Source organism: Triticum aestivum, chromosome 2B (assembly GCF_018294505.1).
Source record: "Triticum aestivum cultivar Chinese Spring chromosome 2B, IWGSC CS RefSeq v2.1, whole genome shotgun sequence".
Lineage (NCBI taxonomy): Eukaryota > Viridiplantae > Streptophyta > Magnoliopsida > Poales > Poaceae > Triticum > Triticum aestivum.
In genome coordinates, this window is record NC_057798.1 from 314,552,350 (window position 1) to 314,696,528 (window position 144,179).

The window sequence follows — 144,179 nt, forward strand, 5'->3', positions numbered from 1 at the left end:
CGAACAAGAGGATAGTGCGGAGGTGATGAGACTGGTCAGCAAGGTCAGATTGCTGACCCATTCCAGGCTCTCGAGTTGAAGTCATTGCCATTGAGATAAAGCGATGCATCCAACCTCTTCAATCTGGAGTGGCTCCTTTATGGGACTACAACGGGGAGGACGACGCATCTCGCTATAGGCGAGAGGGTCCAAATAACCAAGCCGCATTGGCTGCCATGCTGGCCGACCTTTTTAAAGGGGAAGAAGAAGACTTTGCCCGTTTAAATTGTCGTGAAGGTTTCTCCATGTACAACCCCAATGAATGGTAAGTTTAGTCATTTACAACATCTATTGCCCCCTCCTCAGCTAGAGGACCATGCCTGCAATGAAGACCCTGGATTCCATGAGGATCCGGATACATTTGTAGAATTTGAAGACAGAGTTTATTATCAGGCGAGCCTTGATGGCTCGGAGGTAGCCATTGTGGCCGATTACCCCAATCTATATCCCTTCATTAAGGTAAGTGTTCAGAAATCATTTAAAAATGAGTGATACTTCCACTTCACAACTTACCCTTTACACTGGACCATGTTCCACAGGATTGGCGTTCAGCGAGCCATACCCAAGCACGGGCAGTCAAAAGGAAAATGGCTCCTTCGCAGGGTGAGATCTCAAAACGAAAGGGGACCGGGAGCGCCACTGAGCCTGGTCCATCACTAAAGAGGTATATTCATTACTTCATGTCTAGGCATAAAGCCGAATCATCATTTTCCTGCTCCTTATATCATCTCAGGAGAGGTATACGGCAAACCATACCAAAGATCCCAGCAAGCCGATCCGCATCCAATCCGGTGTCGAACTCATCAACTAGGACGCTGGCGCATACGGGGGTGGCCCCATCTCATCCACCTCATGAAGATCTAGATGAAGTGTCCATCACTAATTTTGAGGTGGAGAGCGTGATGAATTACCGTTGCTTAAAAGAGATCCTGCACGCCCCAGACTTTTCTGAGCAAGAATTTATTGCTCTCAGCACAGACACGTATATCTGAGCTGCCCCAAACGGACTTACTGGAGTTAGTTGCCTATTCTCAAAGGATATACAGGTGAAAATTTATGTATTTTAATATATAGATACTAGTAGCCCCCGAGACTTAAAGCGGTAGGAATTAACCGATTTGAGGATCGTTTATGATCGCAGGTCCTCAAGGAGAAGAATAGCGCATTGTTATAGGAGCCCGACACAAGCCGGTCATAGCTAAATGTCGTTGTCATAGAGCTTGAAGAAATGAAAAGTGCCCCAATGACCGGGGAAAAATAAAAAACTGGAAGAGGAAGTGAAGAAGCAAGCCGAAGAGATAAAGAGCTTAAGGGCTCAACTCTTGGATGCACAACAGGAGGACCAAAAGTTGAAGGGCATCATATTCGGTATGACTCTTGAACCATCCGGAGTACTGATATAATCATATAATACGAAATGCTAGATATATGGTTCATACAGGTCTATTAATTGGCCGCCACAAAGAGGAAGTGTTCGGGCTTCAAAGCGATGTTCCAAAAGAACTCTCAAAGTTGCATGAGCGTGCCTGGAAAACCATGAAGAATATGGACAAAGCCCTATGGCCATCCAATGCCCTTCAAGAAGGTATGGAGGGGTTGGTGGACCTATTAAAGGGTGATCGGCGTCTCTTTGAGCTATAGAAGACGTCTGCATGGCGGGAAGGTGTGCGAGAGGCATGGGCCATGGTGAAGACATGCTACAACGGACTCGATCCAAATCATATGGCCCGAGTTGGACCTCAGGGACCAGATGGGAAGGAAGTTCCTCTAACTTGGTATATGACCAAGTAATGATAGCGGCAAAATATTTGCAAGAAGATTGTAAGCTAGATAGCCTTATAGATGGCATAGAAAGAGAGTAGGCGTTCGATTCTACGTATCAATGTACTTTATGACCGAACTTATTTCCTGCCGAACTTGTAAAAAATTTGTCACCGCCGACCTTCGGCTTCCACCTCAAAACCAAGAAGTTGCAGTGCTTCCGTATACTATGTTAAATAGGAAACATTTAGTGTCTTCGGAAACCAGCCAATCCGGTCACATTGCTCGAACAGACAAATGTGTTCGGGGAGTTATGTTATATTACTATTTAGCGTAAGAAACATCTTCCAAGGAAAATAGTTCCGTTAGGGGTTCCTTTCCTTGGGTTGACATGCTAAATTATGCATGCCTAGGCTTGCATTTGAATTACAGACAACCGATTCCGTAGTTGTTCCAAAAAAAACAATCCATTGTTTATTTGACGACCAATTATTCCCTTAAGAACGTTAGCTTTCGGCTTCACCCGTCAGAGGTATAGGTCCAGATAACCCGGTTGTAACAATCGCAGAGGTACTCCCTTTACACCCTAGCCAAACAATCGATAACGTAGGGTATAAACACAAGAGCGAGGTAACCCAGCTTGGCAAAAACTTAAGTCATAGAGGTGCATATAATGGCATAAGTTTGTATAAAAACAACCGACATAAACAATGGAAGCTATAAGCTTTTAATAATATGCTCATTAGAGAAGCCCCCATGTATGGTGGGGTTATGCATTTAAAGATGTGTACCCCGAATAGTATGGTTGATTCAAACATACATTGGGAAGGAAAAAACAAAAAAAAGAGAAGAAAGGAAAAAACCTAGTTAAAGTGAAACCTAAGGAGGCTGAACTACGCATAGAATCTCCGGAGCTGGGCAACGTTCCATGGGTTCGGCTCAAGGCGATTATCCTCTGGATTGCGAAGGCGATAGGCTCCTCCCATAAGGACATCATCTATGATGAAGGGGCCCTACCATTTTGGTTTGAGCTTGTACTTTTTCTTGTTCAGGAGGCATAAAACAAGTTCTCCGACATTGTATGTATTAGCCCGCACTTCTCTGCTTTGGTAATGCATGGCCTGTTGTTGATAAAATGTAGAGCGAGCCTTAGAAACATCGCGCTCCTCTTCGAGCCGTCTAGGTCATCCTGCCGATCTAATTCGGCTTCTCGCTCTTCGTACATGCGCACTCGAGGTGAGTCATGAATAATGTCGCAGGGCAATATGGCCTCTGCTCCATACACCATAAAGAAGGGTGTGTATCGGGTCGTTCGATTGGGCGTGGTCCAGAGTCCCCAGAGTATGGAATCGAGTTCCTCAATCCAGTGCTTGTCTGATTCTCGTAAGGAGCGCACCAGTCTAGGCTTAATGCCACTCAGGATCATACCATTGGCCCGTTCGACTTGGCCGTTTGTTTGAGGGTGGTATGCGGATGCATAATCGAGCTTAATGCCCGACTTAGCGCACCAGGTTTTCACCTCACCAGCTCTAAAAATTGGAGCCATTATCAGTGATGATACTATGCGAGACACCATAACGGTGTACTATGAAGGCTATAAAGTCAATCATTGGACCTGCCTCAGCTGTTTTTACTGGTGTGGCCTCTATCCATTTAGTGAATTTATCTACCATTACCAGCAAGTATTTCTTTTTGTTGCTTCCCCCTTTAAGGGATCCAGCCATATGAAGCCCCCCAAACCGCGAAGGGACATGTAATGGGGATTGTTTTTAATGCGGTGGGAGGCATGTGACTTTATTGGCGAAAAGTTGACAGCCCACACAACATTGGACAAGGGCTTGAGCGTCTGCTCGAGCCGTGGGCCAGAAAAAGCCTGTCCTAAAAGCCTTGCTTATGATGGCCCGAGCTGCGGCGTGATGACCTCCCAGACCAGCATGTATTTCTGCCAAGAGTTGCCTTCCCACCTCTTCGGAGATACACCTTTGGACGACTCCGGTAGTGCTGTTTTTGTACAGTTCACCCTCATGCACTTTGAAGGCTTTAGAGCACCAAACTATGCATCAAGCTTCATGCTGATCGTCGGGAAGCTCCTGCCAATTAAGGTATGCCAGGAATGGTTTGGCCCATGGAGCAATAACAGCCATGATCTCATGAGCAGAGGGTGTTATCTCGATATCTGGACCTCCGACAGTATCTGCATTGTGTTCGGCAGTTGGGGGTGTGACCAGGTCCGCACTATCTTCTCTTCTCTCACCCTGCCATACTACGGATGGCTTGAAGATCCTTTCCACGAAAGTTTTAGGTGTCACAGGGTCGTGTTTACCGCCCATGCGAGCAAGGATGTCAGCTGCTTGATTACTGTCTCGAGCGACATGATGAAATTCAAGTCCCTCGAACTGAGCTGATAATTTTAAAACGGCGTTTCGATATGCCACCATTTTTGGGTCCTTTACATCGAACTCTCCATTGACCTGGGATTTGCAAAGTTTGAATCACCACACACCTCCAAGTGTTGTATACCCATGGAGACAACCATGCGAAGACCATGCAGAAGCGCCTCATATTCATATTCAGCCGCATTGTTGGAGTCTGTATACATAATTTGTAATACAAAGCGGACCATATCCCTAGTAGGAGATGTTAGTATGACACCAGTCCCTAGTCCAGCCAGCATTTTGAAGCCGTCGAAGTACATAATCCAATTAGAGTATGAACTATACTCTTTAGGGAATTCGGCTTCTGTCCATTTAGCGACAAAGTCGGCCAACACCTGGGATTTAATAGCCTGGCGTGGCTTGTATATTATTTCAAACGGTAAAAGCTCGATGGCCCATTTAGCTATGCCGCCAGTGGCATCCCTCTTGTTGATAATGCCGTTAAGTGGTACTTTTGATGCCACTATGATCGAACACTCTTGAAAATAGTGTCGCAGTTTTCGGGACGCCATGAAGACCCTATAGGCTATCTTTTGGTAGTGGGGGTGTCGGGATTTGCAAGGTGTGAGGACCCCCGATACATAATAGACTGGTTCTTGGGTGGGGAATTTATGTCCCTCTTCCCCTCATTCGATGACGAGAACGACATTGACTACTTGGTTAGTTGCCAAAATATATAATAACATAGGCTCGCCAACACCTGGGGCAGCTAGGATTGGGTTGCTAGCGAGTAGCGCTTTGATTTTTTCCAATCTAGCTGTGGCGGCATTCGTCCATTCAAAGTTCTCAGTGCGTCGTAGTAGCTTGTAGAGTGGTAATGCTTTTTCTCCCAATTTGGAGACAAAACGGCTTAAGGCCGCGACGCACCCTGCTAGTTTTTGGACTTGCTTTAGGTCTGTTGGTATAGCCAATCGTGACAGAACTCGGATCTTGGCTGGGTTTGCCTTAATTCCTCTATGGGGAACAATGAACCCTGGCAATTTTTCGACTGTTACTCCGAAGACACATTTTTTCGGATTGAGCCATATGTCGTATCTCCGGAGGTTTTCAAAGGTGAGGCAAAGATCGTCCACCAATGTTTTGATGCATTTTGTCTTGATGACCACGTCGTCCACGTATGCCTTGACTATTTTGCCGATCGTCCACCAATGTTTTGAAGCATGTTTTAATCATACGCTGGTAGGTAGCTGCTACCTCTTGAGCACTGCATTGGTTTTCCTTTGAAGAGGAAAGGGTGATGCAGCAAAGTGGCGTAAGTATTTCCCTTAGTTTTTGAGAACCAAGGTATCAAACCAGTAGGAGGCTCCTCACAAGTCCCTCATACCGACACAAACAAACAAGAACCTCGCAACCAACGTGATAAAGGGGTTGTCAATCCCTTCATGGCCACTTGCGAAAGTGAGATCTGATAGAGATAATAAGATAAGATAAATAATTTTGGCATTTTTATGATATAGATTGGAAAGTAAAGATTGCAAAATAAAGTAGATTGGAAACTTATATGATGGAAGATAGACCCGGGGGCCATAGGTTTCAATAGTGACTTGTCTCAAGATAGCATAAGTATTACGGTGGGTGAACAAATTACTGTCGAGCAACTGATAGAAAAGTGCATAGTTATGAGAATATCTAGGCATGATCATGTATATAGGCATCACGTCCGCAACAAGTAGATCGAAACGGTTCTGCATCTACTACTATTACTCCACACATCCACCGCTATCTAGCATGCATCTAGAGTATTAAGTTCATAAGAAAAGAGTAACACATTAGGCAAGATTACATGATGTAGAGGGATAAACTCAAGCAATATGAGATAAACCCCATCTTTTTATCCTTGATGGCAACAATATAATATGTGCCTTGTTGCCCCTGCTGTCACTGGGAAAGAACACCGCAATATTGAACCCAAAGCTAAGCACTTCTCCCATTGCAAGAAAGATCGATCTAGTAGGCCAAACCAAACTAATAATTCGAAGAGACTTGCAAAGATAACCAATCATACATAAAAGAATTCATAGGAGATTCAAATATTTCTCATAGATAAAATTGATCATAAACCCACAATTTATCGGATCTCGACAAACACACCGCAAAAATAGTTACATCGAATAGATCTCCAAGAAGATCGAGGAGAACTTTGCATTGAGATTCAAAGGGAGAGAAGAAGACATCTAGCTAATAACTATGGACCCGAAGGCCTATTGTAAACTACTCACAGCTCATAGGAGAAGCCTTGGCGATGATGTAGAGGCCCTCCGTGATCGATTCCCCCTCCGACGGAGCGCCAGAAAAGGCTCCAAGATGGGGTCTCGCGGATACAGAAGGTTGCGGCGTTGGAAATAGGGTTTCGTGGTGCTCATCGGTGTTTTCAGGGTATGCAAGTACATATAGGCGAAATAAGTTGGTCAGGGGAGCCACGAGAGGCCCATGAGGGCGGGGGGCATGCCACCTCCACAGGGCGCACCTTCCACCCTCGTGGCCACCTCGACTACTTCTTGACGTCCACTCCAAGTCTCCTGGATTGCGTTTGTTCCAAAAAGATTGCTCTAGAAGGTTTCATTCCGTTTGGACTCCGTTTGATATTCCTTTTCTTCGAAACACTAAAATAGGCAAAAAACTGCAATTCGGGCTGGGCCTCCAGTTAGTAGGTTAGTCCCAAAAATGATATAAAAGTTTAAAGTAAAGCCCATAAACATCCAAAACGGGTAATATAATAGCATGTAACAATCAAAAATTATAGATACGTTGGAGACGTATCAGTAGCCCCAGCGTTTTTGAGCCGAAAGGGCACAGTGTTGAAGCATAAACCACCGTAAGTGTTGTAAACACTGTTGCGTCCTGATTCGACTTCATTTTAATCTGATGGTATCTGGAATAGACGTCGAGGAAACACAAAGAATCATGTCTTGCAGTCGCGTCAATGATTTGATCAACGCGAGGCAATGGGAAAGGGTCTTTAGGGCAAGCCTTCTTGAGGTCTTTGAAATCGATGCACAAGCGCCAGGATTTGTCCTTCTTTGGTACCATGACCAAGTTGGCTAACCAATCCGGATGTTTGATTTCTTTAATAAATCCAACTTCTAGCAGCTTGGCTAGCTCTTCTCCCATGGCTTGACGCTTGGGTTCAGAGAATTGCCGAAGCGTCTGCTTCACGGGTTTGAATACCTTGATTATATCCAGACTATGTTCGGCTAGCCTGCATGGGATGCCGGGCATGTATGAAGGGTGCCAGGAAAAAATATCCCAATTCTCTCGCAAGAATGTCCATAGAGCGGCGTCCACTGCTCGATCCAGCTATGCTCCGATAGACGCTGTCTTGTTGGGGTCCGTCGGGTACACTTGAAATTTAACTATTTCCTCAGCTGGCTTAAAAGAGGTGGATTTAGATATCTTATCGAGGATCACATCGTCCCTATCCACCGTGGACCATAGGGTGGTTAGTTCTTCGGCCGCTAGGGCTTCGGATAACACCTCGAGGGCCAGGGATGCGGTTTTGTTTTTGATGCGGAGGGCTTTGTCTGGGTCGCTCGAAATTGTGATGATTTTGTTGGGTCCAGGCATTTTAAGATACATATACCCATAAAGGGGTATATCTTGGAAGCGTGAGAAGGCGTCCCGTCTGAGGATGGTGTGATACCCACTATTGAAGGGGACCACATGAAAGAGCAGCTCTTCGGATCTGTTGCTTTCGGGCGTGCCGAATACCACATCGAGTTTAATTCTCCTAGAGCATCGTGCTTCTCGACTGGGGATAATGCCTCGAAAGGTGGTATTGCTTTGCTCGATGCGTGACCTGTCCATCTCCATTTTGTCAAGTGTGTGTTCATAAATGAGGTTAAGCCCACTGGCGCTGTCCATAAGCACTTTAGTAAGCCAAAAACCATCCACAATGGGGTTTAGTACTTGGGCAGCGGGACTGACCAAGCCTTTGGTTTGTCTTCGGCTATAAAGGTTATTGTCGTGTCGTTCCATGGGATCAGTGCAGTAACTTGGTGGACTTCGGCGAGGTCACGGAGTGCCCTTTTCTGCTGATTTTTTGAAGAAAAGATCTCGAAGACTGTGAGGATGTTAAAGTCGTCCCTCTCCGGGGAGTATTTCTCTAGAGTGGTGGTGAGGATGGCCTCTCCACTCTTTGCAACTTCTTGGAGTACCCAACATGCTCGAAGGCTATGGGTTGGGTCCGTGCTCGGAGTGGCATGTATCGGATAGGGCTTGTCATGGAGTTTGTCAAGAACGGACCTATGTCCCATGAAAGGTTTATTTTTTCTGCCCATCAAATGGTGGCCGGGTGACCCGCTAGGATGTATACTTTTAGTCCGGGCCACACAATACTTGAAGGCAGCGGGCTCTAGTTGAGTTTTCTGGGCCCTCCATGTGCTTTCCATCACATAGTACTTTTGCACTACTTGTGATAGTTCCTTGAAGCTCTGTATGTGACGATGGTCGAGGGCATTCAGTATTCCCTCTTCGGTGCAATTGTAATGAAAGACCAAAACTACGTCGTCGTCGGGGCAATCTTTGATCTTGTTTTTAACAAGTAGGAATCTGGCCCAAAAGTGGTGGACCATTTCCTTTGGTTGCTGCCACAAATATATCAGGTCGTATATATCTGTAGGACCTGAGTTGCTTGGAGAATATTGAATGTGGTGGGTGGGTGGTCTAATATTTGAATCATGTCCCACATCTGTATTTGGAGCGTGAAGGGTCTCTGGGACAACCGGTTAGGGTCCGGGGAGATCCGAGGGCTCCCGCGATCAAACCAGAGTCCGGAAGACGGAAGTCCCATCCGAAGGAAGAGTATCCAGCTCGAGGGATTCGGAGACCCGAACATCCTCAATGACCGCTATGAGGTGCGTGATCGATGGGCGATAAATTTCCCTGTGGTTAGGCTTGAGCCCCATTTGATCATAGTCTGTTGACACTCCAAGAGCGGCGATGCGGTCCAACAGCTTGTTCAAAGACGAGACATCTGTTGGATCCCTCTTTTCGGACTACTCGAGGCCGATGCGAAGACGGTGTTCGGCGGTCGTAGGGGGTGCTATGGGCTTGACGGCCGTACAAGCTCCTACAATGAAACCGCCGAGCTGGAGGGTCTGCCCAGAAGTCAGGATCCTTCCAGAAGTGATATTGTCACTGATGACTAGGCGAGCCATAGATCACTTTTGTAGACGGCACGGCAGAGCTCTCAATCAAAGCACCAATGTTGGTTTAAAAAACGGCAGATCTCGGGTAGGGGGGGCCCAAGCTGTGCATATAAGGATCGATGGTAATAGTGAACCCAGGGACACAATGTTTACCCAGGTTCAAGCCCTCTTAAATGAGATAAAACCCTACTCCTGCTTGATTAATTCGAAGAGTATAGAGGTTACAAGAGTTGATCGACCTCTAGATTGTGGTGCCTAAACCCTAGATGTCTAGCCTATGAACATTTCGATGATGGTAATGATGATAGCCTCTATGGACTAAACCCTCGAGTTTATATACACACTAGAGGGACCTAGAGTTTGTACAAGGTCGATTCACCAGGGAAGGAAACAATACACCCGGACTCTAATCTTGCCGTTCATGTATGGACAAGTCCCACCCGGACATTGAGGATGATCTTTAGCTTGATCTTTACGGCCCATTCAACCCGACCCATATTCCTGGGTCGGACACTTGAGGACCCCCGAATCCAAGGACTCCCTCACTAGCAGCACCATCATGTGCAGCTGGACACCGGTAGCACAATCTACCGGAGCACTTTGCCTAGGCGCCCCTTTTGCCGTGGGTTGCACTTGATGTAAACACTGGAAAGAAATAGCTAAAAGAACATTATCGAGCACTTTTCTTTCCCAATAAATATATAATATTTGTCATGATCAAATGAATGTGTATTGTTTCCCTTTATCCATTGATTCAAATCCGACACCCTACGTTGTTTTCGAAACTTGCCAGAATGCATGCTTGCCGTGGGCGCTTTGAAGGACTGGAAGTACGGTACCCGGCAAGGCAACTTTCCAGTCTAAACATAGCTACAAAAAAACTGCCGAGCAGACTCGAGGCAGAAATAAGAGTGTGAATAAACAAGACAAGTTTCATCCGTGTGCAGGTTTTCCATACATGTATAAATCTGAACCATGAGAAAATTCCAAGATGTACAAAGAAACTTTTAGTTGAAAAATTTCCAGCTTAGCTTTCCTTATTGTACTTCTTGTCGTGCGTCAACACCATCTGAAATGGTACTCCATCATCCCCCTGGGGAACATGTATGCGAGGAACCCTTATGTCTTTGTAAAAAGAAAGAAGAGAAAAGGATAGTATGGACACCTTGGCAGTTTGTTAGCCATTTCATTGAAATGATGTGTAACCACAACATTACTCATATTGATACATAAGCAAATATGCATAAAAGGTTGTGAAACACTTAAGTTTATTCACATATGCACAGGGTCTGCGCCTGGCTTTGTACAAAGGTTTACAAGTATTTGAGACAAAGCTTGCACAAAAGGGTTTGCCGGGGCAAGGCCCGGCGACTGCGCCTCATGGGTAGAACTTACGAAGATGCTCGATATTCCACGAGTTTTGCACACGAGCGCAATCTTCGGTCTCTAGAAGGACTGCGCTAGGTCTGGTGACTCATGCTACCCGATAAGGGCATTCCCACTTAGGCGTCAACTTGCTCAATCCCTTGGCGAATTGAACGTGCCGAAGAACAAGGTCGCCTTCCTCATGGCTTCAGGCATGAAACTTGTGGCTATGATAGCGGTGCAGGGCTTGCTGCTAGCGTGCAGCTTGCACAGCCTCCCGAAGATGATCTTCCTCGAGGAGCATAGCATCATCTTGTTGTAATTGCCCTAGCCCTACCTTGTCATAGGCGAGCACTTGAGGTCATCCATATATGAGTTCCATCGGGAGCACCGCTTTTGCACAATAAAGTAGGGAGAAGGGTGTTTGGCCAATAGATCGATTTGTTGTCGTTCTGAGTGACCAAAGAACCACCTGCAACTCATTTATCCAGCGTCTTCCACATTTGTGCAGCCTGTCAAAGGTTCTCATCTTGATACCATGCAACACTTCAGCATTTATCCGTTCTGCTTGCCCATTGCTTCTCAGATGAGCAATTAGAGGCCAAGCAAACCTTTCTTCCAAGGTCTTGGACATATTGCATGAAGGTGCGGCTCGTGAACTGTGTGCTGTTATCAGTAATGATTCTATTTGGAACCCCAAATCAACAAACTAGTCCTTTAAAGAACTTGACGGTTGATTACGCAGTCACCTTCCTTAGTAGCTCTACTTCAGGCCACTTTGTGAACTTGTCGATGGCAACATCCAAGAACTCAAAGCCCCAGGTAGCATGAGGGAAGGGGCCCACGATGTCAATCCCCAAGACCGAAAAAGGCCAGGAGAGAGGGATTGTTTGAAGAGCTTGTGTTGACTGATGTATGTTCTTCGAATGGAACTGGCAGGCTTCACATCTTGTTACTACCTCAGTCGCATCCTGGAGGTTAGTGTGCCAATAAAAACCTTGTCAGAAAGGTTTACCGACAAGGGCTCTTGATCCTATGTGAGAGCCACATATGCCTCCATGTATCTCTGCAAACAACTTAAGTCCATCTTCCCAGCAAATGCACTTTAATTTCACCCCATTCGGTCTATTTCCGTACAATATGTTATCCACAAACTGATAAATACTTGATTGACGGGCTACTTTCTTAGCTTGTTCTTTCTCAACCAGGGAGCTCTCCTATTTGGATAAACTGAAGTATATGTTGCACCCATGCCAGAGCCTGTGGCTTGATGACAAGGACTAAAGGCATTTCTGCAGTCGCGGGAGAACTATCCTCAACAAAAAGAACATGAGGTTCTACATCAAGCTGCTGCTCATCGGCAAGCGTGCTACTGTTCCCGACAACATTCTCGCTAGCTGCTTTAGGAAGCTCTACCAGAAAATATTTGCCAGTGTTCAACTTCCTCCTCTTTTTGGCTTGTTTTGACGGAGTAACTTATGGTTGATTCAAATGGAGTACAAAAGTTCCCTGTTCCACAGGTAGCTTTTGTGCAGCATACTTTGACAGGTGATTAGCAATATTGTTCTCCGCGCGAGGATTATGCACTGTTTGCAACCTGTTAAAAGCCTCCTCCAATTTACTCACTTCATTCACATATGCTTCCGTCAACATGATCTCACAATCCTTATTCACTTGTTTTAGAACAAGTTGTGAATCTCCGCGAATGATCAACTTTCCGATTCCCATCTCTACCACAATTCTGAGGCCATCAAGGAGCCCCTGATAATCTGCAGTGTTGTTGGTTGCTTTCTCCCTGGGAAAGTGCATCTGAACCACGTACTTGAGGTTTTCTCTAGTGGGTGCAACAAGCAACACTCCAGCACTAGCGCCTTGTAGCGAGAAGGCACCATCAAAGTACATGATCCATTCTTTCTCAGTTTGTTTACTAGGGAGGGTTGATTCCTGAATCTCTTCATCTTGTGTTGGCGTCCATTCTGTAATGAATTCCGCCAAGGCTCTGCGTCGAATGGTTGAAGTGCTCTCAAACTTGAGTGCAAAAGTTGACAATTCTAACACCCACTCTACTATCCTACCAATTGCCTCTGGATTACTCATAATACACTGCAACAGGAAGCGAGTGACAACAGTGATCTCTTGTGCTTGGAAGTAGTGGCGCAACTTTCTCGAGGCCATGAGGATACTGAAAAGAAACTTCTGCACAGCAGAGTACCTTGATCTAGCCGCCTGCAAGAGAGAACTAACAAAGTACACCAGCTGTTGCACTACCTTCTTCTTTGGCATGATCCGCTGATCAACTTCATTTGCTTGTATCACCATTGACTTGCCGACTTTGAGTCCTGCCGAGGAAGATTCTGCTTTATCATGGAATGGACTTGCCTCTGTTGTTTCCTCATCACTAGCTTCTCACTGCGCAACTAGTGCAGTAGTGGCCACTTGGTTTGTTGCCTCTAAGTATAGCAGCAATGGCTCCCATGGCTTAGGTGCAACCAACATTGGGGCAGAGGATAGGTATCTTTTCATATCTTGCAGCGCAGCCTCTGCTTCCGAAGTCCATTTTACTGGACCTGACTTTTCAATATCTTGAAAAATGGCAAGGCACACTCAACATACATTGAGATGAACCTACTTAAAGCAACAACATAGCCGGCAAGACGTCGCACATCTTTGACAGTCTTGGGTGCTTCAATTTGTTCAATAGCCTTAGTCTTGTCGAGGTTAGCTTTGATTCCTCATTGAGACACAAAGAACCCAAGAAGTTTGCCAGATGGAATGCCCAACAGACACTTCTTAGGGTTGAGCTTCATGTTGATTTTGTGCAAAATCACGAATGTTTCTTCTAAATCGTGACCACTACATCATCCATGTAAGCTTCAATGTTTCTGTGCAACTGTAGTTCAAAACTAATTTGTACTACTCTTGCAAATGTTGAACCAGTACTCTTTAGTCCAAAAGGCATACACACGAAGCAGTATGTGTTGTATTGCGTAATGAAGTGGTTTTCTCCTCATCCTTCTTGGCCATGAATATCTGATGGTATCCAGAATATGCCTCAAGGAATGAGAGCAACTCACAGCTAGTAGTGGGGTCTATGATTTGATCAATACGTGGCAAGGGGAAAGGATCCTTTGGACATGCTTTATTAAAATCAGTGTAGTCAATACAAAGTCTCCACTTTCTATTTGCCTTGCGCACTACCACTAGATTTGCCAACCAAGTTGGATGTAAACCTCTCCTGGCCACTTCTGCTACTTCAAGTCTCTTGATTTCTTGATCAATAAACTGTTGCCGTTCCAAAGATTGCTTCTTGACCTTTTGCTTGGCGGGCCGAGCATGGGGACAGAAAACAAGGTGGTTCTCAGTTACCTCCCTGGAACACCGGGAATGTCAGATGGTTGCCATGCAAACACATCTACATTCATCCGCGGGAAGGCAATGAGCGTGCTTTCCTATTTACTATCAAGAGTGGCACTAATGGTGAAGGTACCACTAGTTCCATCATCCTTCACAGACACCTTCTTCGTCGTGGGTGGAGTAGCCTTGGATCTTTTGCCGACAGAGCTCTCCAGCATGTCTTCAATAGCAGCATTCCGAGGAGGCGCGCTTTCGAGAATTCTTGGTAGATGTCTTACTGAGCTTCTCGCTCTTCTTCTTCTTGGAGGGAGTTGTGGCCTTGACGGTCTCTGCTAACACCGCATCTTTGTAAAGCTTGTCAACACATATGTCTGCGTCCCTCTTGTCAGAATTGATGGAAATGACACCTGTTGGCCCCGACATCTTCAACGTGTTGTAGGCATAATGTGATGCTGCGTTGAACTTAGCCAATTCCTGGTGACCAAGAATTACATTGAACAGCAAGGGGATCTTAACAACATCAAACACTATTTTCCTTGTTCTGTAGTTCAGTTCCCTGCCAAATGTCGCCGGCAGCGTGATCTTCCCCTTGGGCTAGCTCCTTCCCGGGTTAATTACTTGGAATGTCCCAATTTTCTTGAGCTCTTCCTCAGGGATCTGCAGCCTCTCGATCACTTCAGGAGAGATCAAGTTCACTCCAGCCCCATCATGAACTAGCACTTTTAGACCTTAAGGTTGCCTATACTTGGTGAAACCAACAACGACAAACACCCGACAACAGTTGTGCGATCAAGGTGGTCCTCAGCATAAAAAATGATAGGCGTGTGGGACCGCTTTAGGGGCCTTTGGGCATCTGCTATCGGCTCCGCTGCATTGATCTCACGCGTCCACTATTTAAGCTGGCGGTGAGAGGAATGCAAAGATGGACCCCCGTCAATCCACATGGCTTCCGTTGCCTTCGGGAATTAATGCTCAATGGATTCGTTGTCATCTTCCTCTTCACTCTCTTAATCTCCTTCTTTCTTTTCCCTGCCTCTGGCAGGCTTCTCTTTTTGTTGATTGGTTTTGCTGCGGCACCCTCCTCAGCGGATGCGACGATTCTTGGTACACCCACCCTTACCATCTTGGCCCTTCTCCTTGTCACGCTTCTTGTACTCAGCTTTCTGTTTTTCAACCAGCTATTTGGCTTGTCTGCATTCCTAGAGATCATGACCCTTGGTACACTAAATCTTATAGTACAACCCATCAAATTCGCTGGCCTTCTCACCCGCGGCAGCTACGTGATAATCAGCGTATGTGGCAACTTCCTTGTTGGAGCTCTCTGTCTTTCTTTTCTTGGTGGGGTTAGAATTGCCTCACCCTTCCACGGTTATAACTGTCTTGCATGAACTTTCTACTATGCCTCTGGGGATTCTTCTCCGGGGTGGCGGCGTCGTCGTCATCAAAATCGACTTCGGCACTGGCATCTTCCCCAGGGAGTCTTCTCCCCACCTCAGCACGTGCACATTTATCCGCCAACATGTAGAGTTCGTTGCTGGTCTTGGGCAACTGCATGTTTATCTTCTCCCGCATTTTGCAATTGCGTACATTCATGTGGAATGCGGCAATTATAGCAGCAGGGTGTACATCCGATATGTTGCGGTGCACATGGCTGAACCTTTGTGTCGGTGTCAAAACCGTCGGATCTCGGGTAGGGGGTCCCGAACTGTGCGTCTAGGCGGATGGTAAAAGGAGACAAGGGACACGATGTTTTTACCCAGGTTCGGGCCCTCTTGGTGGAGGTAAAACTCTACTCCTTCTTCATTAATATTGATGATATGGGTAGTACAAGAGTTGATCTACCACGAGATCAGAGAGGCTAAACCCTAGAAGCTAGCCTATGGTATGATTGTTGTTCGTCCTACGGACTAAAACTCTCCGGTTTATATAGACATCGAAGAGGGCTAGGGTTACACAGAGTCGGTTACAAGGGGAGGAGATCTTCATATATATCGCCAAGCTTGCCTTCCATGCCAAGGAAAGTCCCATCCGGACACGGGACGAAGTCTTCAATCTTGTATCTTCATAGTCTGGCAGTCCGGCCAAAGGTCATAGTCTGGCCATCCAAACACCCCCTAATCCAGGACTCCCTCAGTAGCCCCTGAACCAGGCTTCAATGATGATGAGTCCGGCGTGCAAATTGTCTTCGGCATTGCAAGACGGGTTCCTCCTCCGAATACTTCATAGAAGATGTTGAACACAAGGATAGTGTCCGGCTCTGCAAAATAAGTTCCACATACCACCGTAGAGAGAATAATATCTGCACAAATCTAATCTGCTGACGTATTCCGCAGCATGACATCACGCCACGGCCAAGTCTTCATTCGAATCATTTTACTGTTCCACCTCAGCGCGTTTAGCGAGGCGGTTTCCTTGGCGCGTCTTGTCAAAGCAGAGATCGTGTCCCCTTATTCCGGGATTCTCATCAATACGGGCATGGGTAACCCAACCGTGCCTTTGGTATGACTCTCTAATTGGAAGCTAGTCCCAAACGGTTACTGGGAGGGCTCTTGGTATTCCTCCCCTTTATAAAGGGACCAAGGCTCGCCTCCTTTCTTTTCAATCCAATCGTAGCCACCCCTCACCTCGAGTTCCAACACCCAAGGCTCTAGTTTTAGGCGCTTCGGACCTTCGACGATGTACGACTCCGACCTTCAAGGCCGGTGGATGCCTTCCTCCGTTACGGAAGAAGACGTGCGAAAGCTGAGAGATGCCAGGTATCTAACCGATGAAATCTCACATAGGCTGCCTGCTCAAGGGAAGGCCATTCCCACTCCCCAGCCCGGTGAGAGCGTGGTGTTCACATCTCACTTCCTTCGAGGGCTAGGCTTCCCGATTGATCCCTTCATGAGGGGGCTGATGTTTTATTATGGGTTGGAATTCCACGACTTAGCTCCGGAGTCCATCCTCCAAATCTCATCATTCATTTTCGTGTGTGAGGCCTTCCTCCATATCACTCCTCACTTCGGATTGTGGCTTAGAACCTTCAAGGTGGAGACGAAGATGATCGAGGGGCAGCACGCTGAGTGCCGAGGAGCTATCATAAGCAAGATGGCCACCGCTCCATGGCCCGAGGGCTCTTTCCAAGAGGAGTTCGGCTTATGGCAACGGGACTGGTTTTACATCACAGCCCCCAGGGGCACCACATGGGTGGCGCCACCTGCTTTTCGCTCGGGTCCCCCACCACGGCAAGCATCATGGTTCAATAAAGGGCTTATCTGGGGGCCGTCCAAAGAAGTGTCCCTACTGCAGGACCGCATCCAAGATCTCCTAGGAAGAGATATTAACTTGACCGTAGTGGCGCAAGTTATGCTGATTCGCCGCACGCTGCCCTACAAACGTCGCCCTCTCCGCCTGTGGGAATTTAATCCGGAGGGACCGCGAGTCCTCCAACATTTTATAGGCGCGACACACATGGAGATGTACAAATTGTTCTTCGGATCACAAGCAAGGTTTCCGGACTTGTCCGAGGACGCAGGTCTGAGCTGCAATCGCCCGGATGCTAAGGTAAGTAGCCCCGTATTTGGACACGCCATCCGCATTTTCATCATAAAATTGCCCTTTAGCAGAGCTATCCTTTGAACAGGAGTGGATAGCGAAGGCAAAGCTTATCAGGTGTCCAGCCCCCCTGCCCGAGACCGCGCCGGATCCCGTGTTAACCAGGATGCTGGAGATTATGCTTTCGGCAGAGGGCGAAGAGGGGAACTAAGGAGCTACCACCTCCACGAAGGAGGCTATCAGGAAGGGAGGAATCAAGAATTCCCCCAACCGGGGAAAGAAAAGGACTGCCTTTGAAGACCCGGAGGGGATGACCTCGAAACGGGGGAAGAAATCTTCGTCAGAGGATCCGGCGCTGGAGAATGCCCTGGCCGCATTGCGCCCTCAAGGGGATCAGCTTTCCTCCGAGCTGTAAGTAAAGAGAGGGGTTCAAAAATGAGTGGCATCCCTGTTTTATTTCTGAGGAAGATAACCGAAATATTACCTTGTAGTTTGGATTTCAACCCTTCTCAGCAGAGCTCGTCTTCAGGGGATCTTCGTCTGGAGATGATGGAGAGCGAAACGCCTCCCCTAGCTGCACCGTCTTACGAGGCAGGCGACCCCGAGGTGTCGTCCCGGTGTGTTTCTCCAAGTCCGGATCCTGAAAAAGGTCGTCGGGCTAGTCCGACACCCTTTGGTACGCGGTCGGAGAGGCTGAGGGATCTGCTCGGGCGAGCGTCCGTCTCAGAGGAATACCGTATGTTGATGAACACGGTGATAGGAAGGATTTCATCCGCGGAAAGTGGATTGTACGAGGCCGCCAGGAGTTTACTGAGAGGCTTTGAGGTACGTGAAAAGGTGTACCTTTTGGTAGAGCCGAATATATAAAATGCGCCCTGTATAAATAGTAGCCCCTGAGACTCTATGTGTCGTCAAGAGTGATGGCGCACAGAGGATCATAACCCAGGTGTAAAATGTCACCTTTTTATGAAGGTGGCGAGGCGTTCGGTGGCCAGCCGAACTGATGAATTTACCAAGCTAAATCAGCAACATGACGTGGCGGATGCCGACATCGCGCTTGTAAATAAGCGGCTAGACAAGGCACAAGGTATGCTCCACAGACATCTGATAAGAGTAGTTCGATGCTCGTGGCTTATAATATATGTGCTTAATGCAGACGGTGCTGCTGCCGTGTAGAACATTCGGGCGGAACTTGCCCGAGCCAAGGAGCAAGCAAGGAAAAGTGATGCGGCTGCCGTTAAGGCGGCTAAAGAGCTAAAAGCCGAACAGGCTGCTCACTGCCAGAGCAAGAAAGTAATAGCCGAGATGGCTATAAAATTGAAGGATGCTGCCGACCGCTGTAAATTTCTCGAACAGGAAGAAAGGGCGGCTCAGAAGGACCTTGAGAAGATCACTGCCGAGGCCAAGGATACTCGCTCTGCAATGAGACCTACGAAGGAGGAGCTGCGTCAGACCGGAGATATCACGGCTGGAAAGCCCTATATGCTGCGGATCAGGTTCGGGGATCCTAAGTATGCTCCATTAGACCGTCAGTGGAGTGCGGAAAACACTTATCTAGGTTTGGCAGCGAGTGCGGCAGACGCAACCGAACACTTCCGAGGTCGAGGTGACCATAAATTAGAAGAACTTTTTTGGTCGCAGTTCCACAATCCAGAATGCCCACTTTCGGTATCCGACCGTTTGGCCGCCTGGGCGGAGCTGAACAGGTTGTCCGGACTCGCCATGAAGTATGTTGTGAGTCGTTTGTGGCTAGGAGAGCCAGAGCCGAAGAGTTATTTTAGCTTGGTGCAGCAGTTCCTTGGTTCGGTGCCGCATGTTGATGCAATGAAGAGGTCGGCGTGCATAGAGGGTGCACAAATGGCTCTTGCCCGTGTCAAGACATACTAGGCGGATATGAAGGCCATTGTTATTGCATCCCGGGATTCGGACGAAAGCCAAGTACCTGCCAGGCACTTGAGGAAGTTCTTCCGGGCGCTCGTTTAATAGAAGCGCAGTGCTCGAAGGATGTTGTGTTCGAATAGCATGTGCTATTGTAAAAGGAATATTTTGATAGAATATAAAAGCTTTTTATACTTGTGCTTGCAAGAATTATAATACCTCCTGTGCGGCCGTTAATGTATATGTGTATATAACCTGAAAGATGGCAGTCGTTGGCTTCAGCCCCCACGCATATAATGCGGGGGTGTTCGCAAAAAGGCGCCTTTTGACACTTAATCCAATGTCTTGGTCCTACAAAGGAGGTGATAGCACGGCGAACTAGGCAACCGGACTATAATGCTTTATCACTTTCACTTAGCCATAGGAGTTTGACAGTGGGGCTACTCAATAGCCCCTAGAGGCACCGCGCTAACCCGAATTCGGGGCGCATGTGTGCCTGACCGGGAAGCGGCCCTTCGTTAATGCGGAGGAATCCTAAAGATTCCAAGAGTGATCGAGTGGTTGACCAGTCTCTCACTATATCATGACAGTCAGTTTTCGGCTTTCTCTACTGAGGTGCTCGCCTGGCCGAACCGGGGCACAATCGCAGTAGTTCTCTTGGTGCCGCATTAGCCGATATAACAGAACGTAAGGCAGCAAAACACAGGAGCCGGGCAAACCCAACATTTGACCAAAGACATGATTCGGAGCTGATGCATATAAGGCCAAACTCGCGACGCCGAACACTCCCTAAGCTATTCGGTCTTTATGAAGACGGGCCGAACCAAACCCTTGGTAAAAAAGCCCCTGGTGTCCAGGTACGCGCAAAATTCTGGCGTGGCCACATGCCAACACGCTAGCCTCCTCCTCGGTTATAGTGAAAACCGGGGGATGTTGTCAACAAGAGACAGTAAAAAAGGTTTATGTAGGGTCTTAATCTGAAAAGAATCCTTAAAACGGGTCCCTACTGCATGTTCCGTTGTGCCGTATCCTGGACGGGTGTAGCACGGTGTTCGTCTGCGAAAGAGAGGAACTGAGTAAAAAATAATCGTGCGAGAAATCTATATTAAAATAAACAAAATATAGTACAGAGACTAGAGCAAAATTGAGCCATATTGTCTTCTGGCGTAAACACGCGGAGCCCCTTGTACAGGGTTATGCGGCTATTAAGCCTTTGTATGTTTACGCCGGACTCGTCAAGCCGTGTCCCGGATAGTAGGGCTGGATTAGTGTGCGGCTGTCGAGGCGGCCGCACCGTTACCCGTACTTTGGGGATCAATTGATATTTCCCTTTAACGAGATGATGCCTCGTGTACCGGGCATTTTGAGTGTAAGGGATGCATAATGCGGTATTGCGTTAAAGCAGGCGAAAGCTTCATGTCCCAGTAGCGCTTGATAGCGACTTATGAATGGGGCGATGTGGAAGGGTAGCTTTTCGCTTCGGAAGTTGTCGGGTGAGCTGAACGTGACTTCTAACGAAAGGGAACGCATACTATGGGTATCTGGGCCTGGCGTGACTCCTTGAAAGGAAGTGTTGCCATGGCGAATTATTGCTGGGTTTACCCCCAGTTTGCGGACTGTGTCCTGATATAACAGGTTTAGGTCACTGCCGCCGTCCATATGGACTTGTGTAAATTGGAGTTCGTCAATAATCGGATCCAAGACCAAGGCAGTCCAGCCCGCGTTCCAGGCCCCTCTGGAGTAATCCTGATGACCGAAGGTGATTGGTTGTAACAACCAGTGGCGGCGCTCCTCTGGGGCGGGCCGTATGGCGAGTAGCGCCGTTCTGTTTTTCCCTTTTGTCATCTGAAGTGAATTTACTGTTTTGACTTCTTGTGGGAACTTCTTTTGTTCTCCGGTGTTCTGCTTGTGGGGTGAGTCGTCATCCTCGCTTGGTGTGTCGATCCCCTTGTGTTCGGCGTTGAGTTTGCCGGACTGCTTGAAGACCCAACAATCTCTGTGGGTATGGATTGCAGGTCTCCCGGGGGTACTGTGGATTTGACATATTTTGTCCAGGATTTTGTTGAGGTTAGATAGCTCGTCCCTGTCATCTTTTTGGGGGCGGCTTTTTCTGATTTTGCCGAGAGCTTTTGAATCCGGTGTTGACTGCCATGCTCATCGGGCTGTTATCCTTGATCCAGCGCTGTTCTTTGTTACGGCGTGGTTTCCCGTTTCCATCTCTGAGTTCGGATGTACTCGGGTCGCTGATGCTGCTTCTTGCCAACCAGCTATCCTCTCCTGCGCAAAAGCGGGTCATGAGGCTTGCTAATGCCGCCATTGTTCTTGGCTTTTCTTGGCCGAGGTGTCTGGCGAGCCATTCGTCTCGGACGCTATGTTTGAAAGCTGCTAGGGCCTCGGCGTCCGGACAGTCGACTATCTGAATCTTTTTAGTAAGAAATCTGTTCCAGAGTTTCTGGGCTGACTCTCCGGGCTGCTGAGTTATATGACTCAGATCATCTGCATCTGGAGGTCGGACATAGGTCCCTTGAAAATTTGCCCGGAAAGCGTCCTCGAGTGCTTCCCAACTTCCCACGGTGTTTTCGGGAAGGCTTTTAAGCCAATGTCGGGCTGGCCCTTTGAGCTTAAGGGGTAAGTATTTTATGGCGTGAAGGTCATCTCCTCTGGCCATGTGTATGTGGAGGATATAATCCTCGATCCATACTCCAGGGTCTGTTGTTCCATCATATGCTTCTATGTTCACAGGCTTGAATCCCGCTGGAAATTCATGAGGCACCTCATCAGTAAAACATAGGGGATGTGCTGCGCCCCTGTATGTAGGTGTGCCGCGATGTTCGGATATTTTTGGTGTTGCATTGCTCACTGGAGCTTGCTTTCTTGGCCCATAGATGGATCTGGTTGGACCAGTTTTTTGATGCGAATCCTTGGGTAGATCGCGTGCCGTATTGAGTGCGGCGCCCTTTGTCGCTTGAGATCGATCCTGGGGTCGTCTATCCAACCTGGTGGCTTCCTTGTTTTTTGACTGTCGGGGCTCTAGGGCCTCTTCATCAAATTCCGATAGTAATTTCCGCTTTGGATAGCTCTTTGTGTGATGACTGTTGCCGTACTTGTGTGCAGTATTGAGTACTTTGCGCCATCTGATCCTGAGTGCATCTTCCGCTGTTTTGACCTTCCGCTTCTACTTTTTCAGGCTACGTGCAGTGGCAACGAGCCTTTGGTGGAGGTTCTGGTGTTCCAGCAACTTGTCCGGCGTGAGGTCGTCTGGACTATTATCTTCCCCGAGGACGGATTGTTCGATTTGTCCGCCCTGTTTGGACGGTTGCTCGATGGCATGTTGGTCTTCTGTTGATTCCCCCTGCTCTATGGATGGGTATTTGTCGAGGTGGGGCTTGGCGCGGCGCTTACGCCGCCGCTTTGATTGTTTTTCGAGGGAGCGATCCCTGGTTGCGCCCTTTTGGTCCTCGTCGTTGTTTCTTTTAGGTGTGTACACCATGTATACATCGTATGGTGGGGTGGCTTTCCAGTTCCCTATAGGTGCTGGTTCTTTGTCGTCTCCTTCATCGGCGTTCATACCGTCGATGTCTTTGGAGTCGAAGTCGAGCATGTCGGTTAAATCGTCGATAGTGGCTACAAAGTGGGTGGTGGGTGGGATTCGAATTTCTTCGTCGTCCGCATACCAACCGTGCTAACCATAGTCCGGCCGGGGCTCTCCTGACAAAGAGAGAGACTTTAGTGAATCCAGGATATCGCCAAAGGGCGAGTGCTGAAAGACGTCCGCGGCGGTGAACTCCATGATCGGAGCCCAATCGGGTTCGATCGAAAGGGGTGCAGAAGATTCGGAGTCCGGAACGGAGCCCGGCACCTTGGAGTCACGGGCTTTGCAAAGGACTAGGCTGGTACTCGGCTCTATCACCGTAGAGATTGCAGCTCCTGGGGCGGCGTCCAATCGTCCGTCCCTGACTAGCGCAGTCGGCTCCGAGCTAGTGATCGGAGCGGACACCTGAGCGGTGCTCTGGGCGCTGTCCGGCGACAGAGCTAGATCATGCCCGTCGTGACAGTGTGGCGCGCTCGGCCGTGGCTCAAATCCGTCGAAGATCAAGTCCCCGCGGATGTCGGCCATATAGTTTAAGCTTCCAAACCTGACCTTATGGCCAGGGGCGTAGCTTTCGATCTGCTCCAGATGGCCAAGCGAATTGGCCCGCAGTGCGAAGCCGCCGAATACGAAGATCTGTCCGGGGAGAAAAGTCTCACCCTGGACCGCATCATGGTTGACGATCGAATAAGCCATCGGCCCTAAGGGTGACGACACAGAGGAACTCTCAATGAAAGCACCAATGTCGGTGTCAAAACCGGCGGATCTCGGGTAGGGGGTCCCGAACTGTGCGTCTAGGCGGATGGTAACAGGAGACAAGGAACATGATGTTTTTACCCAGGTTCGGGCCCTCTCGGTGGAGGTAAAACCCTACTCCTTCTTGATTAATATTGATGATATGGGTAGGTCAAGAGTTGATCTACCACGAGATCAGAGAGGCTAAACCCTAGAAGTTAGCCTATGGTATGATAGTTGTTCGTCCTACGGACTAAAACTCTCCGGTTAATATAGACACCGGAGAGGGCTAGGGTTACACAGAGTCGGTTACAAGGGGAGGAGATCTTCATATCGTATCGCCAAGCTTGCCTTCCATGCCAAGGAAAGTCCCATCCGGACATGGGATGAAGTCTTCAATCTTGTATCTTCATAGTCCGGGAGTCCGGCCAAAGGTCATAGTCTGGCCATCCGGACACCCCCTAATCCAGGACTCCCTCACTTTCGATATACTTACGTAGATCTTCTCCTTCTCTCTGCGGGAGCACTTATAAATGACTGGGCTATCTAGGGCCTTTCTGGCCTCTAGTGAAAGCACCAACAAACTCATTGCATAGATCTGGCCATGAAGAAATAGAGTTCTCTGGCAAGCTCGTCAACCAAGATCTCACATTGGGCTCGAGCACCAATGGGAAATAATTGGCAAGGATCTTTTCATCTCTTCCTTTGGCAGCTTGCAAAAGTTGTTTATATGCCCAAGGATTTTGTCGGGTTTAGCTTGCCATCATACTTCTCTGATACTTATGGCTTGAACGCCCAGATAGACGGCTAGTGAATTTGCCAGAGCTCATGCGTGAAAGTAGGGCAGCAAACCTCGTAAGGTAGGTACCCGCCAATAGCAAGCACTAGGTCATCGACGACTGGACCGTTACGCTCATCGGATTAACGGCATGCCTCCCGGTGATGCTGAATAGTGGTACGAGCATCTTCTGCCACCTCTCTGGCAGTACTTGCCATTGATTTTGCTAAGTCTGCTAGTTTGAAGAGGCCGTTGATACATCATTGGGCTCGGCAATTTGAGTGTTTCACCGTGACTACTGACTCTCCTGACGGGGTTGCTACCGTGGAAGCGATTGCATTGTTGGCGCACCACCTACAACATGGGCTTCAATCTGACCTACTGGTGATGTTCCACTACCAAAAAGACACAACTGTGACATTTTGGCCCGAACGAATTTTTTTCTGTCATGCTTATGACACTTCTATGATGATAATTGTGACAAACCCACGTATCATCATAGATGTGGTGGGCTCCTACTTCTATGACAAAATATCGGGATAGAAAAATTGGCTTTTCATCCTGGGTGGGCCGGGGACGCACCTGCATGACATTCCTTGGGTCGTCCATGACGGAAAAATCATGGTAGAAGCAAGGGCGAGGAAACTTTTGGGGAGTTCCTGGTTACGATAGGTGGTCAGGGCCGAGCGATGCACAGAGGTTTGCACGTTTCTCTCATACACGTACGTGCATGTGTTCGAGGCATTGGGATCTAACTGAACCTGAGCAAGGCATTTGCTTACTGAACTTGAACGATTGCACTAGCTACGTTACTGAACCCGAGCGATCAATCCCTTGGTTGTTAACTAAACCTGAGCGATTCCTTCGCTACCGCTGCTAACCGAAGTCGATCGAACCTACCTCTTGATGAACAATGACCATTGTTGGGGGTTGGATAAACAGTTCCTGATGGGGGTTAGATGAACAGGACCATGTGTTAGTAGGTCGTTGCCGCTGGATGAACGAGGCCCCGAGGAGGCTGCCACTCACCCGAGCCGGTTGGGGGTGGACGAACAGGACCCTGTGGAGGGCTGGATGAATAGTAGTTGGTCGAGGCAGGAGGAAGACGCGGTGGATGAACAGTAGGAGGTGGAGGCCGGAGGAAGTCGACAGTGGTTGAACAGTAGCCTGTGAAGGCTGGAGGAAGTCGACGGTGGACGAATAGTAGCCAATGGAGTCTAGAGTGAGGCAGTAGATGGTGGATGAATAATAGCACGTGGAGTCCCGTTTCGTGGTACGCCACATCCCTCCCAATCATTAGGACCCCATTTCGACCGTATGCGCTCCAACACAAGTATGTTTCCTTCGTTTTGTGGTACACCACACCCCTCCTGGTCAAGGGGACCCCATTTTGACCGTAGGAGCTCAAATAAAAGCCCATTTCCTCTGTTTTGCAGTACGCTTGTCAGGACCCCGATCCTAAGTCACACTGATCTAGCATGTAACACATCATATCACTTTGCGGCCTCACGCACGGTATTCCCATGGGTGCCACCTTACCTGGCCCAGGACCGTTTGCGCCTTTTGGCTCACGTATATGATAGTGCTGCTAGCATCCATATGACAAAGAACCCGGGCTGACATGACTAGTCGTGAATCCAAAGTGGCACTAACTTACAGGGACAAGCATACATGACCCAGCAACGAACGTGTCGGCCATCAGCGAGTGAATCCGGGCTGTAGCAACTGGGCTAGCTAGACTCCGGTAAGCTGGGCTGTAGCAGGCTAACAGGACTCCGGTAGACACCGCGTGACATTTCCCCAAAGGGACAGATACAGGAACGAAGAAGGACACATGCCGGTCAGCCTAAGTGTTCCGGAGCAGTAGCAAGCTACCAAGGCTCGATGGAAGCACTAGGAGACATTTCCCGGTAAGAGAGGCTACCAAGGATAAACAAGTAGATAGTCAGATCCCACACATACCAAGCATTTCAATAACATTCACACAATATGCTCGATATGTGCAAATAGAACATGGCATCACAACATGACTCTACAACTCAAGTATTTATTCAATAGGCTCCGAGGAGCGAGATATTAGAAACATGGGTCTCATGACCCAACATTCAGAGCATACAAATCAAAGCACAAGCGGAAGCTTAACATGTCTGAGTATAGACATCTACAAAAGAAAAAGGCTAAGAAGCCTGACTGTCTACCAGATCCTGCCGAGGGCACAAGATCATAGCCGAGGAAACAAGCTAAACGTCAAAGTCTACGTGGAACTACTATCGAGACTGAAGTCTCTCTACAAAAACATAAATTAAGCAACGTGAGTACAAATGTACCCAGCAAGACTTACATCAGAACTAACTACATATGCATCATTATCAACAAAGGGGATGGTGGGGTTTAACTGTAGCAAGCCAGCTTTGACTCGGTGGCTATCCTGAACTACGACTGCAAGTAATTCTTTTGAGGTGGCGCACACGAGTCCACATATTCACCATATCAATACACCACTATGGATCCGCTCCCGTCTCCCTACGAGAACGCCATCCATAGCACTCACGCTTATCTTGCGTGTTTTAGAGTATCCACTTTCACTTGTCTATGAACTGTACAGGCAACCCAGAAGTCCTTTACCGCAGACACAGCTATTCGAATAGATAATGTTAACCCTGCAGGGGTGTATTTCTTCACACACGCTCTCACCACTTATCGTCATTTACACGACATGTACTCGACAACCTTCAAGTGGAAGCCCAGCGAGGGTATCGGCCACGACCTGACTAACCACACAAGTCTCTCGTCCAGGTTTATCGCCTATTCGGGTTCCATCCGCAAGGAGATCTGGCCGGGGTGTCACTCACAGCCCCACACGATGTGTGTAGGGTTCCCAAGCCCACCTCGACGGGTGGATCTACGCTTTGTACACCATGCCACGGTGCCTAGTCTGTCCCAAGCCCACCTGTACCGGGTGCCACTTGGTAGACTACTAACACAACCTACAAACACCAGAAACTAGTTGCAACTCCTGGAAAGAGATCATGTTGATTAATATGTCGAGAGGGGTCGAGTTACTGGAACCCAATGTGTCGTAGTAACTGTTCATGGATCACAAACACAGAACTCAGTACCTGAGGATGGCTGCAATGAGACAACCCGCCATGTACTCCTACATGGCCTCTCACCGCTACCTTTACCAAATTGTGTTGACACACTTAGCTCACACACAGTAGGACATGTTCACACACCTCCGATTCATCCCTGATGAATCAGACCTGACTCAACTCTAAGCAGTAGCAGGCATGACAAACAAGCATGAATGAGTAGGCACATCAGGGCTCAATCAACTCCTACTCATGCTAGTGGGTTTCATCTATTTACTGTGGCAATGACAGGCCATGCAGAGGAAAGGGGTTCAACTACCGCAGCATGTAACAGTTGAATCGTTGTTGTCCTAATGCAGTAAAAGAGAGCAGGAGCGAGAGAGTGGGATTGTATCGGAATGAACTAGGGGGTTTTGCTTGCCTGGCACTTCTGAAGATAGTATAGTTCTTCATTGGTGTCATTGATCACATCGTCGAAACGCGTCGTGAACTCGAGGCGGGGCTCGGCTTGCTCATGGACAAGCTGGGGAAGACGAATCGGCCGGCGGCATCTCGGATGCCTGAGGTGGAAGAAGACGGTGGTGACGGCGGAGCAGGCCTCCCGGTGACATGTAGCTCGATGGAGAGAGCGAGGGCGTCGAGGCGGAGCTCGGGGATGTGTTGGAGAGGCTCGGGGATGGCCGTGGTCGTGGTGGTGCTCGTCGGCGGCGTCCGCTGCGCTCTGGCGCGTGTAGGGAGAGAGCTAGAGGAGGGGTGGAGCACGGGAGAGAGTGAGAGGGGGCCAGGAGGGGCTACGTGGCGCTCTATGGCGTCGTCTAGGAGCACCGGGGAGGAGCTAGGCAGGCAGGGAGGGAGGAGGTGGCCATGGGTGGCTGTGCGTGCCGCACGTAGCTGCTTCTCCTCCTTGAAGAGGAGGAAGTCAACATGAGCTGCGGTGGTGGGCTGGGTTGCCAGAGAGGCCTGGCCAGGTGGGCTGCTATAGTGCCAGGCCAGGTTGGCTTTGCTAGGTAAGTGCCAGGTAATTCTCTCTCTCTCTCTTTTATTTCCTGTTTTCTATTTTTCTGTAACTTTTTGGCTTTTCTAAAAATACTTAGGCATTTTCAAAAATCACCAAACTGCACATGCCCATTGTTTAGAACATATCCAACATGGGACATTTCAGTTTGGGATTATTTGGACGTTTAAAATATTATATAGCATTTAAATGCCCAAATGCAAATAGAGTATGATTTAATTCAGTGACCCAATGTTGTCCTAGAAAAATGTGAACCAATTTTGCCAGAGGTTCTGACCCAGGACAAAAATGATGGACATTTTAGAAGGGCATTTCAGGTTCATTGAAAAAGATTTTAGTAAAGCCTAGTTGTCTTAGGGGGGTGCTGAGGGTTCTGTCATCCCCATTTCAACTTTCTGTGAAAAGTAAACATGATGCAACACCAGATGCTAGCACTAGGCATGGTCAGAACTAGGGATGTGACAACTCAACCCCACTAAACAAGAATCTCGTCCCGAGATTCAAGCGTAGGGTAAGATGAAGGGGCGCGCAAACTAACACAATCGTCACGATCCAGGGTGCACTTCATAAGAACGTTGATTTGATCACCATCTTTGTCTTGACGTCTTGCTCTGAGATCTCCATCCAACATGACAACAAGAAGAAAGGAGAAACTCTAGAAGAATCGGTCTTCTCGAAGATCGAACAACTCAGGATCAACTCACGGAATGAGACATAGCAACATCTCTCGAGCTGAGACACGAAGCATACGCCCGAAGGGATGGTGTGAAACGGATGACGAAGGTTCACTAGGTAGACAACAATTCCACACTTGAGGAGATGGTGAATGGTTTCAAGATAGCGATGAAATAATTGCCAGGATTCCATAACGGGGCACCTTAGAGAAGGTGACTCGTAGAATTATTCCCTTAAGTGGCAAAAAGGATTACTTTTGATGCATGGATCATCGAAACTCTCTAAACCAACCCAAGGAAAATCACAAACGGTCAGTTGAAGGAGTTCAAAAGAATGACATGCTCGGACTAGAATGGATGATGTGGATTACCTTGTTGAAGACTATGCAAGGGATGTTTTTGCTTGCGCATTCTCTCAAGAACTTGAGCATTTCCATATTCATCAAGGTTTTACCAACATTCGTGTCAAGGATCCTGGCAACACAACATACTACCATGATGGATAGTGATGGACGATGCAGATGCATAGGAAGATAACAGCTTCTCAGATTTCACCTTAGCGAGGCCAAGGAAAAAAAATCTGGATGATCGACCGAGAGACATTTAGCACTCCGCTTCTAATGTTCTCCTTGATGTGCTAGCGTAATCCATAGATAATTATGGTTTGATATCTAGAACATCAAGTAAATGGTCGGACTTCGGGAACACAAAAATCATAAGGAATAACTACGGAAGTAAATTCATATGAAATCCTCATGGGGAGGTGGCCAACTTCCTCAATCAAGATACTACAATAATAGGTCTTCCGGCTGGGTGTGTTGGCCACGACATCCACTTAATGGTTACAGAGAGACCATTATTATAGTTCTTGGGAAATGTTCCAACCATCATATCTGCCTGAGATTCAGATCTGGTTGGTGTCAGAATAATCCAGACTCATCGAGTCTAGGAAGAAGAATGAAAGTTTGCAATACAAATCGAGGAGATGACGTTGTGAGATTCTCGGGAAATGAACTACGATAGCAAGCTCCAAAACATGAGCTGGTTCCGCTACACACATGTGAACACGCTGTCTCAGACAAACATGATCACATGGTAGTCTTACAATAAAACACTACCGAGTCCTGGTAGGGAACCATCATCGGGGATATCGAAGTCTTGTGCATTACCATGGATTAGCACTTAACTCCTTTTCCAGAACAAATCAGTCAGTGGCTTGGTGTGCTAAGGAATCCATATGGAGTGGAGGTAATTAATCTACAATCCATAGGATACATTGGCACATGCATAACTGACTTGGGATGGTACCAGAGGAAACAAAACCAATCTTTCTTGAACTCACGGCGACAACTTGCAGCAAATGCACATGAATTCGAGGAAGTCACTTCTTCCATCCAAACATATACCTCACGAAAGGAACATGAGGCAATGCTTTAGAAGTTTCCAACACTAGCTGGATGCTCGACATGAATCATGGAGATGATGAAAATGTTGTCAATGGGCTCAACAACAATTTATCGAGATTTCCATATAAATAGAATTCCACAATTATGTGAACAAGGTGATAGAATTGGTCAGATCCAGAGATGTAATGGTGTATGCTCGAGGGATTAAGCGCGAGTAAGACAACATTACGAACATCGTTGGTTCTGTTTTGATTTGGGGATAGCCCACACTCAAATCAAAGTTTTGGCAAGACAATAGGTCCAACAACTGGTCACAAGGATCAATTGATGAAGATATCATCTTTCTTCAACACACACATACAAAGGATATCCCTTTGAAATGAACTAAGTCAGGTAAGCTTTTATCCTCCAACTCTCCAAGTTGTTGTTTAGCTTAACCAACTGGCTCAGGGTATCCAACACAGATTCTTGGAGAAAGGGTGGTTTCGAAAACCAACTTGATCACGAACTCAACATAGCGTTCAGGTGACAACCTGGTGATACTTCCGAGAAGATAATCGAAAAATCATGAACCACCAACATGTTACTAATCTCGAGAACAATCTTGCTTTTCAAGGCAAGGCAATATGAACAATGAGCGAGGATTTGACCAAATCCTAACTCATCAATCGAAGGGTGCACCGAAATAAGGACTAGGTAGCACGATCAGTCTTAGAATGATGACTCAAGAACCAACACGCTAAGAATGAAATTATTGTCCTTTAACTACCAAGCAACAAGGTTGCTAGGAGTATTGATTTCACACATCACGATTCACTTGTCGACATTCCGGTTGCAACAACACGGGAACTGAGAAATGAATAATGATGGAGAGAGTATCACTGTATCAAGAGTTCATAGGATGGTGTGCAATTCCCATGATATTCTTGATATAAAGATGGTAATACTACAAGGTAGAGCAGAACAAAAGTTGGATTAGTATTTGATCTGCGGAGCACAACTTCTTTGACCCAATCCTGGATATGGATGAGGTACTAGAGTTTGTTTCTCCTAGTCATTCTGGAATAGAATGGCTTGACGGACCACAAGAGTAATAGGCATCGATAAACGAATGCACGCATACTCTTGACTATCAGTCGATAGACGGGGGTCAGAATATAACAAAGGAGGGACAGCTCAAGGAACATATAACTTTCTGAGTTGTGGATGCATAAATTAGTATGTCGAACCAAGTTCAACAGGTTTCTTCCGGATAACCCATGCAGAGAAGGTAGATCTGGCAGAGTCGCAATATAGAATGGAGAACTCATCGAGGGCACTCCTGTTGTGATCTTTTGATCCAACAAACATCTACCGTAAGTGGTTCATAGTATTTGGAAGAAGGAAATACCACGGACCTCGAGGACTAATGCAAAGGATACTAATATCCTAAAGGAACTAGCAAACACTAACAACACGAGATAAGTAGGGTGAATCTCGGGCTCCAAAACCCAGGAGTAGAATACCTGCTACTAAGTGGCATCACGGGATGCTTTCAAAAATGAAGGCCAGAATCATCACACTGGGAACGCAAAACATGACTAGATTACAAGGCGGTTAACTAAGACACCTAGGGTCACAATAATAGCTCCAACTTATATATCGAGGCAATTAAGTACCTCAACACACTGGGTAGTGTGGTTAATCTGACCCAAAAGGACATAGGGAACAGAAAGAAGGGATTTCCAAATGCATCAGACTATTTAGAAACCTGGGTCGACTCGGACAGCATAACGACTATAAATGCTCGAAAATATTTGAGACATGCTACAAAAATGGTGGCATAACCACTCGATCATCATAATATCAAGGTTCTGAGATCAACTATGAACATACAGAAGATAGTAGGAGCTGAACTCAAGTCTAGAACCATCAACCCTACAAGTCTACGGGTTAGTAACATGTGATCCTGATAGAAAGAAGAGAAAGCCTAGTTTCTTAACCCCGTAGGAAGATAAGATGACTCGGATCGGAAGGCATGAGGTACAAGGAGTAAAAAGAGCCTTACGTTCCATCCCACAATCAATTCCCTTATATAACTAAAGAATTTCTAGACTCAACTTCGACCAGTTTGGCTTGGTAATCCTACAGGCAGTCAAGCTCTAATACCAAAAGCTATCAGGACCCCGATCCTAAGTCACACCGATCTAGCATGTAACACATCATATCACTTTGCGGCCTCACGCACAGTATCCCCACGGGTGCCACCTTACCTGGCCCGGGACCATTTGCGCCTTTTGGCTCACGTATATGATAGTGCCGCTAGCATCCATATGACAAAGAACCCGGGCTGACATGACTAGTCGTGAACCCAAAGTGGCACTAACTTACAGGGACAGGCATACTTGACCCAGCAACAAACGTGTCGGTCATCAGTGAGTGAATCCGGGCTGTAGCAACTGGGCTAGGAGGACTCTGGTAAACCGGGCTGTAGCAGGCTAACAGGACTCCGGTAGACACCGCGTGACATTTCCCCGAAGGGACAGACACAGGAATGAAGGACACATGCCGGCCAGCCTAAGTGTTCCGGAGTAGTAGCCAGCTACCAAGGCTCCGTGGATGCACTAGGAGACATTTCCCAGTAAGAGAGGCTACCAAGCATAAACAAGTGGATAGTCAGATCCCACACATACCAAGCATTTCAATAACATTCACACAATATGCTCGACATGTACAAATACAACATGGCATCACAACATGACTCTACAACTCAAGTATTTATTGAATAGGCTCCGAGGAGCGAGATATTCCAAACATGGGTCTCATGACCCAACATTCAGAGCATACAAGTCAATGCACAAGCGGAAGCTTAACATGTCTGAGTATAGACATCTACAAAAGAAAAAGGCTGAGAAGCCTGACTGTCTACCAGATCCTGCCGAGGGCACAAGATCGTAGGTGAGGTAACAAGCTAAACGTCGAAGTCTACGTGGAACTACTAGCGAGACTGAAGTCTCTCTACAAAAACATAAATTAAGCAACGTGAGTACAAATGTACCCAGCAAGACTTACATCAGAACTAACTACATATGCATCATTATCAACAAAGGGGATGGTGGGGTTTAACTGCAGCAAGCTAGCTTTGACTCGGTGGCTATCCTGAACTACGACTGCAAGTAACTCTTTGAGGTGGCGCACACGAGTCCACATATTCACTATATCAATACACCACTATGGATCCGCTCCCGTCTTCCTGCGAGAACGCCATCCATAGCACTCACGCTTATCCTGCGTATTTTAGAGTATCCACTTTCACTTGTCTATGAACTATACAGGAAACCCAGAAGTCCTTTACCGCGGACATAGCTATTCGAATAGATAATGTTAACCTTGCAGGGGTGTACTTCTTCACACACGCTCTCACCACTTATCGTCGTTTACACGACATGTACTCGGCAACCTTCAAGCGGAAGCCCAACTAGGATGTCGGACATGACCTGACTAACCACACAAGTCTCTCGTCTAGGTTTATCGCCTATTCGGGTTCCATCCGCAAGGAGATCCGGCCGGGGTGTCACTCACGGCCCCAAACGATGTGTGCAGGGTTCCCAAGCCCACCTCGACGGGTGGATCTACGCTTGGTACACCATGCCATGGTGCCTAGTCTGTCCCAAGCCCACCTGTACCGGGTGACACTTGGGAGACTACTAACACAACCTACAAACACTAGAAACTAGTTGCAACTCCTGGATAGAGATCATGTTGATTAATAAGTCGAGACGGGTCGAGTTACCAGAACCCAATGTGTGGTAGTAACTGTTCATGGATCACAAACACAGAACTCAGTTCCTGAGGACGGCTGCAATGAGACAATCCACCATGTACTCCTACATGGCCTCTCACCGCTACCTTTATCAAATCGTGTTCACACACTTAGCTCACACACAGTAGGACATGTTCACACACCTCTGATTCATCCCTGATGAATCAGACCTGACTCAACTCAAAGCAGTAGCAGGCATGACAAACAAGCATGAATGAGTAGGCACATCAGGGTTCAAACAACTCCTACTCATGCTAGTGGGTTTCATCTATTTACTGTGGCAATGACAGGTCATGCAGAGGAAAGGGATTCAACTACCGCAACATGTAACAGTTGAATCGTTGTTGTCCTAATGCAATCAGAGAGAGTAGGAGCGAGAGAGTGGGATTGTATCGGAATGAACAAGAGAGTTTTGCTTGCCTGGCACTTCTGAAGATAGTATAGTTCTTCATTGGTGTCATTGATCACATCGTCGAAACGCGTCGTGAACTCGAGGAGGGTCTTGGATTGCTTGTGGATGACCTGGGGCAGACGAATCGGCCAGCGGCATCTCGGATGCCTCAGGTTGAAGAAGACGGCGGTGACGGTGGAGCAGGCCTCCCGGCGACATGTAGCTCAATGGAGAGAGCGAGGGCGTCGTGGCGGAGCTCGGGGATGCGTTGGAGAGGCTCGGGGATGGCCGTGGTCGTGGTGGTGCTCGTCGGCAGCGTCGGCTGTGCTCAGGCGCGTACGGGAAGAGAGCCAGAGGAGGGGAGGAGCACGGGAGAGAGTGAGAGGGGGACAGGGGGGCTGCGTCGCGCTCCGTGGCGTCGTCTAGGAGAACCGGGGAGGAGCTAGGCAGACAGGGAGGGAGGAGGTGGCCACGGGTGGCTGTGTCCACCGCACGCAGCTGCTTCTCCTCCTGGAAGAGGAGGAAGACAACATGAGCTGCGGTGGTGGGCTGGGTTGCCAAAGATGCCTGGCCAGGTGGGATGCTACAGTGCCAGGCCAGGTGGGCTTTGCTAGGTAAGTGCCAGGTAAGTCTCTCTCTCTCTTTTATTTCCTGTTTTCTATTTTTCTATAACTTTGTGGCTTTTCTATAAATACTTAGGAATTTTCAAAAATCACTAAACTGCACATGCCCATTGTTTAGAACATATCCAACATGGGACATTTCAGTTTGGGATTATTGGGACGTTTAAAATATTATATAGCATTTAAATGCCCAAATGCACATAGAGTATGATTTAATTCAGTGACCCAATGTTGTCCTAGAAAAACGTGAACCAATTTTGCCAGAGGTTCTGACCCAGGACAAAAATGATGGACATTTTAGAAGGGCATTTCAGATTCATTGAAAAAGATTTTAGTAAACCCTAGTTGTCTTAGGGGGGGTGCTGGGGGTTCTGTCATCCCCATTTCAACTTTCTATGAAAAGTAAACATGATGCAACACCAGATGCTAGCACTAGGCATCGTCAGAACTAGGGATGTGACAACGCCAGACCCCTCTCGATGAACATGATATCGTTTCGACCGTAGCCGGTTGAACATAAGGTCGTTTCCTCCGTTCTATGGTACGCTAGACCCTGTTTGGGCTGTTCCGTCCAAGCGGGTTGGCTCCCTATGAATAGGACATATTCTGATCCAGTTCGTTGCCTCCCTATGAACACGACATTGTTTCCTCCGTTCTGACCCAGCTAGTTGGCTGCTGATGAACAAGACACCATCGCTGCCATCCGTATGCGCGAGTACGTGTTTGAGAACCGCCCGTATGACATATGTACGTACGTGTCCGTATTTTTTTTCATCGTGGGTGTACGTACATGTACATGATTTAGAGGGACTGCGTGAACTTCTATGTTGGGGGCACAACTACGACACATGCCGCTACTTAATCGACCACGGTTCAGCGTTACAGAGAGACATATTGACCAGTATGTACATACATGTTTGCGACCAGAAAGATAACCGTCTGTATGCTTCGATCTGGTAGGTCCCAACAGTCAGGGGCATAAGGACGCACATCCTTGCGTGCGAAGATATAGCTGGTGGGTCCTAGCTTTCACGGGGAGGAATCATCTTTTTTTTGCATAATAAGGAGGCACTTCCATGCATCCGAAGATGTAGATGGTGGATCCTAGCTGTCAGGGGGAGGAAACATTTTTTCTGCTTAATAAGGAGGGACTTTCCTTCCATGCGACTCATTGACGTGCGAACATTGACCTCATGGGTCCCAGCTATCAGCCTCTCCACGTACAGTCCTCTTCTGATGACTCTCATTTGTTGACAACACGACGCCTAGCGCAGCAAGGCGGTGGACGACGGCGAGGCCCCTTACGGAATGACCCGGAGATGGGGAAGATGTGGCAGTGGAGTCATGATGTCTACTACACAACTTGTTCTTGTAGACACATGTTGGGCCTCCAAGCGCAGAGTTCTGTAGGATAATAGCAATTTTCCCTCAAGTGGATGACCTAAGGTTATCAATCCATGGGAGGCGTAGGATGAAGATGGTCCCTCTCAAACAACCCTGCAAACAAATAACAAAGAGTCTCTTGTGTCCCCAACACACCAAATACAATGGTAAATTGTATAGGTGCACTAGTTAGGCGAAGATATGGTGATACAAGTGTAGTAATGATAGTAGATATTGATTTTTGTAATAGGAACAATAAAAAAGCAAGGTAGCAATTGATAAAATGGAGCACAAATGGTATTGCAATGCTTGAAAATGAGGCCTATGGTTCGTAATTTTGCTAGTGCAATATCTAAACAGTTCTAATATAATTGGATGATACAACCATCCCTCAACGTGCGATGAAGAATCACTCCAAAGTTCTTATCTAGCAGAGAACATAAGAAGAAACTGTTTGTAAGGTACAAAACCACCTCAAAGCTATTCTCTCCGATCAATCTATCCTAGAGTCTGTACTAAAATAACACCAAGCTATTCTTTTCGGTCGATCTAACCAAGAGTTTGTTCTAAAATTACACCATATGATACACATCAACCAACTCTAATGTCACCTAGATACTCCGATGTTACCGCGAGTATCCGTGAGTTCATTATACGATATGCATCAAACAATTTCAGATTTATAATACTCAATCCAACACAAAGAACCTCAAACAGTGCACCAAGATTTCTACCGGAGAAACAAAGATGAGAACATGCATCAACCCCTATGCATAGATTACCCCAATGTCACCTTGGGAATCTGTGAGTTAAGTGCCAAAACACATATCAAGTGAACCAATATGATACCCCATTGTCACCACGGGTATTCATAGCAAGACACACATAAAGTGTTCTCAAATCCCTAGAAATATTCAATCCGATAAAAACAAATCTCCAAGGGAAAACTCAATTAACAACAAGAAAGAGAGGGGAAAACACCATATGATCCAACTATATTAACAAAGCCTATGATACACCAAGATCATGCATCTCAAGAACATGAGAGACATAGAGAGATTAAACACATAGCTACTGTACAAACCCTCTGTCCCCCCTTGGCTATAAAGGTGAGGGAGGGGCAGAGCCCCTCGCCCTTCTTTCCTTCGTCTTGCTTCTGCCTGCTTCTCTCTTCTCCATCTTGCTTCCATGGTGTCACCGAGGAGGTTTTCAGCTGCCGAGAAGGGGAATGCTTCCAAGGAGGGGCCTGCCACTCCGCCTCCCAAGAGAGGTCGCGGTCTCCCCCGGAAGCATCCTGCGGTTTCCATGGAGGCTCCTAGGGGCGCGGGCAAGCAACCCCCAGAGCCATCACAACTCTTGGTGCCCACGATGGCGCCTCTTCTCACGGCAGGGGCCAACGGCTTCGGAGCAGGCCCCATGATGAAGGGAGGCACGCCGTGATCGTGCGCCCACCTCGGCCGCGCTTCTCTTAGCTGGACGTGCTACCTGAATTGGTTGTGTGGTCAGAGAGCCTGTCCGGCACCTCGCTTCGGCTTCCGCGTTTCTTCTCCAGCGAACTTCCTGTTAGGACCCCGACTCAATGCCACATCGATCTAGCATGTAACACCTCATATCACTTTGCGGCCACACGCACGGTATTCCCACGGGTGTCGCCTTACCTTTGCTCGGGACTGTTTGCGCCTTTTGGCACACGTATATGATAGTGTCGCTAGCATCCATATGATAAGGAGCCCGAGCTGACATGGCTAGTCGTAAACCCAAAGTGGCACTAACTTATAGGGACAGGCATCCATGACCCAGCATCGAACGTGTCGGTCATCAGCGAGTGAATCCAGGCTGTAGCACTGGGCTAGCAGGACTCCGGTGAACCGGGCTGTAGCGGGCTAACAGGACTCCGGTATTCATCGCGTGACATTTCCCCGAAGGGACATACACAGGAACGAAGAAGGACACATGCCGGCCAGCCTAAGTGTTCCGGAGCAGTAGCAAGCTACCATGGCTCAGTGGAAACACTAGGAGACATTTCCCGGTAAGAGAGGCTACTAAGGATAAACAACTAGATAGCCAGATCCCACACATACCAAGCATTTCAATCATACACACAATATGCTCGATATGTGCAAATACAACATGGCATCACAACATGACTCTACAACTCAAGTATTTAGTCAATAGGCTCCGAGGAGCGAGATATTACAAACAGGGGTCTCATGACCCAACAGTCAGAGCATACATATCAAAGCACAAGCGGAAGCTATCATGTCTGAGTACAGACGTCTATAACCGAAAAAAAAGGCTAAGAAGCCTGACTATCTACCAGATCCTGCCGAGGGCACAAGATCGTAGCTGAGGTATCAAGCTAAACGTTGAAGTCCACGTGGAACTACTAGTGAGACCGAAGTCTCTCTGCAAAAACATAAAATAGGCAAACGTGAGTACAAATGTACCTAGCAAGACTTACATCAGAACTAACTACATATGCGTCATTATCAACAAGGGGATGGTGGGGTTTAACTGCAGCAAGCCAGCTTTGACTCGGTGGCTATCCTAAACTACGACTGCAAGCAACTCTTTTGAGGTGGCGCACACGAGTCCACATATTCACCATATCAATACACCACTATGGATCCGCTCCCGTCTCCCTACGAGAACGCCATCCATAGCACTCACGCTTATCTTGTGTATTTTAGAGTATCCACTTTCACTTGTCTATGAACTGATATAAGCAACCCAGAAGTCCTTTACCGTGGACACGGCTATTCGAATAGATGATGTTAACCCTGCAGGGGTGTACTTCTTCATACATGTTTCCACCACTTAGCGTGTGCACACGACATGTGCTCGGCAGACTTCAAGCGAAAGCCGACGTGGGTGTAGACCACGACCTACCTAAACACTCAAGTCTCTAGTCCAGGTTTATCGCCTATTCGGGTTCCATCCATGAGGAGATCCGGCCGGAGTTTCGCTCACAGCCCCAAACGATGTGAACAGGGTTCCGTGACACCAAACGGGCGCCCGGTATACCCGGCCACGTGCCTACCGCATCACAGCCCACCCCTCCGGTCAGCGCTGTGCACGGCCTCCAGCATACTACAAACACCAGAAACTACTTGCAACTCCTGGACAGAGGACTTGGGTGAATAATAAGCCGAGCGGGGTCATATTTCAGGGCCCAATGTATGGTAGTAGCTGAATCATGGATCACAAACACAGAACTCAGTTCCTGAGGACGGCTGCAATGAGACAACCCACCATGTACTCCTACATGGCCTCTCACCGCTACCTTTACCAAATCGTGTTCACACACTTAGTTCACACGTAGTAGGACATGTTCACGCACCTCTGATTCATCCCCGATGAATCAGACCTGACTCAACTCTAAGCAGTAGCAGGCATGACAAACAAACATGAATGAGTAGGCACAACAGGGCTCAAACAACTCCTACTCATGCTAGTGGGTTTCATCTATTTACTGTGGCAATGACAGGTCATGCAAAGGATAAAGGGTTCAGCTACCGCAGCAAGTAACAGATGAATCGGTGTTGTCCTAATGCATTAAAAGAGAGCAGGAGCGAGAGAGTAGGATTGTATCGGAATGAACAAGGGGGTTTTGCTTGCCTGGCACTTCCGAAGATAACATTGAGTCTTCATCAGTGTCAACGATCACAACGTCGGAACATCGTCTACCGGGAGGGAACAGATACCGGCAGCAAAGAAGAAATACAATCAATGCAATGCACAATATGATGCATGCTCATGACATGGCAATATGAATGTGTTTTGAGCTAATGCAACTAGCAACCGATTAAATGAAGTTGGTTTGAATACAAGATTCAAATTCAAACTCCATATGTGATTATTCAAATGTCAGTAATTGATTTGTGATGAACAGCAGTTATAAGTTGTTCTAACATGCATGAAAATGGTACAGATGGATTCCTTGAATTTTTCTGATAATTTTTCATATATAAATTATTTAATTTGGAGTTACGGTTGAATTTCTATGATTTATTGAAGTTTAGGGCATATTCTGAAAATAAATAAATCATTTCTGATTTATTTAAAATCCCAGAAGCATATCCTGCGTCAGCATGACGCCGGGGTGACGTCAGGAGGTCAAAGGCGTCGACCAGGTCAAACCTGACCAGTGGGACCCACTAGTAAGTGACCCAGTCAACTAACCAAGTTAGTTAGCCCTAACTAACTAGATTGGGCCCACTGGTCAGTGACTAACCTAAATATGATTTGCCCTAACTAACTTAGTTAGCCGGGCGGGGCCCGCATGTCAGTGGCTCACCTAATTAACTAAGTTAATTAACACTAACTAACCTAACACTAATTAGGCAGGCGCCTGGGCCCACACGTCAGGGGGGGTCAACCCCTGGGCCGATCAGGTCAAACCTGCCGGCGACATGTCGCCGGCGACGACAGTAGCGGCGGGGCGGCTCGGAATTGCGATACAGGGAGCCATTCGAGGCGCCGCTGGGCTCTACGGGAAGCTGGCGATCCCGCGCATCCAACAGTGCAACCGGGGCGAGCTGGGGTGGCCGTAATCCTCGCCGGCGTCGAGCTCAGCGGCTGCCGGACCTCGGGCGTTGGCGGAAACGGTGCTATGGTGCACAACAGGGAGAACCCGTGGGTGCTGCAGGTTCACAGGAGCGCGGCGAGCACGCTGGTGATGCTTGGGCGAGCGGACGAGCTCAGGAGCATGGAGCTCGTCGGCGATCTTCGGCGGCGGTGGGGAACGGGGCTAGAGCAAGAACGCGAGCAGGAGAGGAGGGGGAATCGGTCCATGAGCTCCCTGTGGTTGCAGAGCACGTCTCAGTGGGCTCGGGGGCGACCTGGAGACGGAGAATCGGGCCGGCGATCTTCGATGCCCGTCGGTGAAGATGGCGGCGATGGCGTCACTGCAGGGCTCCTGGTGTTGCTTGGAGTGGTGGGGAGGAAGAGTAGGTCGAGGCAGAGCTTTGGGAGGCGTCGGGGAGGCGAGGCGGTGGTTGTGGCCGCGGCGAACGGCGTCGGTGGCTACGGGGCTCCGCTCGGTGGAAGAGAGAGGGAGCCAGAGAAGGGGGGGAGAAGGCACGGGGAGAGTGCGAGGCCTGGGAGGGTGCGTGGCGTCGCAGATGGGGTCTAGGGCGACGAGAGGAAGCAGGAGGTGGCCAGGGGAAGCAGGAGGTGGCCGAGGCCTCTCGGGCGCGCGCCACGCCTCGGTCCTTCTGGCGAGGAGGAAGACGACAGGGGGAGTGGAGATGGGCTGGGCCGTGCTGGGCCAGGTAAGTGGGCGCCAGGTAACTTCCTTCTCTCTCTCTCTTTTATTTCTTTTCTATTTCTGTTATTTTGTTTTTGATTTGATTTAAAATACCAAATCATTTAATAAAATCCTGGAAACAATTGTGGGTGCTTTCTGAATTATTTCAGTGACCCTTAAAAATTTCCAACATTTATTTGAACATTTAAATTATTTATAGTGTTTAAATGCCCAAAGTCAAATACAATATGATTTAATTCAGAAATCCAAAAATGACCTAAGAATATATTCATCATTTTTGGCAGAGGTTTCCACCTTAACCAGAAATCATGAACTTTTCTTAGGAACTTTTTGGGTTTATTGAAAAGATTTTAATTCACCCTAGTTGAGTTGATTTAATGCTAGGGTTTGAACATCCCCATTCCAATTTTAGGCCAAATTTAAACATGATGCAACACATGACTAGCTAGCTTAGAGCAAACCAGAAGTTAGGGATGTGACAACTCACCCCCACTAAACAAGAATCTCGTCTCGAGATTCAAGCGTAGGGTAAGATGAAAGGGGAAACGCAAACTAGTATAATCTTCACGATCCAGGTTGCACTTCAACTGAACGTTGATTCGTTCACCATCATTGTCTCGAAGTCTTGCTCTGAGAACTCCTGCCAACATGACATGGAGAGAAGAAGGAGACTCTAGAAGGGTCGATCTTCTCGAAGATCGAACAACTCAGGATTAACTCACGGAATGAGACATGGCAACCTCTCTCGAGTTGAGACACGAAACATTCATCCAAATGAATGGAGTGGAACAGATGTCGAAGGTTCACTAGGTAGACAACAATTTCACACTTAAAAAGGTGGTAACCGATTGTCAACGTAGCGAGAAGTTGAGTTGCCATGATACCACAACGAGACACCTTAGGAACCGTGACTCGTAGATATATCCCCTTAAGTGGCAAAAAGAATTACCTTTGATTCAGAGATCATTGAAACTCTTTAAACCAACCTAAGGCAATTCTCGAGCGATCGTTTAGAGGGGTTCGGTAGAATGGCATACTCGGACTTGGATGATGTGGATTACCTTGTTGAAGACAACGTAATGGATGAATTTGCTTATCACCGGAAATGGAAGAGACCCGTGGTAGAATGGCACATTGGCGGTGCAGGCTGGGAACAAAATGCAAATGCTGGGAATGGTTCTGGTAACTGGGGAAGAACCCAACAATAGAGAGTGAATTCACTATTTGAAAAGGTCATAGCATTGCCGAGGAAACTGAGAGGAATCCCAGTTAGTGCCGATGATAACACGTAGCGCTTGTGCGTGCTCTCAAGAACTTGAGCATTTCCACAATCATCAAGGTTTTATCAACAACCGTGTCAAGGGTGCTGACAACACAACATACTACCACGATGAATAGCGATGGACGATGCAGATGCAAAGGAGGATAACACTTTCTCAGATTTCACCTTAGCGAGGCCAAGCAAATAAAATCTGGATGATCGACCGAGAGACATTTAGCACTCCGCTTCTAATGTTCTCCTTGATGTGCTAGTGTAACCCATTCATAGATATGGTTTGATATCTAAAACATCAAGTAAAAAGGTCGGACTTTGGGAACACAAAAATCCATAGGGGCAACTAGGGAGTAAATCCTACGAAATCCCTATGGGGAGGTGGCCAACTTCTTCAATCAAGATACTGCAATAATAGGTCTTTCGGCTGGGAGGTGCTGGCCACGACATCCACTTGATCAGTTATCGAGGGACCAATATTACAGTTCTTGGGAAATGTTCCAAATCATCATATCTGCCTGAGATTTAGATCTGGTTGGTGTCAGGATATTCCAGACTCATCGAGTCTAGGAAGATAAATGAAAGTTTGCAACACAATTCGACGAGATAACGTTGCGAGATTCTCGGAAAATGAACTACGATAGCAAACTCCAAAACATGAGCTGGTTCTGTTACACACGTGTGAACACGATGTCCTAGACAAGCATGACCACGTGGTAGTCTTACAATAAAACACTACCGAGTTCAGGTTGGGAACCATCAACGAGGGTATCGACGTCCTTACATAAGTCCGGATTAGCTCTTATGAAGGAACTCCTTCTCCTTGAACAAATCAATCAGTGGCTTGGTGTGCTAGGGACACATATAGATTGAAGGTTTGCAAGTCTTCAAACCACAGAATTCTTCGCACGTGTGCATGACTGACTTGCGATGATTCCAGAGGAAGCAACATTGACTTTCTCGAGTCCATGGCGGCAACTTGCATCAAATGCACATGAACTAGAGGAAGTCACTTCTTACATCCGAACATATGCTTCATGAGCTAGCATGAACAAATGCTTTCAAAAGTTTCCAACACTAGCTTAATGTTCAGCAAAATTATGGAGAAGACAAGGATGTTATCAATGAGCACAACAACAATTCATCTGGGTTTCCTTTCAAAAGGAATTCCATAGTTAAGTGAACACGGTGATAGCATTGGTTAGACCAAAGAATATAATGGTGTATGCTCGAGGAAAAACCACGAGTAAGAAAACATTACGAATATCGTTGGTTCTGATTTGATTTGACGATAGCCCATACTCAATCAAAGGATTGATAAGACAATAAGTCCATCAACTGATCACAGGGACCCATCGATGAAGATATCATCTTTCTTCAACACACTCTACACAAGAATATCCCTTTGGAACGAACTAAGTTAGGCAAGCTTTTATCTTCCAATTCTCCAAGTTGTTGTCTAGCTTAACCAACTAGCTCCGGGATATCCAACACAGATTCTTGGAGAAAGGGTGGTTCACAAGAAAACGACTTGATCACGAGCTCAACATAGCAGTCAGGGGACAACCTGGTAATACTTCCGAGAAAATATTCGGAAAACCACGAACCACCGGTATGTTACTGAGCTCGAGAACAATCTTGCTTTTTGAGGCAAGACGATATGATCAATAGAGCGAAGATTTGAAATAATCCTAACTCATCGATCAAGGAGTGCACCGAGAACAAGGACTAGGTAGCATGATCAACCTTAGAATGATGATTCAAAACCAACACACCAAGAATGAAATTATTGTCCATTAACTACCAAGCAACAAGTTTGCTAGGAGTATTGAATTCACACATCACGATTCACTTGTCGGCATTCCGGTTGCGACAACACGGAACCGAGGGATGAATAATGATGGCGAGAAGTATCACTACATCAAGAATTCACAAGAGCCGGTGCAATCCCCATGAAAATCCTGACATAAAGGTGGTAATATTTCAGGGTAGAACAGAATCAAAAGCTGGATTAGCAATTTGTTCTGCGGAGCACAACTTCTTTGACCCAATCCTGGATATGGAAGAGGTACTGGAGTTTGTTTCTCCTAGTCATTCCGCGATAGAATGGCTTGACGGACCACAAGAGTAATAGGCATCGATAAATGAATGCACGCATACTCTTGACTATCAATTGATAGACGAGGGTCAGAAGACAACTAAAGAGGGACAACTCAAAGGAACATACGATTTTCTGAGTTGTGGATGCATAGATTAGTATGTCGAACCAAGTTCAACATTTCTTCCAGATAACCCATGCGGAAAGGTAGGACTGGCAGAGCCACAATATATCATGGAGAACTCATCGAGAGCACTCTTGTTGTCATCTTTTGGTTCAAAAGAAGTCCTGCCAAGAATGGTTCATGGTAATTGGAAAAAGGATGTATCATGAACCTCGAGGATTATCGCAAAGGTTACTAATATATTAAAGGAACTAGCAAAAACTATCAACATGAAGTAAGTAGAGTGAATCTTGGGTTCAAGAACCCAGGAACAGAATGCCTACTAACTAATAACATCACGGGATGCTTTCAAAAATAATGGCCAGAATCATCACACTGGGGATACAAAAGCATTGCTAAATTGCTAGGTGACTTCCTAAACACCTAAGGTCATAATAATAGCTCCAACATCTATGCCGAGGCAACAAAGTACCTCAACCTACCGATTAGTGTGCTTATTCCGACCAAAAGGGACATCAGAGACGGAAGGAAAGGATTTGCAAATGCATCAGACTATTTAGAGACCTGGGATGACTTGGACAGCATAGCGGTTGTAAATGCTCAGAAGAGATTTGAGACATTCACAAAAATGGTGGCATAACCACTCAGAAGCACAATATCAAGGTTTCGAGATAAACAATTAACATACGGAAGTAGTAGAAACTGAACTCAAGCTTAAATCCAACAATCTTATAAGTCTACGGATTAGTAACGCGTGATCCTGATAGAAAGAAGAGATAGCCTAGCTCTTAATCCCCGTAGGAAAGATAAGATGACTCAGATCAGAAGGGCATGAGGTATAAGGAGTAAAAAGAGCCTTACGTTCCATCCCACAATCAACTCCCTTATATAACTAAAGAATTTCTAGATTCAACTTCGACCAGTTTGGCTTGGTAATCCTACATGCAGTCAAGCTCTGATACCAACGCTGTCAGGACCCCGACTCAATGCCACATCGATCTAGCATGTAACACCTCATATCACTTTGCGGCCTCACGCACGGTATTCCCACGGGTTTCGCCTTACCTTTGCCCGGGACCGTTTGCGCCTTTTGGCACACGTATATGATAGTGTCGCTAGCATCCATATGATAAGGAGCCCGGGCTGACATGGCTAGTCGTAAACCCAAAGTGGCACTAACTTACAGGGACAGGCATCCATGACCCAGCATCGAACGTGTCGGTCATCAGCGAGTGAATCCAGGCTATAGCACTGGGCTAGCAGGACTCCGGTGAACCGGGCTGTAGCGGGCTAAGAGGACTCCGGTATTCATCGCGTGACATTTCCCTGAAGAGACAGACACATGAACGAAGAAGGACACATGCCGGCCAGCCTAAGTGTTCCGGAGCAGTAGCAAGCTACCATGGCTCAGTGGAAACACTAGGAGACATTTCCCGGTAAGAGAGGCTACTAAGGATAAACAACTAGATAGCCAGATCCCACACATACCAAGCATTTCAATCATACACACAATATGCTCGATATGTGCAAATACAACATGGCATCACAACATGACTCTACAACTCAAGTATTTAGTCAATAGGCTCCGAGGAGAGAGATATTACAAACAGGGGTCTCATGACCCAACATTCAGAGCATACATATCAAAGCACAAGCGGAAGCTATCATGTCTAAGTACAGATGTCTATAACTGAAAAAAAGGCTAAGAAGCCTGACTATCTACCAGATCCTGCCGAGGGCACAAGATCATAGCTGAGGTATCAAGCTAAACGTCGAAGTCCATGTGGAACTACTAGTGAGACCGAAGTCTCTCTGCAAAAACATAAAATAGGCAAACGTGAGTACAAATGTACCCAGCAAGACTTACATCAGAACTAACTACATATGCATCATTATCAACAAGGGGATGGTGGGGTTTAACTGCAGCAAGCCAGCTTTGACTCGGTGGCTATCCTAAACTACGACTGCAAGCAACTCTTTTGAGGTGGCGCACACGAGTCCACATATTCACCATATCAATACACCACTATGGATCCGCTCCCGTCTCCCTACAAGAACGCCATCCATAGCACTCATGCTTATCTTGCGTATTTTCGAGTATCCACTTTCACTTGTCTATGAACTGATATAAGCAACCCAGAAGTCCTTTACCATGGACACGGCTATTCGAATAGATGATGTTAACCCTGCAGGGGTGTACTTCTTCATACATGTTTCCACCACTTAGCGTCTGCACACGACATGTGCTCGGCAGACTTCAAGCGAAAGCCGACGTGGGTGTAGACCACGACCTACCTAAACACTCAAGTCTCTAGTCCAGGTTTATCGCCTATTCGGGTTCCATCCATGAGGAGATCCGGCCGGAGTTTCGCTCATAGCCCCAAACGATGTGAACAGGGTTCCGTGACACCAAACGGGCGCCCGGCATACCCGGCCACGTGCCTACCGCATCACAGCCCACCCCTCCGGTCAGCGCTGTGCACGGCCTCCAGCATACTACAAACACCAGAAACTACTTGCAACTCCTGGACAGAGGACTTGGGTGAATAAGAAGCCGAGCGGGGTCATATTTCAGGGCCCAATGTATGGTAGTAGCTGAATCATGGATCACAAACACAGAACTTAGTTCCTGAGGACGGCTGCAATGAGACAACCCACCATGTACTCCTACATGGCCTCTCACCGCTACCTTTACCAAATCGTGTTCACACACTTAGTTCACACGCAGTAGGACATGTTCACGCACCTCTGATTCATCCCCGATGAATCAAACCTGACTCAACTCTAAGCAGTAGCAGGCATGACAAACAAACATGAATGAGTAGGCACAACAGGGCTCAAACAACTCCTACTCATGCTAGTGGGTTTCATCTATTTACTGTGGCAATGACAGGTCATGCAAAGGATAAAGGGTTCAGCTACCGCAGCAAGTAACAGATGAATCGGTGTTGTCCTAATGCATTAAAAGAGAGCAGGAGCGAGAGAGTAGGATTGTATCGGAATGAACAAGGGGGTTTTGCTTGCCTGGCACTTCTGAAGATAACATTGAGTCTTCATCAGTGTCAACGATCACAACGTCGGAACATCGTCTACCGGGAGGGAACAGATACCGGCAACAAAGAAGAAATACAATCAATGCAATGCACAATATGATGCATGCTCATGACATGGCAATATGAATGTGTTTTGAGCTAATGCAACTAGCAACAGATTAAATGAAGTTGGTTTGAATACAAGATTCAAATTCAAACTCCATATGTGATCATTCAAATGCCAGTAATTGATTTGTGCTGAACAGCAGTTATAAGTTGTTCTAACATGCATGAAAATGGTACAGATGGATTCCTTGAATTTTTCTGATAATTTTTCATATATAAATTATTTAATTTGGAGTTACGGTTGAATTTCTATGATTTATTGATGTTTAGGGCATATTCTGAAAAATAAATAAATCATTTCTGATTTATTTAAAATCCCAGAAGCATATACTGCGTCAGCATGACGCCGGGGTGACGTCAGTAGGTCAAAGGCGTCGACCAGGTCAAACCTGACCAGTGGGACCCACTGGTCAGTGACCCAGTCAACTAACCAAGTTAGTTAGCCCTAACTAACTGGATTGGGCCCACTGGTCAGTGACTAACCTAAATATGATTAGCCCTAACTAACTTAGTTAGCCGGGCGGGGCCCGCATGTCAGTGGCTCACCTAATTAACTAAGTTAATTAACACTAACTAACCTAACACTAATTAGGCAGGCGCCTGGGCCCACACGTTAGGGGGGGGTCAACCCCTGGGCCGATCAGGTCAAACCTGCCGGCGACATGTCGCCGGCGACGACAGTAGCGGCGGGGTGGCTCGGAATTGCGATACAGGGAGCCATTCGAGGCGCCGCTGGGCTCTACGGGAAGCTGGCGATCCCACGCATCCAACAGTGCAACCGGGGCGAGCTGGGGTGGCCGTAATCCTCGCCGGCGTCGAGCTCAGCGGCTGACGGACCTCGGGCGTTGGCGGAAACGGTGCTACGGTGCACAACAGGGAGAACCGTGGGTGCTGCAGGTTCACAGGAGCGCGGCGAGCACGCTGGTGATGCTCGGGCGAGCGGACGAGCTCAGGAGCATGGAGCTCGTCGGCCGTGGCGGCGGCGAGCTTCGGCGGCGTTGGGGAACGGGGCTAGAGCAAGAACGCGAGCAGGAGAGGAGGGGGAATCGGTCCAATTGCTCACTGTGGTTGCAGAGCGCGTCTCAGTGGGCTCGGGGGCGACCTGGAGACGGAGAATCGGGCCGGCGATCTTCGATGCCCGTCGGTGAAGATGGCGGCGATGGCGTCACTGCAGGGCTCCTGGTGTTGCTTGGAGTGGTGGGGAGGAAGAGTAGGTCGAGGCAGAGCTTTGGGAGGCGTCGGGGAGGCGAGGCGGTGGTTGTGGCCGTGGCGAACGGCGTCGGTGGCGACGGGTCTCTGCTCGGTGGAAGAGAGAGGGAGCCAGAGAAGGGGGGGAGAAGGCACGGGGAGAGTGCGAGGCCTGGGAGGGTGCGTGGTGTCGCGGACGGGGTCCAGGGCGACGAGAGGAAGCAGGAGGTGGCCAGGGGAAGCAGGAGGTGGCCGAGGCCTCTCGGGCGCGCGCCACGCCTCAGTCCTTCTGGCGAGGAGGAAGACGACAGGGGGAGTGGAGATGGGCTGGGCCGTGCTGGGCCAGGTAAGTGGGCGCCAGGTAACTTCCTTCTCTCTCTCTCTTTTATTTCTTTTCTATTTCTGTTATTTTGTTTTTGATTTGATTTAAAATACCAAATCATTTAATAAAATCCTGGAAACAATTGTGGGTGCTTTCTGAATTATTTCAGTGACCCTTAAAAATTTCCAACATTTATTTGAACATTTAAATTATTTATAGTGTTTAAATGCCCAAAGTCAAATACAATATGATTTAATTCAGAAATCCAAAAATGACCTAAGAATATATTCATCATTTTTGGCAGAGGTTTCCACCTTAACCAGAAATCATGAACTTTTCTTAGGAACTTTTTGGGTTTATTGAAAATATTTTAATTCACCCTATTTGAGTTGATTTAATGCTAGGGTTTGAACATCCCCATTCCAATTTTAGGCAAAATTTAAACATGATGCAACACATGACTAGCTAGCTCATAGCAAACCAGAAGTTAGGGATGTGACACTTCCTTCCTCTGGGCTTCATGGTCTCTGGCTACAGGCCGACAGTTGCTACAGCAGAGCTTCGTGGGTTGGTGCCGAGGTCGCCGCCTCCGACAGCATGGTCCTGACCCGTGGCTGGCAGACTTTCGCCCGCGCGCATGGCCTGGGCGGAAGTTGTACCCTCCACTTCAAGTACGACGGCTTGGCTACCCTTTATGTGAGGGTGTTCAGGGAGGATGGCCGCCGAGTGGGGTGCTGCCCAGAGGATGGCAGCGATGATGATGGTGGCGAAGGCTAGCTTGGTCTGAGCGACGCACGCTCCTCCTGCCGTGATGGCAGCTGTTCCTCGGATGAGACCTCGAGCAGTGGCGGCTACGACCGGCCTCCGCGTCATCATGCCCGGGTTGAGGACGTCGGTGGTTCGTCCCCCCGTAGTGCTCCAGTGAAGCTGGAGAGGAGCATGGCATGAGGCTGGCGGCCGACAAACTTGGACTCAAGGCCGGCGGCCCCAGGTCGCCTATGGGAGAACTGGTGAAGCGCCGGGCCACCTTGAGGTGCTGCTTGAGGATGTGGCGCTGGTGCCGAGCTTGTACGCCTTAGGGCCCTGTTTGTTTAGCCTTTCCTTTGTCCTGTAATTCGAAAAAAAGATGTACCATGCGGGGGCATGTAATGAACTATGGCAGTTATGCCCTTTATGCTATGCTTGCTATCTTCATCTTTGTGTTGTAACGTTTATGATCTAAGAAAGCTAAGGTATTAAAGCTTAGCTTGGTATGTGTGTAGTAGTTTGCCGCCTCACGAAAACCTGGCCTCAGGTACTCGATGGGGCCCCCTTTCTCGGGGAGCCATGGGTGCAGACCCCAGAAGACGCCTTGGGGTCTCAGGAGCTGTTGCGGGGTTGTTTTCAAAGGAAGAGAAAACCGAAGAGTGGCTCATTCCCCCTTATGCGAGCCCCCTGCCATAAATTAACTCGGACTTGATGCACCGCATCGCGCTGCCCGGGGGGCACGAACATGATGGGTGCTGGTGCCTGTGAGCTTGATCGATGTCTCCTCGTGAGGATGAAGCCAAAGCACTAGGGTTCGGCATGGTTCGTGCGCGTGAGGGCAGGCCCAAGGCGCACACACCTACCTAGCCCCACGCGCAAGGCACGCAAGAGGAAGTGACGGCCGACTGCCACCTCTCTCATGCCCTTAGACCAAAAACAGCCCAGGAGAAGGAAACAACTTGAGGAAGCAGGGTTCGAAAATACCAAATCCATTGAAAGGTCACTAAAAAACTGCAAGCAACTTCGGAAATCAAATGAACAGCCGCGTCCAGCACCTAATCTAGTCTTCTCACCAGCGCGGAGCTAAGTCTCCCACTAAGACGTGGGAGGGAGCCCCCATGAGGCCCCAGGGTGACTCTCAGGACTCCAGGGCGTGTACAGCCCCACTCATTATTACGTGAGAGTGTCATGAGCGGAGACCTTCATAGGCCGGAGCCTTGCTTCATAGGTCGGAGCCTTGCTTCATAGGTCGGAGCCTTTCTTCAAGGGTAGAAATTCCGGAGATGCTGGATGTTCCAAGCATTCTGGATGGGGACCTCGTCCGGTGTCTCCAGGCACGCGGCACCAGGCCTGGAGACACGGGCAATCCTAAACGGGTCCTCCCACATCGGAGAGAGCTTGTGCAGCCCCTCCCTGGAGAGCCCCCTCAGGACAAGATCGCCCACCTCTAACATCTTGGAGCGGATGCTACGACAGTGGTACCGCTGCAACGCCTACTGGTACCTTGCCGCCTGGAGCGAGGCTTGTTGGCGGTGTTCCTCCACCAGCACGAGATCCATCCCCGTGAGACGTCATGGCATACCTCGTCAAACGCAAGGACCCGCATGGAGCAATGCTTGACCTCGTGAGGGAGAACCGCTTCTTCTCCGTTGACGAGGAAGTTGGCTTGGTCGCGGTGGTGCGGATGGACCACAACATGGACTACAGCTCGTCGAGCCAGCCCCTGCCGCAGGCCTCGAGCTTCTTCTTGAAGGTCCTGGTCTTAAGCCCCCTCAGGACTTCTGCATTGGCCTGCTCGGCCTGGCCGTTGCTCCGTGGGTGTGCCACTGAGTCGTAGCATATCTGTGTTCCAAGGTTAGCACAATATGTTTTGAAAAGGTTGCTGGTGAACTGCGAGCCATTGTCGGTGATGATGCGGTTGGGGACCCCAAACCGGCTCGCGATTCCCCTGATGAACTTGACAGCCGATCCAGCTGGGATAGTGCGCACGGCTACTACCTCCGCCCACTTGGTGAACTTGTCGATAGCGACGTAGAGGTACCGGTAGCCCCCCGGCGCTCGAGGGAACGGCCCCAAGATGTCCAGCCCCCAGACCGGGAACAGCCATGTGAGTGGGATTGTCTAGAGGCCCTGCGCGGGCTGGAGGATTTGCTTGGCGTGAAACTGGCATGCTTCGCAAGAGCGCACCAGCTCTACAGCATCATTGAGCGTAGTGGGCCAGTAGAAGCCACTATGGAATGCCTTGCCCACCAGAGTGCGTGACGAGGAATGATGCCCGTAGTCCCCACCATGTATGTCCGCTAGTAGCTGGAGCCCCTAGTCCCTGGAGATGCACCGCAACGACACGTCATTGGGCCTCTTGCGATATAACTCACCATCATGGATGCAGTACACGGTAGCTTGATGGGCCATGTGCTCGGCGTATTCCTCCTTCTCTAGCAGGGTCCACTGAAGCAAGTATGCCTTGAACTCTTTGGTCCAGCACCCCTCCCGAGGCTCGAGCGCAAGCAGCAGGCAGCCCCGAGGGGTGGCCACAGGCTGGGGCGCCCGTCTTGGGTGCCTGTGGCAAGTCCTCCTGAGGCGGTGCTGGAGTCGCGGTGTGGGGGGTCGCAGACGGCTTGAAGAGCTGCTCCTCGAACACCCCCGGTTCCCGAGGGAGCCTGCGGGAGGCCCTCTTGGCGATGTCATCCGCTTACTTGTTCGTTCCGCGCGGCACGTGCTGCAGTTCCACGGCCATGAACCGCTTCTCCATCTTGCTCACCTCTTGTAGGTACGCCTCCATGTGCTCTTCCTTACGCGTGTACTCCTTGTTGGAGAAGTTGACGAGGAGCTAAGAGTCGCCCTTGATGGTGAGGCACTTCACTCCCAGCGCGGCCGCAGCCCTGAGTCCGGCGAGCAAGCCTTCAAATTCTACAATGTTGTTGGAGACCTTCTCGCCTTGCATGAAGCAGAGCTCCACTGCATAGCAGAGCTTGTCCTTGGTGGGTGAGATGAGGACGGCCCTCGCTCCTGCGCCTTGTCATGCGAACGCCCCATCAATGTATGATTCATCCATCCGGTTCTTCGTCTCCTAGCAGGAGGGAGTGATCCTCGCCTACTCCGTGGTCGTGAGCGTCGGTCCACTCAGCCACGAAGTCCGCAAGAGCCGCACCCTTGATGACCCTGGTGGTACTAAACTCAAGATTGAACGCCTGAAGCTCGATGTTCCATTCAGCAACTCGCAAGGCGGCATTCGGGCTCCGGAACACCCTCTCCAGAGGGTACACCAAAACAACCTTAATGGGGGGCCATCAAAGTAGTGGTGCAGTTTCCGGGAGGCTACCAGGAGCGCGAGCAGGAGTTTCTGAGGCATGGGGTAGCATGCCCGGGCCTCCCTTAGTACCGCGCTGACAAAGTAGACATGGTGCTCGATGAGGGGGAGGCATCGGTGGAGTCTTGTTCTTCATGAGAGTGTGGGTCCTCCATGGATTCATGAGGTCCGCCCTTGGGAGCCTCGGTGGCTGCGGGGTCGATCATGGCTTCGGGAGGAATGTCGACCACCGGGTCGGTCAATACCCCAGACGCATCGTCCTGAGGGTGCCGTGTCTTGCTCGATAGTTGTGCATCCTGCTGAGGTTTCTTGGATGGGTGTTCCTTTCCTAGTGCCAGCAGGGCGGCGCTGGCTGAGTGAGGGGTGGCTGCCATATAGAGCACCAAGGGCTTGAGAAGGCACGGTACCACCATCACTGGTGGGCTGGTCAAATATATCTTGAGGTCTTGAAAGGCTGCGTCCGCCTCCGGGGTCCACTCGAATGGCTCCTTCCTCTTCATCAGCTTGAAGAACGGGAGGGCACACTCCCCCATCTTGGAAATGAAGCATCCAGGCGAGGTTACGCAACCCACCAGCTTCTGGATCTCCTTTAGGGTCTGTGGGGGGCTCATGTCCTCCGTCGCCTTGACCTTCTCTGGGTTGGCCTCGATCCCTCTGGGTTAGAGAAGGTGACTCGTAGAATTATTCCCTTAAGTGGCAAAAAGGATTACTTTTGATGCATGGATCATCGAAACTCTCTAAACCAACCCAAGGAAAATCACAAACGGTCAGTTGAAGGAGTTCAAAAGAATGACATGCTCGGACTAGAATGGATGATGTGGATTACCTTGTTGAAGACTATGCAAGGGATGTTTTTGCTTGCGCATTCTCTCAAGAACTTGAGCATTTCCATATTCATCAAGGTTTTACCAACATTCGTGTCAAGGATCCTGGCAACACAACATACTACCATGATGGATAGTGATGGACGATGCAGATGCATAGGAAGATAACAGCTTCTCAGATTTCACCTTAGCGAGGCCAAGGAAAAAAAATCTAGATGATCGACCGAGAGACATTTAGCACTCCGCTTCTAATGTTCTCCTTGATGTGCTAGCGTAATCCATAGATAATTATGGTTTGATATCTAGAACATCAAGTAAATGGTCGGACTTCGGGAACACAAAAATCATAAGGAATAACTACGGAAGTAAATTCATATGAAATCCTCATGGGGAGGTGGCCAACTTCCTCAATCAAGATACTACAATAATAGGTCTTCCGGCTGGGTGTGTTGGCCACGACATCCACTTAATGGTTACAGGGAGACCATTATTATAGTTCTTGGCAAATGTTCCAACCATCATATCTGCCTGAGCTTCAGATCTGGTTGGTGTCAGAATAATCCAGACTCATCGAGTCTAGGAAGAAGAATGAAAGTTTGCAATACAAATCGACGAGATGACGTTGTGAGATTCTCGGGAAATGAACTACGATAGCAAGCTCCAAAACATGAGCTGGTTCTGCTACACACATGTGAACACGCTGTCCCAGACAAACATGATCACATGGTAGTCTTACAATAAAACACTACCGAGTCCTGGTAGGGAACCATCATCGGGGATATCGAAGTCTTGTGCATTACCATGGATTAGCACTTAACTCCTTTTCCTGAACAAATCAGTCAGTGGCTTGGTGTGCTAAGGAATCCATATGGAGTGGAGGTAATTAATCTACAATCCATAGGATACATTGGCACATGCATAACTGACTTGGGATGGTACCAGAGGAAACAAAACCAATCTTTCTCGAACTCACGGCGACAACTTGCACCAAATGCACATGAATTCGAGGAAGTCACTTCTTCCATCCAAACATATACCTCACGAAAGGAACATGAGGCAATGCTTTAGAAGTTTCCAACACTAGCTGGATGCTCGACACGAATCATGGAGATGATGAAAATGTTGTCAATGGGCTCAACAACAATTTATCGAGATTTCCATATAAATAGAATTCCACAATTATGTGAACAAGTTGATAGAATTGGTCAGATCCAGAGATGTAATGGTGTATGCTCGAGGGATTAACCGCGAGTAAGACAACATTACGAACATCGTTGGTTATGTTTTGATTTGGGGATAGCCCACACTCAAATCAAAGTTTTGGCAAGACAATAGGTCCAACAACTGGTCACAAGGATCAATTGATGCAGATATCATCTTTCTTCAACACACACATACAAAGGATATCCCTTTGAAATGAACTAAGTCAGGTAAGCTTTTATCCTCCAACTCTCCAAGTTGTTGTTTAGCTTAACCAACTAGCTCAGGGTATCCAACACAGATTCTTGGAGAAAGGGTGGTTTCGAAAACCAACTTGATCACGAACTCAACATAGCGTTCAGGTGACAACCTGGTGATACTTCCGAGAAGATAATCGAAAAATCATGAACCACCAACATGTTACTAAGCTCGAGAACAATCTTGCTTTTCAAGGCAAGGCAATATGAACAATGAGCGAGGATTTGACCAAATCCTAACTCATCAATCTAAGGGTGCATCGAAATAAGGACTAGGTAGCACGATCAGTCTTAGAATGATGACTCAAGAACCAACACGCTAAGAATGAAATTATTGTCCTTTAACTACCAAGCAACAAGGTTGCTAGGAGTATTGATTTCACACATCACGATTCACTTGTCGACATTCCGGTTGCAACAACACGGGAACTGAGAAATGAATAATGATGGAGAGAGTATCACTTTATCAAGAGTTCATAGGATGGTGTGCAATTCCCATGATATTCTTGATATAAAGATGGTAATACTACAAGGTAGATCAGAACAAAAGCTGGATTAGTATTTGATCTGCGGAGCACAACTGCTTTGACCCAATCCTAGATATGGATGAGGTACTGGAGTTTGTTTCTCCTAGTCATTCTGGAATAGAATGGCTTGACGGACCACAAGAGTAATAGGCATCGATAAACGAATGCACGCATACTCTTGACTATCAATCGATAGACAGGGGTCAGAATATAACAAAGGAGGGATAGCTCAAGGAACATATAACTTTCTGAGTTGTGGATGCATAAATTAGTATGTTGAACCAAGTTCAACAGGTTTCTTCCGGATAACCCATGCAGAGAAGGTAGATCTGGCAGAGTCGCAATATAGAATGGAGAACTCATCGAGGGCACTCCTGTTGTGATCTTTTGATCCAACAAACATCTACCGTAAGTGGTTCATAGTATTTGGAAGAAGGAAATACCACGGACCTTGAGGACTAATGCAAAGGATACTAATATCCTAAAGGAACTAGCAAACACTAACAACACGAGGTAAGTAGGGTGAATCTCGGGCTCCAAAACCCAGGAGTAGAATACCTGCTACTAAGTGGCATCACGGGATGCTTTCAAAAATGAAGGCCAGAATCATCACACTGGGAATGCAAAACATGACTAGATTACAAGGCGGTTAACCAAGACACCTAGGGTCACAATAATAGCTCCAACTTATATATCGAGGCAATTAAGTACCTCAACACACTGGGTAGTGTGGTTAATCTGACCCAAAATGACATAGGGAACAAAAAGAAGGGATTTCCAAATGCATCAGACTATTTAGAAACCTGGGTCGACTCGGACAGCATAACGACTATAAATGCTCGAAAATATTTGAGACATGCTACAAAAATGGTGGCATAACCACTCGATCATCATAATATCAAGGTTCTGAGATCAACTATGAACATACAGAAGATAGTAGGAGCTGAACTCAAGTTTAGAACCATCAACCCTACAAGTCTACGGGTTAGTAACACGTGATCCTGATAGAAAGAAGAGAAAGCCTAGTTTCTTAACCCCGTAGGAAGATAAGATGACTCGGATCGGAAGGCATGAGGTACAAGGAGTAAAAAGAGCCTTACGTTCCATCCCACAATCAATTCCCTTATATAACTAAAGAATTTCTAGACTCAACTTCGACCAGTTTGGCTTGGTAATCCTACAGGCAGTCAAGCTCTAATACCAAAAGCTATCAGGACCCCGATCCTAAGTCACATCGATCTAGCATGTAACACATCATATCACTTTGCGGCCTCACGCACAGTATCCCCACGGGTGCCACCTTACCTGGCCCGGGACCATTTGCGCCTTTTGGCTCACGTATGTGATAGTGCTGCTAGCATCCATATGACAAAGAACCCGGGCTGACATGACTAGTCGTGAACCCAAAGTGGCACTAACTTACAGGGACAGGCATACTTGACCCAGCAACAAACGTGTCGGTCATCAGTGAGTGAATCCGGGCTGTAGCAACTGGGCTAGGAGGACTCTGGTAAACCGGGCTGTAGCAGGCTAACAGGACTCCGGTAGACACCGCGTGAAATTTCCCCAAAGGGACAGACACAGGAACGAAGGACACATGCCGGCCAGCCTAAGTGTTCCGCAGTAGTAGCCAGCTACCAAGGCTCGGTGGATGCACTAGGAGACATTTCCCGGTAAGAGAGGCTACCAAGCATAAACAAGTAGATAGTCAGATCCCACACATACCAAGCATTTCAATAACATTCACACAATATGCTCGATATGTACAAATACAACATGGCATCACAACATGACTCTACAAGTCAAGTATTTATTCAATAGGCTCCGAGGAGCGAGATATTCCAAACATGGGTCTCATGACCCAACATTCAGAGCATACAAGTCAACGCACAAGCGGAAGCTTAACATGTCTCAGTACAGACATCTACAAAAGAAAAAGGCTGAGAAGCCTGACTGTCTACCAGATCCTGCCAAGGGCACAAGATCGTAGGTGAGGTAACAAGCTAAACGTCAAAGTCTACGTGGAACTACTAGCGAGACTGAAGTCTCTCTACAAAAACATAAATTAAGCAACGTGAGTACAAGTGTACCCAGCAAGACTTACATCAGAACTAACTACATATGCATCATTATCAACAAAGGGGATGGTGGGGTTTAACTGCAGCAAGCTAGCTTTGACTCGGTGGCTATCCTGAACTACGACTGCAAGTAACTCTTTTGAGGTGGCGCACACGAGTCCACATATTCACCATATCAATACACCACTATGGATCCGCTCCCGTCTTCCTGCGAGAACGCCATCCATAGCACTCACGCTTATCCTGCGTATTTTAGAGTATCCACTTTCACTTGTCTATGAACTATACAGGAAACCCAGAAGTCCTTTACCGCGGACACAGCTATTCGAATAGATAATGTTAACCTTGCAGGGGTGTACTTATTCACACACGCTCTCACCACTTATCGCCGTTTACACGACATGTACTCGGCAACCTTCAAGCGGAAGCCCAACGAGGGTGTCGGACACGACCTGACTAACCACACAAGTCTCTCGTCCAGGTTTATCGCCTATTCGGGTTCCATCCGCAAGGAGATCCGGCCGGGGTGTCGCTCATGGCCCCAAACGATGTGTGCAGGGTTCCCAAGCCCACCTCGACGGGTGGATCTATGCTTGGTACACCATGCCATGGTGCCTAGTCTGACCCAAGCCCACCTGTACCGGGTGACACTTGGGAGACTACTAACACAACCTACAAACACTAGAAACTAGTTGCAACTCCTGGATAGAGATCATGTTGATTAATAAGTCGAGACGGGTCGAGTTACCAGAACCCAATGTGTGGTAGTAACTGTTCATGGATCAGAAACACAGAACTCAGTTCCTGAGGACGGCTGCAATGAGACAATCCACCATGTACTCCTACATGGCCTCTCACCGCTACCTTTACTAAATCGTGTTCACACACTTAGCTCACACACAGTAGGACATGTTCACACACCTCTGATTCATCCCTGATGAATCAGACCTGACTCAACTCAAAGCAGTAGCAGGCATGACAAACAAGCATGAATGAGTAGGCACATCAGGGTTCAAACAACTCCTACTCATGCTAGTGGGTTTCATCTATTTACTGTGGCAATGACAGGTCATGCAGAGGAAAGGGATTCAACTACCGCAACATGTAACAGTTGAATCGTTGTTGTCCTAATGCAATCAAAGAGAGCAGGAGCGAGAGAGTGGGATTGTATCGGAATGAACAAGAGAGTTTTGCTTGCCTGGCACTTCTGAAGATAGTATAGTTCTTCATTGGTGTCATTGATCACATCGTCGAAACGCGTCGTGAACTCGAGGAGGGTCTCGGATTGCTTGTGGATGACCTGGGGCAGACGAATCGGCCGGCGGCATCTCGGATGCCTGAGGTTGAAGAAGACGGCGGTGACGGTGGAGCAGGCCTCCCGGCGACATGTAGCTCGATTGAGAGAGCGAGGGCGTCGTGGCGGAGCTCGAGGATGTGTTGGAGAGGCTCGGGGATGGCCGTGGTCATGGTGGTGCTCGTCGGCGGCGTCGGCTGTGCTCAGGCGCGTGCGGGAAGAGAGCCAGAGGAGGGGAGGAGCACGGGAGAGAGTGAGAGGGGGACAGGGGGGCTGCGTGGCGCTCCGTGGCGTCGTCTAGGAGAACCGGGGAGGAGCTAGGCAGGCAGGGAGGGAGGAGGTGGCCACGGGTGGCTGTGTGCACCGCACGCAGCTGCTTCTCCTCCTGGAAGAGGAGGAAGACAACATGAGCTGCGGTGGTGGGCTGGGTTGCCAAAGAGGCCTGGCCAGGTGGGATGCTACAGTGCCAGGCCAGGTGGGCTTTGCTAGGTAAGTGCCAGGTAAGTCTCTCTCTCTCTTTAATTTCCTGTTTTCTATTTTTCTATAACTTTGTGGCTTTTCTATAAATACTTAGGAATTTTCAAAAATCACTAAACTGCACATGCCCATTGTTTAGAACATATCCAACATGGGACATTTCAGTTTGGGATTATTTGGACGTTTAAAATATTATATAGCATTTAAATGCCCAAATGCACATTGAGTATGATTTAATTCAGTGACCCAATGTTGTCCTAGAAAAACGTGAACCAATTTTGCCAGAGGTTCTGACCCAGGACAAAAATGATGGACATTTTAGAAGGGCATTTCAGGTTCATTGAAAAAGATTTTAGTAAACCCTAGTTGTCTTAGGGGGGGTGCTGGGGGTTCTGTCATCCCCATTTCAACTTTCTATGAAAAGTAAACATGATGCAACACCAGATGCTAGCACTAGGCATCGTCAGAACTAGGGATGTGACAATGCCAGACCCCTCTCGATGAACATGATATCGTTTAGACCGTAGCCGGTTGAACATAAGGTCGTTTCCTCCGTTCTATGGTACGCTAGACCCCGTTTGGGCTGTTCCGTCCAAGCGGGTTGGCTCCCTATGAATAGGACATATTCTGATCCAGTCCGTTGCCTCCCTATGAACACGACATTGTTTCCTCCGTTCTGACCCAGCTAGTTGGCTGCTGATGAACAAGACGCCATCGCTGACATCCGTATGCGCGAGTACGTGTTTGAGAACCGCCCGTATGACATATGTACGTACGTGTCCGTATTTTTTTCCCCGTGGGTGTACGTACGTGTACATGATTTAGAGGGACTGCGTGAACTTCTATGTTGGGGGCACAACTACGACACATGCCGCAACTTAATCCAGCACGGTTCATCGTTACAGAGAGACATATTGACCAGTATGTACGTACATGTTTGCGACTAGAAAGATAACCGTCTGTATGCTTCGATCTGGTAGGTCCCAACAGTCAGGGGCATAAGGACGCACATCCTTGCGTGCGAAGATATAGCTGGTGGGTCCTAGCTTTCACGGGGAGGAATCATCTTTTTTTTGCATAATAAGGAGGCACTTCCATGCATCCGAAGATGTAGATGGTGGATCCTAGCTGTCAGGGGGAGGAAACATTTTTTCTGCTTAATAAGGAGGGACTTTCCTTCCGTGCGACTCATTGACGTGCGAACATTGACCTCATGGGTCCCAGCTATCAGCCTCTCCACGTACAGTCCTCTTCTGATGACTCTCATTTATTGACAACACGACGCCTAGCGCAGCAAGGTGGTGGACGACGGCGAGGCCCCTTACGGGAATGACCCGGAGATGTGGAAGATGTGGCAGTGGAGTCATGATGTCTACTACACAACTTGTTCTTGTAGACACGTGTTGGGCCTCCAAGCACAGAGTTCTGTAGGATAATAGCAATTTTCCCTCAAGTGGATGACCTAAGGTTATCAATCCATGGGAGGCGTAGGATGAAGATCGTCCCTCTCAAACAACCCTGCAAACAAATAACAAAGAGTCTCTTGTGTCCCCAACACACCAAATACAATGGTAAATTGTATAGGTGCACTAGTTAGGCGAAGATATGGTGATACAAGTGTAGTAATGATAGTAGATATTGATTTTTGTAATAGGAACAATAAAAAAGCAAGGTAGCAATTGATAAAATGGAGCACAAATGGTATTGCAATGCTTGAAAATGAGGCCTATGGTTCGTACTTTTGCTAGTGCAATATCTAAACAGTTCTAATATAATTGGATGATACAACCATCCCTCAACGTGCGATGAAGAATCACTCCAAAGTTCTTATCTAGCAGAGAACATAAGAAGAAACTGTTTGTAAGGTACAAAACCACCTCAAAGCTATTCTCTCCGATCAATCTATCCTAGAGTCTGTACTAAAATAACACCAAGCTATTCTTTTCGGTCGATCTAACCAAGAGTTTGTTCTAAAATAACACCATATGATACACATCAACCAACTCTAATGTCACCTAGATACTCCAATGTTACCGCGAGTATCCGTGAGTTTATTATACGATATGCATCAAACAATTTCAGATTTATAATACTCAATCCAACACAAAGAACCTCAAACAGTGCACCAAGATTTCTACCGGAGAAACAAAGATGAGAACATGCATCAACCCCTATGCATAGATTACCCCAATGTCACCTTGGGAATCTTTGAGTTAAGTGCCAAAACACATATCAAGTGAACCAATATGATACCCCATTGTCACCACGGCTATTCATAGCAAGACACACATAAAGTGTTCTCAAATCCCTAGAAATATTCAATCCGATAAAAACAAATCTCCAAGGGAAAACTCAATTAACAACAAGAAAGAGAGGGGAAAACACCATATGATCCAACTACATTAACAAAGCCTATGATACATCAAGATCATGCATCTCAAGAACATGAGAGACATAGAGAGATTAAACACATAGCTACTGTACAAACCCTCTGTCCCCCCTTGGCTATAAAGGTGAGGGAGGGGCAGAGCCCCTTGCCCTTCTTTCCTTCGTCTTGCTTCTGCCTGCTTCTCTCTTCTCCATCTTGCTTCCATGGTGTCACCGAGGAGGTTTTCAGCTGCCGAGAAGGGGAATGCTTCCAAGGAGGGGCCTGCCACTCCGCCTCCCAAGAGAGGTCGCGGTCTCCCCCGGAAGCATCCTGATGTTTCCATGGAGGCTCCTAGGGGGCGCGGGCAAGCAACCCCCGGAGCCATCACAACTCTTGGTGCCCACGATGGCGCCTCTTCTCACGGCAGGGGCCAACGGCTTCGGAGCAGGCCCCATGATGAAGGGAGGCACGCCGTGATCGTGCGCCCGCCTCGGCCGCGCTTCTCTTAGCTGGACGTGCTACCTGAATTGGTTGTGTGGTCAGAGAGCCTGGCCGGCACCTTGCTTCGGCTTCCGTGTTTCTTCTCCAGCGAACTTCCTTCCTCTGGGCTTGATGGTCTCTGGCTACAGGCCGACAGTTGCTGCAGCAGAGCTTCGTGGGTTGGTGCCGAGGTCGCCGCCTCCGACAGCATGGTCCTGACCCATGGCTGGCAGACTTTCGCCCGCGCGCGTGACCTGGGCGGAAGTTGTACCCTCCACTTCAAGTACGACGGCTTGGCGACCCTTTATGTGAGGGTGTTCAGGGAGGATGGCCGCCGAGTGGGGTGCTGCCCAGAGGATGGCAGCGACGACGATGGTGGCGAAGGCTAGCTTGGTCTGAGCGACGCACGCTCCTCCTGCCGTGATGGCAGCTGTTCCTCGGATGAGACCTGGAGCAGTGGCGGCTACGACCGGCGTCTGCGTCATCATGCCCGGGTTGAGGACGTCGGTGGTTCGTCCCGCCGTAGTGCTCCAGTGAAGCTGGAGAGGAGCATGGCGTGAGGCTGGGGGCCGACAAACTTGGACTCAAGGCCGGCGGCCCCAGGTCGCCTATGGGAGAACTGGTGAAGCGCCGGGCCACCTTGAGGTGCTGCTTGAGGATGTGGCGCTGGTGCCGAGCTTGTACGCCTTAGGGCCCTCTTTGTCTAGCCTTTCATTTGTCCTGTAATTCGAAAAAAAGATGTACCATGCGGGGGCATGTAATGAACTATGGCAGTTATGCCCTTTATGCTATGCTTGCTACCTTGATCTTTGTGTTGTAACGTTTATGATCTAAGAAAGCTAAGGTATGAAAGCTTAGCTTGGTATGTGTGTAGTAGTTTTCCGCCTCACGAAAACCTGGCCTCAGGTACTCGACGGGGCCCCCTTTCTCGGGGAGCCATGGGTGCAGACCCCAGAAGACGCCTTGGGGTCTCAGGAGCTGTTGCGGGGTTGTTTTCAAAGGAAGAGAAAACCGAAGAGTGGCTCATTCCCCATTATGCGAGCCCCCTGCCATAAATTAACTCGGACTTGATGCACCGCATCGCGCTGCCCGGGGGGCACGAACATCAGGGGTGCTGGTGCCTGTGAGCTTGATCGATGTCTCCTCGTGAGGACGAAGCCAAAGCACTAGGGTTTGGCATGGTTCGTGCGCGTGAGGGCAGGCCCAAGGCGCACACACCTACCTAGCCCCACGCGCAAGGCACGCAAGAGGAAGTGACGGCCGACTGCCACCTCTCTCATGCCCTTAGACCAAAAACAGCCCAGGAGAAGGAAACAACTTGAGGAAGCAGGGTTCGAAAATACCAAATCCATTGAAAGGTTACTAAAAAACTGCAAGCAACTTCGGAAATCAAATGAACAGCCGCGTCCAGCACCTAATCTAGTCTTCTCACCAGCGCGGAGCTAAGTGCTCCCACTAAGACGTGGGAGGGAGCCCCCATGAGGCCCCAGGGTGACTCTCAGGACTCCAGGGCGTGTACAGCCCCACTCATTATTACGTGAGAGTGTCATGAGCGGAGACCTTCATAGGCTGGAGCCTTGCTTCATAGGTCGGAGCCTTTCTTCAAGGGTAGAAATTCCGGAGATGCTGGATGTTCCAATCATTCTGGATGGGGACCCCGTCCGGTGTCTCCAGGCACGCGGCACCAGGCCTGGAGACACGGGCAATCCTAAACGGGTCCTCCCACATGGGAGAGAGCTTGTGCAGCCCCTCCCTGGAGAGCCCCCTCAGGACAAGATCGCCCACCTCTAACATCTTGGAGCGGATGCTACGACAGTGGTACCGCTGCAACGCCTGCTGGTACCTTGCCGCCTGGAGCGAGGCTTGTTGGCGGTGTTCCTCCACCAGCATGAGATCCATCCCCGTGAGATGTCATGGCATACCTCGTCAAACGCAAGGACCCGCATGGAGCAATGCTTGACCTCGTGAGGGAGAACCGCTTCTTCTCCATTGACGAGGAAGTTGGCTTGGTCGCGGTGGTGCGGATGGACCACAACATGGACTACAGCTCGTCGAGCCAGCCCCTGCCGCAGGCCTCGAGCTTCTTCTTGAAGGTCCTGGTCTTAAGCCCCCTCAGGACTTCTGCATTGGCCTGCTCGGCCTGGCCGTTGCTCCGTGGGTGTGCCACTGAGTCGTAGCATATCTCTGTTCCAAGGTTAGCACAATATGTTTTGAAAAGGTTGCTGGTGAACTACGAGCCATTGTCGGTGATGATGTGGTTGGGGACCCCAAACCGGCTCGCGATTCCCCTGATGAACTTGACAGCCGATCCAGCTGGGATAGTGCGCACGGCTACTACCTCCGCCCACTTGGTGAACTTGTCGATAGCGATGTAGAGGTACCGGTAGCCCCCCGGTGCTGGAGGGAACGGCCCCAAGATGTCCAGCCCCCAGACCGGGAACGGCCATGTGAGTGGGATTGTCTAGAGGCCCTGCGCAGGCTGGAGGATTTGCTTGGCGTGAAACTGGCATGCTTCGCAAGAGCGCACCAGCTCTACAGCATCATTGAGCGTAGTGGGCCAGTAGAAGCCACTATGGAATGCCTTGCCCACCAGAGTGCGTGACGAGGAATGATGCCCGTAGTCCCCACCATGTATGTCCGCTAGTAGCTGGAGCCCCTAGTCCCTGGAGATGCACCGCAACGACACGTCATTGGGCCTCTTGCGATATAACTCACCATCATGGATGCAGTACACGGTAGCTTGATGGGCCATGTGCTCGGCGTATTCCTCCTTCTCTAGCAGGGTCCACTTAAGCAAGTACGCCTTGAACTCTTTGGTCCAGCACCCCTCCCGAGGCTCGAGCGCAAGCAGCAGGCAGGCCCCGAGGGGTGGCCACAGGCTGGGGCGCCCGTCTTGGGTGCCTATGGCAAGTCCTTCTGTGGCGGTGCTGGAGTCGCGGTGTGGGGGGTCGCAGACGGCTTGAAGAGCTGCTCCTCGAACACCCCCGGTTCCTGAGGGAGCCTGCGGGAGGCCCTCTTGGCGATGTCATCCGCTTACTTGTTCGTTCCGCGCGGCACGTGCTGCAGTTCCACGGCCATGAACCGCTTCTCCATCTTGCTCACCTCTTGTAGGTACGCCTCCATGTGCTCGTCCTTACGCGTGTACTCCTTGTTGGAGAAGTTGACGAGGAGCTAAGAGTCGCCCTTGATGGTGAGGCACTTCACTCCCAGCGCGGCCGCAGCCCTGAGTCCGGCGAGCAAGCCTTCAAATTCTACAATGTTGTTGGAGACCTTCTCGCCCTGCATGAAGCAGAGCTCCACTGCGTAGCAGAGCTTGTCCTTGGTGGGTGAGATGAGGACGGCCCTCGCTCCTGCGCGTTGTCATGCGAACGCCCCATCAATGTATGATTCATCCATCCGGTTCTTCGTCTCCTAGCAGGAGGGAGTGATCCTCGCCTACTCCGTGGTCGTGAGCGTCGGTCCACTCAGCCACGAAGTCCGCAAGAGCCGCCCCCTTGATGACCCTGGTGGTGCTAAACTCAAGATTGAACGCCTGAAGCTCGATGTTCCACTCAGCAACTCGCAAGGCGGCATTCGGGCTCCGGAACACCCTCTCCAGAGGGTACACCGAAACAACCTTAATGGGGGGCCATCAAAGTAGTGGTGCAGTTTCCGGGAGGCTACCAGGAGCGCGAGTAGGAGTTTCTGAGGCATGGGGTAGCGTGCCCGGGCCTCCCTTAGTACCGCGCTGACAAAGTAGACAGGGTGCTCGATGAGGGGGAGGCATTGGTGGAGTCTTGTTCTTCATGAGAGTGTGGGTCCTCCATGGATTCATGAGGTCCGCCCTTGGGAGCCTCGGTGGCTGCGGGGTCGATCATGGCTTCGGGAGGAATGTCGACCACCGGGTCGGTCAATACCCCAGACGCATCGTCCTGAGGGTGCCGTGTCTTGCTCGATAGTTGTGGATCCTGCTGAGGTTTCTTGGATGGGTGTTCCTTTCCTAGTGCCAGCAGGGCGGCGCTGGCTGAGTGATGGGTGGCTGCCATATAGAGCACCAAGGGCTTGAGAAGGCACGGTACCACCATCACTAGTGGGCTGGTCAAATATATCTTGAGGTCTTGAAAGGCTGCGTCCGCCTCCGGGGTCCACTCGAATGGCTCCTTCCTCTTCATCAGCTTGAAGAACGGGAGGGCACACTCCCCCATCTTGGAAATGAAGCATCCAGGCGAGGTTACGCAACCCACCAGCTTCTGGATCTCCTTTAGGGTCTGTGGGGGGCTCATGTCCTCCGTCGCCTTGACCTTCTCTGGGTTGGCCTCGATCCCTCTGTGTGACACTAGGAAGTCCAACAGCTTGCCAAGGGGAACCCCGAACACACACTTCTCGGGATTAAGCCGAAGATCCACTAGGATGGCAAACGTCTCCTCCAGATCTACAATCAGGGTCCCGGCTTCCCGAGACTTCACCGCTATATCGTCAACATATGCCTCTGCATTCCTCCCGAGGTGCAAGCCCAGGGCGATATGCATCGGTCACTGGAAGGTTGCCCCGGCATTACACAGGCCAAAGGGCATGCAGGTGTAGCAGTACACCACGGCAGGGGGTCAGGAACGTCGTTTTCTCCACATCCTGCATGGCCATCTTGATCTGGTGGTAGCCTGAGAAGGCATCCAAGAAGCATGGCAGGTCGCATTCGGCGGTGGAGTCCAGGATCTGGTCAATGTGAGGGAGCGGGTAGGGATCTTGTGGGCAGGCCTTGTTGAGGTTGGTGAAGTCAACACAGATGCGCTCTTTCCCTCCTTTCTTGGCACGATGACGGGGTTCGCTAGCCACTCCGGTTATCATATCTCTCTGATAACCCCTGCGGCTTGTAGCTTGCGGGTTTCCTGGATGATGAAGGCATGTTTCTCAGTGACTGGTGACATGCCTTCTGCTTCACCGGTCGCATGTTTGGGCATACCCTCAGGTGGTGCTCAATTATTCCCCTTGGGACCCCAGCCAGGTGTTTGGGTTCCCAAGCGAATATGAAAGTGCGTTATATCGACTAGAGGGGGGGTGAATAGGCGATTTTTATGAATTCTTCACTGAGGAATTTGCTGGTAAGGAAATTCCTTAGCGAAGAACTACTTGCAGCGGAATAAGTACTCAGAAGTAAACATAACAGAACACAAGCATAGTCATCATAATGGAATGAAGACAAGCACAGAGTGCAGAAAGCGCAAACACGGGATAACACGGAAAGAAGACGAACAGACTGAAGAAATTGAACTGGGGAAATTGAGAAAGTCTTCAATCAAAGTCTTCAAACAGATATGAACAAGCACACAACAATAGAAATGAGGAAATGAAAGAGTTGAGGAAATAGAACCCGTAGGCTTGGTGAAGACAATGATTTGGTAGACCAGTTCCAACTGCTGTCTCAGTTGTACGTCTGGTTGGAGCGGCTGAGTATTTAAACTCGAGGACACCCAATCCTCAGCGTAATCTCCTTGAGCTAAGGACACACAGACCTCGCCCAATCACTCGTGGTAAGTCTTCAGGTGACTTCCAAACCTTCACAGACTAGGTCACTCGGTGATCCACAATTCCTCTTGGATGCTCTAGACCATGACGCCTAACCGTCTGGAAGAAGCACAATCTTCAAAGGTAACAAGCGTCGGATCCACGCAGGATCAATCTCTTCAGTGAAGCTCAATCACTTTGGGTTTGTAGGTGTTGGGTTTGGGTTTTCCTCACTTGACGATTTTCGCTCAAAGTTCTCGGAGGATGTGATGCTCTCAATTGACAAGTGTCAGTTTCTCTCGGAGCAGCCAACCAGCTAGTGGTTGTAGGGGGCGGCTATTTATAGCCTAGGGAGCAGCCCGACATGATAAGACATAAATGCCCTTGTCTGATATAACCGTTAGGTGGGTAGATATTTTTGGGACAGCTGGCGCATAGCACAGCAACGGTCGGAATTTGGACTATCAAATTCCTTAGGGCTATCATGTTCCTCACTTTGTAGGAAATTCGCACTGGCGAATTCCTAACTCCTTAGTCAGGACAAATTTCTCAAAGACCAGAAGAACTTTGTCTCTGTCACTGAAGAATATGACTGAACAGTATGAGATTTCCAATGGCTTCACTCGAAGGGATTGGTAGGTGTAGGATTTTGAGTTGAGCATCACATGGAAATTTTTCCTTAGTATTTCCTCGACCCCCCTTTAATAGTACGGTGTTTCCTATGACTCAAGAAAGAGAAAATGAAACTATAAAAACAAAAGTCTTCATACTTCACGTTCCTCGAATGATTGCCAAGTTTTCAAGGTTACACCAATTTCTTCACTTTCAAAGTCTTCAGAAAGTCTTCAGAAATCCAAAGTGTTCAGGCGAAGAACTTCATTTTTAGGGGTCGACTTTCTCTATAAATATCAAACTCCTCATAGACTTATAGACCTGTGTATACTCACAAACGCATCAGTCCCTTAACCTATAAGTCTTCAATACACCAAAATCACTAAGGGGCACTAGATGCACTTACAATCTCCGCCTTTTTGGTGATTGATGACAATATAGGTTAAGTTTTCAACGGGGATAAACATATGAAGTGTAAATACTGATATTGAGGAATTTGATTGCAAGATATAGAAGATCTCCCCCTGAAGATGTGCATAGTGAGTGATTTGTTGTTGAAGCAATGCACCCTTGAAGAGTATAATCATGGAGATCTCCCCCTCTATCTTGTAAATCATACACATATTTGACATATAATATGAAGAATTTGAAATGCATGATGAAATATGGTGACTGATGTAATTCAGCATGCGTGCATTAACATTAATGAGGAATAAGCATGCAGAAGAACACAACAAAAGTATCAGGCCACCATAGATTTTAAGATAACAACTCGACCCAGCAAAGTCATCAGAAGAACGAGAGTTGTAACTTAGCAAAAAAAACGCCCATATAAGATAGACCTGCTTGAAGACTAACTCAAATTTCTCCCCCTTTTGTCATCGAGTGACCAAAAGGGTTGAAACTGAGGACTAACGCCCCTGAAGAATATCATGATGATGGAGGAGCGCCAGTGTCAGGGACTTGAGTCATTGTAGGGCCTGCTGCAGTGTCGTCCAAGTCTTCATACTCGTCCGTGTCGCGCGATGAAGATTATGAACTGGCCACCAAGGAAGGAATCTTGACCTTCTTGAATTTCTTCGGAGGAGGAGCAAACCAGTCAAAGTCTTCCTTGAAGCCCATTTGCTTCACATCTTCTTCACCATATAGATGTGACAGAATAGCCCAGGTGCGATCAAAAACTGTCAGGACCCCGATCCTATGCCACACCGATCTAGCATGTAACACCTCATATCACTTTGCGGCCTCACGCACGGTATTCCCCCGGGTGTCGCCTTACCATGCCCGAGACCGTTTAGGCCTTTTGGCTCACGTATATGATGAGTGTCGCTAGCATCTATATGACAAAGAACCCGGGCTGACATGGCTAGTCGTAAACCCAAAGTGGCACTAACTTACAGGAACAGGCATACATGACCCATCAACGAACGTGTCGGTCATCAGCGAGTGAATCCGGGCTGTAGCAACTGGGCTAGCAGGACTGCGATAAACCGGGCTGTAGCAGGCTAACAGGACTCCGGTAGACATCACGTGAAATTTCCCCGAAGGGACAGACACAGGAACAAAGAAGGACACATGTCGGCCAGCCTAAGTGTTTTGGAGCAGTAGCAAGCTACCAAGGCTCAGTGGAAGCACTAAGAGACATTTCCCGGTAAGAGAGGCTACCAAGGATAAACAAGTAGATAGTCAGACCCCACACATACCAAGCATTTCAATAACATACACACAATATGCTCGATATGTGCAAATACAACATGGCATCACAACATGACTCTACAACTCAAGTATTTATTCAATAGGCTCTGAGGAGTGAGATATTACAATCATGGGTCTCATGACCCAACATCCAGAGCATACAAGTCAAAGCACAAGCGAAAGCTTAACATGTGTGGGTACAGACATCTATAAATGAAAAAGGCTAAGAAGCCTGACTATCTACTAGATCCTGCCAAGGGCAGAAGATCGTAGCTGAGGTAATAAGCTAAACGTCGAAGTCCATGCGGAACTACTAGCGAGACCGAAGTCTATCTACAAAACATAAAATAGGCAAACATGAGTACAAATGTACCAATCAAGACTTACATTAGAACTAACTTCATATGCATCATTATCAACAAAGGGGGTGGTGGGGTTTAACTGCAGCAAGCCAGCTTTGACTCGGTGGCTATCTTGAACTACGACTGCAAGTAACTCTTTTGGGGTGGCGCACACGAGTCCACATATTCACCATATCAATACACCACTATGGATCCCCTCCCGTCTCCCTACGAGAACGCCATCCATAGCACTCACGCTTATCTTGCACATTTTAGAGTATCCACTTTCACTTGTCTATGAACTATACTTCTTCACACACGCTCTCACCACTTACCGTCGTTTACACGACAAGTACTCAGCAACCTTCAAGCGGAAGCCCAGCGAGGGTGTCGGCCACGGAATACCTAAACACTCAAGTCTCTAGTCTAGGTTTATCGCCTATTCAGGTTCCATCCATATGGAGTCTGGTCGAGGTTTCCACATATGGCCCCGAACAATGTGTACATGGTTCCGCGACACCAAACGGGCGCCCAGCATACCCGGCCACATGCCTACCGCATCACAGCCCACCCCTCCGGTCAGCGCTGCCCACGGCCTCCAGCATACTACAAACACCAGAAACTACTTGCAACTCGTGGACAGAGGACAAGGGTGATTAAGAAGCCGAGAGGGTCCATTGGTTTCGGGCCTAATGCGTGGTAGTAACTGTTTCATGGACCACAAACACAGAACTCAGTTCTTGAGGACGGCTTCAATGAGACCACCCACCATGTACTCCTCCATGGCCTCTCACCGCTACCTTTACCAAATCGTGTTCACACACTTTGCTCACACATAGTAGGACCTGTTTACACGCCTATGATTCATCCCCGATGAATCAGACCTGACTCAACTCTAAGCAGTAGCAGGCATGACAAACAAGAATGAATGAGTAGGCACAACAGGGCTCAAACAACTCCTACTCATGCTAGTGGGTTTCATCTATTTATTGTGGCAATGACATGTCATGCAGAGGATAAAGGGGTTCAGCTAGCGCAGCAAGTAACAGATGAATCGTTGTTGTCCTAATGCAGTAAAAGAGAGCAAGATCGAGAGAGTAGGATTGTATCGGAATGAACAATGGGGTTTTGCTTTCCTGGCACTTTTGAAGATAGTATAGTTCTTCATTGGTGTCATTGAACTCATCGTCGGAACCACGTCTATCGAGAGGGGACAAACACCAGCAACAAGGAAGAACACAATCAATGCAATGCACAATATGATGCATGATCATGACATGGCAATATGCTGTGGTTTGGGCTAATGCAACTAGCAGCAGATTAAATGGAGTTGGTTTGAATCAAAGATTCAAATTCAAACTCCATATATGACATTTCAAATGCCATTAATTCAAATTGTCTTATACGGTAGCTTTAGGTTGCTCAAACATACATGAAGATGCCATAAATAGATTCTTTGGATTTTTTTGATAATTTTTCATATATAATTTGTTTCATTTGGAGTCACAGTTGAATTTCTATGAATTTTAGAAGTTTATATCATTTTCTGGAATTTTCTGAATAAAAATAAATCCTGAAAAGGCATTACTGCGTCAGCACTACGTCACTGTGACATCAGCAGGGTCAACAGGGCTGGTCCAGGTCAAACCTGACCAGTGGGGTCCACTAGTCAGTGACTCAGGGCTAGTTAGAGTCGCTAACATGTGGCCAGGTCAAAGTCCACGTCAGCTTGGTCAAAACTGACGCGTGGGCCCATTGATTTAAATAACTAATCTAATTATTTTTGTTAACCAGTAAACTAACAAGTGGGTCCCACTGTCAGCATCTCGTGTTAGACTAATAGGGTTAGTTAGCCCCTAATCTAATGTATGCCACGTGGGCTAACCGGCGATTAGCCGCCGGTGCTAAGCAGGACGCGGCGGCGCTCCTCGTCCGGCCATCTCCGATGACGAGAGCTCGCGCGGCTGGGCTCTATGGATGCAGCGCATCGAGGCGCATTGGTTGGTGGCCGTGGGTGGTGCCGGGGTGGACTATAGCGGCGACGGCAAGGATGACAGCGGCGGCTGGAGCTTAGGCGAGCTCGGGGTCGAGGCTACAACGGCCTTGGCGATGCGGGGTTGGCACCTACGGCGTCTACGCAGTGCGGCGAGGACGTTGGACACATGCCCGGGACCAAATGGTCACCCGAACTTCATCCCGGCAAGCTTTCGCGGCAGCGCTATCGGGTGAGAGAGGCGCGGCGGCTACGACATGCTAGAGAGAAAACGGAGAGGGGAAGGAAGATCAGGAGCTCACGCGGAACACGAGGAGCGGGTCAGATGGCTCGGGGGAGGCCGGAGCTGAGCAGGGCAGCGAAGATGATCTCAGACAACCGAGGTTGGAGACGAGGGCGATGCAAGCACTATGGTGCGTCTCCGGTTGCGTGTGGCGTAGAGGAGGATGACGGAGCCGAGGTGGTTCTCCTGGACACGCTGGGTGGACTAGGGAGGGCCGGTGGCCATGGCTACGGTGAGCGCCAGCGACGGTGGCGCTCGGGTGGTTGTGTGCGAGAGGGACAGAGGAGGGGAGAGGCGATGGGAGAGGTCGAGAGGGTTCCAGGGGTGTCGTGGCACCCTCAGGGCGACGGGGAGACAGGCAGGCAGGGTGGAGGTGGCGCTGCGCGTGCGTGCGCGGCACGGGCACACGCCCATGTCCTACTGTCTCGAGGAGGAAGAAGACAGGGAGGCTGGTGGTGGGCTGGGCCACAGGTGGGCCAGCACAGGAGCTGGGTCGGTTGCTGGCGCCAGGTAAGTCCTCTCCCTCTCTTGTACTTGTTTTTCTAGATCGGTGTGATATGAGGCCACAGAGTAATACGTTGTCATGTTAGTTGGAGTTCTCAGAGCAAACATCGAGACAACGATGGTGATCGAATAAACATTCTTATGAAGTGCAACCTGGATCATGAAGATTGTGTTAGTTTGCGTTCCCCCTTCACCTTACCCTAAAGAATACTGAATAATAGAAAAACTAACACAATCTTCATGATGGGCCAGCACACCGATCTAGCATGTAACACCTCATATCACTTTGCGGCCTCACGCACGGTATTCCCATGGGTGTCGCCTTACCAGGCCCGGGACCGTTTGCGCCTTTTGGCTCACGTATATGATGATTGTCGCTAGCATCTATATGACAAAGAACCCGGGCTGCCATGGCTTGTTGTAAACCCAAAGTGGCACTAACTTAAAGGGACAGACATACTTGACCCACCAACGAACGTGTCGGTCATCAGCGAGTAAATCCGGGCTGTAGCAACTGGGCTAGGAGGACTCCAGTAAACCGGGCTGTAGCAGGCTAACAAGACTCCCGTAGACATTGCGTGACATTTCCACGAAGGGACAGACACAGGAACAAAGAAGGACACATGCCGGCCAGCCTAAGTGTTCCGGAGCAATAACAAGCTACCAAGGCTCAGTGGAAGCACTAGGAGACATTTCCCGGTAAGAGAGGCTACCAAGGATAAACAACTAGATAGTCAGACCCCACACATACCAAGCATTTCAATAACATACACACAATATGCTCGATATGTGCAAATACAACATGGCATCACAACATGACTCTACAACTCAAGTATTTATTCAATAGGCTCCGAGGAGCGAGATATTACAATCATGGGTCTCATGACCCAACATCCAGAGCATACAAGTCAAAGCACAAGCGGAAGCTTAACATGTCTGGGTGCAGACATCTATAAATGAAAAAAGCAGAGAAGCCTGACTATCTACCAGATCCTGCGGAGGGCACAAGATCGTAGCTGAGGTAACAAGCTAAACGTCGAAGTCCATGCGGAACTACTAGCGAGACCGAAGTCTCTCTGCAAAACATAAAATAGGCAAACATGAGTACAAATGTACCCAGCAAGACTTACATCAGAACTAACTACATATGCATCATTATCAACAAAGGGGATGGTGGGGTTTAACTGTAGCAAGCCAGCTTTGACTCGGTGTCTATCTTGAACTACGACTGCAAGTAACTCTTTTGGGGTGGCGCACACGAGTCCCAATATTCACCATATCAATACACCACTATGGATACGCTCCCATCTCCCTATGAGAACGCCATCCATAGCACTCACGCTTATCTTGCGCATTTTAAAATATCCACTTTCACTTGTCTATGAACTGTATAGGCAACCCAGAAGTCCTTTACCGCAGACATGACTATTCGAATAGATCATGTTAACCCTGCAGGGGTGTACCTCTTCACACACACTCTCACCACTTACCGCCATTTACACGACATGTACTCGGCAACGTTCAATTGGAATCCCAGCGAGGGTGTCAGCCACGGCCTACCTAAACACTCAAGTCTCTAGTCTAGGTTTATCGCCTATTTAGGTTCCAGCCGCAGAGTGTCCGGCCGAGGTTTCCACATACGGCCCCGAACGATGTCTACAGGGTTCCACGACACCAAACGGGCGCCCGACATACCCGGCGACGTCCCTACCGCATCACAGCCCACCCCTCCGGTCAGTGCTTCCCACGGCCTCCAGCATACTACAAACACCAGAAACTACTTGCACCTCCTAGACAGAGGACAAGGGTGATTAAGAAGCCGAGAGGGTACATTGGTTTCGTGCCCAATGCGTGGTAGTAACTGTTTCATGGATCACAAACACAGAAAGCAGTTCCTGAGGACGGCTTCAATGAGACAACCCACCATGCACTCCTACATGGCCTCTCACCGCTACCTTTACCAAATCGTGTTCACACACTTTGCTCACACATAGTAGGACATGTTTACACACCTCCGATTCATCCCCGATGAATCAGACCTGACTCAACTCTAAGAAGTAGCAGGCATGAAAAACAAGCATGAATGAGTAGGCACAACAGGGCTCAAACAACTACTACTCATGCTAGTGGGTTTCATCTATTTAATGTGGCAATGACAGGACATGCAGAGGATAATGGGGTTCAGCTACTGCAGCAAGTAACAGATGAATCGTTGATGTCCTAATGCAGTAAAAGAGAGCAGGAGTTAGAGAGTAGGATTGTATCGAAATGAACAAGGGGGTTTTGCTTGCCTGGCAGTTCTAAAGATAGTATAGTTCTTCATTGGTGTCATCAAACTCATCATCGAAACCACGTCTACCGAGAGGCGACAAACACCAGCAACAAGGAAGAACACAATCAATGCAATGCACAATATGATGCATGATCATGACATGGCAATATGCTGTGGTTTGGGCTAATGCAACTAGCAGCAGATTAAATGGAGTTGGTTTGAATCAAAGATTCAAATTCAAACTCCATATATGACATTTCAAATGCCATTAATTCAAATTGTCTTATACGGTTGCTTTAGGTTACTCAAACATGCATGAAGATGCCATAAACAGATTCTTTGGATTTTTCTGATAATTTTTCATATATAAGTTGTTTCATTTGGAGTTACAGTTGAATTTCTATGAATTTTAGAAGTTTATATCATTTTCTGGAATTTTCTGAATAAAAATAAATCTAGAAAAGGCATTACTGCATCAGCACTATGTCACTGTGACGTCAGCAGGGTCAACATGGCCGGTCCAGGTCAAACCTGACCAGTGGGGACCACTGGTCAGTGACTCAGGGCTAGTTAGAGTCGCTGACATGTGGGCCAGGTCAAAGTCCATGTTAGCTTGGTCAAAACTGACGCGTGGGCCCACTGATTTAAATAACTAATCAAATTATTTTTGTTAAGCAGCAAACTAACAAGTGGGTCCCACTGTTAGCGTCTAGTGTTAGACTAAAAGGGTTAGTTAGCTCCTAACCTAATGACTGCCACGTGGGCTAACCGGCGATTAGCCGCCGGTGCTAAGCAAGACGCGGCGGCGCTCCTCGTCTGGCCATCTCCGGCAACGAGAGCTCGCGCGGCTGGGCTCTATGGATGCAGCGCATCGAGGCGCATTGGTTGGTGGCTGTGGGTGGTGCCGGGGTGAACTATAGCGGCGACGGCAAGGACGACAGCGGCAGCCGGAGCTCGGGCGAGCTCGGGGTCGAGGCTACAGCGGCCTTGGCGATGCGGGGTTAGCACCTACGGCGTCTACGCGGTGCGGCGAGGACGTTCGACGCATGCCCGGGACCAAATGGTCACCGGAGCATCATCGCCGACGAACTTTGGCGGCGGCGCTGTCGGGTGAGAGAGGCGCGGCGGCTACGGCATGCTAGAGAGAAAAATGGAGAGGGGAAGGAAGATGAGGAGCTCACGGAGAACACGAGGAGCGGGTCAGCTGGCTCGGGGGAGGCCGAAGCTGAGCAGGGCAGCGAAGACGATCTCGGACGCCCGATGTTGGAGACGAGGGCAATGCAGGCGCTATGGTGCGTCTCCGGTTGCGTGGGGCGTAGAGGAGGATGATGGAGCCGAGGCGGTTCTCCTGGACACGCTGGGTGGACTATGGAGGGCCGGTGGCCATGGCTACGGTGAGCGCCGGCGACGGTGGCGCTCGGGTGGTTGTGTGTGAGAGGGACAGAGGAGGGGAGAGGCGATGGGAGAGGTCGAGAGGCTTCCAGGGGTGTCGTGGCACCCTCAGGGCGACGGGTAGACAGGCAGGCAGGGTGGAGGTGGCGCTGTGTGTGCGTGCGTTCCACGGGCCCACGCCCCTGTCCTACTGTCCTGAGGACGAAGACGACAGGGAGGCTGGTGGTGGGCTGGGCTGCAGGTGGGCCAGCACAGGAGCTGGGCCGGTTGCTGGCGCCTGGTAAGTCCTTCTCTCCCTCTCTTCTAATTGTTTTTGTTTTTCTATTATTCTATAGTCTTTAAGGCTTTATTAAAAATACTTAGACACTTCCAAAAATCATGAAACTACCCATGATCACTGTTGGGAATATATCCTACAGTAAACATTTTAGTTTATGATTATTTGAGCATTCAAAATAATTAATAGCATTTAAATGCCCAAATGCAAATAGAGTATGATTTAATCCAGAGCCCAAATATATCATGGAAAAATGTGCATCACCTCTGGTTATTGCTTCTAGCATTTTCCAGAAAAGATGAACATTTTTGAAAGCCATTTGGATTCACTGAGAATATTTTAGTTGAATCTAGTGAATTCCTTTGATGCTAGGGTTTAGACAATCCCCATTTCAATTTCTTTCAAAGTTTAAACATGATGCACACATGAAGTTAGCTTAGTGCAATGCCAGAAGCTAGGGATGTGACAAAAACTTCATGGAGGTAGTAATGGTTTTTCTTCACTGCATTATGTGTGGAAGTCATGTTCTGAAGAATAGAGCCAAACTTACGCTTAACCCATTTGTGGTTTTGATCCACCTTCTGGTGCAGACATAGAAGCAGCTCACGGTCAGTTATCACACAAGGAGTAGTAGCTTGAGGACTTGACTTGGTAGCATTGGCAGCAGAGTCATGAGTGGCAGAGTCATCATTGGTGCAATAATATGTAGTTTTGCGGAACTGACCATCTAGTGGACGAATGCCTTCCTCGATAATGGCTGGTGACTTGCCCTTCTCATCAGCTGAGGAAAATGTCCGCTTCAGGACTTCAATTGGGGGCAAGTAGCTGAGGTGATTCTGAAAATCAGCCTTGTAGTTGAGTGAAGACCTTGTTCTGAGGAATCTCAAGATCCACGGCGCGTAAGGCTTCAACTCAAATGGTGAAAGTGCAACATTCGCCAGAGTCCTCATGAAGAAATCATGATAGTTTATGGGGATTCCATGCATTATGTTTAATAGTATATTCTTCATCATCCAATAATTTCTTCATCGGATGAGTCATGACCTATGATAGGACTCATGGTCTTTGTCAAAAATCGATAGATGGTTCTTGGCACATAGAGCAATTTCTTCACGAGGAATTTGGTCCTTGGGTCTTGACCAGGCTTCAGCAGCTTCATGAGCACTAGCATATAGTGAGCAGTAAGTTCAGGCTCATCATACGGACAACAAGCACCGTCAGGTGGAGGACTAATTGGCAAGGCACGAAGCAATTCAGAGGCTGGTGCCTTGTAATGAGTGTTTTCAGTCATCCAGTCCAACACCCACGAGTTGACGTCAGCAGCATCACCTGTGATATGCAGCGTTGTGTAGAACTGAAGAATGAGCTCTTCATTCCAATCAACTATGTCTGAGCAAAACTTGAGCAGGCCTGCATCATGAAGCATACTGAGGACTTGAGAGAAGCAAGGCATTGATTCCATGTCCACGTGAGGAATATGCTCGTGGTCGAAGACTTTGTCCTTGTTGAAAAGCAGTGAAGAATAGAAGTTGGCCTGGCTGGCAGTCCAGAAACGCTTCCTTCTAAGACGAGCATTTTCATATGGGTTGAATTCAGTGAAGAACACATGCTGGCCGAAGAAATCATCAGCCTTGAATTTTTGCTTCTTTGACAAGGGATCCTTTGGCTTGGGCTGAGGAGTGTCAGTCAATTGCATCACCACCTCAGGAATCGCAATCTCAGGTTCCTCGGGCTGAGGAATTTCAGACTCTTCTGCAGCTTCAGCCTGGGTCTTCAATTCTTCATTTATATTTTCTACAGCACTAGTGCTGGAATTTCTTCATGAACACTTTGGGTTGCATGAGGTTCTTCAGATCCCATTTGCACTTCAGTAGCAACTGGGGATTGAGGAATTGCCTGGAGTGGAGTTAACATTGGAGAGTTGGGGTGCTGACTTTCCCAAGAGTCATCATTGAGCACAGGAGTGGTACAGCCAATGTCCATATCCTCATCTTCCATTTCTTCGACACCTGCCTCTTCAGCAGTGAACTGAGGCATAGGTGAGGAAATGACTGGGGTTGAAGGGATTTCATCCACTTCAATTTCTTCATCCAACTGCTCTGTCGAAGCAGCAGAAGGAGTTTCTTCATCAGATTCATTGGGAATTATATAATCTTCACCAAAGGGAACAAGGTCCTTTGATGGCATGAAACAGACTAGGAAGGCATCAATTGGGTTGACAATTGAACTAGCCAGAGGCTTCGTCTTCTTCGGAGCTGAAGAATTTGATGAAGTTGATGCCTTCCTTTTCTTCAGGGCTGCACGCTCTGCAGCCTTGGTCTTCTTCGCATCTGATGCAGATGGAAGGATCAGAGTTGGTGTAGGTGCAGGAGGTGCAGAGGACTTTGGATCATTTTCTTCAGGCGCAACTGATGCTGTTGCCCTGACTTATTCACTTACTTCAGGCGCATGACTAGTGGTTGCCTTGGCAATATCTTCAGTGGCTGGAATGGAGTCATCAGCCCTGGTACTCTCATTTTCTTCAGCAGCCTGATCGTCATCAGCGGTGCTGGCATGCTCTTCGGTAGGCTGAGCAGATGCTTCAGCCTGAGGAACTTCAACGTGCACAGGAGCAGCAACACTTGAAGTGAATTTCTTCATCAGATTGATGAACCGAACCTTGGCTCCCTTCCAATAAGCATAGTACCGATCAAATTCATCACTCAGTTGCTTGATTTCAGCTTGCAAGGCAATGAGCTGATCAGGGGTAAGAGTGAGGACATTGTCCTTGAGGTAGCGCTGCTTCTTGTACTTCACTTTCTTCAGACATCTGCCTTGTTCAAATTTCCACTTTTCTTCCTCAATGAAGGCAGTCATAACATGACTTTGACCAGGAGTGAGGTTCATCTCCGGCAAAGGCGTGTTAGGGTCCTTGTGCCATAGGTCAATGTAATCGAGGATGAACTTTGGATCCAACATCAATGGCACATTGCTGCCTTTGGCTCTAGTGGCCCTGGCTTGCCTGTCTCTGATGATTTCAGCAAGTTCTTCATCATCAGCCTCATCGTCATCAGAGGGAACTTGGAACGCGACCTGCTTCTTGTGAGGACTTGGTCGAAGGCCTCGTCCAGCAGTGGCCTTTTTCTTCAGCAGAGAGGGACCAGCTGAGGAATTTCGTGCGGCTGAGGAGCTTGCAGATGCTCCTGAGGCAATTGAGAAGCCTGTTGTCCTTTGGCACGTGGCAAGATGCACAGGTGCAGAGGATTTGGTCGGAGCAGCTGAAGAATTTTTCGGAGTAACTGGGGACTTTGGAGGAGGAGCAGTCTGAGGATTTTGCCGTGAGGGATTTGAAGAATTGGGCCTTGAGGGCATTCAAGGAGAAGCGCTTGGTTTATGCGCAGGCTTCTTATGCATCACCTTTTTCGGCTGACTAGCAGAGGCAGCAGCAGCAGCAGAGTCTGTGTTGAATTTCTTCACTGCTTCCTTTGCTTGCTTGGTAGTTTGGCCTAACGCTTTGCCCATTCATCAGCATAGTCCTCACCGCGCTTGAGGCTCGTGGGATCTGCCACTTGGCCTGGTGCCAATGGAGGTCTTGAGCATGGAGGGTTGAGCACGAAATTCTGCATATACTTGGGAGTAACATACATGTACTCCCTCCATTCCCGTGCCCATCTCCTCCCTATCCATTGTATGCGCACTTTGCGCTGATTCTTGTCCTCCTTGCCAAATTTGGCCTCATCAGGAGTGCAATATCCAACATAAATGTCCTCAGGGATTTCAAATGTAGTATTGACCTCAGGCCTCTTTCCTCCCTTCTGTGTCTTCTTATCAGCCATTTTCTTCAGCTGGGGAATATGAACAACTGAAGTTTCTGAAGAGGTGTGCAACTTTTCTTTGAGGAATGCTGCAAATGAGTTAAGTTGATGAGAACCTAGTGATTCAGCAGTGGACATTTGTACTTGTGAACAGAGTATAGTTGCGAGGAATTTGGAAAGGTCATATGTGTTATCAAAAGGTTTTTCGAAATTGAATAGGTTTGAGGAATTTGATTAGATGAGTCTTGAGGAATTTCACTAAGCGTTCTTTGTCTTAGGTTCCAGAGTTGTATAGATTGAAAATCCACACAATTGAGGTTTCTTGAAGAAAATCATTGCTTAGAAAAACGAATCAAGACAGATGACATGCGAGGTGTTCATGTGTGTGAAGATTTGAAGAATAAACACCTCTAAAGATTTTCACGAAAACATAAGAATCAAAGAGGGTGGTAAAAGTAACTTTTAATTACCCAAAGTGAAGAACACGACGAACTGGGAAGTGTAGATGTGAACTTCATCAGTTCAGATCTTCCATGCCCTAACTCGGTAGAGGAAGACGGCTACGGCGGCGGCGGAGTGAAGAAATCCGCAACCGGCGTGAGTACGACGGCGACAAGGTCGAGGCAGTGAAGCTCTTCCTCATCGGCGACGATGAAGTAGCGGCGGTGCTAGGGTTTGGGGAGCTCGAGCGGGATAGAGAGCGAGCGAGGTGAAAGTGAAGTGAGGAAGAGGCAGGGGTATTCATAGAGGGAGTGAAAACTGTACGCCCAAGGAAATCAGACGAAAGTGCCCCTGGCCCTTCTCATTCGTTTGACATGTGTCACCCACGTACTGAGAGGTGGCGATCATGTAGGATCGTGGGTGAATAGATAAGTATTGTCATCAGAAGCGGAACGGTTTGAGCGGCAAAGCCAAATTTTTTTGATAAGATAATTCAAAATTTCCGTTCGCAATTTCTTCAGCTGTCAAGGACACAGTGAAGATTTTGACCGAGTATCAAATAGAATGCACATGAAGAACTTGTGAACATGCTGGGTTGAGTTTAGCATAGAGGGGGAAGGGTCCGATCACATTCACTTAGCAGAAGAAATCAACTTGAAGAATTAGCAATAAGTGAATGTTGTAGAGGACATAAAACTCATATATATATATATATATATATATATATATATATATATATATATATATTCAAAAGAAGAACAACACCATAAAGAGTGAAGACAATGCAAAGTTGAAGAATTGGAAAACTGAGGAATTTAAAAAACAAAGACAAACTCAAATTTGAAGATTTTCAACTTTGGTTGGTGGCGTAACCCACCGTATAAGAAAACTGATTTCAGACACCGCGGACAATTGTCGTAGGGCTCTGAGAATCAATTTCTTCATTGATTTCTTCACACTTAGAGGGTTAGTCTTCATTGATTGAAGAAAAACGTTACTTCATGTGTTGCGCATCTAAGTCATCAAGTCAGCATAAGTGTTAGGGTGTGTGTCCATTTCAGAGAACATTCGAAGACTCTAGGATATTTAGCACACACCACAACTTGCTAAATCTCTTCTCATCCAAGGGCTTAGTGAAGATATCGGCCAGCTGATCTTCAGTGCTAACGTGGTCGATGGAGATGTCGCCCTTCAACGCATGATCACGAAGAAAATGATGACGAATCTGGATGTGCTTGGTCTTCGAGTGCTGAACTGGGTTATGAGCAATCTTGATAGCACTCTCATTGTCATAGTAGAGAGGCACATTATTCACATTGATGCCATAGTCCTTGAGTGTTTGCTTCATCCATAGTAGTTGAGCACAGCACGATCCAGCAGCAATGTACTCAGCTTCTGCAGTGGAGAGCGATACGCAGTTCTGTTTCTTCGAGGACCAACAGACCAAAGATCGTCCAAGGAAATGACATGTGCCTGATGTTGACTTGCGGTCCACACGATCACCAGCATAGTCAGAGTCTGAATATCCAATGAGATCAAATGAAGAGCCCTTGGGATACCATAATCCAAGTGTTGGTGTGTGAGCTAAGTATCGAAGAATATGCTTCACAGCCTTATGGTGTGATTCCTTCGATGTAGCTTGAAATCGGGCACACATGCAAACACTAAGCATAATATCCGGCCTAGATGCACATAGGTATAATAAAGAGCCAATCGTGGAGCGGTATACCTTTTGATCGAAGTCTTTACCATTTTCATCAGTGCATAGATGGCCATTTGTGGGCATTCAAATTTTGACCCCTTTGCAATCTTGCATGCCCAATTTCCTCAATACGTCCTTGAGGTATTTCTCCTGAGAAATGAATATCCCATTGCGCTGTTGACAAATTTGAAGACCTAAAAAGAATTTCAATTCTCCCATCATAGACATTTGATTTTATTCACTCATAATATAGGCAAATTCATCACTGTATCGTTGGTCAGTACAACCAAAAATGATATCATCAATATATATTTGGCACACAAACAATTCATCATCATAAGACTTAGTGAAAATAGTTGGGTTGAGTGAACCGGGTTTGAAGCCTTTCTTCATGAGGAATTCCTTCAAAGTATCATACCACGCCCGAGGGGCTTGCTTGAGGCCATACAGGGCCTTGTTGAGTTTGAAGACTTTGTCAGGATTCTTTGGATCTTCAAAACCGGGGGGTTGAGCAATATATTCTTCTTCCTCAAGCTTACCATTGAGGAATGCACTTTTCACATCCATTTGTTGTAAGATAATATCATGATGGTAAGCATAAGCAAGTAATATGTGAATAGCCTCAAGTCTAGCAACAGGTGCAAAAGTTTCATCGACGTCAATTCCTTCAACCTGTGTGTAGCATTGAGCTACAAGCCGTGCCTTATTCCTCACCACAAGGCCATTTTCATCTTGCTTGTTGCGGTAGATCCACTTTGTGCCAATAATGTTGTGCTTGCGAGGATCTGGACGTTTGACCAGTTCCCAGACGTTGTTGAGCTCGAATTGATGTAATTCTTCTTGCATAGCTTGAATCCACTCAGGCTCCAGAAATGCTTCATCTACCTTAGTGGGCTCTATGATAGAGACAAAATCAAAGTGCCCACAAAAGTTAGATAAATGTGAAGCTTTTGAGCGTGTGAGAGGACCTGGTGCTTCAATGTCATCGATGATCTTCTCGATTTGCACTTCGTTTGCAATACGAGGATGAGCGGGTTGTCTTCGAGGAATTTGATCCGCATTTTGTTCAGGAGCATTTTCCTCAGCACCATTTTCTTCAGGTGCGCCAGCTCGACGTTCATCACGTTCTGGACTGAATTCTTCAGCAGATTCTTCAGTGGGAATGACATCCTCAGTAGTTTTGAACTTGACGGATTCCTCAAGTGCTGGTTCATCTATCACAGAAGGTTGGTGCTCTCTTTGCGAGCCATTAGTTTCATCGAACCGCACATCTATAGTTTCAATAACCTTGTGAAGAATGTGGTTGAAGACTTTGTAGGTGTGCGAGTCCTTTCCGTAACCAAGCATAAAACCCTCATGTGCTTTCGGTGCAAATTTAGAAGTGTGATGAGGATCTCTAATCCAACATTTAGCACCGAATACTTTGAAGTAACTCACATTGAGTTTCTTGTCAGTGAGGAGTTCATAGGCAGTCTTCTTGAGAAATTTGTGAAGATGTACTCTGTTGATGATGTGGCACACAGTATCAATTGCCTCACTCCAAAAATGACGAGGTGTCTTGTATTCATCAAGCATAGTGCGAGCCATCTCAACAAGAGTTCTGTTCTTGCGCTCCACGACGCCATTCTGCTGAGGAGTATAAGGAGCAGATAACTCATGAGTAATACCAAGTTCATCAAGATAGTCATCAAGACCAGAATTCTTGAAATCAGTTCCATTGTCACTTCTGATGTGCTTGATCTTCACACCAAAGTTGGTTGAAGCCCTCGAGGAAAATCGTTTGAAGACTTCCTGCACCTCATGTTTGTAAGTGACAATGTGTACCCATGTGTAACGAGAATAATCATCAATAATAACAAAGCCATATAGAGATGCATCATTTGTAACAGCAGAATAATGATTAGGACCAAAGAGATCCATGTGAAGCAATTCAAATGGTCGAGTGGTAGTCATGATAGTCTTCGCTGGATGCTTGGCCTTTGTCATCTTTCCAGCTTCACAGGCTCCGCATAAGTGATCCTTGAGGAATTTGACATTCTCAATGCCAATGACATGCTTCTTCTTCGCAGGCGTGTGCAAATTCCTCATGCCAGCATGACCAACTCGTCGATGCCATAGCCAGCCTTCGGAAGCTTTTGCAAGTATACATACGGCCGGTTGTGGTCCTGTAGAGAAATCAACAATGTACAAGTCTCCTCTCCTAAAGCCTTCAAAGACTTTGGAATTGTCAGCTTCCATGATCACAACACAACAATATTTGCCAAAGACAACAACCATATCAAGATCACAAAGCATTGAGACAGACATGAGGTTGTATCCTAAGGATTCGACAAGCATGAGTTGGTCCATGTGTATATCCTTTGAGATCGCAACCTTACCTAGACCCAATACCTGACTCTTGCCTTTGTCAGCGAGATGATATGCTTCAGATGTGACGGTGATAAAGGAGCATCCATCAATAGATTCTTGTCACCAGTCATGTGATTCGTACATCCACTATCGAGTACCCACTCATTGGCTTTGGTTTGTTCATCCTGCAGATGAATTAGTGAAACTTACAAACGTATAAAATTCATCAGTGAAGAATATGACATCAATATCATCGGATCAATTTCTTCGAGCAAAGAACAGATAAACAATATGAGGACGTGTGAAATGAAAGTTCATTTCATCATGATTAGCCTGCGTCCTATCAGGCACTATTCAGGTCTCCAGCAAATTCTTCAGACGTTTTGAGTACGTCTAGAGACCTGACCCTGCATAAGAGATTAGTTCTTTTTCTTCAACACCCACATCTGAAGGGGTGGCAAAGAATTCATCAGTCTGTTAGCACCATATGAGAAAGGTGGCATAGAAGCCAGTCCACTTTGTTTCACATAAGAGGGGTTAGGGTAAGCATATGAATAAGAAGAGAAATTCTTCGAGGACTTATGAACATAATGATTTGAAGAATAATGCTCATATTCATAGCCCTTAGCTCTACTCTGCGAAACAGAGGGGTTAGCATGATGGTGATCATATGAGGACTTTGATCCTTTTGAGGAATTTGATCCACGTGAGGAATTCTGTCCGTATGAGGAATTTGATCCACGTGAGGAATTTGATGGTTCATATGAAGAATTTGATCTGGAGTTCCTATTCTTCACAGGTGGTGTCATGAGGAAATTCACCTGAAGACTTTCAAGGCAACTTTTGGGAACCCAGATTTTCTTCATAGGGGAACTGTTCCTGCAATTAGTGCCAACATATCTAGCAAATACTTCACCATTCTGATTTTTGAACAGTTTATAGTTGGAGTCAAATGACTCATTAGAAGAATGAAGAGATTCACATGTAAAGCCAGATAAGTTGGATGGATCAACTAGAGGTCCCTTTGCAGCAACCCATGAGGTTTTGGGGTACTGCTCAGGCTTCCAATATGTTCCATCAGCATTGAGTTTCCTCTCAAAGGCAATACCCTCTTTCCTAGGGTTTCTGTTGAGGATCTGCTTTTTGAGCACATCACAAAGAGTCTGATGCCCTTTTAGGCTTTTGTACATGCCTGTCATGTACAATTCCTTCAGCCCTGCATCATAAGTGATACTTGCATTGTCCTTAGATGAGGAATTAGTGATAGCAGAGACGTATGAAGAAATTGTAGCATTAGAAGCATTTGAACATTTGGGTGAAGAATTATCAGTTTCACGTTCAATGCACTTCAGACATGGAGGAACAAATTCTTCCTGAGTAGCGCTGATTTGTTGAGCAAGTAATGAATCACGCTCCTTCTGAAGATCTTCATAATCCACTCTTAGCTTTTCAAGATCTTTCTTTCTTTGAAGAAATTCATAAGAAAGCTTCTCGTGATCAGATAAGAGAGTGTTATGATGACTTTGAAGGTTGTCAAACTTGAACTGAAGTCTCTGAAGATTTTCAGTCAAGGTTTTAGTGCGATCCATTTCTTCACCCAACATATCATCACTTTTATCTAGCATGTTTTGAACCTTTTCAAAAGCCTTTTGTTGTTTCACAGCAATCTTAGCAAGTTTAGAGTAGTTGGGCTTGAGGTTTTCATCAAATTCATCTTCACTAGATTTAGAGGAGGCGTATTTAGTTACCTTGGCACCCTTTGCCATGAAGTGATGCGTGGGAGCGTAGTCATCATTGCCTTCATCAGCCTTGTTGGTGACGCCATTTTCTTCAGAGTTGAAGATAGACTTTCTAACGAAAGCAGTAGCGAGAACTAGGCTCGCCACACCAGACTCAGACTCCTTAGATGCCTCCTCGTCCTCATGTTCCTCAGGTTCAGCCTTAGAGTCCATTTCCTTGCCAATGAATGCCCAAGCCTTCTTGGAGCTGCTCTTCTTGTGAGATGAATACCTCGAGGATTTTGATGATGAAGACTTTGAATATTTCTTCTTCTTCTCTGCTTCATCAGAACTGTAATCCTTGTATTTCTTCTTCTTTGATTCCTTATCCCACTGAGGACAATCTTGAATGTAGTGACCAGGTTTGTTGCATTTGTGGCATAGCCTCTTCTTGTAGTCACTGGATGAGGAATCAGTGCTCCCTGAGGGTTTTCCAAAGAGACCACATCTTGAGAACTTCTGAAATTTCTTCACGAGCAGTGCTAGTTCCTAGCTCAGTTCTTCAGGGTCACCAAGGTTACTAGCAGAGTCCTCATGTTCAGACTCAGAGACTGGCTTGGCCTTCAGAGCACGTGATCTGCAATAGCTCGAACCATAGAGATCTCTCTTCTCAGCAAGCTGGAACTCATGAGTATTTAGCCTCTCGAGGATATCAGCGGGATCAAGTGACTTGTAGTCAGCACGCTCTTGAATCATCAATGCAGAGTATCAAATGAAGAATCGAGTGATCTTAGCAATTTCTTCACCACCTCATGATCGGTGATGTCAGTAGCGCCCAGCGCTTGAAGCTCATTTGAGATGTCAGTGAGGCGATCGAAGGTTTGCTGGACATTTTCATTGTCGAGTCTTTTGAAGAGGTTGAAGAGATTGCGCAGAACGTCAACACGAGAGTCACGTTGAGTTGAGACTCCTTCATTCACTTTGGACAGCCTATCCCAGATAAGCTTAGCAGTTTCCAAAGCACTCACTCTTCCATACTGTCCTTTGCTCAGGTGGCCACATATGATATTCTTCGCTTGAGAATCGAGTTGCTTGAATCTCTTCACATCAGTAGTGTCCGGAGAAGGTGTGACTGGGGGAACACCATTTTCCACCACATACCAGAGATCGTTATCAATTGCCTCAAGATGCATTCGCATCTTATTCTTCCAGTAGGGGTAGTCTGTTCCATCGAAGGTAGGACACCCAGTAGAGACCTTGATCATACCTTGTCGGTGTACTAGAGTAGGGGTACCCTAGTATCCCGAACTTGTGCACGGGCAGTTGCAGCACCCCGCGGCAAGGCTTGCCAGGCGACCACCAAGGTCCTCCGTGGTTCCCTTGGAGCCATTCAAGAACAAAGTATTTAAGCCAAGGAGACAAGGCCCCGGCAAGAAGAGTTTGCCGGGAAGGCCAACCAAGGCATCCCAAGGAACTTGTCGCGACGCGCCACGCGTCCCGGCAAGGCAACAAGGCCCCGGCAAGAGGAGCTTGCCGGGAAGACCAACCAAGGCATTTCGAGGCCTGGTGAGCGACAAGTTACCGGGCGCGACAAGGCGACGACCGCGGCAAGACGCTTGCCGCGGCAAGTAACCACTCTGTACCCACACTCCAGCACATCCGCCAATGTGTCGCTCTGAGGGCCTTCCCAGGCGCGCGTGGCGCGAGGCTGTGCAGCCAGCGGTGCGCGGTGGCATGCGACGCTGACAAGATCGCCATCGTGGCGAACGGTGGCGTCCCTGACGGTCCCTTTCTGCACTGTTTGGGCGACGCAGACGGGCATTTAATGCCTTTGTCCCCTACCGTCAGGGTTAGGTAGGATACACTGTGCAAGTAGGTGTACCAATCGCAACACTCTTTAGGCTTTTACCCTTCTCTGCGTTGCCACCTGTCGGTGACCCCTTGAGCATATAAAAGGAGGCCCATGCGCAACGTAGGGGGGGTTCGGCTCGTTCGAAAGCCAGAAAAACACTTAGCTCTCTCGAGCAAGAACACAATACAATCAGACAAGCAGCAGTAGGAGTATTATCTCTCCGGAGAGCTCCGAAGCTGGGTAAACTCCTCGTGTGCTTCGCCTCGATCCGCTCCTCGTGCGACCTCGGCCCCCCGCCGAACCGAAAGGGGCCCGGTCCGCCGGCCCCATAGGTGTTCGTGGATCAGTTTCCCCAACATCTTTGGCGCACCAGGTAGGGGGCGTCAAGACTGCGTGAACCTGATCCGGCGTTCACGCGAGCCAGATATTCATTTTCTTCATCGACATGCCACCGAAGAAGAAGACTTCGGCGACAGCTGCTCCGTCCACGTCACTACCACCACCGTTGGAGCAAACGGGTGGTGGAGTGGACGCCGGCGGAAGAATGGACGTCGACCAGGAAGCTCACTATGCTGCGAGGTCCAAGGACAAGGCTGCACAAACCTCGGCGTCCGTACATGTCCCGCGCCCATCTCAGGAGCGCAGGACCAACAGCGTCATGGTATTCGTAGTACCATACGTTCGATGGGAAAAGCTCAAGCTGGTGGATCTCGGGGTGCTCAAGACCAGCATGCACGCCAACGTGCTGGCACGAGCGAGACGCGGTCGCCTGGACGGGATGCTGCTCCTTCTAACATAGTTAGAAGTCCGAGCATATCCCGCTCCTCGCACCGTTCGCCACTGCCACCCACCACTCCAGCAGAAGCTTTGGCGCGAGCTCAACTGCTCCTGGATTACCCTCCAGCGGAAGACAAGATCGACCAATGGAGGGCCACCATTCAGAGTCTCATTGGCTTTGCCAACGGCGACACTCCGCGGCAGCCAAGTGCATCGCGGCCGCGGCAGGACTGCCAGGCACGAGCCGGTGGCGACGAAACCGGTGGGGGTGCAACCACCATGCACTCTCCGCCCCGAAGGCCAAGATCGCCGACTCGTCGGATCCACCTCGACAGTGACTCCACTGCGTCATCGGATCCACGAGCTCGTCGCGATCAGCGCCAAGTTGTTCACGAACGACAGCAAGAAGACGCTCGTACTCGCACCGAGCGCCGAAGAGAAGCGCGACGTCAATCCGGCAAGCGCGTTGGGCCCTCTGTTGACATGCATGCGCCAGGGGAACCGGGCGACTTACCGTATGCGGTAGGTTGCCCTGCGTTCACTCGTGAGCTGCGGCAAGTCCAGTGGCCCAGCACGAAAAATTTCAAGCCAGATGTACCAGAGAAGTACGACGTCAAGACGCATCCGTCGGAGTTCCTTAGCATCTACACCATCGCGGTGCATGCTGCCGGAGGACGGGACGACAAGATCCTTGCCAACTACTTCCCGCTGGTGCTCAAGCCCAATGTCAGATCCTGGCTCATGCAGTTGCCAGACAACTCCATATCCTCCTGGGGTGACCTGTGCCATCAGTTTGTCGGCGCCTTTACAGGAGGCCACAAGCCTCACGGCCAGGAGAGCGACCTTCATCTGCTTGCCCAGAAGGAAGGAGAGCCCCTGCGCAAGTACATTCAGAGATTCAGCCGCGTACAGCACAACATCCCAGATGTCCACCCTGCCGCGGTAATCAGCGCATTCCATCAGAACATGCGGAACCGCAGGATGCGGGAGGAGATGGCGATGTGCAAGATCAGAGACGTCAGTGAGCTATATGCCCTAGCCGACAAGTGTGCACGTGCTGAGGAAGGGAGGAAACTCCCCGGAGAGAACACAGGAGCAGGAGGATCTGATAGTGAGGACACTGCCCCGGCAAGAAAGAACCGGCGGCGGAACAACAGGAAGAAGAAAGGCAAAGATGTGCTAGCTGTTGAGCAGTCCGGCAAGAAAGCCGAAGTTGGTAGCTCCGGCAAGGAGGTTGCCGCAGCTGTGGCGGTCGCCGACAAGCAGGACAGCACCAACAAGCAGTATTGCAAGATCCACCGCACCAAGGGCCATGACCTCCAGAGCTGCAAGAAGGTCGAGCAGCTTGTAGAACAGCAAAAGGCTGAATACGAGCGGCGCGACAAGGAAAAGGCCGAGGAATGTGCTGGAGGAGCCAGCAAGAAACGTCCCGGCCGAGGAGGACGCCGCGGCAAGGCCAAGCAGCGGCAAGGAGACAAACCTCCACGCGGCCGCGACAAGGATGAAGACGATGATGCCGATGAAGACATGGATGATGAGGAGACTGATGAGCAGGAGTTCCAGAAGGCCACAGAGGTTCTGTGCGTTGACGGCGGTGCTTCTCTGCATAATTCGCACCGCCAGCTCAAGCAGTGGGTGTGGGAAGTTAATGCAGCAGAACCACCCGTCGAGTCACGCAAGCCTCTGAAATGGTCCAGCACGCCTATCATCTTTGATATTGAGGACCACCCTGATCGCATAACTGCGGTCGGGTGCTTGCCGATGTTGGTTTCACCAACTATCCGCGACCTCAAGGTCACTAAGATGCTAGTTGACGGCGGGGCCGGCTTGAACTTGATCTCCTCCGCGGTACTCCAGAAGCTTCAGATCCCTGATGGCGAGCTCGAAGAGACCGACACGTTTCAAGGAATCAACCCGAGGAGGAGCAAGCCGAAGGGAAAGATCACGTTGCCGGTAACGTTTGGCAGCGAGCTGAACGTCAGGACTGAGAGGGTCACTTTTAACGTTGCTGACTTCCCATTGCCTTACAATGGGATACTTGGCCATCCAGCACTGGCCAAGTTCATGGCAGCTTCTCACTATGCATACAATGTACTGAAGATGCCAGGCCCGATAAGTGTCATCTCTGTCCCTGGTGACAAGAAGGATGCTCTTATCTGCGCCGAAAAGATTTACCAGGAAGCAACAGCCGCAACGGACCGCACGTCACTTGCCGCTGAAGCTCCCGGGGCGAAGAAGAAGACCAAGTCCAGCAAGGGCTCTAATGCCCACTCCGGCAAGCGCACCTCTTCGGAGTGCTGCGCTACCGTCGAGGACGCACCATCGAGCTCCACCGGCAAGTGTAAGAAGACAATGGCAGCTCCACCAGAGACCAAGAAGGTGTCCGCCAAGGAGGACGGCACTGGTGGTACCTTCACCATCAGTGCCACTCTCGACCCCAAATAGGAAAGCGCGCTTGTTGCTTTCCTGCGGGCGAACGTCGATGTGTTTGCATGGCAACCGTCCAACATCCCCAGTGTTCCCAGGAAAGTAATCGAGCACCATCTTGCCGTCTGTCCTCACGCGCAGCCCGTCAAGCAGAAAGGCAGGAAACAGGCAGTGGAGCGCCAAGAATTCATCGCAGAAGAAATCAAGAAGTTGGAAGCAGCAGGCCTTGTCAGAGGGGTGCTCCATCCTACATGGTTGGCCAATCCTGTAGTCGTGCGCAAGGCAAACGGGAAATGGAGGCTTTGTATCCACTTTACCGATGTTAATAAAGCTTGTCCCAAAGACCCATTTCCTCTGCCGCACATCGACTAGATTGTTGACTCCACGGCTGGATGTGATTTGCTTTCATTTCTTGATGCATACTCAGGATACCATCAGATCTTCATGGCAGAAGAGGATGAGGAGAAGACCGCATTCATCACCCCGTGTGGCACGTACTGTTTCGTACGGATGCCTTTCGGTTTGAAGAATGCTGGTTCAACATTTGCAAGGGTAGTCCACCACGCTTTGAGCCGCAGATGCACAGAAATGTGGAAGCCTACATGGATGACATAGTGGTCAAGAGCAAGGACAAAGCAACTCTGATTCAAGATTTGGACGAAACCTTTGCAAATCTGCGCAAGATCAACCTCAAACTTAACCCCGAGAAGTGCATGTTTGGAGTCCCCTCCGACAAGCTTCTCGGGTTCTTTGTGTCTCAGCGGGGAATTGAAGCCAATCCCGACAAGATCAAGGCCATTGAGCAGATCGAAGCACCAAAGCGCGTCAAGGATGTACGAAGGCTTGCCGGTTGCATGGCTGCTCTCAGCAGGTTTATCTCTAGGTCTGCTGAGCGCGCCCTGCCGTTTTTCAAAATATTGAAAAAGGCAGGTCCAATGAAATGGACTCCGGAGGCAGAGGCTGCGCTGCAGGACTTGAAGAGATACCTGTCCTCCACTCAAACACTTGTCGCACCTAAGCCACAAGAGAAGTTGCTGCTGTATATAGCGGCAACCAATCAAGTGGTTAGTGTTGCACTAGTAGCGGAGAGGGAGGTAGATGATGAGCCAGCAACCACAGCAGATGCATCCAGCGACAAGCAGGGGGCTTCACCGACAAGCTCTGGTCCCGACAAGGATGGATCTGCGCAGGAGCATGATAAGATGCAGAAGAGAATGGTGCAGCGCCCAGTTTACTTTGTCAGTTCCCTTCTGCAGGGGGCTAGGTCAAGGTACTCTGGTGTGTAGAAATTGCTTTTCGGCCTCCTCATGGCCTCGAGAAAGCCGCGCCATTACTTCCAAGCACATGAGATCACAGTCGTCACTCGTTTTCCGCTGAAGAGGATACTGCAAAATCCAGAAGCGACAGGCAGGATTGTCGAGTGGGTGCTGGAACTGTCAAGCTTTGGCCTCAAGTTTGAAAGTACTTCAACTATCCAAAGCAGAGCATTGGCGGAGTTCATAGCAGAGTGGACGCCAACACCAGATGAAGAAATTCCAGAAACGAGCATTCTCGTCAAGGAAGCAAGCAAAGAGTGGCTGATGTACTTTGATGGTGCCTTCTCGCTGCAAGGCGCCAGTGCTGGCGTGCTAGTTATCGCACCCACCGGAGAGCACCTCAAGTACGTAGTCCAGATGCACTTTCCCAAGGAGCAAGCAACCAACAATACTGCAGAGTATGAAGGATTGCTTGCCGGTCTCAGGATCGCAGCAGACCTTGGGATCAAGAAGCTCATTGTCAGGGTTGACTCACAGCTTGTCGTCTGCCAAGTGAACAAGAACTATCAGAGTACACTGATGGAAGCATATGTTGATGAAGTGAGAAAGCTAGAAGAGCACTTTGACGGCCTGCAGATGGAACATGTTCCAAGAGCTCAGAACGACATTGCCGATGGACTGTCAAAGTGCGCCGCACTAAAGTTGCCTGTGGAACAAGGGATCTTTGTGCTCAAGCTGACTCAACCGTCCGTAACGCCATCAACTAGACAGAGCAAGAAGAGGAAGTTGATTTCTGGTGACTACTTTCCGACAGAGCTCCCCGAAGCCGCCGCCAAGAAGGTCCCCAAGATCAACACCAAGGATGCTGAGGAGCAGTCTGCTCCAACAAGCCTCAGGGTTTCTTCCATTGAAGCAGACGCTCCCGACAAGCTTTGCTCCGGCAAGCTTGCCGGGGAACAACAAGCTCCGGCAGGGCCACAAGTTCTTGCCGTAGAAGCGGATGCTCCCGCAGCAGCGGATGTGCCTTTAGTCCTTGTTGTCGAGCCGCAAGCTCCAGCGTGGGCACAGCAGATTGTCCATTTTATTCAGACAGGAGAACTTCCCGAAGAGCAAGAAGAAGCGGAAAGAGTAGCCCGGCAGTCAAGTATGTACCAGTTTGTCGATGACACACTGTACAGAAGAAGACTCAACGGGGTGAAATTGAAGTGTATTCACCGGGAAGAAGGACAAAAGCTGTTGGCAGAGATAGATGGAGGCATATGTGGCCACCACATTGGCGTAAGAGCACTTGCCGGCAAGGCATTCCGACAAGGTTTCTTTTGGCCGACAGCCCTGTAGGATGCAACTGCACAAGTAACCAAGTGTGAAGCGTGCCAGTTCCATTCCAAGCAGATACACCAGCCAGCTCAACCTCTCCAGACGATCCCTTTATCCTGGCCATTTTCGGTCTGGGGGCTCGATATCCTCGGCCCCTTTCCCCGAGCTGTCGGGGGCTTTGAGTACTTGTACGTTGCGATCAACAAGTTCACAAAGTGGCCAGAAGTGGAACCAGTGAAGAAGGTGACAGCACAGTCAGCAGTCAAGTTCTTCAGGTCGATTGTTTGCCGTTTCGGGATCCCTAACAGGATCATCACCGACAACAGCACACAATTTACGAGCCGCACCTTCATGCAGTACGTCCAAGATCTTGGCGCCAAGGTCTGCTTCGCTTCTGTTGCTCATCCGAAAAGCAACGGTCAAGCGGAGAGGGCAAATGCTGAAGTGCTGCGCGGGCTCAAGACCAGAACTTTCGACAGGCTGCACAAGTGCGGAAGGAACGAGATCAAGGAGCTGCCGGTGGTTCTTTGGTCGATCAGGACAACGCCAAATCGAGCCAATGGCCAGACACCTTTCGCTCTAGTCTATGGAGCAGAGGCAGTTCTCCCCACGAAACTCGTATACGGGTCGCCTCGAGTGCTCGCTTATGATGAGCTTGAGCAAGAGAAGCTACGACAAGATGACGCGCTGCTCCTTGAGGAGGATCGTCTTCAGGCTGCTGTACGAGCTGCTCGATACCAGCAAGCTTTGCGCCGCTACCATAACCGCAAAGTTAAAGCCAGAAGCTTCGAGGAAGGCGACCTTGTTCTTCGGCACGTTCAGTCCGCCAAGAATTCCAACAAGTTGACGCCGAAGTGGGAAGGCCCTTATCGGGTGAAACGAGTCACTAGGCCTTGCACTGTCCGGCTTGAGACCGAAGATGGCGTACCGGTGAGCAACTCCTAGAACATTGAGCACCTTCGTAAGTTTTACCCGTAGGGCGCGGTTGCCGGAACCCGTTCCGGCAACCCCCTTTTGTACAAGTCTTGCCGATGTTGCATGTAATCCTTTGTACAAAGCCGGGCGCAGATCCCGTGCATAAGTAAAGCTCATGTGCTCCGCACATATTGTCAATTTCATGCATTATAATCTTTCTTGCATGCGTTATCTGACACATTGTGCAGCACCTACCCCCGGTAAGCAATAACGAGCTATAAGGCTCCATGCCTTTATTTTCTATTCTTTTTTTTCTCAAAAAGGAAAGGAAGGTTCCCTCGCCCACAAGTTTCCTGGGGGAAGAAGAAGATAATGGTGTGGACCAGGCATCGTTCAAGCAAGATTTCGCCTTACCAGAAAGCAAACGACAGAAAAGCTAAGTTGCCAAAGTTTGAGCAATTGGTTTTAATTTTTAAGTTATCTTCCTCGAACGACCGTGTTTTGTATGAAAAACCTGTGCGCGGAGGAACCAACTCGTAGCTAGTTGCTCCCTTACTTTGTTTCGAGTCCACTCAACAACTTAAGTGTGCTGCAACTAGTCGCGACAAGGTTTCTTGTCGGAAGCGGCACCACCAGCAGGCTGCTGACGTCCCGCACTCAGCGCTCGCGGCTCGGGTGCCTGCGCCGACAAGTTCCCTAAAAGCGTAGGGTAAAAACATACAAAGCAGAGAATCAAGTAAAGGAAATAACATAGCAAATCTCTACCCAAAACAGAGTTATATTACAAGATAACTTGTCGCAGCTCTAACAGAATGTTCTCATGACATGACCAGCGGCGACAAAGAAAAAGAAAAGAAGGGCGGCCTAATCTACACAGTCGCCCTCAACCCTCTTGATCTCGCTCACCTTGTCCACAATGGGTGCGACAAGGGCCTTGAGCGCATCCCGATCAGCATCCGGCGGCAAGGATTTGAGGACATTGGTGAAGTTGAGGCCTGGATTGCGGAAGGCCACCTTCATCAGCACCTTCTGGAGAGCTCCTGCGCAGATCCTGCGCGACTCGTCGGCCAGCTGCTTTGGGATCCTCTCCCGGAGTCACTGGAGGGCCGTCGCCACGCCTTTGAAGAACAGGCTAAGCTTGGCGCTGGGTTGAAGATGCTCGTCGGAGGGGTACCCAAAATCCTCCATCCCCAGCTGCGCCAACTCCCCGTCGATGGTAGCGGCAGCATCCACAAGACTTTCAGTCCAATGTTCCACTGTCTCCCTGAAGGCGTCGTGGGTGGCAACAGCATTCGCCAGCAGCGCCTCGTCGGCCTTGACCTTCTCCGACAAGGTCACCTCTCGCTCCCTGGTGACGTCCAGCGTTTGGGTCTACGTGGCCAGCTTCAACTCCAGGTCTGCATTGGAATCCTTGGCGGCGCTGAGCTCCTTGCTCCTCTCTGCGAGAAGGCCTTGCAGCTCACCATGAGCGGCAGCATCCTTCTCGCACTCATGCTTGAGCGCGACGAGCTCCTCGCCGCTCGCCCGGAGATCAGCCTCCAGCTGCGCTACCTTCACCTCCAGCTCCTTCTTGGCGGCCTCAGCAGCGGCGGCGGCGTCCTTTGCTTCCTTGAGGGCCCCTCCAATAGCTTGCTCGCGTGCGGCAAGCTCCTCCTCGTGGCTGTCAAGATTGACCTTGCGCTGCGCCAGCTCTCCTTCCTGCGCAGATAACCTTTCGGCGACAAGCCATTGCTTCTCTTCAGCTTCAGCCTTCTCGAGGAGGAAAGCTTTCCGCTCCTCGAGAAGTTGCTCCCGTTCCTCCGCCAAGGACCGGAGAGTTTCCTGCCTGAGGCCCCGGATCTCCTCCGTGCACTTCTCAATGTCAACCCCCGCCTTCGCAACGAGCGCCTCTCGGGACGCCAGTTTGGCTTGGCGGCCACGGTAAAGAGACAGCAGCTTCCGCAGCAGCCGCTCCTCCTCAGACTCATCGCTGCTGCTGATTGGCGCGTCGACAAGCTCCAACCCAGCGGAGGTGAGCACCTCTTCGTCGAAGGTTTCTCCTTCGACCGGCGCCGTGGAGCTCGACGCCCAGGGGAGCTTGATGAAGATGCCATCGCCGGCCTTCAGGTTGGCGCCGGGCTGCGGCTCTTCGGAGCCTGGCTCTGCAGCAGCGGCGGAGGGGTCGGCGGTCGGTGCAGCGCCTGTCGCTCCAGCGGCCTCGGGGCCGTCAGTGCGATCGCCGGATTCCTCGCTAGCTCCTGCGGCGGCAGCCTTGGCGGCCTCCTCGCCGGCGGGATCATCAGCACCGGCCTCTTCTTCAGTGGTGGCGTCGTCGTCGTTGTTGCCGCGCGCGTTCTCCCGCCGGCGTCCTCGGTGTCCATTGGCTCCGCAGCAGATGGATCTGAGGAACGAAAAAGGGAGAAAAGTCAAGCAAAAATCCAGAAAAGAAAATCAGAAGAAGAAGAACCCAAGGAAAGTTTTCAGGCAAGAAGATTACCTGTGCTAGGATCTGCGGTTGCGGTCTCAACTGCCGGAGGATCACTGGTGCCTTCCCTTGCCGGAGAACTGTCCCTTGCCGGAGAGCTCTCCCTTGCGGGAGAGCGCTCCCTCGCCGGGGACTCCTCCCTTGGCGGCGTAGTCGAAGCAGATGGCGCTTCGGGAGCAGCTTCCGGGCACTCCTAGTGAGGCTGTTCTGCTCCTACACAAATCAACAGGCAAAATATCAGTAGAGAAAAGAGCACCCATGCGCGCCTGACGGCAGGAAGTAAATTATAAACTTACGCTGGGGGCTGCGCCGGGGGCTACTTTGGGGAGTAGTTGCCGGGTCCGTCAAGGTGGTCTCAGACACACCCCCTGCTGACATGGCGGGATCATCTTCGATGACAATCACCAGGGCCTTGGCTCTCTTCGCCGCTCTCTAGGCCAGCGTCCTGAAAAGGAATGGATTCAGATCGAAGCAAGTCAGATACAAGACGAAAGCAACAAGATAGCGAGAATTGAAGAACTACGAGGACAGCAAGGGGATCTTACTCTTCTTCTTCGTCGTCGGAGCTGAGCGCGGAGAGATCAAAGTCCGGCTCGCCTCCGGTGCGGGGAGGCGGAGGAGTAGGCTCCCTCGCCCGTTTGACAGGAGCAGCAGCGGTGGGCCGGGAAGACCCCGCTCCAGTTGCCGCAGCGGCGTGAGGCGCTCCCGCGGCAACGGTGCTTGCCGCAGTAGAGCGTGTCACACGGCTCGGCGGCTGTGGACCCGTCTGCCGCCCCGCAACGTCCGCAGCCTTGCGGAGACACCTTCTTGGCGGGGCCAGGGGCTCCACCTGCGGCAAGCTGTCTGAAGGCTCGGGCTCTTCCTCGCCGGGCTCGCTCGGCTCAGCTTCAGGGCCCGCAAGATCTTCCTCGCCAGCAAACTCTGCGCGCTCGGCAAGGCTCGCCGCCTCTGCCGCCTCCATGGTGAACCCGAACTCACCCGCGGCAACTGCTGCCGCCACCTCTTCCAGCCTGGTGGCGATGCGCTGCATCTCATCATCAGTGGTGTCGTGGGTGAGACTCTTCTGCTCATCAGTGCGGACCGGCACTTCCACCAAGTCGCCGAAGAACGCCCGCATGACGTCATCCGCAGGTTCTTGCCAAGTTGGGGCGATTCTGTGCGAATCGCACAACGACATCATTGCGCGGATCCGATCGAGCGAAGAATTGTTGCACAAAGGAACAACGGTCCTCGGCAATGTGAAGGCATGCTGAGAATCACGTTTGAACAACTCCAGGAGCATCGCATCCAGCTCCAGGATGGTGAAGTTGAAGTTGAGGCCCGGGCGCAGCCTCATGATATCCGCCGAGTTCTTGAACTCCCAGGCGGGTCTCCCCCTCTCCTGCAAGGGGGCGATGCAGCGGCGAAGGAAATCTGCGCCTACAGCGCCTACAGTGAGCCCGGCAAGCCTGAGGCGAAGGATGCGGGTGACGGCAATCTTCAGCCTGTCATCTTCCGGGGCCACATTGCTCCAATCATTGCCGCATACTATTGGGGCTTGGCGCACGGCAGTGAATGGCTGCGGGTTCTCCTCAACGATCCAGCACCACTCTGCTCTCCACTCCTCCCACTTGCTGCAGAGCTCACCTTCCAGATATGCTTCCTTCTTTCCGACTCTCGAGATCCAAGCGATCCCGCCGGCAAGAGGCTCTCTTCTCTCAACCCGAGGCATGAAGAAGTGGCGGAAAGGGGCTACGTTTGGGTGGACTCCGACAAAGTTTTCGCACAGATGTGCGAAATCTGCCATGGTCAGAGCGGCGTTGGGGGTGAAATCAAGGAGGCGGAACCCGTAGGTGTTCATGATGTCGCAAAAGAATTCAGAGAAAGGCGGGCAGAGCCCGCAGTAGAAGAACAGCGCGAAAAAGGGGTACCCGTTCGGAGCCAGTCTCAAAGCGGTGGCCGGGAGTACCCTTGTGCGCGGATGCGCTCGCGTCTCCGTCGACCAAAAGAGGTAGAAGTACTCCCTTAGCTCCTTCGTGCCGAGCTGAGGGGAGAAGAGGGCCCGCTCCTTCCGCAGCGCCGCGAGCCGCTGCGCCTCGGCCGATTTCACGCCCTTCCCCTTGTCGGCTTTCAGAGCCATGGCGGAGGTGGCGAGGGAGATTGGTGGCGTTGGTGGCGCCGGTGGCAATGGGGGGCGGAGCGCTGCTCTCCTTCGGCTTCGAGAAGAAGGGAGGAGCGGCGGAGATTTTTGGAGTTGGAGCAACAGACGGCGAGGTGGGCGAACTGCCCCTGTTTCCTCTACTTATAAAGAGGGAGGGGGCGGACATTTCGCCCTTCCGAATAAAGAAACCACCCACGATCTCTCCCACGATGCCGCATTCAACGCGTGCCGTTCGGGAAGGGCGCGGTGGATACGGAGCAGGATACGGCGTGGCCCAGGCCGCGTGTGCCCGTGCTCTGTTTTGGGCCTGGCCCAACAGCGCTCGGCACCGTGTGTGGCCCAGGCCCGGGGGCTCCTGTCGGTGTACTAGAGTAGGGGTACCCTAGTATCCCGAACTTGTGCACGGGCAGTTGCAGCACCCCGCGGCAAGGCTTGCCAGGCGACCACCAAGGTCCTCCGTGGTTCCCTTGGAGCCATTCAAGAACAAAGTATTTAAGCCAAGGAGACAAGGCCCCAGCAAGAAGAGCTTGCCGGGAAGGCCAACCAAGGCATCCCAAGGAACTTGCCGCGACGCGCCATGTGTCCTGGCAAGGCAACAAGGCCCCGGCAAGAGGAGCTTGCCGGGAAGACCAACCAAGGCATTTCGAGGCCTGGTGAGCGACAAGTTACCGGGCGCGACAAGGCGACGACCGCGGCAAGACGCTTGCCGCGGCAAGTAACCACTCTGTACCCACGCTCCAGCACATCCACCAACGTGTCGCTCTGAGGGCCTTCCCAGGCGCGTGTGGCGCGAGGCTGTGCAGCCAGCGGTGCGCGGTGGCATGCGACGCTGACAAGATCGCCATCGTGGCGAACGGTGGCGTCCCTGACGGTCCCTTTCTGCACTGTTTGGGCGACGCAGACGGGAATTTAATGCCTTTGTCCCCTGCCGTCAGGGTTAGGTAGGATACACTGTGCAAGTAGGTGTACCAACCGCAACACTTTTTACGCTTTTACCCTTCTCTGCGTTGCCACCTGTCGGTGACCCCTTGAGCATATAAAAGGAGGCCCATGCGCAACGTAGGGGCGGTTCGGCTCGTTCGAAAGCCAGAAAAACACTTAGCTCTCTCGAGCAAGAACACAATACAATCAGACAAGCAGCAGTAGGAGTATTATCTCTCTGGAGAGCTCCGAAGCGGGGTAAACTGCTCGTGTGCTTCGCCTCGATCCGCTCTTCTTGCGACCTCCGCCCCCCGCCGAACCGAAAGGGGCCCGGTCCACCGGCCCCATAGGTGTTCGTGGATCAGTTTCCCCGACATACCTGCGGTCGACATAACTGAAACTCTAGGCGGTTAAACCAAAATCACACAGAACAAGGGAGTACCTTGCTCTAATACCAATTGTCAATTATGAGTATCCCATCCTCCGAGGACTTTGAGCGAAAATCATCAAGTGGGGAAAACCCAAAACCAACACCTACAAACCCAAAGTGATTGAGCATAACTGAAGAGATTGATCCTGCATGGATCCGACGCGTGTTACCTTTGAAGACTGTGCTTCTTCCAGACGGTTAAGAGTCATGGTCTAGATCATCCAAGAGGAATTGTGGATCACCGAGTGACCTAGTCTGTGAAGCTTTGGAAGTCACCTGAAGATTTACCACGAGTGATTGGGCGAGGTCTGTGTGACCTTAGCTCAAGGAGAATACGGTGAGGACTGTGTGTCCAGGACTGGGTGTCCTCGAGTTTAAATACTCAGCCTCTCCAACCAGACGTACAACTAAGACAGCAGTTGGAACTGGTCTATCAAATCATTGTCTTCACCAAGGCTACGGGTTCTATTTCCTCAACTCTTTCATTTCCTCATTTTTGTTTTTGTGTGCTTGTTCATATTTGTTTGAAGACTTTGACTAAAGACTTTCTCAATTTCCTCAGTTCAATTTCTTCAGTCTATTCGTCTTCTTTCCGTGTTATCCTGTGTTTACGCTTTCTATATTATGTGCTTGTCTTCATTCCATTATGATGACTATGCTTGTGTTCTGTTATATTTACTTCTTAGTAATTATTCCTCTGCAAGTAGTTCTTCGCTAAGGAATTTCCTCACCAGCAAATTCCTCAGTGAAGAATTCATAAAAATCGCCTATTCACCCCCTCTAGTCGATATAACGCACTTTCAGAATACATCCTTGTTGGCTCGCAAAAAGCTAATCAATGCCTCCTCTTGGTCATGAGGGAGGCCAGACCCTATGCTGAAGGTGACACTGGCCGCCCCATCTTCACATACCAGCAGTTGCTTCATCTCGGCTTGGTCTTGTGAGAACAATTGCTTCTTCTTGGCCGGCGCTGCTTCTGGGGCCGCCCGACCCCCCTTCTCGTCGGGTAGCTCCGGTGCGGCTGAGCTGAAGGCGATCTTGAGGGCCTGGAGCGCGCCTTTGGTGTCTCCCGCCACCATGAGGACACCATTGCTGCCGGGCATCTTCGTGAGGTTGTACGCAGGGTGGGTTGCAGCCATAAACACAGCCAAGGTCGGGTACCCCAGAATGGCATTGTATGGCAGATCGGTCATGGCGATGTCGAAGTCGATGAGCTCGGTGTGGTAGTTGTCATGGGTCCCGAAGGAGACAGGGAGGTGAATCTACCCCAGGGGGCTGGTGGAGCTGCCGCCGACCCCAGAAAAGTCTTGGATGGGCGGAGTCGGCTGGGCGGCACGTGCAGCAAGCCGAATGCCTCTGGGGAGAGCATGTTGAGGTCGGCTCCACCGTCTATGAGGGTTCTGGTGACCCCCACTATCGGCATTCTGGGAACGGGGGTCCCCAGACTTGACTGCCTGCGGCGTGTAGCGTGGCTCACCGATGGCCCAGTACGGGCCGTCTTCATCAACCCAAGTTCAAGACCCTCGCGAGGGGCCAAGCCTCGCGGGGTAGACAACATAAGGCCTCCTCAGGGGCGGCCTCACCAAGAAGGCTCGCGAAGAGGCTGAGAGATCAAGGCAAGGGGTACCTCGCGAGGAGCTCATGACGCAAGCCATGATGATGAAGACTAGGCGGGCGCCAGGCGGGGGCCAGCCCGCGTAGTGTCCTCGTTTCCTCTTTGGTGCAAAGGAGGCGAGCACAGACGCGGAGTATCGAGGCATCAGGAAAATGTTTCCATATCGGTGCAACGAGACCAAGACCAGCAGGACGGCAGGACGAAGGTCATCATGGATCTCAAGACGGCGTCATCAACATTGCCTTTGGCAGTCGAAGACCACCTTTAGTCAGGATAGCTTGTACTAGTTGTCCCCTTTCAAAATGGCCGCTGTTGGCTCCCTTCCCGCACAATATTTGGGAAGAGGACCAGGGCCCCTATAAATAGAGATAGCCACCACAGTACAAGGGACAAGTTAGGTTCATCTGCATTCCACCACAAGAACACCTCTCCTCGCAAGGCTGTTCTTCCCCTGTACTCTTCATCATCAGCCCAAGAGGCTATCCACCACACCACACATAGGAGTAGGGTATTACACCACAATGGTGGCCCGAACCTGTATAAATCTTGTGTCTCTTGTGTTTAGGGATGGCAACGGGGCCCCATACCCGCCAAACCCATGGGGATTTCAACTATTAGGGGGTGGGGATGGGCAAAAAACATCCCCATGGGGATATTTACCAAACTAACTTATTCCCCATAGGGTACAATGGGGATGGGGACAATATCCTATTCCCCAGACCCAATACCCATCGGGGACCCGGTTAGTAACCGTGACACTATGGTCAATGTTAAAAAATTCACAAACAAACTTGCGAAAAAAAAAGCTCTGAAAAAACCTTAACCTATCTCACATCCCCACCTCAGCTGCCACCATGACCAAGAAATCAATACGACCTATATAGACATTAGCAGGACAAGGACAACACCATGTATGTATGTTGATCATAGGGTGTCAAATTATGTATATGAGTATTTGTTTACGGGGATGGGGACCCTAATGGGGACCCGTTACCCAGTGGGGCCTTGGTATGGGGAAATTTCATCCCTAGTCATGTAAACGGGGATGGGGATGGGGATGTTGTAGGTATCCCCATAGGAGATTGTCCGCATTGTCATCCCTACTTGTGTTGTTCATCGTGCTAGCTTAGAATCGCGGCGATGTTGTGGGCGTGTTTCGTAAGGGGGAAGATCTTCGTGCGCACCCCAGAGTTCGAACCTTAAGGGTTTCGCCGGAACCCGATATTCGACAGCCACATTGCAGATGGTGGGGTGCAGAGCATTGGGAGCGCACATGCTCCCGTCCTGGCGGCATGATGATGTTCGAGGCCGAAGGTGAGGTCATCATTGGGCACCGTCCAGCCCAGGGGTGCCCTCAAGCCCGCTTGGGTGGCGCTTACTCGCCGGTAGGACTGCTTGATGTGGCGGTTGGAAGGTGGCGCCCGCGAGCCATCCAGGTGAGTTGCGACAACCGGGGGTGCCGGTGCCGCGTAGAGGTTGAGGAAGAGGTCGCACAGCTTCTCCCAAGAGGCCACAAAGGACACCGGCAAGTTGAGTAACCAGGCGCACGGCGTGCCTACAAGGTCCATGGGGAGCCAGTTGGCCTTCACCTTGTCATCTCTGCCGGCCGCCCAGACAGCCTCCTCGTATGCTTGGAGAAATGCAGTTGGATCTGCCTCGCCGTCATAACGTGGCAGCATCTCCGGACGGAACTTGGACGGCCACTGCACCTGCCACAGGAAGACGGTGAAACAGCGCAGCCCTTGTGCTTCTCCAGGAGCGCGTGTCGACTGGGCTGACGGAGGAGCGCCCGCCATCGGGGTCAGTGGCACGATCTGGTGGTTGGGGTAGAAGATTACAATGCACCCCTACCTGGCACGCCAAATGATGGATTACGGGTTCCGCAAACCCTAGAGAGTTTTGAACTCTGGGGTGCGTGTGGAGATCTCAACCTACCCAGCCTGCCTACTCGCGATCCTCCTAAGCCTAGTGAGTCAAGCTCAAAGAGACAAAGGGACACATCAGTTTATCCTAGTTCGTGCCACCTTGCGGTGTAATCGCTACTCCAGCATTTTGGTGGATTGCCTCGGAGGGCTAAGGATGAACTAGTACAATGGATGAACTGGCCTCAGGAGGTGAGTTGTTCTTGAGCTCGAGGGAGCTGGTGCGGTGTGAGCTAGTTTGACTTGTGTTGCCTCTAATGTGGTGGCTAGTCCTATTTATTGTGGCCTTGGTCCTCTTCCCAAATGTTGGCAGGAAGGGATCCCACAACGGCCGGATTTGAAAGGGGACAAGTAGTACAGCTTATCCTGACAAAAGTAGTCTTCGCCTGCGAAAAGCCCCTGGTCATGACGCTGCGGTGGGCTCGTCGAAGACCTCTGTCCTGCCGTCCTGGCGGTCCTGGTCTCGTTGCACCATAATGGAAAACTTTGGCTGATTCCTTGGGACTCCGCACCCATGGCTTTCCTCCTTTGGATCAAAGAGGAAACATGCGCTCTACGTCCACCTAGCGACCGCTTGGCCTTGGTCGTCATGGCTCATGCCAGCTCAGCCTCATGAGGTAAACCTTGCATAGAACTCTTCGCGGAGCCAGCCTGAGAAGGCCGATCCCCTCGTGGGTCTTGGCGTCATCTGCCTCGCGAGGCTTGGCCCCTCGCGAGGGTCTTTAGTTGTTGATGTTGGAGCTGGGCCGTACCAGGCCGTCGATGGAACCACGCGGTGGTCCACAGGCAGGCAGGGCTGGATACCCCCATATCCAGGATGCCGACAGGAGAAGGAGGTCCCGTTGGTGCTAGAGGAAGAAGACAAGAGATTGAAGTTGCATGCCGACGGCCGTTGGATGTACACCCAACGACTACAGATGTGAAAATCATTTTGTTGACTAATTTGACACACCAATCCTATCAAGAACTTGATAGCTGACTGAGCAGACACCTTTCTCAGGGCCTCTACTTCCGACCACTTTGTAAATTGTTGATTGCAACGAAGAAGAATTTAAAGCCCCCGGCAACACGGGGGAAATGGCCTAAGATGTCAAGACCCTAGACCAAAAACAACCATGACAAAGGGATTGACTGAAGAGCTTGGGCAGGTAGGTGGATATTCTTGGAATGGAACCGGCAGGCTTCACATTTGGTGACTAACTCAATTGCATCCTGGAGGGCTGTGGGCCAGTAAAATTCTTGCCAGAAAGCCTTTCCAACCAGAGCCCTCGATCTGATGTTTGAGTCGCACATACCCTTATGTATTTCGGCCAGCAGTTCCTTTCTTTCTTCCTGGCAAATGCACTTCAATTTCAAACCACTGGGCCTTCCTCTATATAGTGGGTCGTCCATGAACTAATACATACTAGCCCTCCAGGCTACTCTTCCAGCTTCTTCTTTCTCTTCAGGAAGTTCTCGAGTTTGGAGGACTAGTGGCAAGTTGCAGCCTGGGGATCGGCAAAGAGGACTAGTGGCAACTCCTCCTTTCTGGGAGTGCACTCTTTGACAGCAGGGACCGGCGGTCTAGCGGGAGGAGGCAGCTCAGCAACCAAAGGGGAGTTGTTCCCGCCAAGCTTTCTGCTAGGATCCTCGAGAGGTTCTACCGGGTGAGGCCTGTCGGAGTCCAGTTTCCTCCTCTTTCTGGCCATTGTTTCCAGGGATACAGAGGGCTGACTCAGATGGAGAATAAAATTCACTGGTTCCACATGGAGTTTTTGCATAGCGCACTTTGACAGATGATCAGCAATGTTGTTTTCCGCACAGGGTATGTGCTCTGTTTGCAATCCGTTAAAGCGCTCCTCCAACTTTCTCACTTCCTCAATGTATGCCACCATCAATGGACTTTGGTAATCCTTGTTCACTTGTCTCACCATGAGTTGTGAGTCTCTGTGGATGATCAGTTTCTTAATCCCCAGTTATGTGGCAATCCTAAGCCCGGCAAGGAGCCCTTCATACTCCATAGTATTGTTGGTAGCCTTCTCCCAGGGAAAATGCATCTGGACGATGTACTTAAGGTGCTCCCTAGTGGGAGCAATGAGAAGCACGCCAGCCCCTACACCTTGTAGGGAGAAGGCACCATCGAAATACATAATCCAATCTTTGGGCGCTTCCTTGGTGGGAATAACTGTCTGCAACACTTCTTCATCAGGGGTTGGCCTCCACTCTACAATAAACTCTGCCAACACTCTGCTCTGGATAGTTGATGTGCTCTCAACTTCAAACCGAAGTTGGATACTCCACAGCCCATTCCACTATCATGCTGGTGGCTTCAAGGTTTCTGAGTATCCGTTGCAGAGGGAAGCGGGTGACAACCATGATCTCATGGGCTTGGAAGTAGTGGTGTAGTTTCCTGGAGGGCAGATGAGGCCAAAAATCAACTTTTGCATGCCAGAGTATCTCGATCTAGCCAATGCAACAAGAGCTGACGAAGTACACTAGGCGATGCACCACTTTCTTCCTTGCCGCAACCTTGGGGTTGTCTCCACTGCCTTGCTCTTCTCTATCTTGATCCACATTTGACCTTGCCGGGATGTGCTCACTTACCTCTTCGGAGGGGACACAGGCCGTGGCTGCCGCTTCTTCCAGTTCCCGCTGCGCCACTAGTGCTGCACTAACCACTTGATTAGTTGTCGGCAAGTATAGCAACAATGGCTTTTGTGGTTTGGGAGCGACCAAAGTGGGCAAAAAGGACAAGTAGGCCTTCAAATCTTGCAGTGCAACATCTGCCTCTAGAGTCCACACGACGGGTCCTGCCTTTTTCAAGATTTTGAAGAACGGCAAGGCATGCTCGGCATACTTGGAAATGAACCGGCTAAGCGTGACAACCGGTCCAGTCAAACGCCTCACATGCTTAACTTTCTTGGGTGCTTGAATCTGCTTGATAGCCTTGATCTTGTCGGGATTAGGCTCTATCCCACGATGAGACACAAAGAAGCCAAGTAGCTTGCCAGAGGGAATGCCTAACACACACTTCTTCGGGTATGGGTACAGCTTGATCTTGTGTACATTAGTAAAGGTCTCTTCCAAATCATGGATAAGGGTTGATGTGTCCTTGGTCTTGACCACAATATCATCCATATAAGCTTCAACGTTTCTGTGCAGCTGTGACTCAAAACCAATCTGGACTGCCCTTGCAAAGGTGGATCCAGTGCTCTTCAATCCGAAGGGCATACGTATGAAGCAGTAAGTGCCACATGGAGTGATGAACGTTGTCTTCTGTTCGTCTTTCTTGGACATAAAGATCTGATGGTACCCAGAGTAGGCATCCAAAAAAGAAAGTAGGTCGCACCCAGAAGTGGACTCCATAATCTGATCGATGCGCGACAAGGGAAAAGGATCCTTCGGACAGGCATTGTTTAGATCAGTGAAATCTATGCACAACCTCCATTTCCCATTAGCCTTGCACACTACCACTGGGTTTGCTAACCTCGTTGGGTGCAGTACTCCTCTTACCAGACCAGCTGCCTCAAGTTCCTTAATTTCCTCGGCAATGAACTGCTGCCGTTCCAAAGCTTCCTTTCGGACCTTCTGCTTGACGGGTCGTGCATGTCGCCAGATAGCAAGGCGGTGCTCGATTACCTCCCTGGGAACACCGGGGATGTTAGATGGTTTCCATGCAAACACATCGACATTCGCCCACAGGAAGGCAATGAGAACGCTTTCCTATTTGTTGTCAAGGGTGGCACTGATAGTAAAGGTACCATCAGCGCCAGCCAACCCTGTCGGGACCTTCTTAACAGCAGGTGTAGTAGCTTTGGATTTCATGCGATTGGAACTCTCCGGGAAGTCATCAACAGGCACAGCGCACTCCGAAGAGGCGCTCTTCCCGGATTCCTCACTTGAGCCCTTGTTAGCTTTCTTCTTTTTCTTATTTTCCTTGGCGGCAACAGTGGCTTCCGCAGCCTCTGCTGCAACTGCGTCCCAGTACATCTTGTCCACACAAATGATTGCGTCCTTCTCGTCTGACGGAATGGAAATAAACATCGACCGACACCGGCGTCTTCAAGGTATTGTAGGCATAGTGGGATGCGGCCATGAATTTGGCTAGGGCTGGGCAACCATGGATTCCATTGTATGGTAGGGGGAGTTCGGCCTCATCAAACACAACCTTCTTAGTCTGGTAATTCAACTCTCCCCCAAATGTCACCGACAATGTGATCTTACCTTTAGGACGACTCCTGCCGGGGTTGACTCCTTGAAATGTGCCAGTCACCTCAATCTCTTCTTCTACTATCTGAAGTTAGCTGACGACCTTCGGAGAAATCAGATTCAACCCGGCCCCGCCGTCAACCAACATCTTTGTGACCATGAGGTTGCAGATTTTTGATGAGACCAACAACGATAGCCACCTTACCGTAGTGGTGCGGTGAGGGTGGTCCTTGATAACCCACAACTATAGGGGATCGTTTGTAGCCTTCTTCGATAAATAAGAGTGTCGAACCCAATGAGGAGCTAAAGGTAGAACAAATATTCCCTCAAGTTATATCGACCACCGATACAACTCTGCGCACACTATACATTTGCTTTTCCTACACAAGTATGAAACTATTTTGCAAGAATAAAACTATGAGTACTTTGCGAGAATTAAACTATGAATAAAATGCAAGGTACTAAAAGTAGGTAGCTTTTGTCAACAAGAATGTCATTTGTCCCTAGGCAATCGATAACAAGTACTGGTAATCATTCTTGTAATTTTTTATGAGGGAGAGGCATGAGCTAACATACTTTCTCTACTTGGATCATATGCACTTATGATTGGAACTCTAGAAAGCATCCGAAACTACTAAAGATCATTAAGGTCGTGAAACCCAACCATAGCACAAGTATATAGTCCTCTTTACTGCCGTACGCCATACCCACTTATCCGTGTTTAGGCTGCTATCATCCCCCGCAACAATGACAATGAGCGAACCATGAACATATTGCAACACCCTACAACGGGGGCCCCTCACGTTTGCGTGAGACGGAGGGCGCCGTAGGACAGCACCAAAAATAAAATATACAATCATATCAACCAAGATCACGATAAACCCATAGGACAAAACGGATCTACTCAAACATCATAGAATAACCATAGATCATTGGGAAATAATATATGGAGTTGAGCACCATGTTTAAATTACAGCAGGGAGAAGAGGTGTTACACCGCTTCATAGAGGGGGAGAAAGTTGGTGTTGATGGTAGCAAGATTGTTGATGTAGATCGTCATCAGGATCATTGCCCCGGCGGCACTCCAGTGCCACCGGGAGAGAGGGGGGGAGAGCCCCTACTTCTTCTTCTTCCTTGGCCTCCTCCCAGATGGGAGGAGAGTTCCCCCTCTAGTCCATCGCCTCCATGGCGGCGGAGGGGCGGGAGCCCCTCCGATGGGATCTCCCTCTCAGTTCTCTTCTGTTTCGCACTTCCAGATCTGGCCCTTCAAAGTTTCTTAAATTCCCAGAGATCTTAACTCTGATTGCATTGCGATTTTTACACATTTGTTTCCATAAATTATCTTTCTTGCACCAGAAGAAGGGCTCCAACCGACGTTCAAGGAGGGCACGATACACCAGGGCGCGCCTGGGCCCTGGTGGCGTGCCCTGGTGGGTTGTGGAGGCATCGGGCCTCCATTTCTGTTGATTACACCTCCTAAAATTCAAAAATATTCAAAAATAATTCTCCGTAGATTTTTATTGCGTTTGGACTTCATTTGATATGGATTTTCTGTGATACAAAAAACATGCAAAAAAACAGGAACTGGCACTAGGCACTAGATCAATAGGTTAGTCCAATAAATCATATAAAAAGTTGTCAAAAATATGTGAAAGTTGTATAATATTGGCATGAAACAATCAAAAATTATAGATACGACGGATACGTATCAGCATTCCCAAGCTTAATTCATGTTCGTCCTCGAGTAGGTAAATGATAAAAAAGATAATTTTTGATGTGGAATGCTACCTAGCATAAACTTGCTCATATATCTAGTCATGGCAGGAATATTAAGACATAAGTGATTCAAAGCAATAGTCTATAATTTGACATTAATACATTAATACTCAGGCATCCCAATAAACAATCATGTCTTTGAAAATATCAACGCTAGAGAAGGCTATCCCCACAAAATCATATAGTCTTGTCATGCGCTGTCTTCTTAACACAAAGTATTTATCATGCATAGCCCCGATGACAAGCCGAGCAATTGGTTCATACTTTTTAACGCGCTTCAGCTTTTTGAACCCTCATGCAATACATGAGCGCAAGCCATGTATATAGCACTACAGGTGGAATAGAGTATGTTGATAGGGGAAAATATAAAGAAGACAAAAAACTAAGGAAGTCTCACATCGATGCGGCTAACCAACAGGCTATGGAGATGCCCATCAATTGATATCAACATGAGGAGTAGAGATTGCCATGCAAGAAACGCACTAAGAGCTATAAGTGCATGAAAGCTCCATATGAAAACTAAGTGGGTATGCCTCTAATCCTATAATGAAATATTCCCACTAGTATGAAAGTGAAAACATAGGAGACTCTCCACATGAAAAACATGGTGCTACTTTGAAGCACAAGTGTGGTAAAGGATAATAACAATGCCCCTTCTCTCTTTGTTTTATTTTTTTCTTTTTCTTTTTTTCTTTCCCTTTTTTTCTTTTTCTTTTTTTCTTTTTCTCTTTTTATCTTTTTTCTCATTGTCCGGAGTCTCATCCCGACTTATGGGGGAATCATAGTCTCCATCATCCTATCCTCACTCGGGCACTACTCTAAAAATGAATAATGATGATCGTCACACTTCTATTTACTTATAACTAAAAAAATTTACAACTCGATACCTATGAGAAAGTATGACTCTATATGAATGCCTCTGGCATGTGCCGGGATGTGCAACAATCTAGCGTAACATGTATTAAAATGATGAATAGTGGCTGAGCCACAACTACTATGTCAGCTATATGATCATGCAAAGCAATATGAAAATGAATGCTCAAGTCATCAAATGGAAGCGGTGGAAGTTGCGTGGCAACATATATCCGAATGGCCATGGAAAAGCCATAATAGGTAGGTATGGTGGCTGTTTTGAGGAAGATATAATAAGTCTTATGTGTGATAGAGCGTATCATATCACGGGGTTTGGATGCACCGGCGAAGTTTGCACCAAGTCTCGTGGTGAGAAAGGGCAATGCACGGTACCATAGAGGCTAGCAAATTGCGAAAAGGTAAGACTGTGTATAATCCACGGACTTGCATTAGTCATAAAGAACGCATATACTTATTGCAAATGTTTATTAGCCCTCAAAGCAAAGTACTACTATGCATTCCCCTAGGGGGATAGATTGGTTGGAAAAGACCATCGCTCGTCCCCGACCGCCACTCATAAGGAAGACAATCAATAATAAACCATGCTCCAACTTCATTGCATAATGAGAGACTACACATGCATGCTTCGGGAATCACAAACCTTAACACCAATATTCCTACTAACCACAACCGTTTACTAGTACCTCCCACATATTCCATCTCTATATCGCAAACTATTGCAATGAATCAAACATATCATATTCAGTGATCCATAAGTTTTATGTAGGATTTTATGACTAACCATGCAATTGACCAATTCTGTTTGCCTCTCTAAATAGATATAAGTGAAGCATGAGAGTTTAATTCTTTCTACAAAAGAACATGCTCTAATAAATATAAGTGAAGCATCAGAGCATTCTACGAACATCGGTTTTCTATGTGAAGAGAAATAGGGAATCCAAACTTTTTTTGACAGAAAGACTGTAAGGGAGGCCCCTACAGTGTAATTGGTGCAACAAATCCAAATTGCAAATACCATGCCTTGAACTTGGGTGGGTGGAAAGGCATCAGCCCCTTTCCACCACTAGGCTATGCCTTGGTCTGCAGGCAATCCAAACTTCAAATGATATAAGTGAAGCACATGAAGCATTCTATAAAGCCATACTCAAAATATATAAGTGAAGTGAAATGAGAACTCTATAGATCAACCATGGACTATCTCATACCAGCATGGTGCATAAAAGAAAAATGAAAACTAAATGCAAAAGACGCTCCAAGATTTTCACATATCACATGAAGGGAGCAAAGACGAAAACATACTGATACTTGTTAAAGAAAGATGGGATTCCTTCTGGTGCATCCCCAAGCTTAGACGCTTGAGTCTCGTTGAATATTTACTTGGGGTGCCTTGGGCATCCCCAATCTTGATCTCTTGCCTCTCCTCCTTCTCCTCATATCGTGACCTCCTCGATCTTTGATCACTTCATCCACACAAAACTCAACAAAAACCTCGGTAAGATCCGTTAGTATAATAAAGCAAATAACTACTCTAAGTACTGTTGAGAACCAATTCATATTTTTTTGCATTGTAGCTACTGTAATATAACTCTTCCATGGCTTATACCACCGATAGAATAGATAGTTTCATCAAAACAAGCAAAACAATGAATCAAAAACAGAATCTGTCTTAAACAGGACCGTCTGTAGTAATTTGAACATTCGCAAAACTTATGGTACTCAAACAATTCTGAAAAAGTTATGAAAAAATAAACAATTTGTATAGAAAGACTATGCAATAAATTTCAGAACCTTTCATCGTTCTAGTAAAAAATGTAAAATCGCGCGCTACAGCCAAAGTTTCTGTTTTTGCACTGCACATACCAACAAGCAATCTACTCATCCTAAAGGCAAATCTTGGCACATTATTTTTATAATACAATGGAATTGTACAAGGGGATAATTAGTTTTGTTGAAAGTTTCTATAATTCAAGATTCACAAAGTTTCCATGGGTATGGACAAAGTTCAAGGCATGCTCCCGCTTCCACGGTGCTTGTCCTTCTCACTTTCACTTTTCTTTTTTGTGAAGTTTTAAGTTACCCTCTGTTTTTTAAACTATATAAAAGTAATCAACAGAAATAAATGACTCTCAAAAACTTCCAGGTTATCTCCCTGGCAGCGCTTTCTTTAAAGCCATTAAGGCAGGCATAAACTGCTCAAGTAATGGATCCACCCGGATCCCAAGGTATATCAAAGTCAATTTTAATTAACAATGATTTGGCATTTAGCAGTGAGCATAAAGCAACATATATCATGAGATGATGAAGTCTAACTATCGGTGTACAAAAGTAGGGGCTCTGCTTTGTACCCCTTTACTTGTGCATGGGCAGTCAAAGCCGCGCCCACCGCCACACTTAGCACGGCAAGGGAGGGAAGCCAAAGCCCCGAGACATTCAAGCAACGCCAAGACGAGAAACACAAGGAGCACAGAGGGCGAGGTAGGGTCCCCCGACAAGACCCTTGGCAGGGCAGCCCCCGCAAGCGCCTTGCTGGGACAACTTGCCCAACACCAGTGGAGCACGCCACCCTTGAGCCCAAGGGTTCCAACGCGATCAACCACATTGGAACCGAGGCTTGGGAGGCACCTCCATGGTGGCATGCAGATCTTCGTGAAGATCATAAACACAAAGATCATACAAGGACCAGAAGACGATGATCCTCGGCAAGATCCTTGCCAAGGAAATCCACGAGACCTCCGGCAAGATCCATGCCAGGGACGACCATAGTGAATTTCGGTAAGATAATACAAGAATCGTATTTGGTTGGGTTCTAACTCTGTTGTTCAGTCTGGCGCTGGAGAGCGGCTCGAAAGAGTTGGGACAGACTAGAAGCTTTGGCCGCGGAAGACCCTTGTTGTGGCCCTGACAAGACCCTTGCTGAGGACATCAGCGAGGCCGCGGCCGGGACCACGCCCACCAAGGCTCCACTGCCGTTCCGATGCAGCTGCCAGCCCAGCCAGCCAGGCGAACACCTGCGTGGAGACGTGCGGCCCCGAGACCAATTCAGCAAGCACCTGCGTGGTGGCATGCAGATATTTGTGAAGACCCTGCCACCGCACCAGCTTAGCAGCCCGCCAGCCTATATGGCGCTGCACGCCGCGCTGGCCTGGACGGGTATCGCTGCAAGGCGAAGTGGTGATAGCAAGAAGGGCACGTCGGCAGCGCATTGAATGCGTATGTCCGACGCTGCCAGAGAATAGACACAGCCACCGCATGCACTTTCCACCTCCTGTCTGCCACCGTGACGTCCCCTTTTTTCTATAAAAGGAGGCCCGAGGCATACTAGAGGGGGATTCGGCTCTTTTGAGCAAGTGACACACCATAGCTAGCTCAAGAACATTTAGATATACACCAAAGCAGGACTAGGGTATTACGCTATCCTCGCGGCCCAAACCTGGGTAAACGATCCTCGTGCTGGCTACTAGACCCCCTCTTTCGACAACCTCCACTACAAAAAAAGACACATCCGTGACATTTTGGGCCTAACGAAAAAAAATTTGTCATACTTATGACACTTCTATGACGATAATTGTGTCAAAACCCGGTATCATCATAGATGTGGTGGGCTCCTACTTCTATGACAAAATATCATGACAGAAAATGGGCTTTTCATCCTGGGTGGGCCGGAGACACAGCTGCATGATATTCTTTGGGCTATCCGTGATGGAAAAAACCATGGTAGAAGAGAGGGCGAGGAAAATTTTGGCGAGTTCCCGGTTACGATGGGTGGTCGGGGGCCGAGCGATGCACGTTTCTCTCGTACACGTACGCACGTGTGTGCGAGGCGTTGGGCTGTAAGTGAATCCGAGCAAGGCGTTGGGCTCTAACTGAACCCGAGCGATTGCAGTGCAGGCTACGCGTTACTGAACCCGAGCGATCTTTCGATGGCTGTTAATTGAACACGATCGAGCGATTCCTTTGCTACTGCTGCTAACTGAAGCCGATCGATGCTGCCTCTGGATGAATAGTGAGCGTTGCGAGGGGGGGTTGGATGAACAGTGAGCGGTGGGGTGGATGAACAGGACCTCGTCGTGTTTCCTCTGGATGAACATGACCCCGATTGATCGAGCCGGGTTGGGGCTGGATGAACAGGACCCCGTGGAGGGCTGGATGAACAGAACGACCCCGTGGTGGGCTGGATGAATAGTAGATGGTGGAGGGGTGGATGAACAGTAGCCCCGTGGAGGGGTGGTTGAACAGGAACCAGTGGAGAGGGGTGGTTGAACAGTAGCCGGTGGAGTAGCGCGCAGTGGAGGCTGGATGAACAGGAGCCCATGGATGAACAGGAGCAGGTGTAGGCTGGAGGAGGTCGACGGTGGATGAACAGTGGCCCGTGGAGGCTGGAGGAGGTTGACGGTGGAGATGAACAATATCCCGCGGAGTCCCGTTTTGCAGTACGCCACACCCCTCCCGATGAACAGGACCTCGCTTCGACCGTAGCGCTCCAACACAAGTCTGTTTCCTCTGTTTTGCGGTACGCCACACCCCTCCTGATCAACAGGACCCCGTTTCGACCGTAGGAGGTCCAACACAAGTCCGTTTCCTCCGTTTTGCGGTACGCCAGACCCCACCCGATGAACAGGATTCTGTTACGAACGTGGTCGGTCAAACACAAGGCCATTTCCTCCATTCTGCGGGATGCCAAACTTCGTTTCCATCACCTGTTCTGTCCAAGCCGGTTGGCTCCCACGCGTTACGTTGCCTCCCGATGAACACGATGCATTCCGTTGCCTCCCGATGAACACGACGCATTCTGTTGCCTCAACATGAACACGACGATGATGCAGTTTCTCCGTACCTAGACATGTACACGAGCCCTGGCCATACGTATGCGCGACTAGGCGTTCGAGACCATGCCCGTATGTATGTACGTGACCGTATTTTCTTTCTTGCACACTGGCTGTTGTATGTACGTGTAGATGCTACGTGCGCGCCTGTACTACTACATGTGTGCGCCTCTACATCGACTAGTATGTAAGTACACGTTCGCGACCAGAATGACAATGCTACGTACGCTTTGACCAGGTGGGTCCCGACTACCAGGCACTTCCTTGCGTGCGAAGATGTAGCTGGTGGGTCCCAGCAGTCAGGGGGGCGAATCGTTTTTTTGGACGCACTTCCTTGCGTGTGAAGATATAGCTGGTGGGTCCCAAAATTCAGGTGGGGAACATTTTTTTCAACATAAGGTGTCCCGTCCGGTGGGTCCCCGCTGTCAGGTGGAGGAATAATTATTTTGCGCGTAATAAGGAGGCACTTCCTTGCGGCTGCCGTGGACCCAGCTGTCAGCCTCTCCATGTACAGTACTCTTCCGATGGAAATTGGTCGTTGACCATATTGACCACGCCACGCCGAGAGCACCACGGCGGTGGACAACGGCGAGGCCTAGGAAGGGGATGACGCGGAGCCGGGGAAGACGCGATAGTGGATGCCCTTGCGGAGAGGGGTACGAGGGTTCACTGGTTCGGCTGCGTGTGAGGCTGTCGTTGCCACAGAATAATAGGGGGTGTGGGTGAGTAGAGAGATGGCCTGGCCAGCGGTGGGAGTAGTAGGAGGCGGTGAGGCCTCCGCGGCATCACAGCCGGCCACGGGAGGTAGGAGCATGCGGCACTACCGGCACTACTTTGGGTGGCTAGAGCAAGAAGACCGGTGGTTGAAGAAGCACTACGGCCGTTGAATGGAGATCGTATGGTCACTGGAGCTAGAATCGTTCATATTGACTAAAGTTGACAAAGGCCTCCATCCCAGTCAACTTAGTAGGCCCACCAGTCAGTCTCCTACCAAGGTGGGTCCCAGTTAGCAGGAGGAGTATTCATTTTTTGTGCATAGTAAGAAGCACTTCCGGTGGGTCCTAGCTGACAGCGGTGGTAATGTTTTTTTCACGAAATACGATGGCCCGGCCGGTGGGTCCCAGCAGTCACAGGGGAAAAATTCGCAAAATAGTGGTGGCATGTATGGTGGGTCCCTGCGGTCAGGTGGAGGAATAATTATTTTCCGCGTAATAAGGAGGCACTTCCTTGCGGCTGCCGTGGACCCAGCTGTTAGCCTCTCCATGTACAGTACTCTTCTAATGGAAGTCGGTCATTGACCACATTGACCATGCCACACTGAGAGCACCACGGCGGTGGACGACGGCGAGGCCTAGGAAGGGGACAACATGGAGCCGGGGAAGACGCGTCAGTGGATGCCCATGCGGAGAGGAGTCCAAGGGTTCACTGGTTCGGCTGCGCTGCCGTCGCCGCAGAATAACAGGGGGTGTGGGTGAGTTGAGTGGAGGGATGGCCTGGCCAGCGGTGGGAGTAGTATGGGGGCGGTGAGGCCTCCTCGGTAGCACAGTCGGCCAAGGGAGGCAGGAGCAGGTGGCACGACCGGCGCTGCTTTGGGAAGCTAGAGCAAGAAGACCAGAGGTTGAAGAAGCACTATGGCCGTTGGATGGACATCGTATGGTCACTTGAGCTAGAATCGTGCATATTGACTAAGTTGACAAAGCCCTCCGTCCCCGTCAAATTAGTAGGCCCACTATACTGGGTCCCAGCTAGTAGAGGGAGTATTCGTTTTTTTGTGCGTAATAAGGAGGCACTTTCTTGCCTGCGAAGATATAGCTGGTGGGTCCGAGCTGTCAGCGGCGGTAACGTTTTTTCGCGAAATACAGAGGCCCTTACGGTGGTTCCCAGATGTCAGGTGGAGGAATCATTATTTTCCGTGTAATAAGGAGGCATTTCCTTGCGTGCGGCCGTGGACCCAGCTGTCAGCCTCTCCACGTATAGTCCACTTCAGATGCATTTCAGTCGTTGACCACATTGACCACACCACGCCGAGAGCACCAGGGCGGTGGGCGACGACGAGGCCTAGGAAGGGAACGACACAGAGCCAGGGAAGACTCGGTAGTTGTTTCCCACGCGGAGGAGAGTACGACTGTACGAGGATTTACCGGTTCGTCTGTCGTTGCCAGAGAATACAACAGGTGTGTGTGAGTAGAGGGATGGCTAGGCCAGCAATGAGAGTATGGTGGGCCAGTGAGGCCTGCACGGCAGCACAGCCGTCTGCGGGGAGGAGGGAGCAGGAAGTCCCGCCGGCGCTTGTTTGAGCGACTGGAGCAGGAAGAACAGAGATGGAAGAAGCACGACGGCCGTTGGATGGACATCCAACAGTCACTGCTTGTGCGTCAACCTTTTTTTAGGAAAGCCACAAATCTGTGGAAAAATAGCATACATGCCATCTGCCATTATTTCTAGTAATTTACAGCCCATTTGCTAATTCTTACCGTTTTTTGGAGCCCATATTCTTTTTGTTAGCATTACAGCCCATATTGTGGCCACGGTTAAAAAATTATATGAAATTTTGCATATGTCAATGCGGTCTGACCCTTTTTAATCCAGAAATTTCGAGACACATTCAGACTGATTTTAAAAATACATGTATATCAATATAAAATCCAATAAATTGTTCACGCATAAAAGTCAATGCAATTTAAAATCTCAAAATGCAAAAAAAGATATTTGAAACTAATTGTCGGTTTGATGTGTTTTAAAAATGTACAGCCCATTTCTCATTACTGATAGGCCATTTTCTCGGCCAGCCGAATGAAGATCTCCTTGTCTTGAAAGATTTGCAGCCCAACAGGCCTGACAAAGTGACTTAGTTGACAAATCACAAAAAAACTAGGCTAGCCATTTTCAGAAAGCAAAAAAAAACTACTGGGCTGGTCTATGGTAAACATAAAAGAAAAGCCGGTCTAGACAGGCCAGAGTGTCCCGCACAGCCCAGTTGACACCCTGCTCCCGTCTCAAAAACAAATTAGATAAATGCCACTCCAATTATGGGAATTCATAAAAATTCCACTGCAATTTCCTAACTTTGAAAAATGCCACTACATATTTTGCAAACTTTGAAAAACGCCACTGCAATTTGCAAACTTTGAAAAACGCCACTCCAGACTTCGAAAAATGCCACTAGAAATGGCATGAAATGGCAATTTTCAAAGTTTGGAAATTGCAGTGGCAATTCTCAGAAACACGAGATTTGGAGTGGCATTTATCGAATTAACCCAAAACAAAAATAACTGGGCGAGCTGCTAGGTCCCTGATGTCAACCACTCGTTGTGCAATTCTCTCGTTTATTGACTACGTTGACAATGGCATGGGACCCAGATGTTAGAAATCCATTAGGAGGAGCCATTTTTTATTGGCTTGAAATAAGGAGGCACTTGCTTGCGTAATACCATGACCTTGGCGGGTCCCTGATGTCATCCTCTCCATGTACAATCATCTCCTGATTGTGTACGCGTCAACTTGGTAGGCCCACAAGTCAGCCTCTAAAGTCGTGGAGGACAAATACAACCCATTTAAAAAAATAACAGCCCATTCCATATGTTCAAATGGAAAGTTCAACATTTAAAGCAAAGTAACAGGTCTGATCCACATATAGAGTACTGAACTTCCATGTTGACAACCATCATAGCCAAGTTAACTATCTACTCCCACTAATACTCTAGTAGCATACAAGTACTAACATACTCTTAGCTAACAAGACGATGTCGGCCGCCATCTGTGGTACACGCTAAACGCCGGCATCGGCGTCCTCCGCCTCGCCTCGGACTTGCCAGAGGTGCGATAGGGCGCGTTGCTCACGCGCGTTGGCCCTTTCCATGCCGGCGTGGTCCTTCGAAGCTTCGGCTTCTAAGTGGGAAACCCAATTAACGAGCTGGTAGTAAAAAACGGTGTCGCGAACGCGTGCATGCCAGACAACCTCTAGGGCTATTTGCCGGGCGCCGACCTCCAGGTAGTCGGCCCAGTTGAGGGCGCTCTGCTTGTAACTTAGAGCGTCGGTACGCTACTGCTCCATGTCCTGCTGGCGGCGCTAATCGGCGATACGCTGCTCCTCCACCAGGCGGTCGCGCTCCAACAACTTCTGCTCCTCCGCAGGAGGTCACGCTCCAACATGTCCTCGATCTCCGCATTTCCATCTAAAGATAGATAGAATGCCTCCTCCCTCCGTCTGCCTTCCGGTGAAAAACTGAACACTAGTTCCGGCAGTGACCACCTCCGACATTGCCTACCGCGGACGAGCGGGGGCATGGAGGACGTGGTGAGGGCGAGGATAAGTGGCGAGCGACGTCGGGCCGATGGCGGATTATGAGGATATGGCGAGTTGCATCACGGTGCCACCGGAGAAGGCTGGGAAACAGTACTTATAGGCAGAAGGTAATGCGACGGTCATCGGAATTCAATGCATAAGCAGGCATGGCTTAGCGCACCAGCTTGCCGTGGAAAACTAGAGAAACTGAAATTATGACTGTGTCGTCCCGTCCCATCTGGGTCGCACGCCGGCATGTCGGTCAAATGAGTGCACTCGAATCATCTCCCTCCTTGTCAATAATGATTCCATGGATTTAAAAAGCCCGCAACAATTAAAGCGCATCTTTTTCGCATCAATTAGCTGCCTTAATTACGCCCGGCTGCATGTAGGAACTCAGAATCACTCGCAGCTAGTACGGGAAGCAGCATGCAACGAGTCGCAGCCGAGGGCACGCATGCAACCACTTAAATCGCTGGAATTAATTACTTAAACTTCTGCATGCTGTTAATTATTGCCATGCCTTGGTCTTGCTGCTTTGCTCACGGGACTAATAAACCCGGACGGAGGGAGTACCTTGGTTGGTGGGAGGTTTGAATTAAGCCTTGCAAGCCGGAAAGGAGGTACTAGTACGGGCGTGATTCGCTATTTATTCGTGTAGGATCGAGTAGGTCGTTTCTTGAATTGAGCCCTGCAAACCGGAAAGGAGGTAGTACGTGTGTGATCCACTATTTATCCGTGTAGGATCGAGTAGGTAGGATAGTGTAGCTTGTCAGTTTCTTCAGAGGTAGGCATTTTTATTCAAAAAACTGCCACTTCGGATCTTGCGTCGCAAATAGTGATGAAAACGGCGTGGAAATGGACGGAACTGAGTGCTATCATATTTGTTTTCACATTTTTTTGAAGAAGCGGAAATGAATATAGAAACCCCAGAAATGAATACAAAATAGATACTACTGGAAATGGACACGAGGCGAATACAAAGCAGATACGGAAACAGAAATATGCATTGATCGGAACTTAAAAACCCCTTGAAACATAGAGAAATACACAGAGAAACAAACAGATTTAATGAGTTGTTAACATGGCTACAAAATAATATCATTATGTTAGCAACTTAGCATAGTATTGTAGTAGTACCGGACAATTGCGTATGGGGTCAAGCTGAGTACATGTGTGGTAGTAGAAGTTGGGCCTCAGATCCATTCTACTAATTGTGTCATTGTGTTCGCTTTGGTGGTTGGGTTACAAAGTAGCTATAGGTCTATAGTAAAAACAGAAATTCCATACTCACGAAAACGGAAAGTTCCATTTCCATGCATGTTCCACCAGACAACACCGTTCCGTTTTTGTTTCTGATTCTGCATAAAAAAATTCCATTTCCACTTCCGTTTTGCAAATTTCCGTTTCCGTTTTCATATTTCCTCTCCGTTTCCATTTTTCCTCCGGAAAAACGGAAAGTTTCCACTCCATTTTCATCCCTGGTCACAAATAAAACTGCCAGGAGCGCATTAGTAGGCTAGCTAGTGATCAATCAGTCAGTTGTAAACACTGAGCAAATAGAAATAAGAAACTGTTAATGCATCTCAATGATTCACAGATAGTATACAAATATGTAGCTCCAAAAGCAAACATCAGCCACTTCGGATCTTGCATCGTAACTAAAACCAACTAGTACGATTCCCATACATAAGATCAACATGTTAATGCATCTCAATGATTCACAGGTCATATACAAATATGTAGCTCCAAAAGCAAAGATCTAGAAAAAACATTTGTTCTTCCTACTAACATGGACGCTTCTCTTGGCCAATATTCAATACAGACTGAAAGACAAATTTGTTTGTGAAGTCTACAATTCCTCTTTCAAATGTAAGTGGTTTCACCAACAACTGGAAGCATGAGAATGAACCACACATGATGGAGGAACATCCACTGCAATATGATTTGGTCTTCTCTCGATCACACGGCGAGACTATTTTCGGAATACAAACTTTAACTTAGGCAAAATGATGCCCATTGTATAATTACACCAAAGCAATGAAGGACAAAGTGTTGGCCAATAAATAGTATTGTACTACTTTTCTGCAGTCCATGAAGTGACTATCCAACCTTCCCGTGTCTATCTTCAAATGGCACTGCATGTAGTGACTATACTATTCTCTTGTGCAGTTCAACCAAAATTGCGGTCACTTTGTTTGTTTGCCAAATAGCAACGGGCATACATCTCTGTCTGCACAAATATCAAGCAGCTAGTAAACATATACCACACATTGTATTTTCGGTTTAAACATGTCTCTTCCGCTTAGCATCTGTCATGTTCTGCACTGGATAATTTGATACAGTTATGTTTTGCCCTGGACAATTTCATACTGAATTGATTTGCTAGTTCAGAGCAAAAATATAGTGCATATTCTTCATCAGACCAGGATATCCATGTCCGCAGTGATGGAACATGTGAAATTGATAGAACCGAAATTGAGCATCCAATCATTGAATCCTGTCCTGCACCTCCAATGTAGGTCCACCCTGCCAATAAATTCACATGCAAACCACTAGTATTACTATGTAATGACAGTACAAATAGAGTAGCAAGATATTAGCAAACCATGTACCTTCGTAATGAACAGCTCATAGTGCCACCAATTGGACAAAGGTTTGGAAGAAAACATGCTCCTAAAGATGAACCAGTTGGAGTTTTGTGTAGTTCCACTAAAATCGAGCATCCCTGTTTGCATAGATATTGAAAGTGTGATTACTGTAAAAACGACACTAGTTGAAGCATAGACTCACAAATATAAGCATTCCAATTTCTTAATGGAAAAGGTAGCAAGACTGTTTCTAACCACCTGTTTGAAGGAATAAATAAGGCAACAACGGCTGAGGTCAGAAAAGCATATATAGTTCTTTTTGAAAGAATGATCGACTCGTGGCCTTTCCTCTTATTTTAAGCATATTTTGTGTAGTTCAACTAAAATAAAATGCCATCACCGCCTTGACAATTCAGTGACACTGTACAAAAGGAAATGACTTAACATTACATCATGATGTCAGGTATGTAGTCGACAGGCATTAGAGACAAACATACAGACCTCCTCCGATAACATAATGAACATTAATTTTAACAAAGGTGTGACTAGATTTACCGGGATAATTTGAGTGAACTCTACACCCTCTGTTCCTTAATATAAGACGTTTTTGTGGTTTAATTTAAAGTACCCAAACGTCTAGTACTTAGAAAAACAGGTAGTAGTTTTCTTGAGCACATATCTGGGAAAGCTTGCCACACTTTATTTATGTCCATACGCTAATGGAACACCATTCATATACTACAAATATACACTAATCCAGTGGCTAGTACAATAGTAGAGTAGTTAGTTTATTACAGGTAAAGTACAATGGTTTTACTGAACAGATTTCAATAAACTCTAGCACTGGAAGATTTCTATAAGAATTAACAATACAAAATGTAAAGGTAACAAGTTTCAGCATTGGTATACTAGCTGTGCATGAGCATTAAACCAAATACAAAAGTCTGAAGGTAACTACCATTATTAACTAATGAAAGTATAAAAAATTGCAAACCATGTACCTCCAAGGTAAATACCATTTCGAACTCGTGGTGACCTTAAAAATTGCTATCCCAATCATGATAATTGATCAAACATAAAAACTTGATCGAATGAGTCAAGAGAACAGCCGGAGGAGGAGGTGCCCACTCTTGACCTTTCCTCTTGTCTTCGTAATTTTTTGTGCAGTTTAACCAAAATAAAATGACATCAGTGCCTTGGCATTTTGGTGACACTGTACAAAAAATTAACTTATCTCATGAAAGTGAGGTATATAATCTATAAGCGTTAACAGTGCAAAAATTTGAAGGTTAACAAGTTTCATCGTTGGTATATTGGTTGTGCAACATCATTAGAATGCCCTAGCTGAAAAATCTTTAATACATCCACAATCAACAGCTAACCCTGAAATAATCCAGTGACATTAAATGGCATTGCTTAAATTTATCGGTGGCATTAGACTGAGTGCGACGTTAGTTAAATGTGGCATCACTTTAGCGGTAGCATTGCTTGACTTGACTGCTGGCGTTATACTAACAGCAAAACAGTGGCAATAAGAGCATGGGAGGCCCATTCGGACAGTGGGCGCACCAGTACGATGTACCTCCACGGACGCAAAGTGGTGAGGTAGGTATGGTTGCCCAGAGAAAAAAATATCCACGCAACATATGTGGATTACGTCCCATTTTTGTTCTCTTTAGCCACCTTTATCCTATGTGAGGACAACAAACCGATTGACCTGGTCATTCTCTATTGCGTTGTCATGCCTTTCTACCCTTCTTCAACCAAGAGACACGAGACTCGTTCCTTAGCTACTGATTTTCCCTTTTCAACCTAGATGCGGGTTCGATGCCTACTCTCTTGAACAGTACAGTCTCCCTTCCTTTCCTTATTCAACCCAGACATGGATTAGTCTGCATGAAGTAGGGTTTCCTTTAATAGTGCAAATAAAGGTTTTCGTCTGCGTGGCTAGCAGAGTAGGCGATAGCAAATCGGGAAGATGGTGGAGTGGAAAAAGATCCACATGCAGCAATGTGGCACATGGGGCAATAGAACAAGGGTATGGTTCGAAAAGAGGTAGCATAACTGAGGGTCGGTGGGAAGTGGCTTCACTCGTGGTCGTCGTCCTCCGCACACACTACAGCAGCGAGCTTGGGTATGGAGGCCATCCCGCGCGGGCGCTAGGTCTGAGAGGACGGCCTTGTCGTCAGTGCGTGACCTCGCTCGCCGATGACAAGTCCGTCAACACTGCACGTCCTTTTCTTCCCCGATGGATCTGTGACCACCGGTGGGGAGGGAGAGAGAGGCCATCTTTTTTAGATCTGGAGAGAGGTTGATAGTGTGAGAAGCAAGTGGGCAGCCCTTGGAGGTGGAGTAGTGGTAGAGTAGTTTATATTTTATACTACTAGTACTAGAGGTGGAGTAGTGGTAGAGTAGTTTATATTTTCTCTGCATACAGTAACAGCTAGTTGTGCTTCAAAACTGAATGGCAAGCCATTAAAAAAATAAAAGTCGATAACTAATCGGCACCTCGGGCCAACGCGGCCAAATCGCATTTTGCACGTGAAATTACACACCATGTTTCGTTGACATGTGGTCCCGTTCCAACATATCAGTGAGACGACGGTGATTCCTTCTCTACTAGTATTTCCGAACGGACGCGTAGGCCGGGGCGCCTCTTCATGTACCGTGGCAAACTAGCAACCGTCTGCCGACTCTTCGCCTTTCCCTCTCGATTTGGAACTGGTGTCGCACGCTCTTCCTCCCTCCTCCATTTGCCTTCACCCTTCCTTCTGCCATTGTTCGATAGTCTTCTCCATGGAGGGAACAAGCCAGAATCCACCCCATTATTCTTCCCCCGATCTGAAAGATGATGTGGTGGAGGAACTCATTGATCGGTGCGACGTCATCACCTCGGCTAGCATGGCAGGTTCGTTCAAGACCATTCTCGACTCAACTAATAACATCATTACAAGGAACCCAAGGGTCAAGGAGTGGTTTGATCTCCCCTATCTTCTTTGCCATGACACTGATGACTGGCATGGGGACGACGGAGGCCTTGCCTTGTGCTAGTTGATGCCACTTGTGTCGGGGAAACTGATCCACGAACACCTATGGGGCCGGCGGACCGGGCCCCTTTCGGTTCGGTGGGGGGCAGAGGTCGCACGAAGAGCAGATCGAGGCGAGGCACACGAGCAGCTTACCCAGCTTCGGAGCTCTCCGGAGAGATAACACTCCTATTGCTGCTTGTCTGGTTGTATTATCTGGTGTTCTTGCTCTCGAGAGAGAGAGTGTGATGTTTTCTGGGCTACGAATGAATCGAAGCAAACTGTCCGAACCTCCGAACCTCTTCTACGTTGCGCATGGGCCTCCTTTTATACGTTAAAGGGGTCACCGACAGGTGGCAACGCAGAGGAGGGTAAAAACGTAAAAAGCGAGGTAGTTGATACAGTTGCTTGTATAGTGCACCCTACCTAACCCTGACGGCAGGGGACAAGGGCATTAAATGCCCGTCTGAGTCGCCCGAACAGTGCAGAAAAGGACCGTTAGGGGCGCCACCGTTCGCCACGATGGCGATCTTGTCAGCTTCGCATGCCACTGCGCACCGCTGGCTGCACAGCCTCCCGCCACGCGCGCCCGGAGAGGCCCCCAGAGCGACACGTTGGTGGATGCGCTGGAGCGTGGGCGCAGAGTGGCCGCCTGCCGCGGCAAGCGCCTTGCCGCTGTTGTTATCTCGCCGGGTCCAGAAGCTCGTCGCTCACCGGGCCTCGGGGTACCTTATTTAGTCTTCCCGGCAAGCTCCTCTTGCCGGGGCCTTGTTGCCTTGCCGGAGCGCATGGCGCGTCGTGGCAAGTTCCTTGGAGTGCCTTGGTTGGCCTTCCCGGCAAGCTCCTCTTGCCGGGGCCTTGTCTCCTTAGCTTAAATACTTTGTTCTTGGATGGCTCCAAGGGAACCTTGGGGGATCTTGGCGTTCGCCCGGCAAGCCTTTGCAGCGGGGTGCTGCAACTGCCCGTGCACAAGTTCGGGGTACTAGGGTACCCCTATTCTAGTACACCGACAGGAGCCCCCGGGCCTGGGCCATACACGGTGCCGAGCGCTGTTGGGCCGGGCCCAAGACAGGGCACGGGCACACGCGGGCTGGGCCACGCCAAATCTTGTTTCGTATCCACCGCGCTCTCCCATAACGGCACGCGTTGAATGCGGCATCGTGGGAGAGATCGTGGGTGGTTGTTTAAGCGGAAGGCCGAAACGTCCGCCCCGTCCCTCTTTATAAGAAGAGGAAACAGAGGCAGTTCGTTTCCCCTCGCTGGTTGCTGCTACTCCTTCTTCACAAACTCCGCCGCTCCCCCCTTCTTCTTGAAGCCGAGAGAGCAGCACTCCGTCCCCCCATTACCACTAGCATCACCACGCCGTCGACCTTCCCCACCACCTCCGCCAGGGCCCTAAAAGCCGACAAGGGAAAGGGTGTGAAGTCGGCCGAGGCGCAGCGGCTCGCGGCGCTGCGGAAGGAGCGGGCGATCTTCACCCCCAGCTCGGCGTGCAGGAGCTGAGGGAGTACTTCTACCTCTTTTGGGCGACAGAGACGCGTGCGCATCCGCGCACGAGGGTACTCCCGGCCGCTGCCTCAGAGTTGGCTCCAAATGGGTACCCGTTTTTCCCGCTATTCTTCTATTGTGGGCTCTGCCCGCCCTTCTCCGAGTTCTTCCGTGATATTATGAACACATATGGCTTCCGCCTCCTTGACTTCACCCCCAATGCTGTCCTGACCATGGCAGTTTTCGCACACTTGTCCGAAAACTTTGTCGGAGTCCACCCTAGTGTTGCCCTTTTTCGCCACTTCTTCATACCTCGGGTAGAGAGAGGAGAGCCGCTTGCCGGAGGGATTGCCTGGGTCTCAAGAGTCGGCAAGAAAGAGCGTACTTGGAGGGTGAGCTCCGCAGCAAGTGGGAGGAGTGGAGAGCGAAGTGGTGCTGGATCGTTGAGGAGAATCCGCAGCCCTTCACCGCCGTGCGCCAAACTCCAATAGTGCGCGGCAATGACTGGAGCAACGTGGCCCCGGAAGACGAGAGGCTGAAGATCGCCATCACCAGGATTCTTCGCCTCAGGCTTGCCGGGCTCACGTAGGTGCTGTCGGGGCAGATTTCCTCCACCGCCGCATTGCCCCCCTGCAGGAGAGGGGGAGGCCCGCCTGGGAATTCAAGAATTCGGCGGACATCATGAGGCTGCGGCCAGGCCTCAACTACAACTTCACCGTCTTGGAGTTGGACACAATGCTCTTGGAATTATTCAAGTGCGACCCCCAGCACCCATTCACACTGCCGAGGGGCGTAGTTCCTTTGTGCAATAACTCTTCGCTTGACCGGATCCGTGCCATGATGTCGTTGTGCGATTCACACGGCATCGTCCCAACTTGGCAAGAGCCTGCGGATGACGTTGTGCGAGCGTTCTTCGACACCTTGGAGGAAGTGCCGGTCCGCGCTGACGAGCAGAAGAGCCTCACCCGTGACACCACCGACGAGGAGCTGCAGCTCATCGCTACTAGGGCGGAAGAGGCTGCGGCTGCAGCTGCTGCGGGTGTGTTTGGGTTTACTGTGGAGGAGGCGGAGGCTGCAGAGGGGGCAAACCTTGCCGAACGCGCGGAGTTCATGGGCGAGGAGGAGCCTGCCAGTTCCGAAGCGGAGCCAAGCAAGGCCGGCGAGGAGGAGGCTGAGCCTTCAGAGAACTTGCCGCAGGCGGAGCCCCTGGCCCCGCCAAGGAGGCGCCCTCGCAGGGCTGGGGACGCAGCGGGGCGGCAGCCGGCTCCACAGCCACCGAGCCGCGCGACGCGCTCTACCGCAACAGCGGCAACTGGAGCGGGATCTTCCCGGGCCACTGCCACTGCCCCCGCCAAGCGGGCAAGGGATCCTACTCCTCCACCTCACCGCACCGGAGGAGGGCCAGACTTCGATCTTTTCGCGCTCAGCTCCGACGAGGAGGAAGAAGAGTGAGTTTCTTTGGTGCTCTTGTAATCCTTCAATATTGCTGTTTATATCTTGTATCTGACTTGCTCCAATCTGGACTCCTTTCTTTTCAGAACACTGGCCCAGAGAGCGGCGAAGAGGGCCAAGGCCGCGGTGATCGTCATCGAGGATGACCCCATCGTGTCAGCAGGAGGTGGGCCCGAGACCATCTTGACGGACCCGGCAGTCACCCCTCCGAGCAGCCCCCAGCGTAAGTTCGTAGTTTAGCCTTCTGCTGCCGGGCGCACTTGAGTGCTTTTTCCTTTGTTGATATCTTGCTTGTTGACTTGTGCAGGAGCAGAGCAGCCTCATCAGGAGCGCCCGGAGGCCGGTCCCGAAGTGCCACCTGCTTCGACTGCGCCGCCAAGCGAGGAGTCCCTGGCAAGGGAGCGCTCTCCGGCAAGGGGGGACTCTCCGGCAAGGGACGGCACTGCTGATCCTGCGGCAACCGAGGCCGCAACTGAAGATCTTGGCGCAGGTAATCCACTTGCCCAGAAACTTTCCCTTGGGTTCTGCTTCTTCCGTTTTTCCTTTCTTGGATTTTTGATTGATTTTCCTCCCTTCTTTGTTCTTCCGACCCATCTTTGGCTGAGCCAATGGAGATAGAGGGCGCCGGCGAGGAAGGTGCCGGTGCTGATGAGACCGCCGGCGAGGAGGCCGCCGGGGCTGCTGCTGCGGAAGCCGGCGAGGGGTCGGGCGATCGCACTGACGACCCTGAGGCCCCAGGAACGCCGGGCGCTGCGCCGACCGCCAAACTCTCTGCCGCTTCTGCGGAGCCGGGCTCCGAGGAGCCCCAGCCCGGCGCCTACTTGCAGGCCGGTGACAATATCTTCATCAAGGTACCCTGGGCGTCGAGCTCCAGGGCGCCGGTCGAGGGGGAGACTTTTGACGGGGAGGTGCTCGCCTCTGCTGGACTGTCATTGGTTGACACGCCCGGCAGCAGCAGCGGCGAGCCTGAGGAGGAGCAGCTGCTGCGGAAGCTGCTGTCACTCTACCGCACCCGGCAAGACAAGCTGGCTTCCCGGGAAGCGCTTGTCGCGAAGGCGGGAGTTGACATGGAAAAGCGCGCGGAGGAGCTCCGGGGCCAAAATCAAGAAGCTCTCCAGTCCCTGGCGCAGGAGCGGGAGCGACTCGACGAGGAGCGCACGGCCTTTCTTCTCGAGAAGGCCGAGGCTGAGGAGGAACAAAGGCTGGCTGCCGAGAAGCAGTCCGCGCGGGAAGGTGAACTAGTGCAGCGGAAGGCCAATCTCGACAGCTACGAGGAAGAGCTCGCCGAGCATGAGCAAGCACTTGGCGGGGTGCTCAAGGAGGCAAAGGACGCCGCGGCAACTACAGAGGCCGCCAAGAAAGAGCTAGAGGAGAAGGTGGCGCAGCTGGAGGCCGATATTGGAAAGAGCGGCGAGGAGCTTGCCGCGCTCAAGGGTGAGCGTGGGAAGGATTTTGCCGCCCACGGTGAGCTGCAAGGCCTTCTCGCTGAGAGGGGCAAGGAGCTCAGCGCCGCCAAGGATTCCAAAGCAGACCTAGAGCTGAAACTGGCCACGCTGACGCAGACGCTGGAGGCCGCCAAGGAGCGGGAGAAGACCTTGTCGGAGAAGGTCAAGGCCGACGCGGCGCTGCTGGAGAGCATTGCAGTTACCCAGAACTCGTTCAGAGACACTGTGGAGCACTGGACCGAGGGTCTGGTGAACACTGCCGCAGTCATCAACGAGGAGCTGGCGCAGCTGGGGATGGAGGACTCTGGGTATCCTTCCGACGAGAGTCTTCAACCCAGCGCCAAGCTCAGCCTGTTCTTCAAGGGCGTGGCGACGGCACTCCAGCGGCTCCAGGAGAGGATCCCGAAGCAGCTGGTCGACGAGTCGCGCAAAATCTGCGCTGTGGTTCTCCAGAAGGTGCTGATGAAGGTAGCCGTCCGCAATCCAGGCCTCAGCTTCACCAACGTCCTCAGGTCCTTACCGCCTGACTCTGATCTGGATGCACTCAAGGCCCTTGTCGCACCCATTGTGGACAAGGTGAGCGAGATCAAGAGAGTCGAGGGCGGACGCGTAGATTAGGCCACCCATTCTTTCTTTTCCCTTCTCGCTGCTAATCATGTTATGAAAACAGTCTGTTAGAGCTGCGACAAGTTATCTTGTAATATAACTTTATTTCTGTTATCAATTGCAATGTTATTTCCTCTACTAGATTCCTTCCTTTGTATGTTTTTACCCTACGCTTCTAGGGAACTTGTCGGCGTAGGCGCCCGAGCCGCGAGCGCTGAGTGCGGAACTTCAGCAGCCTGCTGGCGGCGCTGCTTCCGACAAGAAACCTTGTCGCGACTAGATGCAGCACGCTTAAGCTATTGAGCGGACTCGAAACAAAGTAAGGGCGCAACTAGCCACGAGTTGGTTCCTCCGCGCACAGGTTTTCCATACAAAGCAGGGTCGTTCGAGGAAGATAACTCAAAAATTTAAAAAGTGATTGCTCAAACTTTGGCAACTTAGCTTTTCTGTCATTTGCTTCCCGGTAAGGCAAGTCTTCGCTTGAACGACGCCTGGCCCATACCACAATCTTCTCCTTCTCCCCCGGCAAACTTGTGTGCGAGAGAACCTTCTTTTCCTTTAAAAGAAAAAGAAAGAAGAGAAAATAATAATATGGAGCTCTTCGGCTCGTTACTGCTTACCGGATGTAGGTGCTGCACAAAGTGTCAGATAATCGCATGCAAGAAAGGAACTAATGCATGAAATGGACAAGCTGTGCGGAGCACATGGGGTTTTACTTATGCACGGGATCTGCGCCCGGCTTTGTACAAAGGATTACATGCAACAGCGGCAAGACTTGTACAAAAGGTTGTTGCCGGAACGGGTTCCGGCAACCGCGCCTTATGGGAAAAACTTACAAAGATGTTCTATGTTCTAGGAGTTGCTTACCGGAATGCCATCTTCGGTCTCAAGGCGGACAGCGCCAGGCCTTGTGACTCGTCTCACCCCATAAGGGCCTTCCCACTTCGGCGTCAACTTGTTGGAATTCTTGGCGGACTGAATGCGCCGAAGAACAAGGTCGCCTTCCTCGAAGCTTCTGGCTTTAACTTTGCGGCTATGATAGCGGCGCAAAGCTTGCTGGTATCGAGCAGCTCGTACAGCAGCCTGAAGACGATCTTCCTCAAGGAGCAGCGCGTCGTCTTGCCGCAGCTGTTCTTGCTCAAGCTCATCATAAGCGAGCACTCGAGGCAATCGGTATATGAGTTCCGTGGGGAGAACTGCCTCTGCACCATAGACTAGAGCGAAAGGTGTCTGGCCACTGGCTCGATATGGTGTCGTTCTGATCGACCAAAGAACCATCGGCAGCTCCTTGATCCAGTTTCTTCCGCACCTGTGTAGTCTGTCGAAAGTTCTGGTCTTGACCCCGCGCAACACTTCAGCATTTGCCCTCTCTGCTTGACCGTTGCGTTTTGGATGAGCAACAGAAGCGAAGCAGACCTTGGCGCCAAGGTCTTGGACGTACTGCGTGAAGGTGCGGCTCGTGAATTGCGTGTCGTTGTCGGTGATGATCCTGTTAGGTATCCCGAAACGGCAAACAATCAACCTGAAGAACTTGACTGCAGACTGTGTTGTCACCTTACTCACTGGCTGCACTTCCGGCCACTTTGTGAACTTGTCGATTGCGACGTACAAGTACTCAAAGCCCCCGACAGCTCGGGGGAAGGGGCCGAGGATATCGAGCCCCCAGACCGAAAATGGCCAGGATAAAGGGATCGTCTGGAGAGCTTGAGCTGGCTGGTGTATCTGTTTGGAGTGGAACTGGCATGCTTCACACTCAGTTACTTGTGCAGTTGCATCCTGGAGGGCTGTCGGCCAAAAGAAACCTTGCCGGAAAGCTTTGCCGGCAAGTGCTCTTGTGCCAATGTGGTGGCCACATATGCCTCCATGTATCTCCGCCAACAGCTTTTGTCCATCTTCCCGGCGAATACACTTCAATTTCACACCGTTGAGTCTTCTTCTGTATAGTATGCTATCGACAAACTGGTACATACTTGACTGTCGGGCTACTCTTTCCGCTTCTTCTTTTTCTTCGGGAAGTTCTCCTATCTGAAGGAAGTGGACAATCTGATGTGCCCATGCTGGAGCTTGTGGCTCGACAACAAGGACTAAAGGCACATCTGCTACTGTGGGAACATCTGCTTCCACGGCAAGGACTTGTGGTCCTGCCGGAGCTTGATGTTCCCCGGCAAGCTTGCGGGAGCAAAACTTGTCGGGAGCATCTGCTTCAACGGAACAAACCATAAGGCTTGCCGGAGCAGACTGCCCCTCAGCATCCTTGGTGTTGATCTTGGGGACTTTCTTGGCGGCGGCTTCGGGGAGCTCTGCCGGAAAGTAGTCGCCGGAAACCAACTTCCTCTTTTTGCTTTGTCCAGTTGAGGGCGTTACGGATGGTTGAGTCAACTTAAGCACAAAGATCCCTGGTTCCATAGGTAACTTTAGTGCGGCGCACTTTGACAGGCCATCAGCAATATCATTCTGAGCTCTTGGGATATGCTCCATTTGTAGGCCGTCAAAGTGCTCTTCTAGCGTCCTCGGTTCATCAACATGCGCTTCCATCAACGGACTCTGGTAGTTCTTGTTCACTTGTCGGACGACAAGCTGTGAGTCACCCCTGACAATGAGCTTCTTGATCCCAAGGTCTGCTGCGATTCTGAGACCGGCAAGCAATCCTTCATACTCTGCAGTATTGTTGGTTGCTTGCTCTTTGGGAAAGTGCATCTGGACTACGTACTTGAGGTGCTCTCCGGTGGGTGCGACAAGCAGCACGCCTGCACCGGCGCCTTGCAGCGAGAAGGCACCATCAAAGTACATCAGCCACTCTTTGCTTGCCTCTTTGACGGGGATGCTCGTTTCCGGAATTTCTTCATCTGGGGTTGGCGTCCACTCTGCTATGAACTCTGCCAATGCTCTGCTTTGGATAGTTGAGGTGCTCTCAAACTTGAGGCCAAAGCTTGACAGTTCCAGTGCCCACTCGACAATCCTGCCCGTTGCTTCTGGATTTTGCAGTATCCTCTTCAGCGGAAAGCGAGTGACGACTGTGATCTCATGTGCTTGGAAGTACTGGCGCAGCTTTCTCGAGGCCATGAGGAGGCCGAAAAGCAACTTCTGCACACCAGAGTACCTTGATCTAGCCCCCTGCAGAAGAGAACTGACAAAGTAAACTGGGCGCTGCACCATTCTCCTTGGCATCTTATCATGTTCCTGCGCAAACCCATGTTTGTCGGGACCAGAGCTTGTCGACGAAGCCCCCTGCTTGTCGCTGGATGGATCTGCCGTGGTTGCTGGCTCATCATTCGCCTCCCTCTCCGCCACTAACACAGCACTAACCACTTGATTGGTTGCCGCTATATATAGCAGCAACTTCTCTTGCGGCTTAGGTGCGACAAGCGTTGGAGTGGAGGACAGGTATCCCTTCAAGTCCTGCAGCGCATCCTCCGCTTCCGGAGTCCATTTCATTGGACCTGGCTTTTTCAAAATTTTGAAAAATGGCAGGGCGCGCTCAGCAGATCTGGAGATAAACCTGCTGAGAGCAGCTACGCAACCGGCAAGCCTTCATACATCCTTGACGCGCTTTGGTGCATCAATCTGCTCAATGGCTTTGATCTTGTCGGGATTGGCTTCAATTCCCCGCTGAGACACGAAGAACCCAAGAAGCTTGCCGGAAGGGACTCCAAACACGCACTTCTCGGGGTTAAGCTTGAGGTTGATCTTGCGCAGGTTTGCAAATGTTTCGTCTAAATCTTGAATCAGGGTCGCCTTGTTCTTGCTCTTGACCACTATGTCATCCATGTAAGCTTCCACATTTTTGTGTATTTGCGGCTCAAAAGCATGGTGGACTACCCTTGCGAATGTTGAACCAGCATTCTTCAAACCGAAAGGCATCCGTACGAAGCAGTACGTGCCACACGGGGTGATAAATGCGGTTTTCTCATCTTCTTCTGCCATGAAGATCTGATGGTATCCTGAATATGCATCAAGAAATGAAAGCAAATCACATCCGGCTGTGGAGTCAACAATCTGGTCAATACGCGGCAAGGGAAATGGGTCTTTGGGACAAGCTTTATTAACATCATTGAAGTCAATACAAAGTCTCCATTTCCCATTAGCCTTGCGCACAACAACAGGATTGGCCAACCACGTGGGATGGAGTACTCCTCTGACAAGGCCTGCTGCTTCCAACTTCTTGATTTCTTCTGCGATGAATTCTTGGCGCTCTACTGCCTGCTTCCTGACTCTCTGCTTGACGGGCCGCGCATGAGGACAGACGGCAAGGTGGTGCTCAATCACTTTCCTGGGAACACCGGGGATATCAGACGGTTGCCACGCAAACACGTCGACATTCGCCCGCAGGAAAGCAACGAGCGTGCTTTCCTATTTGGGGTCAAGAGTGGCGCTGATGGTGAAGGTACCACCAGTGCCATCCTCCTTGGCGGACACCTTCTTGGTCTCAGGTGGAGCTTCCATTGCCTTCTTACACTTGCCGGTGGAGCTCGATGGTGCGTCCTCGACGGTAGCGTAGCACTCCGAAGAGGTGCGCTTGCCGGAGTAGGCATCAGAGCTCTTGCCGGACTTGGTCTTCTTCTTTCCCCCGGGAGCTTCAGCGGCAAGTGTCCTGCGTTCTGCTGCGGCTGCTACTTCCCAGTAGATCTTGTCGGCACAGATAAGAGCATCCTTCTTGTCGCCAGGGACAGAGATGACACTTATTGGGCCTGGCATTTTCAGTATGTTGTACGCATAGTGGGAGGCTACCATGAACTTGGCGAGTGCCGGGCGGCCAAGGATTCCATTGTAAGGTAATGGAAAGTCGACAACGTCAAACGTGACCCTCTCAGTCCTGAAGTTCAGCTCACTGCCAAATGTTACCGGCAACGTGATCTTTCCCTTTGGCTTGCTCCTTCCCGGGTTGATTCCTCGAAATGTGCCGGTCTCTTCGAGCTCGCTGTCAGGGATCTGAAGCTTCTGGAGCACCACGGAGGAGATCAGGTTCAAGCCGGCCCCGCCGTCAACTAGCATCTTAGTGACCTTGAGGTTGCGGATTGTTGGTGAAACCAACATCGGCAAGCACCCGACCGCAGTTATGCGATCCGGGTGGTCCTCAATATCAAGATGATAGGTGTGCCGAACCATTTCAAAGGGTTGCGTGACTCGACGGGTGGTTCTGCTGCATTAACTTCCCGCACCCACTACTTGAGCTGGCGGTGCGAGGCATGCAGAGAAGCACCACCATCAACGCACAGGACCTCTGTGGCTTTCTGGAACTCCTGCTCATCAGTCTCCTCGTCATCCATATCTTCATCGTCGCCGTCATCTTCATCCTTGTCGCGGCCGCGAGGAGGTCTGTCTTCTTGCCGCTGCTTGGCCTTGCCGCGGTGTCCTCCTCGGCCGGGACGTTTCTTGCCGGATCCACCAGCTCCTTCCTGGGCCTTCTCCTTGTCGCGCCGCTCGTATTCAGCTTTCTGTTGCTCAACAAGCTGTTCGACTTTCTTATAGTTCTGAAGATCATGGCCCTTGGTGCGGTGAATCTTGCAATACTACTTGTTGGTGCCGTCCTGCTTGTCGGTGACCGCCACCTCCGCGGCAACCTCCTTGCCGGAGTCACCAGCTTTGGCTTCCTTGGCGCTACCACCGTTGCCGGACTGCTCGACAACTAGCACTTCTTTGCCTTTCCTACTTCTGTTGTTCTGCCGCCGGTTTTTCCTTGTCGGGGCAGCATCTTCACTGTCAGATCCTCCCGCTCCTATATTTTCTCCGGGGAGTCTCCTCCCTTCCTCAGCACGCGCACACTTGTCGGCCAGTGCATATAACTCACTGACATCCCTGATCTTGCACATCGCCATTTCCTCCCGCATCCTGCGGTTCCGCACGTTCTGATGGAATGCGCTGATCGCCGCGGCAGGGTGGACGTCTGGGATGTTGTGCTGATCATCGCTACTAGGGCGGAAGAGGCTGCGGCCGCAGCTGCTGCGGGTGTGTTTGGGTTTACTGTGGAGGAGGCGAAGGCTGCAGAGGCGGCAAACCTTGCCGAACGCGCGGAGTTCATGGGCGAGGAGGAGCCTGCCAGTTCCGAAGCCGAGCCGAGCGAGGCCGGCGAGGAGGAGGGTGAGCCTTCAGAGAACTTGCCGCAGGCGGAGCCCCTGGCCCCCCCAAGGAGGCGCCCTCGCAGGGCCGGGGACGCAGCGGGGCGGCAGCCGGCTCCACAGCCACCGAGCCGCGCGACGCGCTCTACCGCGTCAAGCAATGTTGCCGCGGGAGCGCCTCACGCAACAGCGGCAACTGGAGCGGGATCTTCCCGGGCCACTGCCACTGCCCCCGCCAAGCGGGCATGGGATCCTACTCCTCCACCTCGCCGCACCGGAGGAGGGCCGGACTTCGATCTTTCCGCGCTAAGCTCCGACGAGGAGGAAGAAGAGTGAGTTTCTTTGGTGCTCTTATAATCCTTCAATATTGCTGTTTATATCTTGAATCTGACTTGCTCCAATCTGGACTCCTTTCTTTTCAGAACACTGGCCCAGAGAGCGGCGAAGAGGGCCAAGGCCGCGGTGATCGTCATCGAGGATGACCCCATCGTGTCAGCAGGAGGTGGGCCCGAGACCATCTTGACGGACCCGGCAGTCACCCCTCCGAGCAGCCCCCAGCGTAAGTTTGTAGTTTAGCCTTCTGTTGCCGGGCGTGCTTGAGTGCTTTTTCCTTTGTTGATATCTTGCTTGTTGACTTGTGCAGGAGTAGAGCAGCCTCATCAGGAGCGCCCGGAGGCCAGTCCCGAAGTGCCACCTACTTCGACTGCGCCGCCAAGGGAGGAGTCCCCGGCAAGGGAGCGCTCTCCGGCAAGGGGGGACTCTCCGGCAAGGGACGGCACTGCTGATCCTGCGGCGACCGAGGCCGCAACTGAAGATCTTGGCGCAGGTAATCCACATGCCCAGAAACTTTCCCTAGGGTTCTGCTTCTTCCGTTTTTCCTTTCTTGGATTTTTGATTGATTTTCCTCCCTTCTTCGTTCTTCAGACCCATCTTTGGCTGAGCCAATGGAGATAGAGGGCGCCGGCGAGGAAGGTGCCGGTGCTGATGAGACCGCCGGCGAGGAGGCCACCGGGGCTGCTGCGGAAGCCGGCGAGGGGTCGGGCGATCGCACTGACGACCCTAAGGCCGTAGGAACGCCGGGCACTGCGCCGACCGCCAAACCCTCTGCCGCTTCTGCGGAGCCGGGCTCCGAGGAGCCCCAGCCCGGCGCCTACTTGCTGGCCGGTGACAATATCTTCATCAAGGTACCCTGGGCGTCGAGCTCCAAGGCGCCGGTCGAGGGGGAGACTTTTGACGGGGAGGTGCTCGCCTCTGCTGGACTGTCATTGGTTGACACGCCCGGCAGCAGAAGCGGCGAGCCTGAGGAGGAGCAGCTGCTGTCACTCTACCGCACCCGGCAAGCCAAGCTGGCTTCCCAGGAAGCGCTTGTCGCGAAGGCGGGAGTTGACATGGAAAAGCGCGCGGAGGAGCTCCAGGGCCAAAATCAAGAAGCTCTCTGGTGCCTGGCGCAGGAGCAGGAGCGACTCGATGAGGAGCGCACGGCCTTTCTTCTCGAGAAGGCCGAGGCTGAGGAGGAACAAAGGCTGGCTGCCGAGAAGCAGTCCGCGCGGGAAGGTGAACTAGTGCAGCGGAAGGCCAATCTCGACAGCTACGGGGAAGAGCTCGCCGAGCGTGAGCAAGCGCTTGGCGGGGCGCTCAAGGAGGCAAAGGACGCCGCAACAACTACAGAGGCCGCCAAGAAAGAGCTAGAGGAGAAGGTGGCGCAGCTGGAGGCCGATATTGGAAAGAGCGGCGAGGAGCTTGCCGCGCTCAAGCGTGAGCGTGAGAAGGATGCTGCCGCCCACGGTATGCTGCCAGGCCTTCTCGCCGAGAGGGGCAAGGAGCTCTGCGCCGCCAAGGATTCCAAAGCAGACCTGGAGCTGAAACTGGCCACGCTGACACAGACGCTGGAGGCCACCAAGGAGCGGGAGAAGACCTTGTCGGAGAAGGTCAAGGCCGACGCGACGCTGCTGGAGAGCATTGCAGTTACCCAGAACTCGTTCAGAGACACTATGGAGCACTGGACCGAGGGTCTGGTGAACACTGCCGCAGTCATCAACGAGGAGCTGGCGCAGCTGGGGATGGAGGACTTTGGGTATCCTTCCGACAAGAGTCTTCAACCCAGCACCAAGCTCAGCCTGTTTTTCAAGGGCGTGGCGATGGCACTCCAGCGGCTCCGGGAGAGGATCCCGAAGCAGCTGGCCGACGAGTCGCGCAAAATCTACGCTGGGGTTCTCCAGAAGGTGCTGATGAAGGTAGCCTTCCGCAATCCAGGCCTCAGCTTCACCAACGTCCTCAGGTCCTTACCGCCTGACGCCGATCTGGATGCACTCAAGGCCCTTGTCGCACCCATTGTGGACAAGGTGAGCGAGATCAAGAGAGTCGAGGGCGGACGCTTAGATTAGGCCGCCCATTCTTTCTTTTCCCTTGTCGCTGCTAATCATGTTATGAAAACAGTCTGTTAGAGCTGCGACAAGTTATCTTGTAATATAACTTTATTTCTGTTATCAATTGCAATGTTATTTCCTCTACTAGATTCCTTCCTTTGTATGTTTTTACCCTACGCTTCTAGGGAACTTGTCGGCGCAGGCGCCCAAGCCGCGAGCGCTGAGTGCGGAACTTCAGCAGCCTGCTGGCGGCGCTGCTTCCGACAAGAAACCTTGTCGCGACTAGATGCAGCATGCTTAAGCTGTTGAGCGGACTCGAAACAAAGTAAGGGCGCAACTAGCCACGAGTTGGTTCCTCCGCGCACAGGTTTTCCATACAAAGCAGGGTCGTTTGAGGAAGATAACTCAAAAATTTAAAAAGTGATTGCTCAAACTTTGGCAACTTAGCTTTTCTGTCATTTGCTTCCCGGTAAGGCAAGTCTTCGCTTGAATGACGCCTGGCCCATACCACAATCTTCTCCTTCTCCCCCGGCAAACTTGTGTGCGAGAGAACCTTCTTTTCCTTTAAAAGAAAAAGAAAGAAGAGAAAATAATAATATGGAGCTCTTCGGCTCGTTACTGCTTACCGGATGTAGGTGCTGCACAAAGTGTCAGATAATCGCATGCAAGAAAGGAACTAACGCATGAAATGGACAAGCTGTGCGGAGCACATGGGGTTTTACTTATGCACGGGATCTGCGCCCGGCTTTGTACAAAGGATTACATGCAACAGCGGCAAGACTTGTACAAAAGGTGGTTGCCTGAATGGGTTCCGGCAACCGCGCCTTATGGGAAAAACTTACGAAGATGTTCTATGTTCCAGGAGTTGCTCACCGGAATGCCATCTTCGGTCTCAAGGCGGACAGCGCCAGGCCTTGTGACTCGTCTCACCCGATAAGGGCCTTCCCACTTCGGCGTCAACTTGTTGGAATTCTTGGCGGACTGAATGCACCGAAGAACAACGTCGCCTTCCTCGAAGCTTCTGGCTTTAATTTTGCGGCTATGATAGCGGCGCAAAGCTTGCTGGTATCGAGCAGCTCGTACAGCAGCCTGAAGACGATCTTCCTCAAGGAGCAGCGCGTCGTCCTGCCGCAGCTATTCTTGCTCAAGCTCATCATAAGCGAGCACTCGAGGCAATCCGTATACGAGTTCTGTGGGGAGAACTGCCTCTGCTTCATAGACTACAGCGAAATGTGTCTGGCCAGTGGCTCGATTCGGCGTCGTTCTGATCGACCAAAGAACCACCGACAGCTCCTCGATCCAGTTTCTTCCGCACCTGTGCAGTCTGTCGAAAGTTCTGGTCTTGAGCCCGCGCAGCACTTCAGCATTTGCCCTCTCTGCTTGACCGTTGCTTTTTGGATGAGCAATAGAAGCGAAGCAGACCTTGGCGCCAAGGTCTTGGACGTACTGCGTGAAGGTGCGGCTCGTGAATTGCGTGCCGTTGGCGGTGATGATCCTATTAGGTATCCCGAAACGGTAAACAATCGACCTGAAGAACTTGACTGCTGACTGTGCTGTCACCTTCCTCACTAGCTGCACTTCCGGCCACTTTGTGAACTTGTCGATTGCGACGTACAATTACTCAAAGCCCCCGACAACTCGGGGGAAGGGGCCGAGGATATCGAGCCCCCATACCGAAAATGGCCAGGATAAAGGGATCGTTTGGAGAGCTTGAGCTGGCTGGTGTATCTGTTTGGAGTGGAACTGGCACGCTTCACACTCGGTTACTTGTGCAGTTGCATCCTGGAGGGCTGTCGGCCAAAAGAAACCTTGCCGGAAAGCTTTGCCGGCAAGTGCTCTTGCGCCAATGTGGTGGCCACATATGCCTCCATGTATCTCCGCCAACAGCTTTTGTCCATCTTCCCGGCGAATACACTTCAATTTCACACCGTTGAGTCTTCTTCTGTATAGTATGCTATCGACAAACTGGTACATACTTGACTGCCGAGCTACTCTTTCCGCTTCTTCTTGTTCTTCGGGAAGTTCTCCTGTCTGAAGGAAGTGGACAATCTGCTGTGCCCATGCTGGAGCTTGTGGCTCGACAACAAGGACTAAGGGCACATCTGCTGCTGTGGGAACATCCGCTTCCACGGCAAGGACTTGTGGTCCTGCCGGAGCTTGATGTTCCCCGGCAAGCTTGCCGGAGCAAAACTTGTCGGGAGCGTCTGCTTCAACGGAACAAACCATAAGGCTTGCCGGAGCAGACTGCCCCTCAGCATCCTTGGTGTTGATCTTGGGGACTTTCTTGGCGGCGGCTTCGGGGAGCTCTGCCGGAAA